The 144,179-nt window shown below is 30.8% G+C and overlaps 6 protein-coding genes and 3 pseudogenes across 8 annotated transcripts; 7 read left to right on the top strand and 2 right to left on the bottom strand.

The window, feature by feature from the left end:
* The window catches only part of LOC123193871, a 6,080-nt pseudogene extending 3,513 nt beyond the window's left edge, over positions 1-2,567 (top strand).
* A 28,956-nt stretch (positions 2,568-31,523) lies between these two features.
* On the top strand, positions 31,524-43,892 carry LOC123194072 (protein trichome birefringence-like 5). Of its 2 annotated transcripts, XM_044607210.1 has the most exons (6): positions 31,524-32,098; positions 36,666-36,858; positions 37,313-37,506; positions 37,882-38,040; positions 38,182-38,243; positions 43,445-43,575. In XM_044607210.1, the coding sequence occupies exons 1-5, from the start codon at positions 31,590-31,592 to the stop codon at positions 38,219-38,221; spliced, it is 1,095 nt and encodes a 364-aa protein (XP_044463145.1). In that variant the 5' UTR covers positions 31,524-31,589; the 3' UTR covers positions 38,222-38,243; positions 43,445-43,575. The 2 variants fall into 2 exon arrangements, with proteins under 2 accessions (XP_044463145.1, XP_044463144.1); XM_044607209.1 differs by lacking the exon at positions 38,182-38,243 and having other exon boundaries at positions 31,526-32,098; positions 43,445-43,892.
* A 1,035-nt stretch (positions 43,893-44,927) lies between these two features.
* LOC123193841 (homeobox-leucine zipper protein HAT22-like) lies at positions 44,928-46,249 on the bottom strand. The gene is made up of 3 exons (XM_044606908.1): positions 45,628-46,249; positions 45,297-45,376; positions 44,928-45,205 (listed from the first exon to the last, which is right to left on the bottom strand). The coding sequence occupies exons 1-3, from the start codon at positions 45,874-45,876 to the stop codon at positions 45,025-45,027; spliced, it is 510 nt and encodes a 169-aa protein (XP_044462843.1). The 5' UTR covers positions 45,877-46,249; the 3' UTR covers positions 44,928-45,024.
* Positions 46,250-53,720: 7,471 nt separating this feature from the next.
* Positions 53,721-54,496, bottom strand: LOC123194081 (oligosaccharyltransferase complex subunit OSTC-like). Its single transcript, XM_044607226.1, has one exon. The coding sequence runs from the start codon at positions 54,382-54,384 to the stop codon at positions 53,863-53,865; it is 522 nt and encodes a 173-aa protein (XP_044463161.1). The 5' UTR covers positions 54,385-54,496; the 3' UTR covers positions 53,721-53,862.
* Positions 54,497-78,447: 23,951 nt separating this feature from the next.
* Positions 78,448-84,964, top strand: LOC123194709 (cycloartenol synthase-like). 2 transcript variants are annotated; one of them, XM_044608073.1, is made up of 15 exons: positions 78,448-78,739; positions 78,811-79,002; positions 81,158-81,247; positions 81,327-81,521; positions 81,619-81,870; positions 82,251-82,688; positions 82,922-83,044; positions 83,131-83,229; positions 83,305-83,361; positions 83,470-83,516; positions 83,593-83,736; positions 83,846-84,023; positions 84,291-84,371; positions 84,459-84,542; positions 84,725-84,964. In XM_044608073.1, the coding sequence occupies exons 1-15, from the start codon at positions 78,542-78,544 to the stop codon at positions 84,845-84,847; spliced, it is 2,301 nt and encodes a 766-aa protein (XP_044464008.1). In that variant the 5' UTR covers positions 78,448-78,541; the 3' UTR covers positions 84,848-84,964. The 2 variants fall into 2 exon arrangements, with proteins under 2 accessions (XP_044464008.1, XP_044464009.1); XM_044608074.1 differs by lacking the exon at positions 83,131-83,229.
* A 1,280-nt stretch (positions 84,965-86,244) lies between these two features.
* Positions 86,245-104,302, top strand: LOC123194147 (annotated as a pseudogene).
* A 5,078-nt stretch (positions 104,303-109,380) lies between these two features.
* LOC123194146 lies at positions 109,381-115,172 on the top strand (annotated as a pseudogene).
* A 3,918-nt stretch (positions 115,173-119,090) lies between these two features.
* On the top strand, positions 119,091-126,107 carry LOC123194708 (cycloartenol synthase 2-like). Its single transcript, XM_044608072.1, has 15 exons — positions 119,091-119,296; positions 119,368-119,559; positions 122,187-122,276; positions 122,356-122,550; positions 122,648-122,899; positions 123,280-123,717; positions 123,947-124,069; positions 124,158-124,256; positions 124,332-124,388; positions 124,497-124,543; positions 124,620-124,763; positions 124,873-125,050; positions 125,318-125,398; positions 125,487-125,570; positions 125,750-126,107. The coding sequence occupies exons 1-15, from the start codon at positions 119,099-119,101 to the stop codon at positions 125,870-125,872; spliced, it is 2,301 nt and encodes a 766-aa protein (XP_044464007.1). The 5' UTR covers positions 119,091-119,098; the 3' UTR covers positions 125,873-126,107.
* Positions 126,108-131,371: 5,264 nt separating this feature from the next.
* On the top strand, positions 131,372-137,823 carry LOC123194145 (cycloartenol synthase 2-like). Its single transcript, XM_044607311.1, is given in 15 exon segments — positions 131,372-131,578; positions 131,650-131,841; positions 134,054-134,143; positions 134,223-134,417; positions 134,501-134,752; positions 135,173-135,610; positions 135,867-135,989; positions 136,068-136,166; positions 136,242-136,298; positions 136,407-136,453; positions 136,530-136,673; positions 136,795-136,972; positions 137,240-137,320; positions 137,401-137,484; positions 137,701-137,823. Coding segments are annotated over 15 exon segments (2,301 nt in total). The 5' UTR covers positions 131,372-131,380.
* Positions 137,824-144,179: the final 6,356 nt, after the last annotated feature.

Raw genomic sequence — 144,179 nt, 5'->3', positions numbered from 1 at the left:
GTGTTGTTGGGTGGAGGACCCTGATTCTCTAGCTTTTAAGCTTCACCTTCCAAGAATTAAAGACTATCTTTGGATAGCTGAAGATGGAATGAAAATGCAAGGCTACAATGGATCTCAATTCTGGGATGCTACTTTTACTGTTCAAGCTATCCTTTCTACTAACCTTCTTCATTCAGAATATGCTGCTTCGTCCATGCTTAAGAAAGCACACAATTTCATCAAAACCACTCAAGTATGTAAAAGGTTTCATTATAAATAATGTGCCAGCATAATGGAAATAATAAAACAATGTTTACCCACTTTGATTAAGATAAAATAATACTCAATCACGTAATAATGCATAATTGTGTATCTATTTATATACACAAAATGGGTATATATAGTATTACTCTAATGAAAATTCATAGTAATTTGTTTATAATTTATGTATATATATATTTCACTTGAAAACTAATCTATTTTGAATCTTCTTTTTCAATTTAAATTAGGTTCGAATAGATAGCTCAGATGATGTGAGTTATTGGTATCGCCATATTTCTAAGGGAGGATGGCCATTCTCTACTCCAGATAATGGTTGGGCTGTGTCAGATTGCACTGCTGAGGGATTAAAGGTACCGTAATTCAACTTACTTTTTAATTATGTATTTTAATTCATTTATTCTAAAGTTTTAAACCAATGCTAAAATATTCATCACAGGCAGCAATCTTGTTGTCGCAAATGCCTTCTAATATTGTGGGAGAAGCAATACCAGTAAATCAATTATACGACGCCGTTAATGTGATTTTATCTTTACAGGTATTTAAGAATGTGAATGATGAATTAGTATATAAGCAAAAACTAACTAATAGAATTTTGTATGCATTCTAACAGAACAAAAATGGAGGTTTTGCGTCATATGAACTCACAAGATCTTTTGCATGGTTGGAGGTATGTAATTCATAAATATAAATTAATCTCTCCTTGGATTAATCAAATTAAATTATTTAAATTTTAACCACAGTAAAATATTATATGCTTCTATTATATCTTCCTCAGATCATGAATCTAGCTGAAATATTTGGAGATGTTATGATAGATTATCAGTAAGATCATACAACTTGATATATTTATCAATGAATGTTGATCGAAATTATTAATTAAAACTTAACATATATACAGGTATGTGGAATGCACATCAGCAGCAATTCAAGGCCTAAAGTCATTCATGAAAAAGTATCCAGGCCATCGAACAAAAGAAATAGAAATATCGATTGCAAAGGCAGTTAAGTTCATTGAAAGCATACAACAACCAGATGGCTCATGGTAAAAACTATACAACACCCTGCTAATATACAAACATTGGTTAAACTTGATCAAACGTTTTATTTCTATAATATTAAGAGGAAAAAAGAAAGAATTAATGTTGTGGAATGAATAAAACTAGGTATGGGAGTTGGGGATTGTGCTTCACTTATGGAACATGGTTTGGAATAAAAGGGTTGGTGAGTAGTGGAAAGACATACGGAAGTAACAATAGCATCAAAAAGGCATGTGAGTTTTTGTTATCAAAGCAACTTCCTTGTGGAGGCTGGGGAGAGAGCTACCTTTCAAGCCAAAACAAGGTCAGAAAACTACTGAAACCAAACCCCTTTATCTACTCTATAAAGCTATGTATATACATTTTCTAGTACATCATTAGGTCTATAAATAATATGTCATTATGTGATTAGATGATTTTAAATTAAGAATAAAATAATACGCAATCACATGATAATATGTCATCTTTGTCCCCAATGGTGTATTTAAAAGTGTGTGTATATAGCATTGTTCTTATGTGAGTATTTGTTATTTTAAAATAAAGAGTGATATATGTTTCTTTAAATAAACAGGTATATACAAATCTTCCAAGAAACAAAGCACATCTAGTCAACACTGCATGGGCAATGTTAGCTCTCATTGAGGCAGGCCAGGTATGTATATGAATAAAATTATGCTTTTTTTTAAATTAAAATAAAACAATCATTTTTTTTTTATTGTGAATTAGGGCTATAGAGATCCAGTTCCATTGCATCGTGCAGCTAAAGTGCTCATTGATTTGCAAATGGAAAATGGAGATTTCCCACAACAGGTAACTAACATACTTTTCTTCAGCCACTGAGGTGCAAGTTTCCTTTTTGCATTTTGAAAAAACTAATTTATACCTTTTTCAAAAAGTTTTCCTAATAACAAATTAAGTAGATGCCATGCTTTTATTTCATTACCCATGAACTACTTAATTTGCAATATAGTACATACTCTTAATTTCAAAAACATTAATGTGTTCACTTTGTTTTTATATTGATAGGAAATCATTGGAGTCTTCAACAAGAATTGCATGATAAGTTATTCAGCTTATAGAAATATCTTTCCCATATGGGCTCTGGGAGACTATCGCAATCATGTGTTGCTGTCATCTAAAGAATAGTAAATGCACATATTAAAAAAATAATAATAATAACACTCCCCACAACTAGGGGGTAAAATTGCAAAATGTAATGTAACAAGTTTCTCTGTAAGCATATTTTAACTGGTGGTCATAAATGTTTATATTGTAGATGTATTTGACAAATCATGAATATTTGTAATAACATATTTTAGGTTGTGTTTTATAATGTTGTATGCATATATATTGTATTATGTGATCATATTTCTAAAATATGAATCTTATTATCTGGATATATATGACAGTTTATTTATCTTCATTTTTTTATATGATATTTTTGTTATTATTATAAAATTATTATATTAAATATATTTTGACATGACATTATTCTAATATGATATTATTTTTATTTTTTGATCATAACTAAGTATATGATATTATTTTTGTATTTTGTCCATAATTATTTTAAAGGGACAATTGTGTTGTTTCATGGTAGAGAAGGTCAACATCTTTGGACATAAGTGTTGGTCATATATATGATCTTCTTTAGTTTTAGTTACAACCTAAGTATTATATATATATATACACACACGTACATGAATTTTTTGATGTATTTTGTTCAAGTTCATCTTTGTTTGTGTTGAATCTTAATGTTTTCATGATGATAAAAATCTAAGTTTAATTTACTAATATGTCCAAAGAATGCTGAAGTACATTACAAAATGGACAAAATGTGAAATTTACAGATAAATCTTTACCAAGAAAATATTGGTGAAAACTGGTCGCGACAAAACGTGCATCAACCGTTCAACCTTCTGAAAATAAAATAATATCGTCCAGCCATGACCCAAAATAAATATTCATGCTTTTAAATATAAATTTAGTTCACCCATGACCTAGAGCATTAAGTGTCCCAGTTGGGACATTTGAAACTTGTCCCACCCATGACCTCTCTCCTTACATTTTCTTGCTAAGTGTCATCTCTAATCAATTACTTACTGCCATGTGTCCAAGAAAGCTTCAAATATTGTCATATGTCTATTTTCCATTAAATGTCCCAGTTAGGACATTTGAAAACCTTCTCAGTTGTGACATTTTTATCTAAATTGTTGTTAATTTTGTCCGACGCATCACTGCCATGTGTCAAAATATTTATTATCTCAACCGGATCTTTCTGAAAATTATCCCAGTTGTGACATTTTCATCTGAATTACTATCAGATTTGTCCAATTCGTTACTACCACATGTCAAAATATTTATTGTCCTAGTCAGCCCATTCTGAAAATTATCCCAATTGTGATGCAAAATCCAGTATAAGTGTGATGCGTGTAAAGTTTGTCGCTCCCGTGCAGTTTTTTTCAAAGCTTTCCAGCCATGCCATTCTTAAAATTAAACCTATACTTCAACCGTGCACAACCCGACATATACCCGTTCAAGCTTCTAGATTGTTTTTTAAACGCATAAATAAAGCAAACCACCTATGACACAATTTTGTCACCCATGTTGAAAGTTATTTGTTGAAACATTTAAACCTATCAGTTGCAACTCTGATCGAAGTCCTTTTTTCTTTGTCTAATTTTTTCAGAAGATTGTCAACAAAAACTTAACCTAATAGGAATCAAAATATCTCTATAAATTTGGCTTCAAATTGAAGAGCAGAGTGATGAGAAAAAGTAAGAAGAAAAATCAAAAGAAGCAAAAAGGAAAAACTAAAAACATTATTACTTTGATTTCTTTGTAACTCTTTGTGAGCTTCAAACTTTTATTTTTTGAGAGTTCTGTTCACTTAAACTTGTTCATATCTTGTAATCAAATATTGTGAGCGTAATCCTATATCAACTAATGTAGTGGGTGAAATCTCATATATACTGCCTGTAGAAAATTGTTCAAGAGATAGTAAAACTCTAAGACGGTTTGCTTGGAGAAGTGGACATAGGAGGCTTGCAAGAGAAAGCTCTAAACCATTCTAAATGAGCATTTCTACAACTTTATCTTTTTAAATATTATCTGTTATTATTAATATTTATTGTTACTTATTGTTGTAGTTAATATTGACATTCATTGTTATTGTTATTAGTTATTTCAGCTTGTTGTTTGTCTCTGTTGTTGTTATTGTTTATTCCTGCTTAAAAGTTTATTACTATTGAATTTATTGTTGGTATTTCAGTTGTGTGGTTTGTAAAGTTTGCTCTAGAATTTGTTATAGTGTACCATTTAATTTATTTTTTAGAACCTATTCACCCCTCTCTAGGTTCATATTAGCCATTACAAGAGTGTTTAACAATTGGTATCAGAGTTTGGACTCTAGTTTTATTAAAATCTAACAATTTTTAGAGATGCAATATAATTTCTTAGTGGCTAATACACTTACTCTTATTTTTGCTAAAAGGCAATGCACCACTAAGCCTCCCTTATTTTGTAGAACAAATTATGCCCAATGGAAAATTAGAATGAGGCTTCATGTTAGGTCTATTGACTTTAAATTATGGAAAATTATTGAACACGGTGATTTAGTGCCGATAGACCCTAGAACTAATGAACCTAAAAATGAAATGGATTTTAATAATGAGGATGAAAAAATGATGAGCTTAAATGCTAAAGCTATTAATATCTTATTTTGTGCTCTTGATGGTACATAATTTAATAGGGTATCGACTTAAGAGTCTACTAAAGAAGTTTAGACTATACTCCAAACCATACATGAAGAAACAAGCCAAGTTAAAAGTCAAAGATCGAGCTTCTCTTTCGAGAATACGAATTATTTGCAATGAAGTTCGGAGAAAATATAACCAACATGTACAAATGATTCTCTAACTTAGTGAACAATCTTAAAAGGCTCAGAAAAAGGTTTGAGATGATTGAATTGGTAAAGAAGATTTTGAGATCATTACCAGATTCATAGACCATGAAGGTAATGGCTATTAAGGAGTCTAAGGATCTTAGCAAGATAGGAATGGATGAACTCATAGGAAGTCTTCTTACCTATGAAATGAAAAGAAAACCAAAGGAAGAAGAAGTTAAGAGTAAAAAAAATATTGCATTGAAGGTTGTGGATGAAAAGGAAAAGAAAGAAAATTCTTCCATGGATGAGGATAATGTGAGTCTCTTAGCTAGAAAGTTTAGCAAATTTCTATCAAGTTCAAAGAGGAACAAAGGAAAAGGGTTTGTTAGACAAAGAGGAACAAAGGAAGAGGGCGAAAAGAGTAACAATGAGATAATATGTTATGAATGCAAGAAACTAGGCCATATTCGCCAAGATTGTCCTCTGAAAAAGAAGAAGGATAAAAAGGAGAAGAGATTCAAGAAGAAAGTGTTTATTGCCACTTGGAGTGGAAGCGATGACTCAAGTGGCGAAAGTGAGTTGGAAGGAGAAAAGGTCAATATATGTTTCATGGCCAAGAGTGATTCAGAAGATGAGGTAAATGATTCAAACTCATACTCTTTGCATGAATTAAAAGATGCATTTGAAAACTTGATGGATGAGTATGAAAACATAAAAGCAAACTATAAATCATTAAAGAAAAAATTAATTTGCATTAAAAAGGAACATGATATACTTTTACATGATCATGATGAGTTAACTAAGAAATATGGTATTGTTTGAAGTGAAAAGGATTTATGCCAAAAAGAATTAACATGCATGAAAGAGGAACATCAAGAATTAAAGAAAAAGTTATCTAGTTCAAATGAATTATTTGAAAATTTTAAAATAGGTACTAAAAGGTTGGATAAGATGCTTGTATCTCAAAAAAGTGGTTCTAATAAAGAAGGATTAGGGCATAATGGAAGTAACCTTTTTCAAACATATGTAGGCTTTTAAAGAAACCTCATGTATTACATATGAAATGCAAATTTTGTTCATTCATTGGGCATACTATTAGACATTGTCCAATTAGGAATGGTAAACCTTTCAAAGTAAGGAAGGTTTAGGTTCCTAAAGGGACACTTAAAACTAATGTTGTTGGACCTAAAACTATTTGGGTATCAAAAAGTAAATAGATAAATTTATTTTATAGACTTGTTTACAATCTTCTTTGAGGTCCTCTAACAAATAGTATTTGGATAGTGGATGCTGAAGACATATGGCGAGAGATAGGAGTTTATTCTCTTCTTTGAAGGATACAAATGAAGGTAATGTCAACTTTGGAGGTAACTCCAAAGGAAAAGTTATTGGCATTGACATCATAGGTAACTCTTCTTTTTCAATAAATGATATTCTACTTGTTAAAGGTCGTAGGCATAATTTACTTAGCATAAGTCAATTGTGTGACAAGGGCTACAAGATTAATTTTTACTCTTTATGTTGTGAAATTGTTTATGCTAGCACAGACACAATTGCATTCATTGGGTCTAGGCATTCAAATATGTATATTATAGACTTGCATGACATTGCATCTAGAGACTTATGTCTCATGTCAACCAAGGAGGAGGACATGTGGTTATGGCATAGAAGGTTAGGACATACAAGTATTGACATTCTTCAAAAGCTTTCAAAAAGAAACTTAGTAAAAGGTTTGCCAGAATTAGTTTTAAAAAAGGACCATGTGTGTGATGTTTGCATGAAAGGAAAACAAACAAAAATTTGTTTTAAGTTTAAAAATTGTGTTTTAGCTTCCAAACCTTTTCAACTTTTACATATAGATTTGTGTGGACCATCTAGAACTACAAGCCTAGGTGGAAAACATTATTGTTTTGTAATTGTTGATGATTTTTCAAGATTTACTTGGGCTTTGCTTCTTACAAATAAAAGTTATGCATTCCATGCATTTGTACCATTTGTTAGGAAATTGTAAAATCAAGTAAGTTATGCAATTACATGCATTAGAAGTGATCATGGAAAAGAGTTTGAGAATTCAAATTTTGAAATGTTTTGTAATGAACATAGCATTGAACACAACTTTTCGGCACCTAGGACCCCTCAACAAAATAGAGTTGTTGAGAAAAGAAATAGGACATTTGTAGAAATAACTAGGACCATGTTATGTGAAAATGATTTGCCTAAGTATTTTTGGGGTGAAGTCATTAATACTTCATGTTACATTATAAATAAGGTCATGATTAGGCTGATTCTAATGAAAACTCCTTATGAGTTATTCAAAGGAAGAAAACCTAATATTGCACATTTTCATCCCTTTAGGTGTAAATGTTTTGTATTAAATAATGGTAAGGATAACTTAGAAAAATTTGATGCAAAGTTGAATGAAGCAATTTTCTTAGGTTACTCTTCCTCATTCGAAGCATATGGAGTCTTCAACAAAAGAACTCTCTTAGTTAAAGAATCTATCCATATGATATTTGATGAATCTTTTAAGTGTGTAGAGAATACAAATAAAGATAAAGTCATTAAACTCATAGAAAATCTACAAATCAAGGACTCATATCAACCAAAAGAAGAGAAAGAAAATCATTAAGTTGAGGTTGTGAAGTGAGATCTTATATCTAAGAGTGAAGGTGTGAAGTGAAAAAAGAAATGATTATTGGAGATCCTACCCAAGGAGTAAAAACTAGAGCTTCATTAAGAAACGCATGCCAATTTATGGCATTCTTATCACAAATGGAGCCCAAAAAGGTAAAGGAAACTCTTAAAGATAAAAGTTGGGTGTTTACAATACAAGAAGAGTTAGACCAATTTGAGAGAAGTAATGTTTGGGAACTAGTTCTAAAGCCAACGAATCATCCTACCATTAGCACAAAATGGGTAAATTGAAACAAGATAGATGAGTCTAACATTGTTATCTGAAACAAGGCAAGACTAGTCACTTAAGGGTACTCTCAAGAGGAAGGTATTGACTTTGATGAAACTTATGCACTCGTAGCTAGACTAGAAGCAATTAGGATGTTGCTTGCATATACATGTCATTTTGATTTCAAATTATTTCATATGGATGTTAAAAGTGCTTTTTTAAATGGGTTTATTCAAGAAGAGGTTTATGTTGAACAACCTCCCAGTTTCAAAAATCATGAATTTTCAAATCATGTGTTTAGATTAAAAAAGGTTTTATATGGTTTAAAGCAAGCTTCAAGAGCTTGATATAAAAGATTAAGTCCTTTCTTAATTAAATATGGTTTTTCAAAAGGAAAAGTGGATACCACCTTATTTATAAAAAGGCATATGCAAGACATTTTGATTCTTCAAATTTATGTTGACGATATCATCTTCGGTGCTACTAATGAGTTTCTTTGTAGAGAATTTTCTAAGATGATATAGGGTGAGTTTGAAATGAGCATCATAGGAGAGCTTAATTACATTTTAAGATTTCAAATTAAACAAAGGAAGGGATTTTGCTTAACCAAGCCTAATATGTCAAAGACCTTCTTAACAGTTTTAACATGCAAGATGCCAAAGAGCAACCCACTCCTATAAGCACTTCTCTAAAATTAGATATGGATGAAGGAGGTAAAGTATTGAAATCAAAACATATAGAAGCATGATAAGTGCATTATTATATTTAACCACATCTAGACCCGATATCATGTTTATGTATGCATGTGTGCACGTTTTATAACGAATCATAAGATATCTTAAGGGAACCCAAAATATTGGTTTATGGTACTCTAAGGGATCTTCATTCAAATTACAAGCATTTTCAGATGTCGATTTCTGAGGATGTTGAATAGATAGAAAAAGCACAAATGGCACTTGTTAATTTTTAGGTAATATGTTTGTCTCTTGGTTTTCAAAGAAACAAAATTCAGTGGCAACCTCAACTACAGAAGCCGAATACGTTTCCGCAGCTAGTTGTTGTGCACAACTTTTATGGATGAAATAACAACTTATGGATTTTGGTTTTGGAATAAAAAACATTCCAATATTTTGTGACAATAGAAGTGCTATTCAACTTTCCAAAAATTCTATCTTGCGTTCTAGGACAAACCATATAGATATTAGACATAATTTTTTACGTGATCATGTCAGTAAGGGTGATATTTGAATGGAATTTATTGATACTAACAATCAACTTGCTGATATTTTTACTAAGCCTTTTGATAAGGATTGCTTTTGCTTTATTCAAAGAGAGTTTGGTATGATTAACACAAGTCAAGTAAGTGTTTAATGCCCTTATTCATATAAATTTGTGATTATGATATCTTGTTTGACTATGATATTAACTATGTGATGTTTGTGCTTGTTAAGATGAATGTGGATGATTTGTGATCATTTATAAATGTTTTTCCATTCATACCGCAAAAACGCATAAAGCAAATTCGAATCGAATCAACTCAAACCTGTGTTCAAAGTTGATCAAATCTTGAATTATATCAAATACCCTTGATTCGATCAAAATATTCAAATTTCATATATTTTGCAATATTTTGATAAATATATATTTTTTTAAACAAGTCTGCATTTTATGCAGTGTATATAGTTTATTGTTTCTATTGTAATTGTTTGAAGACCTTGATCTAGAAAGGCTTCAATTTTTTTTACACTAACAAAAATCACTTATACTCATTTAAAAAAAAAAAATCATAGATCACATGCCATAGTGGGCATGGAAATCATGCCACCCGTGACCATATATTCACACAATTAAAAAAATATATTGTATATATAATTTTTTTGTCTTTTAGTGTCACATGTTTTATTACTTCTATTTAATTTTTTGCCTTATCATCACATGTGTTATTACTTTCACCTTTTTTTTTTTTTCCTTGTCACCACATTATTACTTTCACCTATTTACTTCCATTCATTTGCCTTGTTGACATACACTTTCTTCATTTTCTTTCCTTGCTTCATTTGGCTCTAGTTTGCACCATTTTTGCTCCATTTTAAAAAAAAAAAATTATCACAAAGATAACACTCATAACATACTCACATCATATTGCATTTCTTCATAGAAGATTCTTGTTGATAAGCTCTCACAATTTACTCTCAAATTCATTTTGATTCTTACAAATTTGTGTCTACACAAAGATTTAAAGTCCTTATTATTGTGATTCATCTTTATGGCTCCAAGAACCAAAGGCAATCCTTGATCATATTATAATATTCTTGTTGGAAGTGAAGACCAAAGGACTTCCTTGAGTGAAATTAGAAATAGAAAATTTTTTGTGGGAAAGTGTGTATTCTTGCCTATTTTAGAGGAAATTGGTATTGTTGGTCCATTTATGGAGATTGTAAATCAAATGAAATGGAGAAATCTATTTTTCATGAGACTTAATATGTATAAAAATTTGGTTTACGAGTTTTACAGTTTTCTAAAAGTAGGTATGGATGCTAAACATCAAATTGTAGACTACATTATGAAATTCATATTGCATGGACATGATTTCAATGTTACTCCAGAAATGCTTACTGAATGGTTAGAATATGATTGTGATGGAATAATAAGTGCTTCAGAAAACTTTAATCATTTTGTAGCTTGGAATGAGTTAGAAGGTGGAGAAACTTGTGATTCTCATCTGTCTAAGTCATGAAAGTTGAATAATCTAGTTTATAGGGTACTTCATAGGATAATTACCTATACTCTAAATGCCCGAACAGACTCTAATGGGTCTGTATCAATTCGTGACTTATAATTGATGTTTTTTGTTCAACATGGAATTCAAGTTGATATTATTTGTTGGTTTATCCATCGATTATACCTTATTAAACATGATGATCATGCAATTCAGTTTGGCATGATCATATCTTTCATTGTAAGTAAACTTGGATTAAACCTAGCAGATAAATATCCAGAGTACCTTATATAATTCAGAGATCTAGACCTCTTTTCAACTTAATCCTTGATACAAATGGAATTGATCGAATGAACTGATCAAGGAGACTACCGATTTAGAGCTTACCATCCAAGACATCAAAGAATTATTGATGGTGAAGAAGAACAAATTCCTTCTGAGTATCAAGTTCCTCCACCACCTCGTAATCTTCCAAGATCGAGTTTTCAGACTGAAAGATGACTTAGAATGAGAGGTGAAGAAATGATGAACTCATTCCAAACTCAGTATGCTAATATGATGAACTTCATGAACAAAGGATTTTAGGCTTTCCATCTTCGTCTGGATGGTATATATGAAAGGCAAGATCATATCATGCCTGAACAACAACGCTTAAGAGAAAATCATAAGAATTTTCAACAAGAAGTTCATGATTGGTTGCATCATCATCTATGACCATGCACTTTATATTTTTTGCATTTCATAATCTTAGTTTCTTATTTTTGCTATGTTTTGATGATGACACTCATTTCTTATATATGGACATTGATATTGCTATTGCATGTTGTTGTTTATGCTTTTCTGATTTGATTCCTCGTAATGATATTATAGATGGTATGGATTAGCTTCATTATCGATATTGATATTGGTAGTGTGTTTCTTTTATTAGTCATTTTAAGCTATTCAAAAAATCCAAGAAGTTTTATCAAGTTTATATATATATATATATAAAACAAAAAAGGGACAGATTGGGCTAATAACTTATTGAATATGCAAGAAATTTATCTGTTTGGTATTGCCTACTCATACTTCTACCTTATTATTATATGAGTTTGTTGCTTGTTGCTAATTCTAATGTCCATTTTTTCTTATTGCTAACAAAAAGGAAGAGAAATTAGTAAAAGAAATATTTGTATGGCTTAAAGTGAGGAGGAGTAACTGTGATTTATATTTATTTATTTTTACTGTGTATTATATTTTTCTTTTAAACTAGATTTTTGTCATCAATAAAAAATGGGGAGATTGTTGAATCTTAATGTTTTAATGATGATTAAAATCTAAGTTTAATTTACTAATATGCCCAAAGACTACTGAAATGCATTACAAAATGGACAAAATGTGAAATTTGCAGATAAATCTAGGTAAAGAAAATATTGGTGAAAATTGGTTGTTCATGACCAAATTGTGATCAAACCATGCATCAACCGTTGAGCCTTTTGGAAATAGAATGACATCGTCCAACCATGACCCAAAATAAATATTCCTGCTTTTAAATATAAATTTAGTTAACCATATCAATTGAATTAATTTTTTTTTTTTAACCTTGATCATTAAATGTCCTAACCCGCCTATGACCTCTCTCCTCAGATTTTCTTGCAAGTGTCATCTCTAACCAATTGCTTGTCGTCATGTGTCCAAGAAAGCTTTAAATATTGTCAATGCATCTAATTCCATTAAATGTCCCAGCTGGGACATTTGAAAACCTTCTCAACCGTGACATTTTTATCTGAATTGTTGTCAGATTTGTCCAATGTGTCACTGTCATGTGTTAAAATATTTATTGTCCCTGTGGGATCTTTCTGAAAATTATCCCAACCATGACATTTTTATCTGAATTACTGCCAAATTTGTCCAATGCATTACTACCACATGTCAAAATATTTATTGTCTCAATCAACTCATTCTGAAAATTATCCCAACTATGACGCAAAATCCAGTATAAGTGTGACGTGTGTAAAGTTTGTCACTCCAGTGTAATTTTTTTCAAAGCTTTCCGATCATGTCATTCTTAAAATTAAACCTATATTTCAACCATGTGCAACCTGACATATACCCGTTCAAGCTTCTAGATTGTTTTTTAATCGTAGAAATAAAGCAAGTCGCCTATGACACAATTTTGTAACCTGTGTTGAAAGTTATTTGTTGAAACATTTAAACCTATCCGTTGCAACTCTAATTGAGGGTCTCTTTTCTTTGCCGAATTTTTCAGAAGATTGTTGACAAAAACTCAACCCATTAGGAATCAAAATATCTCTATAAATTTGGCTTCAAATTAAAGAGCAGGGTGATGAGAAAAAGGGAGAAGAAAAATCAAAAGAAGCAAAAAGGAAAAACTAAAAACATTATTACTTTGATTTCTTTGTAACTCTCTGTGAGCTTCAAACTTTTGTTTTTTGAGAGTTCTATTCACTTAAACTTGTTCATATTTTGTAATCAAATATTGTGGACGCAATCCCGTATCAACTAGTGTAATGGGTGAAATCCCAGATATACTACTTGTAGAAAATTCTTCAAGAGATAGTGAAACTCCAAGACGATTTGCTTGGAGAAGTGGGCATAGGAGGCTTGCAAGAGAAAGCTCCGAACCACTCTAAATGAGCATTTCTATAACTCTATCTCCTTAAATATTATCTATTATTATTGATATTTATTGTTATTTATTATTTTTATTATTGATATTGATTGTTATTTATTATTGTTATTATTGATATTTATTGTTGTAGTTAATATTGACATTTATTGTTACTGTTATTAGTTATTTCAGCTTGTCTCTGTTGTTGTTATTGTTTATTCTTGCTTTCAAGTTTATTACTATTGAATTTATTGTTGGTATTTCAGTTGTGTGATTTGTAACGTTTGCTCAGGAATTTGTTATACTGTATCATTTAATTTATTTTTAAGAACCTATTCAGCCCCCCCCCCCCCCCCCCCCCCCCCCTCTAAGTTCATATTAGTCATTACAAGAGTATTTAACAGTTTGTAACTTAGTATTGCATTTTTATTACTCTTTTTTTTTTTTTTCAATTATTCTAATAGGTTTACCTCTTTATATATATCATAGATTTGTTTTTGTTTGAACCTCAGTATCTAAAAGGATTTTGACATAAAACATTTAAGGGGATCTTAAACTGTATCCTAAGCAAGATGTTTGTAAAAGTTTTAGATTTGTGTGAAGCAATTATCAAGAGAGTTTAGGAGCTAGTTGAATGGGCTAGTGAGCTTGTTTGTTTGAGCTATCTTCCTAACTGCATTTGATGCTTTTGTAGGTACATATGGCATATGAAAAACAAAAATAGGCAATAGAATTATTTGTAGTCAATTATCATGTGAATATGCGTATAAACAAACTCACATAGGGTGTTAGAAAATTTGATACTAACATTGGTGGCTCCTTCAATTTAACAACAATGGAATTTAGTTAAAAACAACCTTTGATCCAAGGGTAAGATAACACTTTGTTGTCCATATGAAGCACAAGTGATAGAAGCTAAGAACGAATACACTAGGTCCATTAGAACCTCTGTTAATGCTCAAGGTGAGGAGGTTGACAGGCATGATAATGTGTGTATGGCTAAAAAGTTTTAAAAACTCGTGCACTTGATCCTTATCTTATCCCTTCAAACTTTATCCAGATTTTGAGATATTATGACGTTTATAATAATTGACACTATAAGAATATTTAATGACATTTCTTTTATGATATATAATTAAAAGTCACTAAAATGATAAGAAGTCAAAAAAATTAATAACTTATTATGATATTTATAATAATTGATATTATAGAAATATTTAGTGACATTTCTGTTATAATTTTATATTAAAAGGTATTACAAATTATGAGAAATCAAAAAATTTAATATGCATTGTGATATTTATAATAATTGTCACTATAAGATCTTTATTTCCATTCTAAATTAAAACTCGTAAGTCAACTATTAATTTATATTTATCCAATCTTTTTTTTTCTTTAAACTGTCTGCTGCAAACACGAGGGATTCAACAATTTGCACTCATCTCCGTTTAGGCGAAAAAGACAAGAGAGTTGATGAATTCTAATTTTTAAATTAGTTCATAGGATTTGGTTATGCAGGGTAGGGCGATTCATACAATTTGTGTATTTTATTAGTAAATAAAATTTTCATTGAAAATAAGGGAAAGCATAAAAGAGGTAATAGAATTGACAATGTTGATAGCTGAATTCAATCATTTCATGATTGAAGAAGGTTAGGTCCCGCACCAATAATGATCAAAATAGTTGTACATCATTAATATATTGGGGTGGCATTTGGGTTAATCACTTGGGCACTCTCCCCTTACAAACTAGTTTTAAGAGTACGAGTTAATGTGCAAAGACATAAACACTTACAATGAGATAGAAAAAACCGCAAAATAGAATAGATTAGACGCAGACAAGTGAAAATCTTAAAGGCGATACATGCATACTATACTTCCCTTGTGAACGTCATCTTATATATGCATAAATTTTGTGATAAACTCACATTTTAAAGTGATTTCAAACTAAATATACCATTAGATATCTTAACCAAATCATTACTTTTATGTTTTACAGTTCATTATTCTAGTTCATTCCGCAGTTGAATCGCTCGTGCTCTAACCTATCACACCAGAGTTGTCTTTGTCCATTTTTAAACCAGATAAGCAAAAATGATTACACCAGTTTCAATGGCTATTTTCTCTTTTTTTTTTTTTTAAATTTATAATACAATATACGTTGGAAAATTAAGCCAATTCTGTAAATCAAACACAGTAAATTACATACCTGAAATTCTCTTTTGTTTAATGTGTGTTGTAAGCGATCCAAAACGTAATCAAATTAATTTTCACAACACTGTTTGCCTAGTACTTTGTCAATTTCGATTCTGTGACATTCAGCATATTTCATGTTTTGGGAGGGTTACGTTTTTTGGTGTTGTTCTCCTATATATGCATTAACTAGAGAAAGCGGTAGTTTTTAGGACATTATATATATGTTTAACTGCCTCTAACTACTTCCTTAACTGCTCCTCAACTGCCCATGGCAGTTTATGTAATTGGGTCAGATTGACCCATTTTGAGTGGATTCAAACCGAATATCTCCTACTCACATATGATGAGATATTCAAACCAAATATTTAAACACAAAATTCATACAACGAAACATTTCATATTTACAAATGACTTCTCCTTGAAGTCTGACTTATTAAACAAAAGATCAACCATCTCATTCCCATCAAAGTCACCCTAATTAAGAACCTTCTCTTTGTCTCCATGAATCCATTCTTTAGCAGTATACAATGCATCATCATGAAAATCTATTAAGTCTTCCCCATTAGTTTCTTGTTTGAGTTCACAATCATCATTGCGATTGTTTTCTTCTTCTCCTTGTGCTTTGATAAGAGTATATATAATAAAAATTGAAATGCATTTCTCAAAATATTTAGATATGTCAATAAAACCCTCAACATCTTTATCATTTTCGATTTTTACCGAGCATTCCAAATCAAGACATTTTGGTTTCATGTAGAGCTAAATGTTGTCCAGGGTCGAATCAATACGACACTTTTCACTTAACAATTAGATAAATCTCTCAACTGTCATTTTCTCTGGAATTTACACCATTCTTCTATGACCTCCAACATATTTCACCATATTCTGATTACTTTGAATCCATTTTCCTTCGTAATAAACAACAACATAAATCATCATTCCAAAAATCAATCCTATAATAACCAATAGTTCATGAAAAAAATTTATCAAAAAAATCCACATTAATTGAGAATGGAGAAAGTATCAATATAATCAACTTTATTTCATGAGTATACATTTTACTTGATTAATTCGATACAAATTTTATTATTAATTTACCCCTAAAGCATAAAATATCACAATACCTTCACATTGTTAAATTTCAATATCAATTTACACCTAACTTGGATAAATATCAATTTAGTCCCTCAAATTCCAAAATGTTCCACATGTACCATATATATTGGCAAATTTTATTTACCCATACTTTTTTGACAAATTTTATTTTACACCCTCATACATTGTCAATTATCAAAAAGTCCCTTATATTATGTCACATTTTATTTAACACCCTCATACATTGTCTAGTATCAAAATACCCCTTATATTTTGCAAATTTCATTTAACACTGTCATATTTTGTCTAGTATCAAAATACCCTATATTTTTCTAACGTTTATTTTATGGCACAATTCTATGTCAGTATTTAAAACATGTGAACTTGAATTAATAGATAAATTAAGTTTTGAGTTAAGATTTGTATAAATAGCTCATTATCACAAACCAATTTTATTTTAATCGAATTCAGAAATACGAACTTTCTTTATTTTGAACAAACCCACAATACGAATATTAAGTGAAATTGAAAATTTGAATGGTGTGAGGATAATGTGAAGGGTGGGGGTTTGTATCAAAGATATGAAGGGTATTTTTGGTCTTTTTTAAAAATAGTTAGATATTTTTGTTTAAGTAGTTTGACTTTTATGTATTTTTGCTTTAGTCCTTCAAACTTGGACATTTTTGCTTTAAGCACATCAAATTTGAGAATTAATTTAATTTCCCAAAAATATATATAATAGATAAAGAGTAGATATTGATCCAAAGAATTACCCTAATAGACTATTGCAAATGTGAAATTACTTACCCAAAAAAAAAAGTGAAATTACATTCCATAAATTAAATCTATCAGAAAAAAGATAATTGAGTTAACTCCAAGAATTTAAAAACCGAACCGAACCGGTTAGTTGAATCGGTCGGACCATGAACCGGTATTGTAGACAAGTAATAAAAAGTGTAGAACCATTTTACACTAAAAATTGGGTTGGACCACAAGCAAACCATTGGTTCACACCTAGATCGTAGTCCAACTTGGTTCAGGCTATTCTCGGTTCAAGTTTTAATATAAAACATAAATGTTTTTTTCTTTTCTTCTTCCATGCAATCCATACAACGCAAAAGCCAGAAGCAAAATTACAAGCCAATGACTTTCTTCAACTTCACAAATTCAAAGCGCCTTTGATACATCTTTTGTTGGCGACAGTAGGAAGACATGTGCCAATGACGATGATGGGTATTGGTTTCAATCGAAGGCTCACATGACAATGGTATTCATAGTTATATTTGCAACCATTCACGGTGAATTCTCAGGCTCAGATGATGGCTGACAATGATGAATTTTTGTTTTTGTTATGACTAACAATTTTACTGCAACAACAATGACAATAGGCTAGTCATTTTTAAGGCTTAGTAACCTTTTTGTTTAAGCTTTGAAGTTTAAAGTTCAAACTCTATTTTTAAATTTTGAAGTTCAGACTTCGAACTCATCTTGATATAATAAATGTTGAGATGAGCACAGTGTTTTTTAAATTTGTTTCTTTAGATAATTTGATCATATGCATGACAAGTCATAACTGTCATATTTTTAACTTTTAACTTAATAGGTTTTGGCTTTTAGTATTGTTAGTTTGTGTTATGGCTTTTGGTGTTTAATAATTGATCAATTTGTTATTGTTAATTTGTAATTGATTTATTGTTATTCTCAATTCAATATGTTATTGTTAATTTATAATTTACTTATTATTACTGATTTTGTAATTTTATTATGTATCTGTATTGGATGTTTGGACTGGATGTATTTCATTCATAATATGGTTAGTTTTCAAGAATTTAGAAGTTGAATATCAGTCTTTTATGACACCCGATTTATATATAATAAATCAATGTATGACAATCTTTTTTCATTAAGCTAGCTTAGTGATCAAATTACAAATATTGTTGTTTATTATGAATGTATGGAGTTACGTATGTTGAATAATAAACTTGATTATGAGTTTTTGAGTCTTCAACTTTCACATAATGAATATTGTTGTTATCAAATTTAAAAATTAAAAGTTATACTTACCAATTATATAATATGATAAAGATATACACATTTATTTGCATAATGGCTATTTATTACTTACTTTATTGCTTACATACAAAGAAATCCTACCTCGCAATTCAAATATAATAGATGCGAATTATAAAAGTTTTCTATATATATATAGTATATATTTTTATGGTGGTTTGTTATTGTGTCTAACAGATAGATAAAGTGGAATTATGTTATCATCTATGGTTAGAGTTTCTTCAACACCATATCAAGTGAGAGATGATATTGTTTTGGCACATATTTCTAATAATCTTAATGAGAATGGAATGAAGATTTTTGAATTATTTATATTGTGGTAAGACAACTAAAGGAGACGGTATATATAAAATGAAACAACATTTGGTCGAAAGAAAGGCGATGTTGGTTCATGCACTAAAGTTTCTCATGATGTTAGATATCAAATAATAAATGCATTAGATGAGATTGCTGCAAAAAAGAAAGAAAGACAAAATTTTCGTAGGCATGCAACTCTTTTTGGTGCTAGTATACCTCTATTTGAAGGTGATATTGCATGTGAAAATTTTGAAAGGCTATCTCCTCCAATAAACATGAATGAAGGTATTGGTGATTGTTTTCCTTTAAGGGTTACTAGTGGATCTCAACTTTTATTAAGAAGTGTTCTAGTTGGAAAAGAAGCCAAATGGAAAGCCAACATGACTATTGTGAGGTTCTTATATAATGCTTGCATCTCTCTAAATACATTAAATTCTATTTATTTTTAACCTATATTTGATGCCATAATTGTAGTTGGGTCTGGATATAAGCAATCGACATATTATAAAGCACAAGTGAATTTGTTAAACGATTCAAAGAAGAAAATTTAATTACTTGTTGATAGTTACAGAAAAGATTGGGAAGATGTTGGTTGTACACTTATGGTTGATGGTTGGATAGATATTTCTAGTAGATCGTTGATAAATTTTGTTGTATTGTCCAAAAAGGATTTGTTCTATCAAATTAGTGATGTATCTGATATTGTAAAGAGGGCAAACACATATTTAAGTTGTTTGTGGAAATAGGATTACTATTTGAAAAATATCAAAATATGACTTGGTCACCTTGTGTAGTAGATTGTATCAATTTGATTTTGAAAGATATTGGTGAAATGGATCACATTGTCAAAATTTTCAAATGTGCATCTTTTGTGACAAAGTTTATTTATAATCATACATTGTTGATAGCTTGGTTAAGGAAGAGAGAAGGATGGAGAGAAATTATATTACCTATTGCAACTCAATTTGCTACAACTTTCATTGTATTGCAAAGCCTTTTTGAACATAAGTATGATTTGCAAGCAATGGTCACTAATAGGTTTTTATTGATTTCAGATATGCAAAGAGTAATTAAGGCAAAAAGGTTGTGACCATAATTCTGAATAATGATTTTTGGAATGAAATGGGTATAATTATCAAAGTTGTGGGTCTATTGATATGTTTGCTTTGTATTGTAGACTTAGATGAAAGACCTTCATTGAGACATGTCTATAATGGAATGTATAGAGTTGGGTTGAGGATAAAAAAGTTGTTTAAGAATAAAAAGAAATTCTACAAGTCCTATACTCAAATAATGAAGATAAGGTGGGATAAGACATTGCGTTGAAGTATTTATGTAGCTACGTATTATTTGAATCTTGTCTTTCAGTATGATCGTGAATCTTTCTGCACAAAACCAAAGGTATTGCAAGGTTTCCTAAATGTTGTTGAGAGTAAAACATGTATATTTAATGTTAGTAAGACAAAGTTAGTGGAAAAGAGTAGAATGTTTCATGATTGTGAGAGGAGTTTCTCACATTAGCTTGTTATTGAAACATGCAAAACCATGCAACCTGATATGAATCTAATTTATATATTTTTTATGTCTCAATTCTTTTTCTAATTTATGAAATTCTATTACATAATTATTATGTATTATTTTGTATAAGATGAATGTTGGGGAACATATGAGCATAATACTCCCAATTTACAGAAGTTTGCAATTAAAATTCTTAATCAAACTTCAACATCTTTAGGCTATGAGCATAATTGGAGTGTTTTTGAATGCATACATACTAAGAACAGAAATAGATTGGAACATCAACATGTAAATGATGTTGTTTTTATTTATTATAACTTACGATTACAAAATAGGTAACATAATTATCAATTATGCATCATTACGTTTCTAAATCTTTTTATGGAGACTATTTTATCATGTTATTGATTAATTACAACTTTACATATGATTTTACTCAACTTAATGGCTATTGGTATATTGCTCATAAATCTTTTAATTCTTTGCTTCTTATCATTTTGGCTATTTAGGTTATGTTATAAGAAATCAAATTTTGATCCAATTGATTATGAAAGTATCGATAAAACAAATTTCTGGATAGTTGATGAGGAAGATAAGTTTGGTGAACTTAATACAGATGAATTAGATCAAATGTTTTATGGAAAAGGATCTATTCCTATCAATAATAATCCAACAACTAATGATTTGTCACATAATTTTTCAGGTAAAAATATTTTTTTGGCACTTGCACAAATATTTACATACTTATATAAATGATGAATTTTTAAGTTGAAGGAAAATAAAATGTTTAACTATAAATTTTGTAGATAATGCTATTGAAGAGGATGGTGTAGAAGATGAACAAATGATTAAGGGTGCAATAGAAGTGATGACGGGATTTTTTATCATTAGTGATGATGAAGAATGAACAATTACTCATTTATTAAACTTTATGTTAGACGAATTATTTTTTTGATATGCTTTGTTAAATGTTCAATTGAATATTATTTGTTTAATAATAATTATGTCGGTTGGTTGATGTTATCTCTTATTTAATGCATATATTAGATTTGTGTTTGTTTAGCTGTTCAATAATGCATATATTTGTTAAACTGGATCTGTTTAATGCATATGTTTTGTTTTGATGCAAACTTAATGGTTATTACTTATTTGATTTATGTTCAATAATGCACATATTTTGTTAATTATGAAAAGTATGCATAGTATAAAATATAGTGTATAAAACACATATAATTAGATATAATTTTTTCAGGTTTTTACATAACATTGGAATTCCAATCGAACCAACCAGTCTAAACGATCTAACCAGTCTAATCGAAACCAATGTCCAAAATGGTTTTTATCCCGATCCGTTTTTGAAAGCCTTGATTAACTCATCCATTAATTAATATAATCAAATAAAGTAATTCATGCCGCCAAGTACTTCAAATATAAATAATCACAATCAATTTGTTAAGACACAAGTACAAATCTGGTTATGCATTATAATTGAGTAGATAAATTAAAAATGAAACAACTTAATTTTCAAATGTATTCATTATTATGTTAGTTTAGAGTAGTGCTACGTCTATATTTTTTGTGCATAAATAATAGGGGTGGATTTGAAGCGAGCTTATTCAGGCTCGAAATGAGCTTTGCTCAAAAGAGCTCGAGCCTGAGCCTGAGCCTGAGCCCGAGCCTGAACACGAGCTTGAATTTTAAGCAAAAAATGAATGCGAGCCCAAATACGAATATCGGTTAAGCAAGTCGAGCACTCAAATGAAAAAACATTTAACTTAAAATAAACAACACCATTTGTTCTTTGAAATACGAGCCCAAAGTGAACCCGACCCCGAACACACGAACCCGAGCTAAGTGTGAGCTGAGCCCGAACACTAAAATTATGAAACGAGCTGAACACGAACATGTGTTTAGCGAGCTCGGTGAGCCTAAGCTTGGGCTCACTGAAAATGAGCCGAAAACGAGCTAGGCTCTGTTCAGGCTTGGCTCGGCTTGTATCCAATCCTAATAAATAATAATATATTATTATATGATTGGATAATTAAAAATTAAAAATAAAATAACATCTAATCATATGTTGACACATCATTGTTTGTTAATAAAGTTAAACACATAATTTTAATGCTTAGTTTATAATGAGTATATTATTATTTAACAACTTTCTTTATATGTGACAGATAAATTAAAAGATACATGTTATGATTTTGTAAATTTTTTAACTTACAATAAGATTTGTCTCTTATTTACATTGCCAAAAATTACATAAGGAAAATGAATTTTATCTTTCATCTATTTTATTTTATAGAATATGATATTTATGATATTTAACATAATTTACCTTATATAACTTAACACAATTCTAATTATTATATTAAACAAAATCTCAAAATATTACATTACATATTTCAACCATTACATGCCCTTGGTACAAGAAACTCAATTCTTTACTAAATCAGACACTACACCCATTATTAACATGTTGAATAATTGAAAACTAATTATATGAAAAAGCAAAAAAGACTCCCCCATTGACTCCAAAGGTGAGCAAAATTGGTGGAGTATTAGAACTTTTAAGATGAAGGTCTAGATTCAAGTCTCTATTACGTTTTTGAAATTTTGACATACCTAGTGCAATAATTGTGGGTCCAATCACTATGTCTTAGGTTTATCTATCCAACAAATATGGACGGAGTCTTTGATTATCAAAAAGAAAAAAAAAGACTCCCGCATTTCACCCCCACAAGATGTAGACGATAGATTTCACCTCTTTTTGACTCTTATCAATCCCTAGTGTTCAAGATCTTGCAAAATTAAAAACAAAAAAAATGAAAAAAAATTCTCGAATCTTTTGATCTACTCTAATATTTGTAACGCGTAGAACAAGATGTGCTCCATGGTGTCATATCAAAAATGAAGATTGATGCAAATCCAATAAATTGCAAAAATAGAGCCAGTTTTGGATAATATGAAATTATTGTAAGGTGATGATGTAAAAGGCTTAATGGTTGAAAGTACTCTCTATTAGCTTTCTAGTGCATTTAACAGAAGTGCTTTTGGAGTTCTTCAAGGAAAGCGATGGTGGATTCTTTGGAGCTAGTTTAGATTGAACAAATAATGATGCTCATGGCTTCTTGCTTTGAAATGATTGCCCTTTTTTAATTTAGGTTTTCTTATATTGTTTTAGATTCCAGGGTAAATGCAATTTATTATTTTAGGAATTTTGATTAAGCTCGGTTTATTATTTTACGTGTTTTCCATATTAGAATAAGATTTGTTTCAAATAATAAGTTTATTGTTTGCCTAATTTGTTAAAAGTAACATTTGTTCAAATAACAGAAATACTTTGGGTGTGTTTAGTTCAGGGCATAGAAGATTATTCTGTATCTATATTTTATTATTTATATTACTTTCTTCGGTTTGTTAAATAATAAAAAATTACAATTATCTTTTATTACTAAACTAGTGCGATTCTCTTGATGTATTAAAAAAATTTTATAGTAATATTAATTTTATTATAATTTTACCTCTACTTAATAAATTTAGTACAACATATTAAAGATATTTAAATAAAACAATATTTTGATATTTTTTTATTACTACCAACTAGATACAATAATTATTTATGTATACCAATTTACCCAAACATATATATTATTAATTTATACCTTCAATTTTGATCATAAAAGTTTCCCTAAATCAAACACACCCTTATTATAATTAGGGAATATTAACAATAATAGCAATATTAGGACTCTTTATTATTAGAGAAATGCTATTTTGCTATTTCTTTTCACTGTTGTACTTATAACACCTCATTTAGAAGTATTTTCTTTAGAGGGAAGCGTTAATTATGTTGACTATAAGAGCATGCATTCACTTCAAATTTAAAATAACATTCCATATATGACCTAAAAATGTCTGAGATAATCTCCAAAAAAATAAGATGTGCAAAGCAATCAAAGGATGTCACATATAATTATAAAATTATCCACATCAATAAAACATGACTCTTTTTCTCAAAAGTGCAAATTCTTAAACATAATTCCTAAAGAGACCCTACGATTTAAGTTGATTGCCTAAAATCTAAATGGAGGTAATTAATTGGTGTACACCAGTCCAAGTAGACCTAACAAAATAGGCGAGTTACCGGCAAGTATCACGGGTAACCCATCTAAAAAATGGGTATGAGTTTTAGATCTTTGGATTTGTACCAACAATTAAAGAATTTTTGCGATAGGCTGTGTTTGCCTACGTGTCACTCATTATTTATTTCTTATTCATCTTTTACTTTCTTTTCAACATCAAACTTACAATACACCTAACATAAATTTCAAATATTTTCCCTTCTCTTGACATTAAATGAACTTAAATTCATCTTAAAATTAAAGAATTTATTATATTGAAAACAAATTTAAAGAATATGAGCATTAAACACTTTGTTATAAATATTCATTTCGTATTCAATACTAAAATTCTTCAAATATATAGCAAATATTTTTATAATTTAAGGTAAATTTTCATTCCTTAAAGAGAAAAATATTAAAAAATACGAAATGAATACATTAAAATAATAAAACTAAAAGAAAAATAGTGAGAAATTAATATTAGCAGACAATCCACGAGTTGACCCATATCTGTAAGGCTAGGTACGGGTTTTAGAAATTATTACCAGTATAAATTAATCTGCTTTTGACTCATACCTATTTTACTGGCACCCTCATTGTCTTGCCTCACACGCGACCAAACTTGTCCATTTGCCAAGTCTAGGTCTAAGCACCAAGGACAAGCATGGCAAAAATGCTCAAGGATGACTAAAACCATGCCCAAGCATGAGTAAGAGAGAAAAACAAGGAGGTACACCTAGGCCTGGTACATGGACCGGGTAGGCTTGGTGCATGGACTAGGAGCACATGGCAAAGTACAATCAATTTTTGCACTAAACCAGGTGTACAATGCAATGTAAACCCGAGCCTTCCACTTGGATCGGGTGTACATGTGTATATATTATAAATACACTTTTTTTCTCTTTCTTTTCTCACACATTCGCATAACATACACAAACCCTAGTCGCTCAAAGAGATTTTCACCCTTCTTTCACAAACCATAAACCGTCCTCAGGTTCTAGCTAGCCTTGAGCATGGTTCTGGCATCCATTCGAGTTGTTACTTTGTGTGGATCCTAAGAAGCAAGCTTACGCTTGGTTTTGAGAGTGCGACTTTGCAATCTCTTGTCATCAATAAAAGACAAAAGAGCTAGCCGTCTATATAGGTACATTCGTAAAAACACCCTATGCTTGAAAATAACATGTTGTAAATTAATCATCCTACAAGGATGATCCGAAGTAGGGCAGTATTGTGTGAACAATTTTGTAATTAATTCCACTATTGAAGGCCACAAATCCCTTTTATTACTTGAATTTCATTATATGAACTTGTGTGAAAGTTTATAAATTGTGTTTTAATTTCCATAAATCCTCTTTACCCCTCTAAGATTATTTAAACCATTTAGAGTGTTTCTCGCTTCAAAGAAATGAACATGTATTACACATTCCACCGCAGAATAAAAGTTTATAGCTCTTGCTGCAGCAAGTAAAGAGATATGATGACTGGGAAAATTTTCTTTTGGACATAAAATTGTAGCCCTAACCGATGCCAATTATCTCTTTACACTGTGATAGTTTAGCAACTATGTCTAGAACACTTAGTAAGATCTACAATGGTAAGTTTATATTAGCTTACTACATGAATACATTAGAGAAATAATTTTTTATTGAATTACTATAGTTGTCTATGTAAGATCTAGAAATAATTTCATTGGTCCATTCACTAATGCATTGTCTTGAGACTTTGGTAAAGTATACAACAATAGGAATGAGATTAAAGTCGTTTGAGTCACCAACAATAGAAACCTATCTTTTATATATGTTAATTTTATTTAAAGGTTTAATAGATACAAACAAATCATTTATAAGTGACTACTTTCAAGTACTAGATTATATATAGTAATTATTACTCTTAGGGCATTTGGTTTAGGGTAGATAAAGATTATTTAGTTATCTATATTTTATTATTTACATGACTTTATTTGATTTATAAGTAATAAAAGATTTCGGTAATCTTTTATTACTAATGGTGATGTGATAAATAATATAAATGGTAATCTTATTACCATCTCAATCTTATATATTAAAAAATTATCAATGTAATTTTGATTTTATTATAATTATATTCTTATTTATTAATTTTTAGGATAAAATTAATCTTATTTCAATTAATATAATAAGTAACATAAAAATTATTTTTGAATAATTACACTTAAAAAAGGCATTTACACAAAATAATATATAAGTATTTTTTTGTTACCTCTAACCAAATATAAAAATTATTTATATCTATCAAATTTTATCAAATATAGTAATCATTTATACTTACTAATCTTTTAGGTAATCAATTTTTAAAGTAATCTTTTAATTTTGGTGATAAAATATTATTCAAACCAAATGTATCTTTATTGAAGTTTAATATTGATCTCAAAATCAATGATAATATATAAATGAACACACATTCGGTATGTGTTATCATGTGATTTGATGATTTTAAATTAAAGATAAAGTAACACTTAATCATATAATGACACACATAAATATGTATCTATTTGTGTATTTAAAGTGAGTATGTATAATATTACTTGTAAATACAAGTAGTGATGCCACTACTAAAAAAGTGTGACACACATAAATATTCATGAATACTAAGATGAAACACAGAGATATAATAGTGTTATTTAATTAAAGAATTAATACGATTGATTTATTTTGGTAACAATTTTAAATTTATATTTACAAATCTTAGTTTGAAGCTAAGGCTATCGTTAATTTTATAAACAAGTCAAAAAAAGTTGGATTTAATGGTAGCTTGTAATGTTAAGACAAGTCAAACCTATAGTGAAATAAGAATAAAAGATACGTAATATAAAAATAACATTTAAGATTGGACACTAAATAATTGTAATAGGAACAGGTGTTCTAAATTAAATGAATGAGCATAATTAAAATTAGAACGAGAATTCCTTCTATGGAACACACGTTCTATGTTGAGGACCAAAAATTAAAGCTTAGAATGGGCGTTAATGAGTAAAATTACTTAAGTCATTCTAAAATGGTTTGGTAGAACAAACTTGTTCTTAGTTGTTTCATATGTAACGAGCTTTACATGAACTCTAGAGACGACCAAAAGACTTGTTCTCACCTAAGGTTTAGTTCATTCACAAAGTTTTACTCACAAGCTTTTAAAAACCAAAATACTTATCCATTATCTAACTTCCGTTAAATTTTTCAGTTAGTTATAAGGGTAAAATTATTATTTTAATTTTAATATTAAAATAAATAAAATTATATCTCATTTTACTTATTTAATTTTAAAAACTAATAATTTCACTTCACCCAAGAGTTTGAAAAGTTGTATTTTTCCCTTAAGGTTTGATTTTTCCAAATCTGATGACCATTCTAGGAAGGTCATCGGCCAACCTTCCCACCACCTCCCTTCCCCGTGGTTTTCCAACTTGAAAAACCGAATGATCAAGCTTCTCTCACACTCAATTCCTAGAGGAATCATGTGTTTAAGGATTATAAAATTGTAATCCTAAAAATGCAGCAACGTGCCATATATAAACTAAAAATGCGTTACACACATATGAGCATGTACACGAGGCATATGATTGTGTGTCACTTAATTTTGAAATTGTACGAAATCAATCTTATCCAATTGACGTGGCATGACATAAAAGTATGATCTCCCTAAACACAGTCGTGTATCACCCAAAACTCATATTTTGGCTTTCAAATCACATTAACATGTGCAAAAAAACTGATTTACCTTTAAGACATATTTGTGGATGTTACTCTAACTGAAAAATTTAACAGAACTTCGATGATGGGTGAGACTTTAGGTTTTTGAAACCCTATGGGCGGGACTTTGGAAATGCACCAAACCTTGGATGAGAATAAGTCTTTTGGCCCTCTAGAGACATATGGAACAAACATTCCATTAATTTTACAAGCACATGGAATGGGCATTCCATTCATAGAATGAGTGTTCTATGAATTTTGTAGAATTTATTTGATATTGTTTAGTATTTTGAGGTATTTTGTGACATAGTCAGCTATATTTTAATTATTAAACAGTTATTTTAATTTTTCATTTGAATTTAAAATAATTTTTTAAAAGGTCAAAGGACTTATTCCTACTCAAATATTAGTGTTTTCTCAAGTTCTCATTCATTAATTTTAAAAAACTCAAATACCTATTTATCTGTTAATTTTTCAAGTTATTGTCAAATATAAAATTTTCATTTAACAAATATATTTAAAAAAAACTAAAAATTTATCATATTTTTCCCTTAAGTTTAAAAATCTAACAATTTTCTCCCCGCTTTTACCACCACCCCCACCCCCACCCAAGGTTTGAAAAGTGATAAATTTCCCTTAGGGTTCGAAATTTTTTCCAAAGGTTTCTCTGACCACTAGAGCCAACCGTCCCTACCTATCTTTCATTGGTGGCAGAAGAAGAAGGAAGACCAACCGATTTGTCCTACACTCAAAGGGGGATGGATCTTGACCACGATGCTTGAATCTTGGTCGTGTGATTCGTCTCCTTAATGTCGCTGAGCATCTCTTATTATCATCCCAACATTGTCTAAACATCCTCGTTGTTGCTTGAGCATCATCTTATCAATGTTTTGGCCAAATCAAGTGTCGTGGCCAAGATAGGCTAATGGCAGGACGTCCCCTTCAAGAGTCGTTCAAGCATTAGACAAAGATAAAAGCGATTGCCCTTCCTTCTTCTTCAACAATCGATGAAAGGTGGGTGGGGGAGGTTGGCTCTAGTTGTCAAAGAACCACCTGCAAAAAATTCCAAACCCTGGGGGGAATTTGTCATTTTTCAAATCTTGGGTAAAAGAAAAATTGTTTAGGGGAGAAATGTGATAAATTTTTAGTTTTTTTAAATATATTTACTAAATAACGATTTTACTTTTGACATTAACTAAAAAAGATTAATAAATGAGTAAGTATTTATATTTTTTAAAGTAATATATAGAAACTTAAGAAAAAACTAATCATTAGATGGGAATAAGACCTTTGACCTTTTTAAAAGGTAAAAATTGTGTCTATTACGAGTAGAAGATTACGATGCAAATGTTATGTTCATTCACAAGTAAATGATTATGATTATTCATATACCAGTGCATTTATCCTAATAGATTTACCAGTGCATTTATCCTAATAGATATCGCTAATCTTTACAATTGTTTAGGTGTCTGATCATACACTAAAATTGGTTTTCTCATTTCCAATTTAAGTCTTAGTTAATTGTGTACTCGTAAAACCTTCGATAACCTTCTTTATTTTCTCACTTGATGTACTTGATATCTCATTCATTTAAACATATATAATTTCTATAGAAAATTTTTAATATTTGTAATCGGTAAAATTCCAAAGATTTGTTGAATGTTAAATATGAATTTATATTATTTTAAAATTATAAATAGAAATTAACTCATATAAAATAGTTTGAATAACAAAAACTAAATGATATTTCAAAAGGTTTCATCTATTCGAGATCAAATTTAAGAAAAGAGTCTACACACCTCATAGCCAAATCAATTTCTTCTTGTTCTTCCCCCATTCTCTATCACATCTCCAAAATCACTTAGTGATAGAATATTTTAAGGGAAATTGAAATTTTTAGCCTTTTTTTAATTCGTGTATACATATATGTCATTTATTTCAAAACTTAAACAAATATACTACAACAATAATTTATTTTTCCAAAATACCCCTCTTTAAATGACCCATGCAGAAATTTTTTTTTTCTCTTGAAATTTACTCTCTCTCTTTTTATCTACAACTTTGAAACTGTACTGTGAAAAATAGAACAAATGCTTTAAAATGGAACCAATGCTTCAAAAACAAAATAAAGAGGGAAAAAGCTGAAAAATAAAACAAAATTTTCAGATTAAGAATTCTTTAAAGTAATGATATAAAATAAAAAGAGTAATCCATCATACCTTATATTAGACCCCAACTACTATGATACTCCAAAAAAATCATTTGATAAGATTTAATTGAAAAAAAATAAAAAATTGACGTTTAATTTAAAAAAAACAGTTACAACAAATTTAAGAAAATGTTAGAAAAGGGTTGGCGTCGTGGACACCTTTGAATAAAAAAGACTTGGCACTGGCCAAGCCTTCAATTGAAAAAGGGTAGACATGGCACACCTTTTTATAAAATAAAATAAAAGGGTTGGTGTTATAAAAGGGTTGGTGTGAGCCCACCCTTTCCAACCAAGGGTTGGCGAACCCTTATTTGCTCTTTATAAAATTAAAAAGGGTTAGCGTTGACGTCAACCCTTAGCGCTGCGTCAACCCTTTTATTTTATTGTTCTAAACTTTTAAAGGGTTGGCGTTCCTTTTATTTTACTATTATGCATAATTTTTTAAAAAAGTATTTTCAGATGAAATAACGCCAATATTTTCGTAATTTGGACATAAAAATAAATTCAGACATAAAATTCAATAATCATAATATATTAATCATAATATATTGATATTAAATATTTATATATTTTTTCTCTCTATAGTACATTAAAAATAAGTAATACTGAAAACTTAGTTTTAGTTTTTTAAGGTTGAAGATAAGAGTAATTTAGACATCCTCTCTTATAAAATGGTAAAAATGTTTAGAGTACAAAAATGTGATATAAATGTATACGTAAATTCAAATGAGGGTAAAAATTTCAATTTCGCTTATTTTAATATACAAATATAATTATTTAAATGCAAATAATTTGACTTAATTTTATTTTAAAACATACGATAACTGCGTACCCAAATAATCTAACCGCTCAAATGATAAAACCCCAGATCCGAGGGTGGGAGATTATTCTTCCCTATAATGAGACGGCATTGGTGTCTCTGTCTGGGAAACATAAAACGCAAATGGGCGGCAAGAACCTTTACGCAATTACGTCCGTGATCCTTGTCTTGTTCTTCCTAAGTATTTTTCTCTTCTCCAAACGCAGTCTAGAGCCTTCTATCTCTTTTCACGGGGACTTGTTCCCTCTCACAGTCCTTGTTAAGTCACCTGAGTCCGACTTTGACCCGGGCTCCGTACCACTCAGCCCATCAACAAATGCGACCATATCTTTAATTACTACTCAAACTTCTGAGAAACCGGAAATTGAGTCCTTTGAGAATGTTAACCCACCAACAGAAGATTCCATTACTTGGACTTCTGCTAAAAATGAGAGTGGTTTGGCTAGTGAGTTTGAGAAACTTCACATTTGTAATTTTTATATGGGGAGTTGGGTGAGAGACGAAGAGTATCCAATTTATAGACCAGGTTCGTGCCCCTATGTAGACGAAGCATATGATTGCCAAACCAATGGACGGCAAGATTCCTCATATCTCAGATGGCGATGGAAGCCTGATGCTTGTGATCTTCCTAGGTATCTTCTTCAATCTTTCTATAGTAGTAATCCAATTTGGTCTTTAATTAGACTTTAAAATCATAAGGGTCTTTTTACAATTTTTTATAGTTTATTTTCATGTTAGCCCATCAAAGTATAATTTCAATAAATTTACAATAAACAGATAGGAACAAATTTCGAGTTTATAATCATGTAAAAGGGGAATGTAAATTCACGGACAAACACCTGTGATTTTAAGTTGCATATTGCTTTCAAGTTCTATATTAGTTGATTTGTTGTTTGATAAAATAGTGAGTCAAGGTCATGATTCATATTCTCTTGTTTCGTTGACAATTGAAAATAAATAAAATTGGTGAATTTGTTTTGGAGGGTGTGGGCAATGAGGCATTTTATGGCCTTAAAGACTTATGTTTTGTAATAATTATACAATAGAGAGCTGACTGCTTGTCATTAGGGAATGAAAAACATACCTAAGTTGAGTTAAAGTTGCACATATTGGTTGCAAGTTTCTTGTTGGTGGATTATTCAATTGTTGTAGTGTTATTTTAGTTTGGTAAAATTAATCTTATTTGAAGCATTAGAAGAACAAATAAGGATTGGGGATACATAATCAATTAATTGCTGAGAAGTTGAAGAGCATGCATTTATATCATGAGCTCATGTTGGAAGGAGGAATTGTTGAACTCATTGTTGATTGGAGCAAGAAGCTATTCATAAAAATCTTTGCAAGACATTGAGATTGAAAATGCTTTGTAGTTAGTCTTGAGCCATAAATGACGATGGAGCCGACATTTGCATAGAGATTATGGCTAATCTCAATTGGCCTAGTTACTCCATTAGTGGGGGTAATTGGTCCCTTGAATTGCATATGTATCTGTAGTGGTTTGGAGTTTATTTGCTGTCTTTGTATTGACACCAGTAATAGTGTATTGACTAGTTGTTTTCTTGTTTCCCATTCAATAAAAGTACACCTTTCCAGCTCCAATAATCCTTTTTTCCCCCCTCTCCTTATACTTTGTGCAAATAATTGTTGTGTTGAGCAATGATTCATAAGGTTGCATCAAAGTGGTATCAGAGTGACAACTTTGGGATGGTTACGACAAGAATGGAAGGACTTATTGATGAATTGGAGCAGGGTTACCAGGGTATGATTGAATGAATGATGATTATGGATTCGAGGTCAAAGGAGATAATGAAAATGATAGAAATAAGGGATTCCATGAGGTAATTGGGATGAGGACATCGGGTGACAAGTTGTTGTAAGTTGTCATGGGCATAGTTATGCATATTACACTCGTCTTCAACTACATTAGGTGACAAAGAATGGTCAAAGTAGTCAGCATTCCACAAGGTTGTCCTAGATTTCAAGGAGGTAATTGGGATGACTGTTGTTGTCATGGATAGGCTATAAGTTCGTTATGTTTAATTGTTTGAGAGTTAAGGTCTTAGGGTTGTAAGTTTTGCTAACATTCAAGTTGTGCGAGGAGGTGTGGTGGATTCAGGGCTACTGTTTTTTCTTTTATAAGTAGGGCATTTAAGTTTTAATTTTAAAATAGTTTATAAAAGAAATAAGGATCGATTTCGCTACCTTGCATAAGGTTCAACCTAAGTACAAATTATACTTTTCCCCCTAGTTTATTATCATTTCTTTTATTACATTTTTAGTTTTCTCTCCCTTCTCTCTTCTCATTCCTTCCTATTTATTACAATGCCTATAGTTCCAAATACTTCCCAAACACAAAATAGACTTTCTTCCTTGAAGTGCTTACTCAAAATCACTTTACAACCTCAAATGTGTTGTGACAGAGTGCATCACTGAATGTGTTGTCAAACTCTGTCACCTCAAGAGTATATATTAACAAACTTAGAGCTTCTTAACTCATTCCCCAAAAGTCTGGTTGCATTTAATGCTAAATGACTTGTATTCTTCATTGTTGTTCAAGAGGGTCTACTAGGTGTTTTCACTAAATACCACCAAATCATCCGTAGAGCTATAGTTTTTGGCACTCCCTTTGAATATGATAAGTACCAATTTATGACCTTGGCCAGCCTGAAGATTCTTTCTGTCTTGATCAAATAGTTCCTTAACAACTGTTGTTATGGTGTGTTCTGAGGTTAGACACCTTTCAAGCTCATTAACAACTGCTCTGTACTAATGTTTCTAATTAATTATTTAGTGTGCACTGATCCTTTTTCTTGACTCTTCTCCCAATGAGCTTAATAGGGCATCTGATCTCAAAACATATTAGAAGGCGTAGTTCTCTATATAGAACACACCATAATAACAGCTGTAAAGGAACTGTTTCATCAAAAGAGCAAAGTTTTTTCTTTTTCTTTTGCTTATTTTAGTAATTTTTTTATCTATTTCACCTAAGGATTGGTCTCACGCCTCAACCTTGACATTGGATATATAGAAGAAATTGATGCACTTTTAATTTTGAAAGTTTAATCAACATTTCTTTTATTAACAGAATTACTTTTGAACATCATGCTTTATCTGCCTTTTATGTTTGTCCCTCACTTTCTTTTAAACATTCCATTAGTATGGTGAAGTGGTGAGCCTCTTGAAAATGAGTAATTTATTTATCCCTTTAGATATGCTTTTGTGTTTGTTCTCTTGTATTTTATGTCTTGATCCATTTTCCTCTGTCCCACTAGCTTGATTGAGTATATATCTACATTGTGCAACTTTCTAAAGGTGTAATGAATGTCTGAGGATTTTTGAAAAAAAAAAAAGTGATGGTGGTAATAAAACTAGATAATGAAACTTATAGTGTACAAGGGTATGAGCTGTAAATGCCAATAGGTGACATATTAGTGGCAACAAACTTAGTATTAGTAGATCATGTTTTTTGATAATTTCTGTACATAAATAATATTATAATTATCTGTATATAATTCTAGCTTATGAAAATAAATAGAATTCTGTGTGCAAATTGAAAAATGAGCACATGTGCAATGTTTCATTTGTTGCTATCAACATGGCATTAGGCATAACATGTATCTTGCCTATTATTTATTGTAAAAATGAGATTAGTTGTGAATTTGTAGCAGGAGTCTTGAATTAATTTACTTTTGGGATGTTTTAGAGAGTTTGGCTTGGTGGGCTGAATTGAGGCCTTGCCAAGGGTAATGGATATTTGTCACTCTCTGACCCTTTTTGGGAGAAATTCAAGATCCACTCAGGTACTCCTTATAATGCATTGTGTCATAATTTTATTATCAGTCACAGTTTTCCCTGTCATAATTTTGGTTAAAATATATGACCATGGCCTTCAATTGGTGGAGGGCCCACCTTTTTAATTATTTTTAACTGGTGAACTTTCCGGCTAAATTTGCTATCATCTTGAAGATTCAGATTTTCTTTTTCAACTTTCTGTGCCTAAAAATGATATTTTCAGTCATTCTTTAGTTTTCCAACTTTGCCAGGACTGGCTTTTTTCCTTTAGCTTTTTGTCTCTTATGCAAATAAACCAATCAAATTTCTGTTTCATCATTGTAAATTTTCAAAAATTTCTCAGTTCCTCTCTGCAGCTTACAACAGGAAAAACAACTGCTTAGACTCAATCTAATTCAAGCTTTCAAACCTAATTGATCACTAAGAGCTTTATACCATATGCATAACCTAAGGCATCTTGTTGCTTAATCTCGTTTCTTTGGAATGTAGATTATCAATATAGTCAGTGAACTTCTAGCCTCTGAATGTAGTGGCTGTTTTGATTCTTCTTTCAGGTGTAGCATTGAATTATTGGAAATGCCAATCTAGAACTTGCAACATCACCTTAACTCAAAGGCCTTATGTTTCACTCCACTTATACATTAGCCAAGTTGTTTTTCCTGAATGTTCAATGCAGTCCTTTTTCTTACTTCCTTTTTTACTCGATTTCTAGTTTAAATGTTTTGGAGTTTATGAGCCGAGAGAGAGAGAGAGAGAGATAAATGAGAAAAACAATTCTATTTCAACTTACACAATTACATGACAATTAACCTCTTCTTATAGGGAAAAAGATCTCTAATTTAGGGAACTAAAATAACTCCTTAAATACAACACAATTACTATCTACTTTATTTACAAGATCTCCTAGCTAAGAACAAGAAACAATATTTCATAAATTAGGAAGTCGAGATTGGGAGAATCAAGAAACCCAATTGGATTTTCCTTTTTTCCACACTCCCGCGCAAACTGACTTGAAGATATCTTCCATAGTCAGCTTGCTAACAAGGCTGTCAAATTGTTTATTGTGCAACCCTTTCATTAGAGCATCAACAACGTGGCTAATAGTTAGAATATATAACATACAAATCACTCCACTATCAATCTTTTCTTTAATAAAGTGCTTGTCAACTTCAATGTGTTTTGCTTTGGTCATGAAGACCGAGTTGTGAGCAATTGCAGTTGTGACCTTAATATCCCAGCACACCTACATTGGTGGAGTAGGAACCTTTATTCTTCTAATATATCCACATAACCTCACAAATTCCATCAGCAATTGATTGAAATATTGAATAAAAAAACCTATTGGATTTTCCTTTTTTCCAAATAGTTATTAAGTTCACTATTTTCATAATTTCCTTTCATTGGTAGGTTTAATGCGACAGACTTTTTGGAGAGACTGAGAAGTAAAAGGCTAATGCTTGTTGGAGATTCCATGAATCGAAATCAGTTTGAGTCACTATTATGCCTCCTCCGTGAAGGCCTGGCTGATAAGAGCAGAATGTATGAGATCCATGGCTACAAAATAACAAAGGGAAGGGGATACTATGTATTCAAATTTCTGGTAATTCAAACTTTATTAGTATAATCTCTTATCTATTTTTAGTTTTTAAATCTGTGTTTAATTGAAATTTACTTCCTTAATGAATTATCTTCTCTTTTATTAAAGCATTGCATTTGCATGTGATTTATCATTGTGGTGGGCAGCTTGTTACTTGGGTCTTTGGACTTTTTGAACAGAGCCAAAGCGGTGTGTGTTGTGTTCTACTATAATTTTTGCCATACCTTGGCCAGAATTTTCTCATTTGCATATAACAGAATGATTATTTAATTATTTCATGATAAACAGTTCTCTTTTTTCTTTTTCTTTTTCTAGCTCTTTTAAAATTCACATTTAAGCATCACTAAGCGTACACAACAGTTCATTTATGCTCTTAGCATTTTGAGGTTGACTTAGAAGTATGTTGAATCAATGGCTATTCTATTATAATTTGCAAGTTCTGTCAAATGCTTGGCAGGACTATAATTGTACTGTGGAATTTGTGAGATCACATTTCCTTGTGAAGGAAGGTACCCGCCTGAATAACTATGGCAGTTCAAATCCAACTCTGTCAATTGATCAAATTGACAAGACAGCCAACCGATGGAAGCAGGCTGACATTCTTGTGTTTAATACTGGCCACTGGTGGGTTCATGGAAAGACAGCCCGGGGGTACGTTTTCAATCTTCTTTCTCATGGTTAGAAACTGAGCTTATTCAGTTCCATGGAGCCAAATTGGTTCAATCAGTATGGTTATGCTAGTCATTAAACTTCAAACACGTTGTTTCTATTGCTGGTGTCTAACTGTTAGAAAATCTTAAGAATAGATCTTGCACCATTTGAAAATTGCTACCATTTGAAGATGCTAAACATAATTTTATGCACACTTCAGCACAAATGTATTTTCCATATTATTTGAAAGGTAATCTTTATAGTGCTTGGAAAATGATTGAACTACTATTGTCCAGCTGAGAGGTATAAAGTTGCATCTAGCTTTCCTTCAAAATGAACTTTTCTAGGAAATTAACTAACATTTGTTTAATACAGGAAAAACTACTATAAAGAAGGTGATTATTTGTATCCAAAGTTTGATGCAGTCGAAGCTTACCGAAGGGCTTTGAAGACCTGGGCAAAATGGATTGATAGTAACATAAAACCATCAAATCAGTTGGTTTTTTATCGTGGATACTCTTCTGCTCATTTCAGGTATTATTTTGCTTCTAATTTTCCTTTAACAGGAATTTTATCTTTTGTTTCTTGCAAATTTCCTATTAAGGAGGAAATAAAAATTTGCAAAATTTAATGGTTTGATTATATGAATATTATTGCTCTCTGTTATGTGGGCAGGACTAGGGGTGTAAACGAAAAACTCAAGTTTGGCTTTTGAATTGAGCTCAAGCTAGCTTTAGGTTAGCTCTCTGAGTTTGTAAGCTTATAGTTCAAGTAAAATATTAATAAGCCCCTTAAAGTTTTGAACTGAATTTGAGCTTGCTTTTGGTTGGTTAGGTGAGCTTGTAAGTTTACTGTTTGGTTCGAGTAAAGTATTAATAAACCCTTAAAAGTTTCAAATGCTACATTTAAACCCCTAAAATCTTGCTCTTAGTAGGTCGACTTGTGTGCTTTTGCTAGCCAATCCCCAAAATTAGAAATTCTTAATATTTTTAAATTTTAATTGACATTTAATTATTAACTATTATTTTTTAATATTTTTAGCGGCCATGTCGGGTCAACCCATGGGTCTTATCCCATAGCCCAAGGCACGATCTTAGCCTACAGGTCTAGCATGACTTGCTTTTTTTGTGTTAGGCCAATGCGAGTTGTGCCAAATTTTTCGAACCAAACAGCTAGACTCCTTTGACATCTTTACATTTGTGAGTAGAAAGCTTTATGGTTGCCTTACAAATCTTTTTCTCTGGAGTATGAATCAATGCTCCAACTAAAAACAAAGCAGAAGAAAAAAAAAGATGATAGGCATTAGCATAAAAGCTCCAAAAAGCAAAGAAAGGAAGCACTGGTGAGAAACCATGTTCCATTCCCTTGCCATAGTGAATACACTGCACTTGTGAAACCATGTTCCATTCCCTTGCCATAGTGAATACACTGCACTTGTGCTTATCGACCATATATTTGTTGCGTAGGCATGTTCTTGCCATTGATGGCTATGAAAAGGGATCGTTCAGAGTGCAACCACAAATCGTATTGTAGATATCATAAAGACATTGAACATAATACAAATCAATGTTGTGCCTTAAAAAATGTTGTCAAGGACCTCCTCAAACAAAACCATTTGAAAATGTCCATCAACAGGCTTTAACTTGCTAGACAACAAGGTACCCAAACAAACCCACAAGAGGAGCCTTGTGGGGAAATCAATGTTATCAGGACAATATTCAATAGGCCATGCATTAGAGGTGAATCTAGAGATGCCCTAAACTAATATGTTTGAGAGGTAATATTTGAGCCTTCATCCAATGTCCTTTCTTTGTACCTTGTCCAAAAAGGCGCTCCAAAGCAGAAATTGAGGTTATGAGCTTCACAGAGGAAGATGTAAAATGGATTCATCATCCGCACAATGATTCTATTCTTATAATTGTCAAGATCAAAAACAACCAAGTTCATTGGGTTCTAGTTGATGATGGCATTACAATCAATGTACTAAAATCAGTTTGCATTCCAAAAGATGGGACTTTTCAGTGTAAACTTAGAGCTAGTAACTTCATTACTATGTGGCTTAACTAGGGATTCACTGGAGAATAATCTTTCTACCAATCACTCTTGTTGAAATGAACAAGGTAACTGAAATGACATACTTTCCGTCAACATTTAATATGGTTATGGGGGAAGTTGCTCATAATAAGATTTAAAATGATTACTTTGATTTACCACCATTCTATAAAATTCCACACTTAACCTAGAGTTGGATGTGTTGAGGGATTGTAGCAAAGTCACATGAATACTATAATGTAGCAATGAAAATAGCCGCCAATGAAAACCAACCTTTAGAGTCAATGGCCATAAGCTGCTAGAATCTTCAATATGGTTCAATCGAAGACATTAGTGAGATGCAAGCATATGAAGACAAGTCCGCTAGTAAGTTTTAAGAAAAGCTAAAAGAGGTCCAAGTTGATAAGCAAAAACCTACTCACGTATTTAAAATTGGGAGTGATCTCAATGACTAGCTAGTTAAGCATTTGGTCAAATTCTTGAAGGGAAATTTAGATGTCTTTGTAGTTTTCTCTTGGACTTATAATAAAAGTTCTAACCAAACTCCTTTTCACGCATCAACAATAAATCCTCCACCCCTAATGAGTGGAAAAGCTTTGGCATTTGCGTTATTTGTCTGGCCCCTTGGACATCCTTTCTTCCTTGTTCATGGATGATAAAGGGTGTTTGTCTCGAATATTGGAGTAAATTAGAGAAGGGACATGTGTATCCTTAACTCTTGCTTAGACACTGTAGAAGCATGGGTGTCTTCTATTAACTCAGATGTCAGAGTGAAAACTTGAGAACTTAACGTAAAAGTCATGACTACTCTAGTAGATGTAAAAGGACCACTATGCCTTACTCATCTTCTAAGCTCAAGAAGTGGTGGACAAACTTCAAATGGATTCATCTAAGTTGTTGTTTAAGGCTTTTCAAAAGAGATTGTTAAAAGTGGAATGCTAAAGTTTACATATAGTTAGATCTATAAGTTGGAGAAGTAAGGGAATTATTAAGGATTTTTTTAAGACAACAAGAAAGTTCTAAATTGCTTTAAGAGATAATTTATAAGCAAAGGCCTTCAGGCAAAAGGAAATCCTCACCATCCAAATAGCCTTGTGTTAGTGATTAAATGAATAACTCTAAAATTATTACAATACACATCTTGAACGTTATGATGGTCGTATAGACAATTGGATGTACCTTGACTGATGCAAATAGGGTGGATATGAGTCGAGTTGAGCTCGATCTTGGGCTAGCTCGAGTCAAGTCAAAATTGACTAAAACAATATTGTTTTGGTATATATTGGTCAAAACACTGTTGTTTCAGTTGATTCAAATGTAGCTTTTCTAATCTCACCTACTTGGCCAGTCTTATACCTCTCAAGTTTGAGCTCAACAACATAAAACCCTTAAACTTGACCTTGAGCTCAAGCTTGCCTAAGCTAAACTCATTTCAGGCTTGTTCGAGCTAAGTTGACAATCGAGTTTGAGCTAACTTGACATGAATCTACCCTTAAATGCAAAAGGGAAATGTTGTTATCACTAACGTCATCATATGTATAAATGTGAACCTTAGTGACATGAACATTATAATGTAGCAATGAAAATAGCTGCCAAAGAAAAGCAACTTGTAGAATCAACAACCAGAAGTCGCTAGGTTCTTCAATCTAGTTCAATCAAAGACACTAGTGTCATGTGGGCATATGAAGACAAGTCTGCTAGTAGGTCTATAGAAAAGCTTAAAAGGTTTGGGTTGAAAAGTGAAAACTTACTCACATGTTGAAAATTGGGAGTGATCTCAATGACTAGCTGATTGAGCATTTAGTCACATTCTTGAAGGGGAATTTAGATATTTTTGCAGTTTTCTCTTGGACTTATGATAGAATTTCAAACCTAACTCCTCTTCATGTATCAACCATAGATCCTCTGCCTCTGATGGGTGGAAAACTTTGGCATTTGGGTTATTTGTCTAGCCCTTGGGATGTCCTTTCCCTTTTGTTCATGGATGATAAGGAGTGTTTGTCTCCAATATTGGAGCAAATTAGAGAATGGACATAAGTATCATGAACTCTCGCTTTGACATTGTAGGGGCGTTAGTGTCTTCTGTTAACTCAGATGTCAGGCAACTTGACACAAAAGTCTTGACTACTTTAACAGATGCAAAAGACCCACGACGCCTTGCTTGACTTCTAAACTCAAGAAGTGGTAGATGAACTTCCAAGGGATTCATCTTAGTTGTTGTTTGAGAGTTTTCGAAAGAGACTGTTAAAAGTGGAATGATGAAGTTTGAATGTAGTAACATCTAAAAGTCAGAGAACTAAAGGAATTGTAAGGGTTTTTCTTAAAGACAACAACAAGAAAGTTGTAAACTGCTTTAATAGACAATTTATAAGCAAAGGCCTTTGAGCAAAAGAAAATACTCACTGTTCAATAACGTTGTGTTAGTGATCCAATGAATAGCTCTGAAATTATCACAAAATACATCTCGAAGGTTATGATGGTCGTACAGACGATAGGACATGCCTCGATTGATGCAAACAAGGGTGGATTCGAGTTGATCCGAGCTTGATCTTAAGCTAGCTTGAGTAAAGTCAAAATCAAATAAAAAAATGTTGTTTTGATGCATATTGGTCAAAATAATATTGTTTCAGTCTATTCAAATTGAGATTTTTTAATCTCATCTATTTGGCGAGTTGAACACCTCGCAAGCTTGAGTTCAACATAATAAAAGCTTTGGGTTTAACCTTGAGCTCAAGCTTGCCTAAGCTGAGCTCATATTAGGCTTCTTTGAGCTGAGTTGACAATTAAGCTCGAGTCAACTTGACTTGAATTAACCCCTAAATGCAAAGGGAAAATGTTGTTGTCACTAACGTCATCAAATGTACAAGTGTAAACTCTTGTCATCCACATAAGAAATAAGTAAAGAGTTTTGAAGTCGTAATCACACTTAAAAAATTGAGAGCAAATGTTGTGCAAGGAGATTTAACCCTTAATAGTTGTACCTTGAGCAACATGAGTTGCCAACTAGTAGATATTTGATATGCACCTAATATCTCAACAACCTAACACCTTATAGTAGATGCGTAAACAACTCATGCCAAAAGCGTGTAGATAAATTATGTTGTCTAGACACATAATTGCATAAGGCAAATACATGGATTCCTATCTTGATGTAGTAAGCAGAGATAATCTTCTCCAAATAGGAAAATGTTAATGCTATTTGATCATAGCTACGTGTTCGTCATCAGACAAGGTATTCTAATTGTTGGAAGAGGCATTTGGATATAATCATTATTTTGCTGACCAAGTTAGTTGTGTCGCATTAATGCAAATAAGATGTGTTGTTCTAACGGCATGTTGAATGCAAAGTGACTAAACTAATCAAAGAACACATTGCGTTAAATGAATCGATGATACACAATTTTTTAATGGGACAAATATACAAGCTTGGTAAAACCTCCAGACACCGCGTGCCTTTTGATCACAACAACATCCTTTTTGACTTTTTCTGCTAGGATCTGTTTTTATCATCTCTGGAAATTTTCCTTAGAAAGAAAAATATTTCTTTCTAATTATTCTTGGAGAACACATTTTAAAAAAGAATAATAATATAAAACTGAATGTAGCTTTTGCTCATACAATTGAACCACTTAAAAATTTCCTTTTACTAATTTATAGCTTTTGTTAATTACACACAAACATGCTCCACTGAACTCGCACCACAACTATCATGTAATATTTCTGGATGGTTATGCATTTTCCCGGATCAAACACTATCTTATCCTTGAATTTCTTGGAAGGCCATTCTGTGAGGAGACATAAGAAAGATGGTAGTAGTAATTTAATGCATCTATTGTTCTGGTTATCGGTTAAAGTGTTGCTGATTCATTAAAATTGTTTGAAATAGAGGTGGAGATTGGGACTCAGGTGGTTCGTGCAAGGGAGAAACCGATCCAATATTGAGTGGAGCCATCCTGGAATCGTATCCTTTGAAAATGAAGATAGTGGAGGAAGTGATTCAACAAATGCAAGTTCCAGTGATTCTATTAAACGTCACAAGGTTGACCAATTTTCGCAAGGATGGTCATCCCTCTATCTATGGCAAGACAAAACGTCAAGACTGTAGCCATTGGTGTCTTCCAGGGATTCCTGATGCTTGGAATGAACTTATTTATGCCACACTGCTTTCCCAACAAACAATTCCTGGTAAAAGTTAATTTGTGTTGTAGAATAGCTTTTTCTCTGACAATTATTTTTAAATATAATGAAATTGCCCAATCAGTTGTTTAGAAATTACATGGGTTTGTGATTTTCCTCTTATGGTAATAATATATTTGTCAAAATGTCTTCACATATTTAGATCTTTTTAATTTTATTTATTTATTCTTGAAGAATAAATATCCTACAATACTGGTTTGCCATGTTGGTGTTAATATTGGATTAAATAAGAGTTTTTTGAACACAAGGCTTTTAGCATTGAATGTGATGCTTATAAAAAGGGATTGAAAGTGTAATGAATTTATGCCATTATACAATAGATAGGTGACATTGACTTTTAAAAGCAAAATTAAAATTCACATTTTATCTACTCTGACATTCTCTCGTGCAAGGCTAAAATGATTAGGGGCATATATAGATTATTTGATAACACATATGAAGTGTATACCTATTTATATATTCAAAGTAGATACTTATAATTTTATTGTTACATTATTAGGCATTATGAAACAGCTTCCAAATTTGAGGATCTAACAAATTATTGTTAATCCTAAGCTTATCTCTATATTGGTGAATTGTGTGATACATGCATTATAATGTTAAATAGGTATATATCTTATGAGTGTATACACACTCATATGTGTCATCATATGATTGGTTATTGTTTTATTCTTAATTCAAAATCATCTAATCACATGATGACACATATAAATATGTATACATTTGTGTACCCAAAATAGGTACACATAGTTTTATTGATATCTTATATGTGTTATTATATGATTAGGTGATTTTGAATTAAAAATAAAATAAACTCAATTATATGATAGTATATATTAGTGTATATCTATTTGTATACTTAAAATAGATAAGTATAATATTTATCATTAATTAATAAGCTTTTTTGTGTCAAATGAACAACGTTGGCTATCAATTAATTTCAACTTTCAATCTCTTTATATTTGAATGATAATGCAAAAATTTTCCTTGTTTGACGAGGACTATGAGAAAATTTATGAAATGATGCAAAAGACACCCTTTGGTCAGACCAATAAAAATCCATTTGAAAATTGTAATACATTTCCTCATTCCTTAAAAATATTAAAACAATATTTATGTATTTATTTATTTTACAATAATCTTTTAACTATTAAAAGTACTTGTATAATTGCTAGGTTAAAGTCATACCAATATTAAATCTACAATAAGCATAATTAAACTTTAGTGTAGTCATTTGTTTAAAAGGACCACATTAATAATTCAACGCCCTCATTTTTTTCCTTCACTTGTTCTCACCATTTTCTCACATGAAGGGCACATTGCCTTGAAAATAATTAATTGCGAGTGTAGTTCTTGCAATTCTTTCTTCAATCTTCTGTTCTCATCGCTTAAGTTTTCACAACATTTCTTCAACAATTGGCAGTTTACTTCAGTCTGTTTTAACTTTGTCCTGCAGTTTCAATTATTCTTCTTTGGGTATTTAATAATATTATAGAATGTCTATATTTTATAACGCAAACTTTTAGAAAAATGGACACTACCTTGCTCTCCTATTTTGAAACCAAACTTCGACTTGTCTTGATTTCAGATTCAATCTCTCCGCAAGAGCCCGTTTCTGGGACTGCAATTAAGCCTTTTAAACATTAGTTATGAAGATTTATTTTGTATTTAATGATACAAAAAATGACAATATTATAGCATCATTATTATATGAGCAAAATATATAAGCTATGGGAGAAACAGAAAGCGGTGCAATCTGATCTACTTATGCAATATATTAATATGATAATTTGTATGTTGATAATAATTATAATGTATAAAAAGATGTAAAAATTAATATAATTAATAGTGAGATATAAAGAAAAATAATACCGAATTAGGGGAGTTGTGCAATTTGAAGCTGTCTTCCAGCAAAGTTGATTGCTCTTTTGTGAGTCTGAGCTTCTTTCTCCGACTGTAACTTTCGTTGTGATTTGGGGAAAAATCAGAATGGTTAACATCCATGACTTCCCCTCTGGGAAATAGAGTGAAGGATAAAGATGGGTTGTTATTCATTTCTGATCTTCCACCAACACCAACCGCAAGACAAAGCCCAGTGTTGCAGTCTTCTTCATTTCCCATTTTGGAGAGAGAGATCAGAGTAGAGAGAAGTGGTCAATATGATAGAGAATTGGAAGGGAATATATAATAAGAAGAATTTATCTAATAACTATTAATAAATAAAGGGGATTGATTGTTGAATCAGTTATTAGTGAGGCTTAAACAGTCGATTTTGGTAGTACTAACCACGAGACTAAGAGTAAAATATGAAGAAGTAAATGAATGCATGCATGCGTTAGACAGTCACTACATTCCGGAGAAAAGAAAATTGGAGTAATGAGCCTTCCAGTACGATATAATAACAAAAACCCTCTTGAGGCTTTTGAAGAAACAAAACAAAAATATTCTCTACCATTAATGAATAATTAGTGAGCACTGAAATATGTATCTGTTATGAGTCACTAAATATTACAAAAGCATCTTTTACTATTTATTTATAACACATAATACTTAGTAATGATAGTATTGTAGTCAAAGTGTATATTTAAAATTAAATTTTTTATATTGAATATCGTCTATCATATTCTATTGTAGAATATATTTTTTAAAATAATAATAAAATAATTAAAAAAATAAAAAAAAATCTAATTATTAAATCATCATTTAGAAAACTCCCTAGAAATATAAAATTTTTTAAATATAACTTTATCATATCATTATTTCTCCAAAAAGGTATATTAATTTATATCAGTAATAGTATCGTATCATATGATACACCCATCATATCATATAAATTTTTAATACACCTTAGGATATATGTCGTTTTTTATTAATATTGTATTATAATATACTGATAACCATAAATGGTAATAAGATTTTTATTGTTTTCATAATTTCAACGGAATTTTTATTTTGTCATTAGCTCAAAAAAATTAATACATACTTGATAATTGTTGATACAATTTCTCGTCATTAATTGATGTTAACAATTTACTTACCCAAAACACGCTACGATAGTAATTATTAGAGTATGAGAAAACTTGTGTAAGTTTGCCATGGGTGTTTGAAATTAATGTGAAAATTTGTGAATTAAGGTAAAGTAAAGAAAGAAATATGTCACCAAAATTTTTAGGTGGTTTGATAGATCATCAAAATGCCTACATTCACTATGTTTTTACTAGTTTTTAATGTAGTACAGAAACAATTATGTCTTTTTGTGGTTCTAATCACTATTTGTGTATGTGGCTGAGTTTATGAGTTTAAATAAATATGAAATTTTAAGTAGATGAACAATTATGCATGAAAGGTGCACACTCGCTCATCAAATATCACATAAATAAGTGGATAATGTGTTACATATAAAATTTTAAAGTGGCACACAATTGTGCATGGTGTAGTGTACGCTCAAGCATACGATTACTGATATAATTTTTGTATAAGACATGTTATCACACCAATTAAGATGATATCCCACAATATTCTCACTACTTTCTCATCCAATATTTTGAGCGAGCGTTTTGTTTGTAGAGGATTGTTGCGATAGTGGTGGTGAACTGAAGAAAAAGAAGAAAATTGGTATCAAATCATCTAGCCAAGAAACCAAGTAAGAGGCATGTTATTTTCTATTTAAGTGTTTGAGATATATGTGTTTGTATGATTAAATGTATGTTGTTGACAACTGAGGTTATGTTAAAGGTCTTAATATGATGCGATCTATAACGGGTGATAACGGTTTGCAAGTGGTGATGTTAAAGAGAAATATCATATTACAGTAATGTAGATGAACACATATATGTATGTTATGCTTGATGTTTGATGGTTTTCACATGCATTTCAGCCCACACAAGAGAGTATATAACTAAATGACCTGAAATGTTACTTGTGGATTGTATATAAGCATAATTTTGTATTCAAAACCATGGTAGAAATCATCATGTAACCATAGGAATTGTTTTGATACAAAACCTAATAGAAAGCTTGGAAATAGGTTACAAATGTGCATGCATGACTATCCTAAAAACAAGCACGGTTGTGACATGTATTATTTTACATGAACTAAATATGTCATATAGTCGTGCATAAAACAATGCATGTTCGTACACTCAATAATATAGAGTTTTTGACAACTAGTGGCACTCATATAAAGGATATGTATGATCCTTTGTGACATGTATGATAGATTGCAATGAGCGATCATGCAAAAAGGGTGTATGAGCTTCCACAAGAAATAAAATATGATTATAGCCCTATGACCATTAGTCCATGATGTATGATTGTGCATCCAAATGAATGAAGAATAAAGCTCAATTTTTTATACTCAATTGTTTGTAGTAATGCTTGGAAGGATTGTAGGAATGTATAGGTTATGAAGCGATTTTGAACCATGCCTAAAAAGTGTACCAATATATTAGGGCATGAGAGATCCAAATTAAGAGTGAAAGCTAGTTATGAGCCTGAGTTAAGTTAGAGGCTCAAATGCGTGCATGTTTTTACATGAAAACGTATCCTAGTCAATTTTTTGTACATAAGACCAGTTTTCTTTTGTATGAAGTGTACATATGTTCAAAATTGATCTTGTAGAACATATGGGTAACTAGTGATTTGTAGAGCATGTGTGGTATCATAGTGTTTCACATATGATACTTGAAAACCCTATATATCCGCATATATGCGTAGAATAGTCTCCCTAGCTTTAGTCTTAGCACTAAATACCTATGAAAACATGATTTTCTTATGAGTTTTTTTGTGTTTTCATGAGAGTCATTACAAAGGGATGCTTGTAAGATTCTTTCTACACATGCTTGTAGTAGAGCATAGTTATGACATAATAGTCCATTAATAAGTGTAAGGAAAGGGGATTGCATAATACGCAACTTACATAGCTAAAGTGTCATATTCTTTTCTCAACCCAAACCAATCGACATAGAAGAAAATTTTTTTTAAAAAATGTTTTCAAATAAAATAAAATGTTTTAACTTGTTTTCACATGCATTGCATTTAGAGAGCCATCATGGTATAAGATCTTCAACGTATCCTAGATGACCAAGAATAAGTTATCATAGTTATGGGACCACAATACTTCCTAAGATAATTGATTAGGACCAAAGGTGTTCCTAAGTTACATAAGATAAGGATTATGTCATCAAGTCTCAAAGTTCAAAGATGTATAAAGAAAGTTAAGGTGGAATGAGTTTAAATTGAAAAGAGGACTAAGTATTCAAGTCATAAATAGACTTCTGCTTCTTATTGGATGAATTTTCACCCTTACTTATTGGGTAAACCTATTTGGCCCAAGCCCATACCCTATCCTTATAACAATCAACCCAACATATATCCTTAATTAGGCTCAAGCTACTCTATTGGGTATAACATCCTCACTTTGGTCAAGGATAATCCAAATTAAGTACAGAAATCAAGCCCAATAGTTATTTATGTAATTTTATATTTTAAGCCTATTTACATTTTGTATTTTGTTTAATGTTGAATTTTCAATTTAGGGAGTGAAAATCAAATCAAACAAGCAAAAAGAGCATTAATAGAGAAGACAAAGATAGTAACTCAAAAGCGTTAATGGAGGCAAGAAGGTAGCTAAAAACATCCCATTTTTAGCAAAAACAAGGTTGTCAACTTAGGTGACTCCTTGCCTCTTACCTTTTTTAGGAAAGTTCCATAATTTGGAATATGTTTTATCCATATTTTGAATTGGAAATTCATAATACTTCATTATTTGTTGAGACTTACATAAAGGATCAAATTTTCGCTGTAACATTATAAAATTGATGAATGATATTATGTGTGATATTTTCTTTAAAAACTTGATTCTTCTTTTATCTTTTCTCTCTTGACCTGAGAATATTGATGGTTTTTGTCATGGGTCGATGGTTTTCCTTTAAGTCTTAGATTGTTCTTGGTCACATTACATTTCTCTTAAGTATAACTCATCTCTTTTCATCATATCAAAACCAATCACAAACCCTTTATCCTCACATTTATAAAACCGTAGCTTACTTTGAATTCATTTCATTCCAACTTGGAATCATATTAACTAGTATCAAAGTTTTGGTTACCTAAAGGTAAGTATATTCTCTTCTTCTTGCTTGATGGTTAGTAAAGTAGTAGTAGTTAGTACTTGTCTGAACATTGGTTGGAACTATTGTTTTGGCCAAATTTTGATCTTTTGACTCCTTTTCACCTTAAACACTATCCTAAACACTCTAAACACCTCATATTCTCTTCAACCTAAATACTAACCATAAACACTCACAAAATCCCTTCACCAAATCTATCCAAAAACTTACCCATACTTTCCCTTACAAACTTACATTTTACCATGTCTTATAAAAGCCACTCTTCATCTCCATCTACTCCATGGGAGATTAGACAATGAAAATACAATGGGAGATCCATGACCTTGGGGAACAACTTGTTGAAGTTCTCCAAGTCATGAGATTGTTTAACCAGACTAAAACATGATAACCAATACCTCAAACCCAATATCCAACACCTAAAACCCATGCACACTTAAATTGAACACCCATACCTCCACTATATAAATCAAACCTTCATCTAAGACATCCTAGACACCCTTCACAACCCACTTTTTTACGAATAGGGGATCCCATTATCAAATGTTTAATGATAATGAAATAACTAGAATAACAAGGAGACTTGTGGATGATGACCAAGGTTTACGAATGGAAATTCTAAAGTTTCAAGGAAGCCTTAACCTAGATGAATTTACTGATTAGTTGCATGTCATTGAGAGAGTGTTTGAGTAGAAGGGCTATTTTGATGAAAAGAAACACAAAATGACTATCTTTAACTTCAAGGACTATGCCTCATTATAGTTAACAAAATGTGAGAAAATAAAGGAGTAAAGAAGGGAAAGATAAAGTCCGATCTTGCGTAAAATTAAAGAATCTTTTCAAGTGGAGAATTTTACCCAAAAATCATAAGCAAGAATTATACCTTAAATTGCATACTCTTGAGCAAGAAGAAGGTCGCATTGAAGAGTATATTCAGGAGTTCGAAAAATTGATGACGAGAAGTATGATACCCAAATTGAAGGAGCAAAGCATAACTAGATTTCTTTATGGGTTAAGACAACACATTGCAAATATTATAGAGTTTTAGCCTTTTGTTCATTTGAAGATGTTTGTAAGTGTTGGAGTTGGTGCTTTAGAGTCAATCTTCTTGACAATATAAATTCATCTTAAGTCATGTTTAAATATCTTGAGTAACACTATTTATCTGTAAGTATATATTCTTATACATGTCTAGATAATATCCTTAAGTTGGTAAAATCGTAGTGAAATGATTAATACATAACTTAATCATGAAAATCCTATAAACACATATGATGGGCAATCTAATGTATGTAATCTCAGGTATTATATTGATCAAGAGTATAAAACATACGGTAAAACTTCCATAGTGTTAAACGATCTTACCGAAATGTAGCAACAAATGTCATGTACTGAGGTTTGTTGATGTTGACCTAGTGCAACCCATGGGTAGATGTTGACTAGATGTTCACTTGATTGACTTGCTAGAAAATTCCACATAATTGGTAACACAATGTATGTAAAACATATTCTCTAATGGACATTAGTATATATGACCCTTTAATATAAGATCACCAGAGTATCATGTGCTCCATCGTTTAGATTTGAATCAATTGTAATTTGGGTTAGTCTAATTTTGTTAGTTTAATCAATTTTAGGTAATCAAATTGTCAATGTTTAACCTAAAATAGTAATTTTCTAATTTCAGTAATTCAATAGTTAGCCCCCATGGGATCAATACTTAGACTAATATTCATTATATTGATACGATTTAGTATAATTACTAGGTTTTAAGCACATCATTATGCATGAACATCTATTCCAATAAGCGACCAAAAATCAATTGGGGAAAAATTTCATCCTTATCTCTATTGAAATTTTTGCATCTCATTCCCAACCCAAACAGGCTACCAAGAATTTTGCTACCCCATTTGTCATTTTGTTTACCAAAGCATGAAAATGACATGCTCAACAAACATCCTGAAATAGAGAAAACTCCTCATGACCTAGCATGATAATTTGATCCCAAAATTGAATCTTTGCCTCAGACAAGGATGGATTTGTTGAAATAAGCGAGGACAAGAATATATATATATATATATATATCTTTGCCTTGAACCCACCTTGCCACACACCTATTTCCCTTTCCAATTTACTAAAATATCTAGTGGATATTTAATTATTAACAAAATACCATTAACATTTTAAACTCAACCTTAATTCATCTTCTTCCCAAACTATTTCAAAATCAGAACCCCTTCATTTTCAACATCCAAACATGTTAGTACTTGAAAAGAATGTGTGAAATTTTAACTTATTCATTGCTCAATGTTGTGTACAGGGACGGAGGCAGGATGGGGAATGTAGTACTCAACCCAACCAGCCCCGCCCATTGCCATCCCTATTCTTGGTTGCATGAGAATGGGATTCCTTGAAGGTCTTTTAGAGTACTTTATATGCTTAACATTTTTCTTCTTTTTTAAAGAATAATTTTTTACCGTTTTTAAGGAATAGTACATCGCAAATAGAAAGGGAAAATATCAATTAAGATAGAAGGGATGGCAGCCATTGAAGACAACCCATCCTTTGAAAGAATGATAGTCAATATACATAGAAAAAAATCCAATACACGAGACAAAGCAGTTCAAACACACCCAGAAAATTACAGTTTGGCATCTAGGGAAAGACTGAAGATCCTGATGCCAAAAAGCATTCTGAAAGCACATAAAATAACTATATCCATATTTTAATAAAGAGAAATCTACCTAGCTACCAGATTTAGCTGGCTCTGTTAGCATCAGTTTTTTCCCAACCTAGTTCGTTTGGGCTTAATACACATTTCAGACAATTTTACTCCTTAATTATCATGGCTAGCACTAAGACAGCCAAAGAAACAGATGAAAGAAGAAAAGGTTGAGCACTTTATAAATGCCATGTATCATATTCGATATGATTGGTTTTAAAACAAATGACAGACTCTGATCAAAGCCTTAAAACATGAGCTACCAAACATAACTTCCATTTGTATGACAGTTTGTCCAGCTAAGTTTCAATATTTGTGTAAGTCAATTTCTTGTAGAATTCAAACTGTGAATTGTAAAGATGGATCTTTGGCTCAATTACTCTTGTAAAGCTTTTTTTGTTCCAATAATTTTTTTGTTTCTTATAAGAAAACAAAGACACTCCTTTGAACTCATTAAAAATCAATGAATCAATACTCATACATATTGAGTGAACCACACCGACAAGTGATGCAACCATGGAAGAAAGGGTTCCTCATTTTATTAATTCAATAGTACATATATATTGAATTAACCACACCAATAAAGCTTGTACAATCCGTCTTCCGTTAAGTACATCACTAAAAGAGTTGTGGATACTCCTGTAAACAAGGGCAGGCAAATCACTATCTCTTATTGCATTTTTCTTATTCTAGCATTTACCCCTTCTTCATGTTCCCATCACTATTCACAAATATAGGGAAGAACAACAAATAATTAATTCTTAATTTCTCAAATCCCTAACTTTTAAGTATATGCTACAATAAAGAAATGTAATTCTCAAACCAATGGCAAATGTCACATGGGAAGAGATTCATTCTCTAGAAGCTAGATATTCACCGATACAATTCACATCCATAAATCCATCAAATTGGGATTTTAAGTTTATTAATCCTAACCAATAAGCCAAATATTACAAGCACAAATTTCATTTTCCTGGCTCTGAAATTGCAGTAAACAGCCAATTATCTTTCTATAATTTTCCATCACACTACAAGAAGAGTTGAAGAAAGCCACAACAACACAGAACAAAAGAATATGTATCATGAACAAAATGGCAGACCAAATGAGCAAAGAGAAATGCAAAATTACTAGCTTGCATTTGAAAATGTATCAAATCAACAGAAAGATAAATAATAACTGATAATCTATTCATAGCAGTTCATCGCATATGAAAATTCAAATTCTAAATCCAAACCAAAATTATTAAGAAACCTAAAAATTCACCTCATATAACCCGGGATCTTAATACGAATAAAAAGCATACTCATAACATAAGCGATAATAAGGGACGAAATTCCGGCAGAGGCATAAGAAACTTTGACACTTTTAGCCCTGTTTTTATCAAGAGCCAGATCCAAGAGCACGATCCCCATCCCACCAAGCACGAACATGAACCCAGACGAAAGGCCCTCGATGATGTACTGACCGTTGACGCGTCCCGAAAGGAACACAACTGGCCGAACCGAACCCGTGGTGGGGTCCTGGGTGGACCCGATGCCTGGAGGCTCCACAATCACATCGTAAACTATCCCAGAAACCACCATGAAGTAGGTGAGGAGGACGAGAGCGAAGACGGTCATGGCTGAAGGGAGAGCGAAAGAGGGGAGCTTCAGACGGAGTCTGGGTGGTCGTAGAATGGAGTACGGGAGGATCTTCAGGATGTGGAAGAGAGGGTCCATGGATGAAGAGGAAGGATCTGCTTGTGTAGAGAGGCTCTGTGATTGTTCTGATTTGGGAGCCATTGTTGTGTTGGAATTTGGATCTCGCTTCGTTGGGGCTTTAGAGGTAAATTTGTGCTACTCCTCTAACATTTACTCTTTAAATCAGGGAAATTGATTAAAAAGACAGAAAATAGGGCGACTTAGTTAACGAACTGGAGTGATTACATGATATAATCAACATACCCTAAAATTTACCCTTTAATCATTTTTATATAAACTCTCATCCTCATACTTTCATCAAATTATTTAAATTTTTATTTTTCACTCAATATTTAATATTGTAGATTCATTTAAAATAAAAAAAATTCATCTTTCTAAGTTTCAATGAAAAAAATCAATCCGTAATAACAAGGTGTTTATATGAATTTTAATTCAAAACTTAGATTATTTGTTAAATCAAGTTTTTAGATTTTATTAATGTAATGACATAGGAGACATTTAGATATTTGATAATATATGAGATTTTAAATAAAAAATGCTAAGAAAATATAGAGATATTTCAAGATCTAACGATGCGTAAGAGTGATAAATGAAATATTATATAAATATATGAGGTATTTTAATATTAAACAAAATTTGAAGGTGATAAATAATATGCACCAAAATTGATGGGGCATTTCGATATTATAATAATATCAAGTTTGTATATATTAAAAAAATATAAAGATGTTTTGATTTTTGTTAATATATAAGGAGGTTAAATAAAATATTAGAAAAATATAGGAAAAATTTTTAAATTAGATAAAATATGACGTAGATAAATGAAATAAGCCAAAATTGGGGGGCATTTAGATATTGTAAGAATATCAAGTTCGTATATTTTAAGAAGATATTGGGGGTATCTTTATCTTTGATAACATATGAGGGGGTAAAAAATGTTAGAAAAATATAGTGGGTATTTTGAAATTTGATAAATGTAAGGGTGGTAAAAAAAACCAAAATTGGGTGGCATTTAGATATTATAAGAATATTAAATTTGTATATATTATGAAAATATAGGAGATATTTTAATCTTTGATAATATATGAGAGGGTTAAAAAAATACAAGGAAATTATAAGGGGTATTTTAAAATTAGTAAAATATGAGGGTGCTAAATGAAATACACAAAAATTAGGAGGCATTTAGATATTATAAGAATATCAATTTCGTATATGTTAGAAAAATATATGGGGTATTTTGATTTTTGATAATATATGAGGGGCTTAAATGAAATGCAAAAAAAATACGAAGGGTATTTTGTTATATTGATAAAGCGTAATGTGGATTTTTTTGATAAATGTTTTTTTAATCAACATTGTTCATTGTAAGATTGAATTTCAAAAGAGAATGAATTCAACGTGATTAGAATATAATGAAATATATTGGAGGTTTTAAAATAGTGGTTAAAATTCCATAACAACATTAGGGGGATTTATCTAGCTATTGACTGAAAAGTGTGGTATCGATTCGATCTAAAACAACATTCAGTTATGCCAAAAACTAAAACATATCAAGGAAGACTCCCTTGTAAAAATAAAAAATGATGAAAATGACGAGTCTTATTGACATGTTAAAATACTTTTAGGAATGTATTCCAATTTTTGTTACATGTACCTTCATCGAAGCATAAGGAGAAAAAGAAATAAGTGATAACAATAGTGAATTGAAAAAGGAATCCAATGAGGAAGAGTTGACAAATTTTTATAATGATGCATTCTATATTACTGTATAATGGGCTCATGGAGACAAAGAGAAGGTTTTAGATTAGGGTGACTTTGATGGGAATGAGATGATTGATATTCCTCTTGATGAGTTGAACCTAAAGGATACGTAATCTATTAACTATGACATAAGTAGTCTTCATCTTAAAGATCCTTTTCAGGATAACAAGAATTATGTTAGCCCATTTTTTGATAATGTCTCGACTGATCCATTTAAGTGGCTATCCGATTTTCCTCCACAACCTTTAACAATATCAAGTGGTACATGATCGGTGCAAGAGGGCAAAGTTGTAAAAATTGGTGACATTTTTAAGGATAAAAAAATGCTTGAAAGTTATAGTGACTCAATTTGTGTTAGAGAAATGATTCCAATATAAAGTCGCCAAGTTAGACACGGAGAGATAGAAGATTAAGTGCAATGATGATCAATGTAAATGGTATCTATTAGGAAGAAGAATAAAACCTAGTGATGTATTCCAAATCTGTTCTATGAATCCCATGCACATATGCTCAAGAGATTAAATAAAGTCATATCATAGGCAAATTGGTGCTTGAGTTTTAGGCTAATTAATGAAGTCAAAGTTTGTGTTGATTGATTATATTTATCGGTTTAAAAAGATCATTATTGACATCACCTATAGGTATAAAATTAATATATCATATTCACAAACTTGGCAGGCAAAAAAATGGGTAATACAATCATTGAAGGGCTTATCAGAGAAGTTATTTATGCTCTTACCAAATTATTACTACAATTTAAAGCTTGCTAACGTGGGAAAAGGAAGATCATTCAACGTGGTGTTAGTTTTTGACAAAACTTAAAGATTGCATCGGTGAAATGTCAGACTTAGCAATAATCTCAAATAAATATCATGTTATATACTCTACAATAGATTAGGTATTTACAGATGTACATCATGAATGTTGTTGTCATCACCTTCTTTGTAACATGTGATCGGAGTACAATATAACTCACAGGTCACATGTTTATATTGGAAAACAGTGAATGCCTATACAAAGGCAAATGTTGAGTTTATGATGAGATTCATTAATAAGGTGCATCTTGAAGTAGGGAATTACCTACGTGAGGTGGGTATTAGCGATGAAATAGGGCACATTTTCCAAACAATAGGCATAACATAATAACAACCAATATCGTAGAGTTATTTAATGCATTTGTCAAATACACAAATGGTTGGCCTATCACAATATTGATTGAGTTCATTCGGGGCATCTTGTAAGATGGTTTTACAAGAGGAGAAATCATGCAAATATGTATAGTGTTAATATTAATTATCTAATTGACTATGACTTTGTACACTTACACTTATTTAGTAATAAATGTGCTCATGCTTTTTAAAAATTGCAAATGAATGCCCTCACTAGGTTACATCATGAATAGAGAAGAAACTTGGCCATTATGTGTTGAAGTGTGTGAATTTTGAGGTTTGTCCAATTACAAATGTTTGGTACCACGTTATAGGTCGTGAATACATGGGCATTGTGGACTTTCATAAGCAGGCATGTACGTGCATGAAGTTTTAGTGTTTACACATTCCATGTATGCATGTCATCATTGTCGTAAGACATATGAGACTCACCAATGTTTATGCATAGGCTTATCTATTATACAACACCAAATTCTACTATCTAATTTATGCAAAATCTATCAATCCACTAAGGGATCAATCAGAATAGTTACATGTCATAAAGGAAAAACTTATCTTGCTACCATTTCTTGATCATCATCGACCAAATCATCTTTCAAACAAGAATAAATGTCCTTTGTAAGGTGAGGTTGTTATACTAAAGGTTTGCATTCAATGTAATCAACCTGTGTATGTACGATCATACTACAAGAGTCCAACACTGGTTCCAAGCTCTATATTATCAAGTTCACCAAGAAGAAATAAAGGAAAGAGACCGTTTGTTTAGTTTGATTTATGTACTTGTTGAAATGAGATGTAATAATTGAAATCTTATATCAATATTATTTATGTTGAAATGAGATATAATCATTGAAATATTATATTATTATTATTTATGTTTATGACATCTATTAATCAATTATTACATTTGATTTATGTTTGAGTTATATTTGATTTATGTTTGTATTAAAATTACTTATGAACTACTGGTATATTTGTTTCAGACATATAATAAAATTGATAAAACATGAAATCATATGCATAACTAATAAAATATTGTACATAAAATGTATATATATAATAACTCTAAAGTAAACATATGTATTCGCGATTTATTCAGTACAATGAAAATATAACTCTGAGGCCAAATGTATGCACATCGAGTTGGAAGACTCGTGGAGGAAATCTAAACTTCGATCAAGCATCAAACACTTTATAAAGCGCAATATAAAAACACCATAATGATCAGATCCTGCACCTTACTAGGGGACACCCTTCACTTGGTGCAATTCTAAGTGATCTTATCATGGTGCATGTCTTGCGGTGGTCCAAAAACTTGTGGATGTTCGTAATACCAAGATGAACACAGTGTACAATGTCTTTTGACAAGTAAGCCCCCCATGGTCGCTTGTAAAAGTGCGCTAGGAGTTATATATAGTGATCCTTTGCTCATGTAGATCTAAGGCCCTCATAACCTAGTAAACACAATCGAAATTTGTTGGTGTGAAAATCTACAAACATTGAGAAATATAATAGAGACACTTGTTGTATATAAATAAATTATAATAGAAACACACATCTGTGTGTTAGGGTAGGTGCCCTAGAACCAGTCAAATTTGACATTCGTGAATGTAATTTTATATTAATAATTAATAAATGATTTATTGTTATTCAAGTCATATATTGTTTATTTATACGATTGTGTGAATAATATACCTTTAGAACGGTTGAATTGTGATGAGAGGAGCAAATCATTGATCATGGGAACTTTATGTACACTTTTAGTGGTTATTCTAGAGACGTCTGTAATCTCGACATTACAATGAACAAAGACATGTGTAATAATGATGAAATTATCATAATGTTGACGAGCCCACTAAAAGTGATGATAATTCTCACCTGTTAAAGTTGTTGTAGACAACTTGATGCAACACATGGATATATATTGTAGACGTGTTCATTGGACTGACTAAATTAGAGGATATGTACATGGATGACTGCTCTAATGTTTATAAAATAAATCTTTTGAACACCACAAGCTCATGTAATCCTTTACTTGAGGTCGTCAGATCATCTTGTTTTAAGATTGGTATGGTTTGACGCTATCTAATGTGTCATCATAATTGAGACAACTATAAAGGTAGTAATCGACCATATCATGAGATACATGGAAGATATAGTTGATTGATAAAATATTCGTCACCCCTAAGCACAAGAGAAAATATCTCACATAAGAATATTGAATGACATTTATAATAGCTTAAATTTGTGGTCACAGTGGAATAAGATAATACCCTAATCCATGTTAATTATTGATATGTATCAGTTCATACTGAAAAACTACTACGATATACATTGAGGATATAGTTGATTGATAAAATATTTGTGACCTCTGAGCACAAGAGAAAATATCTCACATAAGAATATTGAATAACATTTATAACAGTTTAAATTTGTGGTCACAGTGGAATAAGATAATACCCTAATCCATGTTAATTATTGATGTGTATCAGTTCATACCGAAAAACTAATAAATATACATTTTTCTATGCCTTAGCCTCAAGAGATATTGGTTGATAAAATGACTAAATTGCACGTAATTGTGACATTGTAAAAGCTTAACAGATGTCTATTGACAATCTATCATCTAGGTGGCCATGATATTTTACTAGAGGCTAATCTTGGTATGTGTCTAAATTTAATCCGAATTTAGACACTACTAGTTCAATAGAGAGCTTATGAGTCATAGGCATATAGAGATTGATTTGAATCTAGAGGCGATATTATTTGATGATAATTCAGGTGTTTAGGGAAGGAAAGAATTTGGTTGACTGTGTTTTGACCAAGGAAAATTTTGATGTGTTGGCACCATACAAATTATAAAAGGCATGGCACGGCTAAACCAATTTTGTCCAGCTGTGCAAGGCCAAAATGCCTATCGGGCATTACATTTATGTGTCATCTATGTATGTTATGAAACATGCTGGTTGTGCATGTTTACATGCCAGCCGTGCATGTGTGTTGATGGTGACCACTCTAGATGAAATCCTTATTGTACTTAGACATCTACACATATTTAAAGAGCATTAAAATTAAAGAAAAAAATGAGAATACATACACAACAAAAACCGTAGTTGTTGGATTTCTAATTTTCTCTTCTTCTTCTTGTGAACACAAATGATCCAACAAAGAAGCCTAGTAGCATGCTCCGTAGATTGCTTCTTATGTGTTCGTGCTTTGCTTAGATTTGAAGGAGCCATCAGCGTAAGTAAAAAATCTAAAACACCCTATATGTGTTTTGTATGTTGATGATTATATGTTTAAAATGGATTTCTTGGTTAAGGGTTTTTAGATTCTTTGTTTTTAAAATTTTTAATTTCGTTACACTATTGGTTATCGGTGCCTTTAAAACCTTATAATATAATACCCAATCAGCCGTCCCCATGGTTTGTAAATAAAACTAATGTGTAATATGCCTTCTCACTCTTTTTGAAGACTTTCGACCACTCGTAGTCACCCCAAGTATCATATATTATGCCTATATACCCTATGAAAAATGTGTGGGTCATCGTCTAACTTTGTGGGACAATGACCTGTCGCTTATGTTGGTGTCGATGTAATAGTGCCACGAAGGAATTTACATGCTGATGATCGACAAAAAAACATAAATTGTTTTATGTTTTTATGAATACAAAAAACATTTAAACAAAGGCAATGGATATAGGCCATTTACATCGTTGGTTAGCCATTGACATAGCTCAACAATCATGTGCTAAAAAGCGACTTTGGACTTTGCTCCTATGCAATATTCTTCATGGTCATTTGATGTTGCAACTTCCTCATACCATTTGAGGAAAGCTTTCTCACACTCTATAGTCGAGGAAGGAATGGTTTGAATATGTTGTTTTGCCCTCGGTTTGATCAAATTTGTGTATAGAGTGTGTACAAGCAGACCTTTTCAAATGACCCTATCATGAGCAGTCTACACCAACTGAAAAAATATACAAAATAGTAAGTTCAGTAATTTATCTTTATTAATGCACTTGATGAAATGAGTTAATGTTACCTTATCGACATACAAAAAAAAGGTTAATGAAATGGGTTAATGTTACCTTATCGATGACATGGGTAATATGCGTACATAAGTTTGTAATGAGAATCACATCGACAATTAGGATTATGCTAATGCGTGAAATAGTATTGTAATTTATGTTAGATATGCATCAATGGTGAGTTGTTTTGAAACAATGCGAAACTCAAAAAGTGTGAGGAGGTTTGCATGAGTATCATTTTTCCTCAAGAACGTGCTTTGTGGTAGTCCTTATTCCAAGGCAGAAAATTTGGACTTGAAACTAAATTACCCTTTTACTGGAATAATGTAGCTTCCTTGGTGGGATTCAATTGGCTGAATTTTACTTAACGTACCTTATAGATTCTATTTTAAGGCTCCACATTCTAATAAAATTTTAGGTAAATGTTTATTTTTTGATCTTATCTTTACTTGACTATGAAAGGAAAATGAGATATGATTTTGGTTATTTCCAATTCAAAATTATAGTGACACTAAGAGAGGCTTCTTCACTACTTTGTAGTTTGGAATTGATTCTCATGTAAAGTCCATCTGGATTTTTATTTTTTTCCCTTTATATTATGTAAATTTAATTTTTACTGTTTAAAGTGAATTTTTGTTAGAGACACATTTGCAAACAAATGAAGATAAATTACATTTTAATTTTGACCGCATTATAATTTGTAAGTAGTAGATTCTTTTGGGAATTAAAAAGATATATATAAACAGTGTCAAATAACCGAAATTGGAACTAGAATTTGAACCGATCAAATAAGTTTTAGGTGAAAACATATCTATACAAAATTTGGTTATAATTCTAAAACTTAAGACTATTCAGTTTTAATTCTAGTTATAATTATGTTTTTCAATACGATATATGGGCGGGTTCACCCTTAAAATGAAAGGTAATATTATCTAAGTCATATCCCATGTCTATCCAAGCCACTTTTTATAAAATGAAAAAAAAGGTCTTTTCCTTATTTTTTTTAACTTCTCAAAATTTCTTTTCTTTTTTACTTATTTTCTTTCTAACAAAACAAGCTCGTGATTTAAAATTTTTTTGGAAAGCCATAAAAACAAATCAAAATAAGATTGGAAAGAATATTGTTGTCATGACTTTGCATTGGAAATATATTTTCTAACTTTTTTTTATTGGCTTTCATGAGTATATTGGAGTAAAATATTCACTTCCCATAATTAAAAAAAAGGAAATTAAATTAAATATCCATTTTACCCTTTCATTAAGCAAAAATGTCTATTTTTCCTATTCCTAAACAAAAATGCCCTAAATATTTTTTAAAATATCAAAACTACCCATAACTACATCTATATAAATCCTCTCCCTCTCACTCTCCCTCTTACTCTCATTCTCACTCTTATTACATACAGTCCCAATATCATTCAAACACTTATTCTTACTCTAATTTTTATTCAATATCAATTAGTGCGAGCTCGTTCAAAAGGAAGAATTTCATATTTTTCAATTCGAGTCGAAAAAAATTAATTGTTGAGAAAAAGGTATTTATTGAATCTTAATTCAAAACTTAATTTTATTTGCTAAATCTAGTTTATATGTTATGTAAAAGGGGTATTTGAATATTTGATAATAATTTAGGGGTTAAATAAAACGATAAAAAAATATGGGGCATTTTGATATTATATAATATATGAAGGATTTAAATAACATGTTAAGAATAGATATATGCATTTTTAAACCAGACAATATACAAGGGTGTTAAATGAAATGTTAGAAAAATATGGAGGTATTTTGATATTAAACATTGTAAGAACGTTTTAAATGATATGTTAAAAATAGATAGATGCATTTTGATACAAGACAACATACAAGGGTGTTAAATGAAATGTTAAAAAATTATAAGAGGTTAAATAAAATTTTACAAAAATATGAAAGTTGTTTGATATTAAACATTGTAAAACGGTTTTAAATGATATGTTAAGAGTTGATAAATGCATTTCTATAAAAAACATGTGGGTGTGTTATATGAAATATTAAATAATTATAGGGGGTTAATTGAAATATTAAAAAATATGAGGGTATTTTGATATTAAACATTGTAAGACGGTTTTAAATAATATGTTAAGAGTTGATAGATGCATTTCCATAAAAAACGACATGTGAGGGTGTTATATGAAATATCGCATAGTTATAGGGGGTAAAAAAATGTTAAAAAATATGGGGGGTCTTTTGTAATAAACATTGTAAGAACGTTTTAAATGAAATATTAGGAAAAAAATATATGCATTTTGATACAAGACAACATACAAAGGTATTAAATGAAATGTTAGATAATTATAAGGGGTTAAATGAATTGTTAGAAAAATATGGGGGGTTTTTGATATTAAACATTGTAAACCGGTTTTAAATGATATGTTATGAGTAGATAGATGCATTTTCATACAAGATAACATATGAGGGTGTTATATGAAATGTTAGATAATTATAGGGGGTTTATTGGATTGTTAGAAAAATTTGAGAGATATTTTGATATTAAACATTCTAAGACGGTTTTAAATAACATGTTATGCATAGGTTGAGACATTTTGGAAAATTACAAGTGGCATATATATCAAAAATGTTGATTGTAGATTTTTTCTTATAAATGTTTAATTTTTCCTAAAAATTTGTCATTATAAGATTCATAACTAAAATGACTAATTATGCGTCTGTTCGTTTCCAAGGAGAGTGGATTCAACATCATAATAACATAATGAAATATGTTGGAAGGTGTAAACAATTGATTAAAATTCCATTTAGAACAATATTTGAGAAATTTATTCAACTTTTGGAGGAGCATTGCGACCTTAATCTAATAAAAAACTACCTCTAACTATCTATGAAGCTAAGAAAAATTGAACTCGATTGCCCCGTACAGATTAAAAATGATGAAGATGTCCAAGATCTTATTGCTATGTCTTAATACTTGAAGGAATGTATTCCTATTTTTGTTATATGTACCCTAATTAAAGGACAAGAAGAAAAAGAAAAAGAAAAATTAGTGAAGTGAAAAAAGAATATGATTTGGAAGACTTGATTGATTTCAGTAATGATACATTATATATTGTAAACTCATAGGCTCATGGAGAGAAAGATAGGGTTCGTGACTAGGGTGACTTTGAGGGAAGCGACTTGAATGATATTTCTTTTGATGAGGCAGAGTCCGAGCATATGTCACTTATTATCGGGGGTATAAATAGTTTGTAGCTTGAAGATCCTATTTTGGATGGTAAAAATTATTTTGGGCCATTTTTTGACAATGTCTCCACTGATCCATTTATGTGGCTTCCTGATTTTCCTCCACAACTGTCAATATCATCAAGTTGTATAAGATCAATCCGAGAGGGGAATGTTGTAAAACTTAGTGATATTTTTTATAACAAACAATAACTCAAAGATGTTGTGAATCAATTTGCCCTAGAGAAAGGATTTCAATACAGGGTAAAGAAGTCTGACACGGGGCAATGAAAGATTAAGTGTGCTAATGAAAAATATAGTTGGTATATATTTGCAACCAAAGCCAAAATCAATGAAGTCTTTGAAATCATTAAAATGAATCTAACCCACACATGTTATGCTATTACTAGAGTATTGTTATGATTTACAACATACTAATCTGAGAACCATGACCGCTATTGAAATGGATGATGTTCATCGATTTAAGTATTTTTTCATGGGATTGGGATGGTCCAACCGTGCATTTAGACAATATCTTCAACTTGTTATTTGCACTGATGCTGCTTTCCTTAAAGGTTGATATCTTGGCCATTTGTTCCTTGTAGTGGGCTTCGATGGTAATAATCAGATATACCCCATTGGTTTTGGTGTTAGTAAAAAAGAAGATCACGATACGTGGTGTTGGTTTGTCAGGAAGGTTAAAGAATGCATCCATGACATCCTCAAGTTGACAATAATCTTAGATCGACATCATGTTATATACTCTGTAATGGCTGAAGTCTTTCCAGATGTCTACCATGGGTGTTGTTGCCATCAGCTTCTATGTAATATGCAAGCAAAATTTTCATTGTATTTACCATTTCTTAAATTTTGATCATAAATTTCTTATATTATTTATTACCTTGCATGTTGCGGGTGCATATTGGAAAGCTGCAAAATCATATACAAAAACAGATTTTAAGGCTATGATGCTATCTCTTGATGTGATGAATCCTCAAACTCAAGCTTATCTACGTGAGGTCGATTTCAATGATGGAGCAGGGCAGATTCTCTAAGACATCGGTACAACATAATGACAACTAATATTGCGAAGTCATTTAATGCCCTTGTTAGACATGCATGGGGTTTGCCTATCACGATGTTCATCGAGTTAATTTGGGCACATTGCAGTGATAGTTTTATGAGTAGAGAAACCATGCAAATATGTACCCAATTATTAATAATTATTTATTTTAGCATGTCTTTCTTCTTTTATGTTGGTTATTAACAGATATGTTATTTTCCAAATTACAGATGAATGCCCTAACTAAGTTACCCTATGGACGAAGGAGAAGATCAACCGTCATGTGTCAAAGTCTATGTGTTTGGAAGTTCAACCAATTACACCTCTTCGGTTTCAAGTTATTGGTTTTGGTGGATACATGGGTATTATGGACTTTGATGAAATGTCTTGTACGTGTAAAAAGTTTCAACTTTCATGTATTTTGTGCAAGCATGTCGTTGCTGTTACAAGACATATGAGGCTCACAAATGTTAATACCTAGGTTCATCCCTTCTTCTGCACCAAGTTTTACTGTGTAATATATACGAAACCTGTCAACCCTCTCAGAAACCAATCAGAATAGTTGCATGCACTAGAAGAAAGAGTTATCATGGCCCTCATTCTCGATCGTCATTGACTAGCTCACCCTTCCAACAGAAATTGATGTCCTTCATAGGAGGAAATGTTACACCCAAAATTTGTAGTAGTTATAAGCAACTAGGGCATGTCTGAACCCAATGTAAAAGCCCAGTATTGGTTCCAAGCTCCGTCCTATAGGGTTCATCTAGAAAAGATAAAGGATTGAAATCTTGACAAGCATCAGTTTAGTTTTATTAATTATACTATTTATGACTGTTGTTCAAATGATATATAATCTATGTATTTTTTATTAATGTTTCAGATGAATAATTGTGTTCATATGTGATGTAATAGATTTATTAGCAATATTTTATTCATTTCATATTTGTTAGAATGAACATTATTATTGTAATTATTAGAATTAACTTTTTCTGATTTAATTCAATATTATCCATAAACTAATAATATGATTAAATCCATACAATTAATTAAAACTATCGTTCCAAAATGATATCTTGATTTATCAATTCACTTGAAAATTCAATCGGAATAACGCTATATCAATAATTTTCATATCTAAAAATTTCATATGTAATAATGATATTAATGTTGAAAATATTTTAGTATTTTCTCTAATACCATAATAATGAAATTAAATGCATTGCCATATATAATGATAGATAATGTATATCATACACATAAGCATATACAATAAATATATACATAACAATTCTCGAATCGGTAAACCTATAAACAATGATCAAACTAAATATACATCTGTGATCTTCTTGATATAGTGAAAATACAACTGCGAGGTTAAACATTGACGCATAGAGGTAGACGACTCTCAGGGAAAATCCATGCTTCGTGACAATGCCAAACACTCTATAAAGTGTAACATATAAACATCACGGTCACCAGAGCCCTTGCCTTACTGAGGGACACCCGAGCCCTTGCCTTACTAGGGGACACCCTTCGCTCGATGATTGCCTCAGAGTGTAAGCCTAGAAATTGTCCAAAAATTCATCACCTGTAATAACGCCAATATGAATGTCATGTATGGTCGCCTCCGTCGTGTGAATGTCTCTAAACTCCCTGAGTATGATACCTTGGAGTCATATACCATAATTGATCAATCACAAAATCTATAACTCCGACTACCCAATGTGCGCAGTCAAAGTTTATAGGGATGAAAACTTATAAATATTGAAAAATTAAAATGGATACATGTGTAGTATATAAATTAATTCAAAGTAAATCATAAAGGAAATAGTATTGTACTATACCATGTTGACCTCCCCCTATGGTTTGTAAAATAAACCGGGGGTATAATCTACCTCAACCATCTTTGTGAACATCTTGGGAAACTGATACTTCTTTGTCAATGTGCTAAGCCAACTATCGAATGCCATCTCGATATGTCCTCCAAAGAAGGTGTGGGTTGTCATCCAATGCTGTGAAATAATCGCCTGGTGATCATTTTGGTACCGACGTAATATAGACAAGAAAGAATCAATATGCTTAAATGGATATAAAAAAGTTGAATTGTGTTAGTCATTGACGAATATATAAAACTTTTAACCAAATTATATAGTGAGCGTAACTTACGTTGTTGGTTAGCCTCTCGCGTAATGCCACGATAATCTTCCAAAAACTGTCTCTAGATTTTGGTTCGATGAAATAAACTTCATGCTCATCAGATGCTACAGCTCCAGTATATCACGTGAGAAAAGATTACTCAAGCTCTATAGTAAAGGATAGAATGGTCCAGAGTTATTGTTTTACCCTCGATTTGATTGGATTTGTAGATGGGGTGTAAACGAGCAGACCGTTTTGGATGATTTGACTATGTGTAGTATGAACCAACTGAAAAAAAAGACAAATGTTAATTCATTATTTATTCTTAAATTACAATTACGATTTACCTGATTAATATTACTTTATCGAAGAATACCGGAGGAGGTTAGACGAGGGAATCCTCTATCATAATCTATCCATACCCCTTGGATGGACTACAAAATTAATTTTATATTATCAATGATTAGTATATATGAATATATACCAATTATAATGGACATACCTCATCCTGGTTTCCAGTGGAAACATCCTCCCATAAATCCCCTACCTGTAAATTAATATCCATGTCCTTTTTGCTGAAGTTGGGGATATCAGTAAGTAACCACAACTGCTCATCTTGTAAAGGAGAGCGAACAAGTTAAATAAACATAATAGTTTGAAAGACAAATTAATCAATGACATTTCATCAAAAAATGCATTACTTCAATGGTTGGGGAAAGTGTATGGGGTGAAGTCTCAATCGAAAAGGCCTCATAGACAATATCCTATGCAAATAAAAAGAACAAATTCGTTAATGATATTTCATATAAAATATAACAACTATAATTATTTTCATAACTTAGGTGCGGGATCTGAAGCAACCAAAGGACCACTTGAAACACTCTCATGAGTAGGACCCTATACAAATATATAAAAGGAATTGATCAATAACAATTAATTAAAAAATATAGTAATAATGATAAAAAGACATACCTTGGATCAGAGAGGTGATGTAACAAAAATGCCAATTGAGACCCTTTTGTAGCGACTATCCTAGGGATATAGTAATAATAACTTGATCAATGACATTTCATATAAAATATAATAGCAACATTTAACATTAAATATCTTTAATAAATTAAATATAGACCTTATAAAGGTGACGAGATGGAATCAACTTGTCAATAGGGGACATTATCTTGACACCGTCATGCGTACCCTACACGAAGTCAATAAAGATGTTAGAGCAACAAAAAAAAATAATTTTTATAATGATTAAATAAAATGTGACTTTGTAACTTGATCGACTGGAGTTAGGCATGTATGTGTGATGATTTTCTTTAAACGATCAAACGATCCTTTAATTAGCTCATATGAGAAGACACGTCATTGCGTAATTTAGTCATATATGAAAACACCTCCTCGCAAAAATAGGAAATCTCATGCAAAATCATAGTGCCTTAGTGCGCTAATACAACGTTTATTGTGGATAGAGTAGGTGATGCAGACAGGGGACACTCTTGTGTGACAAAATGGGTAGCAGGCTCCTAAACCCTAGAAAGGTATGTGGTCTCGGTAGTTGGGGTTTGAATAATTAGGGGACATGAAGGCTACTCTGTAATAGAGGACTGAATAAGCTCCTCAAATGTCCCAAGGCTACCAACTGGTATATTTATTGGTGGCATCACTAGAGAAACTCTATCTCTTGTTGGAGGGCATCGAAGACGATGAGGAGGAATATAGAACTGACATATCCATGTACAAAAGAATGTTTGCATATTTTGGTTTAGCCTCCTCAATCGGTGACAGACGGAGCAAGAATGTGACATCATCCTATTAATTGAGATATATAATTCAACATATTTGTAATATTTAAGGTGTTAATTAACTCATTAATTAACGATTACATACTTGATGACCACTGAAAACATAGTGCCTATATGACTCCAAGTTGGAACATCGTATGTATGCCACAAAAAAATTGGTGCAGATGTATGGATATTGACCATATCTACCCAATCATACAGGGTGTCCATCGTCTCATATATCTAATACTACAATAGAAGCATTACTGGTTAAGTTACCTAAATTTGTATTTTTGCCAATTAATATATATAATTAAGAAATATAAACTTATATAAAAAGCAAAAGGAAATTCGTAAAGGTTATGTTTACGCATTTTGAGCATCCGACCAGAACAAACTTTATCACTAGCCTGGGACATCGACTCATACATCATTTGTCATACTGGAATATCCTAGGGATAAGAATTAAACTTATCCAGATGATCAACCAACTAAAAGTAATTGACAGAAACCTTCTTTCGTCAATCATTCCCCAATAACACTATATGAAGACAATGTAGTAAGGCTATCTTGTTGACATTGATATCGTTATCCCCTCATGACCTAACCAAAAAAATATGCTCATTATCATAATATTGCACTTTTTGACAGCCCTAAAAGAAAGTATCTCTAATCCTGTATCTAGATGTACAAGGAATACATGATGAAAGTGCAGTGTACTGGCTGAATGATAACCTCATTATCAAGGAAAACTCGAATGGTTTGAATCTCACATCAACCCTATTAACCCTGAACCATAACTCATCTTTAACTGAGGGCCAATGTAGCTGTTGTAAGAGAAATGCATGTACTAACATTTCAAAAAATTTGGCATCTAGTAGACAAAGGAGATGCCTGAAACATGTCTTCTCAAACAGTCGAAGTTGCTTTGAGGTCAGTGTGGACCTAATCTTAGACATGGCAATGTGCTAGACATAACATATTACCTCTGCGTGGAAGTGTCCTGACTCGTCGAGGATTCATAAGTTGCCATTCGAGACATTTTCTTTTAAGAGATGTATCTTTCAAAAAAATTTAAAAGTTTGTAAGGATTTCATAAAAAACAGAGATACAAATACATATGGAAATGAAAAATGAAAAAACACAACTAAATGCGAAAAGTCCATGTTGGAATAACATTGAAAGATAAAAACTGGAAGAACGAAAAAAAAAAAGAACTGAAATTTGAAATCTATACGTTAAAATGCCTTAGAATGACAAAAACCAAAAAATCGCTTGAAAATATAAAAAGTACAAATCAATATATCCTAAAATTACAAAAATCAATAAAATAATAATTCTATACGTTGAAATACCTTAGAATGTCAACAATAAAAAAATCATTAGAAATCTGAAAAGTACAAGTCGATACTTTTCATAAATGACAAAAATTTGAAAAACAAAATTGAAATTCGAATTTTATACGTTGAAATATCTTAAAATATCAACAATCAAAAAATTGCTCTAAAATCTGAAAAATACGAGTCGATATACACTAAATGGCAAAATTCAAAAAAACGAAACAAAAATTTAAATTCTATACTTTGAAATACCCTAGAATATCAACAATTGAAAAATTACTCAAAAATCTAAAAAGTACGAGTCGATACTTTTCAAAAATGACAAAAATCTGAAAAACAGAAATAAAATTCGAATTCTATACGTTGAAATACCTTAAAATGTCAACAATTAAAAAATCACTTAGAAATTTGGAAAATATGAGTCGATATATCCTAAAATGGTAAAAATAAAAAAAACAGAACTAAAATTTGAATTTTATATGATGAAATACCGTAGAATATTAAAAATCAAAAAATTACTCAAAAATCTGAAAAGTACTCGTGGTACGTTTCATAAATTATAAAAATGTAGAAAATAAAACTGAAATTTGAATTCTATATGTTGAAATACCCTAAAATTCAACAATCAAAAAATTACTAAGAAATCTGAAAAGTATGAGTCAATAGTTTTTAGAAGTGACAAAAATCTGAAAAATGAAACTGAAATTTGAATTTTATACGTTGAAATACCCTAGAATTTTAACAATCAAGAAATTGCTTGAAAATTTAAAAAATACATGTCGATATATCCTAAAATGGTAAAATTCGAAAAAACGGAGCAGAAATTTGAATTTTATATATTGAAATACCTTAGAATATCAACAATCAAAAAATTACTTGGAAATCTAAAAAAATGGATCTGAATTTTGAAAACTACATGATAATTACATCATAAAAAGTGCCTAGAAAAGCATAAAAATGAAGAAACAAACATCAAATTCAAAAACTATATATCAAAAAACCCTAAAGCAGGAAAAACGGATACAAAATTCAAAAACTACATGTCGAAAAATCCTATGTGTGAAAAATATCAATTTTCCCCTTTAAAAAATTTCTACTCTCAAACAGGTCCAATATTTTTCTTTGCCCTTTTATCAATTTTCTAATCTCCTACAGACCCTATAGTTTAAAAAAAGTCAATTTCCCCCAACCCACGGTTTGCATGGATCAACCCACAATTTATGTAAAATTTCACACGGACCCCCTTGATTTCCCCCATATCTCCCTGACCCCTAATATTTTGAAAAAGCTAAATTTTCCCCTCATCCCACGGGCGATCGTTCCTACTCTGGGAGATTTCATTCGGTCCATGGGATCCACTGTTCCCACAAACCCATCATCGGTAGTTCTAACCCAATTTTCTAGCCAAAAATCATCATTTCAACCTCTAATTTCAACACAAATCAAATCTACACATCCTATAACACAATACCTCTCAAGAATTTCAGCCAAAACAACCAAGAAAGAGATCGTCGAAAGGAGAGGATGCTTCGGGAGGGAGAGGCCGTTGGCAATGGAACCGGAGATGTCGTCGAAGATTTCAAAATGAAACTCTAGGGTGAAACTGTGATTTTTTAAAACTTAGGTTGGGGGAAACTTTTAGTTTTTAAAGTTTAGGGGGGCAAAAAGAGATAAAATTTCTAGTGGTTAGAGTTTTGTTAAATTTAACCGGTCATGGGTGGATAAACGGTTTTTTCATAGTTAATAGGGGGAACTTTGAGAATTCAGCATAGTTTTGGTGGGAAATAGTCCTTTCGCCTAATTTAATTTCCCATAATTAAAAAATAAAAAAGGAAATAATTCAAGAAGGAATGATTTTTGAACAAAATCTTATTTATTTTGTTGCTTATTAATCATACTTAAGTAAATGAGAAGTATAAAGGATTAAAAAGAAGATAACTTTAGAAAGTTAAGAAAGTAGAGTAATTTAAAAAATTAGAAAATGGTTAATTTTGTAGATAAAAAAGTTTAAATTCAATTGATTTTGGGCTTAAAAAAAGTTTCAGTTGGATTTAAGAAAATAGTGCTCATTATCAGCTAGGCCCAGACTTTTATTTTTAAATGCATGTTTGGGTCTAAGAAAAATCTTGGTATACCGTAACTTCTTCGTTAAGTGGGCTGGATTTGCATGCCTTTCATTTATTGGCTTGAGGTTTACTGATTGGTCCTATTAGAGACCCATCAAGGAAATGACTCTATCTATCGATATGTTGGTACAAGAATGCCTAACTCTTTCTTCATTATCAATTATGAAAATTTTTCTTAACTCAATCGTACACTTCTTGTTCATGGAACACCTCACTCTTACAGAATCATGTAAAGTATTATCAATGTGAATAATGGAAGCACACCTTAAGTCTTAGATATTATACTTCACTTAAATGATTTACAAAACCATAAAATCTCGTACACTCTCTAATCCTTTCGCTCTTGTCATAACATTGTAAAATAAGGTTGTGACACTTTCCCATGCCCATTTGAATGCACACCCTTGTGCATATAATTCTTTTAAATGCCCATTAGACAATGTTTCAAGTATTCAACTCATAGCACAACCCAATGGTTTCAAATTAGAACATCAAGCCTATCAGGTGGTACATTTTTGTGTCATCCGTGCATGTTATGAAACATGTTTACATGCCAGCTATGCATGTGTGTTGACGGTGCCTGGTCTAGATGAAATCCTCATTGTACTTAAACATCTACACCTATTTAAAGCGTATTAGAATTAAAGAAAAAAAATGAGAATACATACACAACAAAAACCGTAATTGCAAGTTTTCTAATTTTTTGTTCTTCTTCCTGTGAACACAAATAATCTAATAAAGAAGCCTAACAGCCTGCTTCTTAGATTGCTTCTTACATGTTCATGCTTTGTTCGGATTCCAAGGTATCGTCTCTTGATGGTTGGATAATGTTCAAACTTTAGTCACGTGAAGATCTGAATGAGTCATCAACGCAAGTATAAAATCTAAAGCACCTTATATGTGTTTTGTATGTGTATGATTATATGTTTAAAATTTTTAATTTTATTGCACAGTCGATTATCGACTCCTTGAAAACCCTATAATACGATACCTGATCAATCGTCCCCATGGTTTGTAAAATAAACCCAATGCGTAATTTGCTTCCTCATTCTTCTTGAAGAGTTTCGACCACTCGTAGTCACCCTAAGTATCGTATATTATGCCAATATACCCCATGAAAAATGTGTGGGTTATCGTCTAACTCTATGGGACAACAACCTGTTGCTTATGTCGGTGTCAACGTAGTAGTGCTAAGAAGGAATTTACATGTTGATGATCGACAAGAAAAGATAAATTGTTTTATGTTTTTATGAATATATAAAACATTTAAACAAAGGCAATGGATATAGGCCACTTACATCATCGGTTAGCTATTGACAGAGCTCGACAATCATGTGCTAAAAAGTGGCTTTGGACTTTGCTCTTATGCAATATACTTTATGGTCATTCAATGTTGTAGCTTCCTTGTACCATTTGAGGAAAACTTCCTCACACTTTATAGTTGAGGAAGGAATGGTTTGAATCTATCGTTTTGCTCTTGATTTGATCAAATATGTGTACAGAGTGTGTACGAGCAGACCTTTTCAAATGACCCTATCAGGAGCAGTCTACACCAACTGAAAAAATATACAGAACTGTTAGTTTAATAATTTATCTTTATTAACACACTCAATGAAATGAGTTAATGTTACCTTATCGATATACAAAAAAAGAGGTTAATGAAATGGGTTAATGTTATCTTATCGATGACATAGGTAATATGCGTACATAAGTTGGTGATGAGAATCACATTGACAATTAGGATTGTGCTAATGCATGAAATAGTATTGTAATTTATGTTAGATATGTATCAATGGTGAGTTGTTTTCAAACAATGTGAAACTCAAAAAGTGTGAGGAGGTTTGCATGAGCATTATTTTTCCTCAGGAATGTGCTTTGTGGCAGTCCTTATTCCATGGCAGGAAATTTGGACTTGAAATTGAATTACCCTCTTACTGGAATAATGTTGCTACCTTGGTGGGATTCAATTAGTTGAATTTTACTTGGTGTACCTTACAGATTCTATTTTAAGGCTCCATATTCCAATAAAATTTTAGGTAAATGTTTATATTTTGATTAGGAGTGTGCATAATTCGATTCAAATCGTAAAACTGAACTGAACCGCTTAAAAGTTATGGTTTCATTTGTAAAATGGTTTGGTTTGGGTTAGAATTTTTCAAACCGGCTTTTTTTAAGTCTGGGTTACGGTTTGAACGATATTCAGATCAAACCAAACTATAAACCACATTTTTTAAATATATATATATATATATATATATATATATATATATATATATATATATATATATGACAAAATATTCTAATAAGCAATTATGTGTACAATTTGTTTTTCATATTTATTTCTTCATTTTCTACACATGTATATTTTATATATATTTTATATTTATTTTTCATGCGTATATTATATTTTAGAAAACTATAATTCAATTAATTTTATTTAATAATATATATATATATAAATGATTTTAAAATATTCAAACTTTGTCGAATTGTATATTGTATCGTATATCAAAAACTTAATTTATCATATCGTATATCATATTCTATGATAGACCTTTTAAAAATAAAAATAATAAATTACTAATAAAATATTATAATTGAGATGTCATCATTTTGAAAAATATCACAAACACCTTTAACGTTTTTAAAATTTTCATATACACCCTTAATGCATTATCATTTTCTTTAAAAAAGTGTATCATTTCATATAGGTAATATTTATTGTATCATAAGATACTTATTGTATCTATGATATATTTACTATATCGTATTAATTTGATATACCTTATGATACTTATCATTTTCTATCTATATCATATTATATTATAAGATACAATACATATAATGTATTATAAGATATTGATAATTATAGTTTAAACTGTAATACAAACCAGATCAAACTATATTTTTTTAGTTTAGTTTGAAAAATCTCTTAAATCGTACTAAACTGAACTGTGTCCCTAATTTCGATCTTATCTTTACTTGACTATGAAAGGGTAACAAGTGAGATATGATTTTGATTATTTCCAATTCAAAATTATAGTGACACTAAGAGAGGTTTCTTTACTACTTTGTAGTTTGGAATTGATCATCATGCAAAGTCCATCTGGATTTTTATTTTTTCCATTTATATTATATAAATTTAATTTTTACAGTTTAAAGTGAATTTTTGTTAAAGACACATTCGTAAAGAAAATAAGATGAATTACAATTTAATTTTGATCACATTATAACTTGTAAGTAGTAGATTTTTTAGGGAATTAAAAAGATATATGTGAACAATATCAAATAACTAAAAATAGAATTAGAATTCGAACCAAACAATTAAGTTTCAGGTGAAAACTTATCTATACAAATTTTAATTATGATTTTAGAATTTAAGACCATTTAATGTAAATTTTAATTGTAATTATATTTTTTTAACACTTGGCCGATTCACCCTTACAATATAAGGGTGGTATTATCTAAGTCATACCCCATGCCTTTCTAAGCCTCCAAATTAAAAAAAAAAAAAAAATCTTTTCCTAATTTTTTTATAAATCTCAAAATTTCTTTTCGTTTTTACTTATCTTCTTTCTAACAAAAAAAGCTCATGATTTAAATTTTTTTTGCAAAAGCCACGAAAACAAATCAAAATAAGATTGAAAAGAATATTTTTGTCATGATTTTGCATTGGAAATATATTTTCTAACTTCTTTTTCCTTTTTATTGGCTTTCATATGTATATTGGAGAAAAATAATTTACTTTCCAAAATTAAAAAAAATAAAAAAAAGAAATAATTCAAGAAGGAATTATTTTTTGAACAAAATCTCGTTTATTTTGTTGCTCATTAATCATACTTAAGTAAATGAGAAGCATAAAAAATTAAAAAGAAGATAACTTGGAAAGTTAAGAAGGCAGAGTAATTTAAAAAAAAAAGAAAAAGGTTAATTTAGTAAATAAAAAAGTTTAAATTCAATTGATTTTGGGCTTAAAAAGAGTTTGAGTCATTATCAGTTAGGCCCGGGCTTTTATTTTTAAATGCAAGTTTGGGTCTAAGAAAAATGTTGGTATACATTGACTTGAGGTTTACCGATTGGCTGTATTAGAGACTCATCAACGAAATGACTCCATCTATTGATATATTGGTATAAGAATGGCCTATCTCTTTCTTCATTATCAACTATGAAGATTTTCTTAGCTCAATTGTACACTCCTCTTTCATGGAACACCTCACTCTCACAAAATCATATAAAGTATTATCAATAATTTACAAAACCATCAAAACTCGTACACTCTCCAAACCTATTACTCTAATGTATTTATTACAAGTATTTCGGATATAATTCAATTTCAAACTCATGTATTTACCACAAGTAAGAAATTAGCATAAAATGTTTTTATTACTCATGTACTTCAATTTCAAATTAAAAAAAAAAAAGCATGTTTTGGGACGATTTCTGTCACTGTCAAATATCAATAAGTATTGATTAAAGAGGATAATCATGATTTATATTAATTAATTGTAATGATATTAAATATTATAAGAATTACATTAGCAGTAATTAAAATTATATAATTAAAATTCATGTTACACGCGCCACATGTGTTACTCAAATTTCTGTTTCCCAAGGTTTCTGACATTTATAATGTGGATTTATCTTTCCTTATTTTGAAATGTTGATAAAACCTAGGTGTTGAAATTTTATCTGCTTTCACATCACTTTTTACTATTTCACTGTCCTTTTTAAGAAAAACTTTAAACATGAAAATTGAGGAATTTCATTAATAAGCAGTTATTTATGAATTTCAGAGTGCAATGGTTTCGGTTAATTTTCTATTATTAAAAATAAAATATTAACAAAGAATTATCATAAAAAAATTACTTAAAAAAACATTAAATATAAATTATTGTTATATTTAACAACTATTAATAACTATTATATTTAATTATAAGTAATAAAAAATATTAAAATAAAAAAATTATGTATAATTATTTTAAAATTTTTTTATCTTATTTATTATATCAATTAAAAATAGAGATGTCTTTATTGTAAAAATTAATAAATAAAGATAAAATTTTAACAAAATTAATATAATATAAATTATTGTTATATTTAACAAAATGGATGGTCGTCGATTGTTTTCCCTCCCCCTTATCGCTCCTACGGTCTTCCTCGTTTGTCTCTTCGACTGCTTTCAAACAGAGACAAAGATGAAATTGTGTTCATATCAAATGAAGATGATCGGTTTTCGTTTGAGATAAAGATATATTGTCTTTGTCTCTGATAAAAAACGATCGAAAAGACAAGGGAGAGAAATCGAAGGAGAAATTTGTATTGAACTTTGCATATTGTCTATTCTCAACATCACTTGTTGTACTCTTGTATCAACTTTCCACCGCTAGTTGTACCCAACGTTTGGCTTAGCACTCTCTAAATTGATAAGTATAGCATTATTAAAAGCTTTTGGAAGTTGTGGAAAGAATCTTTGGACAAAAAAATTAGAAATAATTCTGGAAGCAACTGTTTTTGACCTTATTCTAATAGGGTAATTTGTAGTTGTGCTGTCACAAGAATGTCTATAAATTGTTCTTTACACATAACTTAGAAAGTAGAGAAATAATAAAAAAAAAATAATGTGGAAGCTGAAGATTTCAGAAGGAAATGATGGATGTGTTAAAAGTGTAAACAATCACACAGGCAGACAGTTCTGGGAATTTAAACCGGAGCTTGGAACACCTGAAGAAAAAGCACAAGTTGAAATTCTTCGGAAGCACTTCACCGAAAATCGCTTTCAACAAAAGCATAGTTCTGATCTTATTATGAGACTTCAGGTAAATTTATTATATTTAGATTATAGTTATATATTTTTTGAAGGTCATTTTGAAGTTTTTTATTTTTTTAGTTTGCAAAGGAGAATCCATGTGAGATGAATTTGCTTCCTGAGAAAGTGAAAATAACAAGTGAAGAAGAAATAACAGAGGAATTGGTGGCTAATACATTAAGAAGAAGCCTGAGATTCTATTCAACTCTTCAAACTGAGGATGGCTTCTGGCCTGGCGATTATGGTGGCCCTTTGTTTCTTCTTCCTGCCTTGGTATGCTTGCTATTAGACATATTTATTTTATCTTTATATTCCCTCATTTTGTTCGTTTTTCATTCTAACGTATAGGTTCATAGGAAAATCCTTGGATTACGTTTATTATTTTTAAGAAGGCAAGAAAATTTTGGAAATGGGTGCCTTTTGTGGAGATGGCTAACCAGCCTTTCCTTATATTTAATTTTCGCAATAATATTCTCTATGCTACTTTTTTTTTTTCAAATTTTAAATAATCTTTTAATTAGTTGATTGTAATGATATATTATTTTGATAATTTATTTTTTATTATTAATATTACTTTTTTATTTATAAATAATAAAAAATTACAATAATTTTTATTACCAATAATAATATGATAGGTATTATAAGAATAAATTTTATTATCAAATTTACTTTATATATTAAAAAATTATTAAGATAATTTTGATTTTGTTATAATTATATTCTTACTTATTAATTTTTTAAGATAAAAATACCTTTTTTTTTAATTAACATAACAAATAATACGAAATATATTTTTGAATAATTATATTAAAAAATATTTAAATAAAATAGTATTTTGATTTTCTTTTATTATATCAATTAGTCTTGGTCTATTAACTACAAAACAATAATATATCATTATTGATTTGATGCTACCATCATGCATGACGTCAGAAATGGGCAAGAAGACTTCTCCAATTGCTTTCGATCTGTTACATGTTAAAGGGAAAATGCCAACTAGACCTGAATGAAATCATCAATTAAAATTTTAACTGTAACTTTTTTTTAATTAGAATTGAACATCAAGGCTTTATGTGTGTGTGTATATATATATATACACAATTGACATCAAGGCTTTATGTGTGTGTGTGTATATATATATATATATAGAAAACGACTCGTTCAAATTATTGAATAATAAAAGAGGATAGAGAATTTCCACATTCACATTACTTGGTGTTGGACCTTTTTAGCCTCCCCAAGTAACTTTGAATATTAATTTATTGGTGTTGGACGTTGGCAAAAAGATTAATTTATTGAATTTATTGGTGTTGGACTTTTTTAGTCTAATCTTTTACATTTCTCTATGAACTTTTATTTTAAAAAATGATATCTATTCAATACGGATGGTAAAGTAATCAATTTTAAACAGACAATATTTTTTTCTTGGAAAAAAGCTAATTTCTGATATCAATTGTATTTGGAAAATGGATGGTCCTCGGCCATCCTTCCTCTCCTTTATCTCTCCCTGCCATCTCTCTTTCTTACCCTTTCGATCGTCTTCAACTAAAAATAAAGACGAAATTGTCTTCGTCTTAGACGAAGATGATTGGTCTTTGTTTAAGATGAAGATATGTCATCTTCATCTCTCAGATGAAGACCATTATTCTTTGTCTCCAATCAAAAACGGTCGGAGAGACAAAGGAGGGAGACCGAAGGAGAGATAAGAGGGAGGAAGGACGATCGATAGTCGGAAAATGAGAAATCAATGCTGGAGGAAGAGGAACAAACCCTAGGAGAGTTTTTATCACTTTTCAAACTTTGGTTGGGGAAAATATACGCTTTTAAATATGGGGGAGAAAAATATGATCAAACTTTAATTTTTTTAGTAAATAACGGTTTCACCTCTAACCCAAACTGAGATTTTTAACAAAAATTTGGTTATGAATGAGTGTTTGAGTTTTTGAAAGTTGGAGGGTGACAGTTTAGGATTTCACTATACCTTGGGTGGGAATAAGTCTTTTGGCCTAAATGAAATTCTATTCCTTTTCAAAATTGTTCCTTGCCCCACATTGTCACGCCCACAAACTTAGTTTATTTATTGTACAATTATAAATCTTTAATTGTATACATGAACATTTATTTCTAGTGAAATTGAGTAGATGATAGCAAGATTACTAAATCAATAAATTTGAACTAAATAAAGAATATTATTTCTAGCCATTACCTTGCTCAAAGCTTGTTAAAAAATAAATCTAATACAATTAATAATTGTTAGACATAATTAAACATCGCTTAGCAATATAAGAGACTATTTATAATATGATGAGCTTGCTAATAAAAATGAACAATGATCTTCCAAAAGTTTCATGATTAAAGAATAAAGCAATTGCACACAAGAGGAAGTAAAATAATGATAGATTTTTTTTTTTTTTGTATAATTGTTTAGGTGATTGGCTTATATGTTACTGGAGCCTTAGATGCAATGCTACATTTGCAACATCGGAAAGAGATGCTACGCTATTTGTATAACCATCAGGTATTTATTTGTTAATTTCTTTCAGATTTTTTTGATCAAGTGGTATATAATTCAACTAACTGAATAAAAAATATTGTAGAATAAAGATGGGGGTTGGGGATTACATATAGAAGGATGCAGCACAATGTTTTGTACAGCACTCTCCTATGTGGCTCTAAGATTGCTTGGAGAAGAAATGGAGGGTGGCGATGGCGCCATGGAGAAAGCTCGAAAGTGGATCATTGATCGGGGTGGTGTTACTTCCATTCCATCTTGGGGAAAGATGTGGCTTTCGGTTTGTTTTATTTATTTATTTATTTTCTTTTCTCATAACAATTCAGTAATATTACAATAGTTTATTTGAATTAAAAAATCATTGATATACATGTTAGATACTTGGTGTATACGAGTGGAATGGTAACAATCCTTTACTCCCAGAGATGTGGGTTATGCCTGAGTTTGTTCCCATTCATCCAAGACGGATGTGGTGTCACAGTCGAATGGTATATTTGGCAATGTCATATTTATATGGCAAGAGATTTGTGGGACCAATTAATCTTCTTATAATTTCTCTTAGAAGAGAGCTTTACACTCTTCCTTATCACAATATTGATTGGGACCATGCCAGAAATCAATGTGCCGAAGTATGTATTTTTCCTTATCTCTATCTCTCTCTATTTTCTATCTACCTATATCATTATCAAATATAAATCATCAATATTTATATCTATGAATGTCACTTTCATATCATATTATATGCATGCCTATTCATATATTAACAAAATGATTGAACACTAAATCTAATTAGATTTAAGATTTAACGGGTAAAATCAAATGCACAACAATCTCTACTCTTTTTCAACTCATATTGTTTGTCTCATTCAACCGCATATTTTTCTATTAAATGGGATTGCAATACTACATATCTAATTTTTATATAGTTCAATTAAACTATATCTCTACCTAGAAGTCTCCTTGTTTACAATTCATTACTAATTGAAGCATTTGCATATTTGATTATTAGGAGGACCTTTACTACCCTCACCCAATGATACAAGACATAATATGGAGTTGTATTAACAAGTTTGTGGAACCTCTTCTAATGAAATGGCCTATGCGTAAGTTGATGAGAGAAGCTGCTCTCAAAACAGTAATCAAACACATTCACCATGAAGATGAAACCACTCAATATATATGCCTTGGACCCGTTAATAAAATACTCAACATGGTGTGTTGTTGGGTGGAGGACCCTGATTCTCTAGCTTTTACGCTTCACCTTCCAAGAATTAAAGACTATCTTTGGATAGCTGAAGATGGAATGAAAATGCAAGGCTACAATGGATCTCAATTCTGGGATGTTGCTTTTACTGTTCAAGCTATCCTCTCTACTAATCTTCTTCATTCAGAATATGCTGCTTCGTCCATGCTTAAGAAAGCACACAATTTTATCAAAGCCACTCAAGTATGTGTCAGCATAATGGAAATAATAAAACTATGTTTACTCACTTTAAGTTTGATAAAATAACACTTAATCATGTAATGATACATAATTGTGTATCTATTTATATACACAAAATGAGTATGCATAGTATTACTCTAATAGAAATTCATGGTAATTTGTTTATAATTTATGTATATACATATTTCACTTGAAAGCTAATCTATTTTGAATATTTTTTTTCTAATTTAAATTAGGTTCGAACAGATAGCTCAGATGATGTAAATTATTGGTATCGCCACATTTCTACAGGAGGGTGGCCATTCTCTACTCCAGATAATGGTTGGCCAGTGTCAGATTGCACTGCTGAGGGATTAAAGGTATTGTAATTCAACTTAGTTTTTAATTATGTGTTTTAATTAATTTATTTTAAAGTTTTAAACCAATGTTAAAATATTCATCACAGGCCGCAATCCTGTTGTCACAAATGTCATATGATATTGTGGGAGAAGCAATACCAGTAAATCAATTATACGACGCTGTTAATATGATTTTATCCTTACAGGTATTTAAGAATGTGAATGATGAATTAATATAAAAGCAAAAACTAACAAATGGAATTTTGTGTGCCTTCTAACAGAACAAAAATGGAGGTTTTGCGTCTTATGAACTCACAAGATCTTATGCATGGTTGGAGGTATAAAATTCATAAATATAAATTAATCTCTCCTTGGATTAATCAAATTAAATTATTTAAATTTTAACCACAGTAAAATTTTATATGCTTCTATTCTATCTATCTCAGATCATGAATTCGGCTGAAATATTTGGAGATATTATGATAGATTACCAGTAAGATCATACAACTTGATATATTTATCAATGAATGTTGATCGAAATTATTAATTAAAACTTAGCATATATACAGGTATGTGGAATGCACATCAGCAGCAATTCAAGGCCTAAAGTCATTCATGAAAAAGTATCCAGGCCATCGGACTAAAGAAATAGAAGTATCGATTGCAAAGTCAGTCAAGTTTATTGAAAGCATACAACAACCAGATGGCTCATGGTAAACTATACAACAGCCTGCTAATATTAAGTATGTAATTAGAAGTATATAATTAAGGGTAGAAAATGATTAAAAGAAAGAATTAATGTTGTGGAACGAATAAAAATAGGTATGGGAGTTGGGGAGTGTGCTTCACTTATGGAACATGGTTTGGAATAAAAGGGTTGGTGAGTAGTGGAAAGACATATGGAAGTAACGATAGCATCAAAAAGGCATGTGAGTTTTTGTTATCAAAGCAACTTCTTTGTGGAGGCTGGGGAGAGAGCTACCTTTCAAGCCCAAACAAGGTCAGAAAACTACTGAAACTAAACCCCTTTATCTGTTCTATAAAGCTATGTATATACATTATCTAGTACATCATTAGATCTATAAATAATATGTCATTATATGATTAGATAATTTTAAATTAAGAATAAAATAATACGCAATCACATGGTAATATGTCATTTTTGTACCCAATGGAGTACTTAAAAGTGTGTGTATATAGCGTTGTTCTTATGTGAGTATTTGTTATTCTAAAATAAAGAGTGATATATGTTTCTGTAAATAAACAGGTATATACAAATCTTCCAGGAAACAAAGCACATTTAGTCAACACTGCATGGGCAATGTTAGCTCTCATTGAGGCAGGCCAGGTATGCATATGAATAACATTATACACTTTTACTTTTTTTTTCAATTAAAATAAAACAATCATTTTTTTATTTTTGGTTGTGAATTAGGGCTACAGAGATCCAGTTCCATTGCATCGTGCAGCTAAAGTTCTCATTGATTTACAGATGGAAAATGGAGATTTCCCACAACAGGTAACCAACATACTTTTCTTTAGCAACTGAGGTGCAAGTTTCCTTTATGTATTTTGACAAAACTAATTTATAATTTTTTCTAAAAGTTTTTTCCAAGTTCTCACCAACAAAGACTTCATAAATGAGATACTCTTAATTTCAAAGACATCAATGTGTTCACTCTTCTGTTTTTATTTTGATAGGAAATCATTGGAGTCTTCAACAAGAATAGCATGATAAGTTATTCTGCTTATAGAAATATCTTTCCCATATGGGCTTTGGGAGAATATCGCAATAGCGTGTTGTTATCATCTAAAGAATATTAAATGTACATATTAAAAGAAATAATAACAGTCCTTGCAACAATAGGGGTAAAACTACAAAATACAATGTAACAAGTTTCTCTTTAAGCATATTCTAACTGGTAGTAAAAAATGTTTATATTGTATATTTATTTGACAATTCATGAATATTTGTAATAACATTTTTTAGGTTGTGTTTTAGAGTGTTGTATGCATATATATATTTTATTATTGATCATATCTCTAAAATATAAATCTTATCTTCTGAATATAACAGTTTATTGATCTTCATTTTCTGATATGATATTATTCTTATACTCATCTTTTGATATGATATTTTTCTTATTATTATAAAATTATTCCAATAATTATCTTTTCATATGACATTGTTCTAATATGATATTATTTTAATTTTTTCATTATATCTGAATATATGAAATTATTTTTGCATTTTGTCCACAATTATTTTAAAAACACATTTGTGTTATTTCATTGTAGAGAAGTTGAACATCTTTGACATAAGTGCTGATCATATATATGATCTTCTTCAGTTTTAGTTACAACCTAAGTATTATACACGTACACATGCACACACATGAAATTTTTGATATATTTTGTTCAAGTTCTTCTTTGTTTGTAATTGCATTTTTATTACCCAGATTTTTTCTTAATTATTCTAGTAGGTTACCTCTTTATATAGATCGTAGATTTGTTTTTGTTTGAACCTTAGTATCTAAAAGGATTTCGACATAAAATGTTCAAGGGGATCTTGAACTATATCCTAAGCAAGATGCTCAAAAGACAAGCAGGATGTTTTGCTAGAGTCCAATATTGGTCTGTGTCTAAATTCAGCTCGAACTTAGGCACTACTGGTTTGATAGATAACTTATGAGTTACACATTTATTGAGATTGATTCAAACTTAGAGATGAAGATTATTTAATGATAATTTAGGTGTTTTGGGAAAGAGAGAATTTGGTTGACCATGCTTTGACCAAGGAAAATCGTGATGCAAATTATAAAAGACATGGTACAGTTGGACAAATTTTGTCTAGCTGTGCAAGGCCAAAGTGCATGTCAGGTGGCACACTTGTGTGCCACCTGTGCATGGCTTAAAAATATGTCAAGCAACACACTTGTGTGCCATTCATGCATGTTATGAAACATATCGACTATGCATGTTTACATGCCAACCGTGCATGTGTGTTGACAGTGTCTGGTTTGGATGAAATTCTTATTGTACTTAGACACCTGCACATATTTAAGGTGCATTAGAATTAAAGAAAAAAATAAGACTATAAGCACAATAGAACAGTAGTCATAGGTTTTTTGATTTTCTCTCCTTTTTGTGAATACAAATAATCCAATAAAGAAGCCTAACAACTTTCTCTTTAGATTGCCTCTTACATGTTCATGCTCTGTATGGATACCAAGGCACTGCCTCTTGAGGGTTGGATAATGTTCAGTCTCAAGCCACATAAAGATTTGGAGGAGTCACAAACATTGGTATAAAATCTAAAACACCCTATGTGTGTTTTGTATGTTCATGATTTTATGTCTAAAATGGGTATCTTTGTTAGGGTTTTTTAGGATTCTTTTTTTTTTTAATTTTAATTTCATTGCGATGCCAATTACTGATGCCTTGAAAACCCTATAACACAAAACATTATCCTCTGCCTCTTATGGTTTGTAAAATAAACTCGATGTGTAATCTGCCTCCACCATCTTTATGAAAAGCTTCGACCACTCATAGTCACCCTAACTATCGTATGTTATGCTGATATGCTCCATGAAGAATGTGTTGGCCATCGTCTAACTCTATGAGATGATGACCTGTTGCTCGTGATGGTGTTGACGTAATAGTGCTAAGAAGGAATTTACATACTGATGATTGACAAGAAAACATATATTATTTTATGTTTTCATGAATGTATAAAATAGTAAACAAAGTTAATGGATATATACCACTTACATCGTTGGTTAACCATTGATACAACTCGACAACCGTGTGCCAAAAAGTGGCTTTGGACTTTGCTCTCATGTAATATACTTCATGGTCTTTTGATGTTGCAACCTCATTGTAGCATTTGAGGAAAGCTTCCTCATGCTTTGTAGTCGAGGAAGGAATGGTTTGAATTTGTTGTTTCACCCTCAGTCTGATTGAATTTGTGTACAGAGTGCATATAAGTAGACCCTTTTGAATGACCCTACCATAAGCGGTACGCACCAACTAAAAAAATATATAAAATTGTTAATTTAATATTTCATTTTAATTAACACACTCAATGAAATGGGTTAATGTTACCTTATCAACATACTAAAGAAGAGGTTAATGAAATGGGTTAATGTTATCTTATCAAAGAAATTGATAGTGTGTATGCATAAGTTGGTGATGAAAATCACATCAACAATTAAGATTATGCTAATGCATGAAATAGTATTGTAATTTATGTTAGATATGCATCAATGGTGAGTTGTTTTCAAACAATGGGAAACTCAAAAAGTGTGAGGAGGTATACATGAGCGTCATTTATCCTCAGGGATGTACTTTGTGGTAGTCCTTATTCCATGGTAGGAAATTTGGACTTGAAACTGAATTACCCTTTTATTGGTATAATGTCGCTTGGTGGGATTCAGTTGGCTGAATTTTACTTAGTGTACCTTACAGATTGTATTTTAAGGCTCGACATTCCAATAAAATTTTAGGCAAATGTTTATTTTTTTGATCTTATCTTTACTTGACTATGAAAGGGAAACAAGTGAGACATGATTTTGGTAATTTAAAATTCAAAATTACAATGACACTTAGAGAGGCTTCTTCACTACCTTGTAGCTTGGAATTTATTGTCATGTAAAGTCCATCTGGATTGTTATTTTTTTCCTTTATATTTTGTAAATTTAATTTTTATAGTTTAAAGTGCATTTTTTGTTAGAGACACATTTGTAAACAACATAAGATGAATTACAATTTAATTTTGACTGCATTATAACTTGTAAGTAGTAGATTTTTTGGGGAATTAAAAAGATATATGTGAACAGTATCAGATAATTGAAATTGGAGCTAGAATTCAAATCATTCAAATAAGCTTAAGGTGAAAACCTATCTGCACAAATTTGGTTGTGATTCTAAAACTTTTTGAATATATTCTTGAATAATTATACCCAAAAATATTTAAATAAAATAGTATTTTGGTTTTCTTTTATTATATCTAAATAAACACAATAATTATTTATGCCTACCAATTTTTATTAAACTAATATAAATTTATATTAAGGTTACCCTAACTATCTTAAGGTGAAATAATTAGATGAGCGAATATAAAAAGTGAATTGAATAAATATTCAATTAAAATAAAGAGTATGAGGGTGAAAGTGTATTGTCGGATTAATCCAATAATCTATGTCAAGTTTTTCATTAAAGGACACTTAAACAAGTTGGAATCAAGAGGAAAGAAGTATTCTTTGATTCTTATCTTATCGAATCAGAAACTGATTTGTTGTTAAGTGACAAAAGGCATCCATCCTACATGCAGAGAGAGGCAGATCACAACCATCTCATGATAAATAGAAGGCCAAAGGACTTATTCCTACTCAAGGTATAGTGAAATCCCAAACTCCCACCTTCCAATTTTCAAAAACCCAAACACTCACTTATTACCAAATTTTTGTTAAAAATCTCAGCTAGAGTTAAGGGTAAAACCATTATTTATAAAAAAAAATTTATCACATTTTCCTTTCCCATATTTAAAAACTTATATTTTCCATCATCCAAAGTTTGAAAAGTGACAAAAACCCTCTAGGGTTTGTTCTTCTTCCTTCGACACTGATTTCTCGTTCTTTGACCATCAGTTGTCCTCTCTCCCTCCGGTCTCTCTCACTTGCCTCTTCGACCATCTTCAGTCAAAGACAAAGATGATTGGTCTCCATCTAAGATAAAAAGGATGAGTCTTCATCTGAAAGACGAAGATGACCGCATCATCATCTTAGACAAAGACTGTCCATCTTCATCTCTAACAGAAAATGATTGGAGAGCCAAAGGAGAGAGATCGGAAGAGAGATAAGGGGTGAGGGAGGACGAGCAATAGCCGAAGAAGGAGAACTCAGTGCCAAAGGAAAAGGAACAAACCTTAAGGGGGTTTTTGTACTTTTCAAACTTTGGTTTGTGAAAAATGTAAGTTTTTATGTATGGGGGAGGAAAATGTAATAAAACTTTTTAACTTTTTTAATAAATAATGTTTTTGCTCCTAATCTTAAATGAAATTTTTTTACAGAAATTTGGTTATAGCTAGGTGTTTGGGTTTTTAAAAGTTAAAGGATGGGAGTTAGGATTTCACTATACCTTAGGTGGTTATAAGTCCTTTGGCCTAAATAAAATTCTATTCCTTTCCAAAAATTGTCCTTGCCCTACATTGTCACGCCCACAAACCTAGTTTATTTATTGTACTTAATTATTGCACAATTATAAATCTTTAATTGCATATATGAATATTTATTTCTAATGAAATTGAGTAGATGATGGCAAGATTACTAAATCAATAAATTTGAACTAAATAAAGAATATTATATCTAGCCATTACCTTGCTCAAAGATTGTTAAAAAATAAATCTAATACAATTAATAATTGTTAGACATAATTAAACAATGCTTAACAATATAAGACATAATTGTCTATATATGAATAAACAATATAGAAGTTTATTCATATATTAATAAAATAATTGAACACTAAATCTAATTAGATTTAAGATTTAAAGGGTAAAATCAAATACACAACAACTTCTACTCTTTTTTCAACTCATATTGTTTGTCTCATTCAACCACATATTTTTTAATTAAATGGGATTGCAATACTACATATCTAATTTTTATATAGTTCAATTAAACTATAGCTCTACCTAGGAGTCTCCTTGTTTACAATTCATTACTAATTGAAGTATTTGCATATTTGATTATTAGGAGGACCTTTACTACCCTCGCCCAATGATACAAGACATAATATGGAGTTGTATTGACAAGTTTGTGGAACCTCTTCTAATGAAATGGCCTATGCGTAAGTTGATGAGAGAAGCTGCTCTCAAAACAATAATCAAACACATCCACCATGAAGATGAAACCACTCAATATATATGCCTTGGACCTGTTAGTAAAATACTCAACATGGTGTGTTGTTGGGTGGAGGACCCTGATTCTCTAGCTTTTAAGCTTCACCTTCCAAGAATTAAAGACCATCTTTGGATAGCTGAAGATGGAATGAAAATGCAAGGGTACAATGGATCTCAATTCTGGGATGTTACTTTTACTGTTCAAGCCATCCTCTCTACTAATATTGTTCATTCAGAATATGCTGCTTCGTACATACTTAAGAAAGCACACAATTTCATCAAAGCCACTCAAGTATGTGAAAGGTTTCATTATAAATAATGTGTCAGCATAATCACAATAATAAAACTATGTTTACCAACTTTGAGTAGGATGAAGAAACACTTAATCACGTAATAACATATAGTTGTATATCTATTTATATACACAAAATAGGTGTGCATAGTATTACTCTATTGAAAATTCATAGTAATTTGTTTATAGTTTATATATGTGTGTGTGTGTTTGTATATATATATATATATATATATATATATATATATATATATATATATATATATATATATTTCAATTGAAAACTAATCTAGTTTGAATCTTCTTTTTTAATTTAAATTAGGTTCAAACAGATAGCTCAAATGATGTGAGTTATTGGCATCGTCACACTTCTAAGGGAGGATAGCCATTCTCTACTCTAGATAATGGTTGGCCTGCTTCAAATTGCACTGCTGAGGGATTAAAGGTATTGTAATTTAGCTTACTTTTTAATTATGTATTTTAATTCATTTATTTTGAAGTTTTAAACCAAGGTTAAAATATTCGTCACAGGCAACAATCTTGTTGTCACAAATGCCTTCTAATATTCTGGGGGAAGCAATACCAGTAAATCGATTATACGACACTGTTAATGTGATTTTATCCTTACAGGTATTTAAGAATGTAAATGATGAATTAATGTATAAGCAAAAACTAACGAACGAAATTTTGTATACATTCTAACAGAACAAAAATTGAGGTTTTGCGTCATATGAACTCACAAAATCTTATGCATGGTTGGAGGTATGTAATTCATAAATATAAACTAACCTCTCCTTGGATTAATCAAATTAAATTATTTAAATTTTAACCACAACAAATTATTATATTCTGTCTTCCTTAGATCATGAATCTGGCTGAAATATTTGGAGATATTATGATAGATTATCAGTAAGATCATACAACTCAATATATTTATCTATGAATGATGATCGACATAAAATGTTCAAGGGGATCTTGAACTATATCCTAAACAAGATGCTTGAAAGACGAGCAAGATGTTTTGCTAAAGGCCAATCTTGGTCTTTGTCTAAATTCAGTTTGAATTTAGACACTATCAGTTTGATAGATAACTTATGAGTTACACACATATAGAGATCGATTCAAACCTAGAGATGGGGATTATTTGATGATAATTCAAGTGTTTTAGGAAAGAGAGAATTCAGTTGATTGTGCTTTGACCAAGGAAAACCGTGATGTGAATGGTACCAGTTGGCACCATGCAAATTATAAAAGACATGGCATGACTGGACTAATTTTGTCCAGCTGTGCAAGGCCAAAGTGCATGTTAGATGGCACACTTGTGTGCCACCTGTGCATGCCTTAGAAATATGTCGGGTGACTCACTTGTGTGACATTCCTGCATGTTATGAAACTTGTCGACTGTGCATGTTTACATGCCAGCCGTGCATATGTGTTGATGGTGTCTTGTCTGGATGAAATTCTTATTGTACTCAAACACTTGCACATATTTAAGGCATATTAGATTTAAAGAAAAAAATGAGACTATAAACATAACAGAAACCGTAGTTGCAGGTTTTTTTATTTTCTCTCATTCTTCTTGTGAACACAAATAATCCAACAAAGAAGCCTAACAACCTTCTCTTTGGATTGTCTCTTATGTGTTCATGTTCTACGTGGATGCCAAGACACTATCTCTTGAGGGTTGGATAACGTTCAGTCTTAAGCCATGTAAAGATTTGAAGGAGTAACAAGCGTAGGTATAAAATCTAAAATACCCTATGTGTGTTTTATATATTCATGATTATATGTCTAAAATGAGTATCATAGTTAGGGTTTTTCAGAATTTTTTTTTTTAATTTTTAATTTTGCTATGTTGCCAGTTATCGATGCTCTGAAAACCCTATAATACAATACCTGATCAACTGATCTGTTTAAGTGGCTTCCTAATTTTCCTCTGCAGTCATCAACATCATCAAATTATACAAGATCGATTTGAGAGGGGAATGCTATAAAGCTTAGTGATATTTTTCATAACAAACAACAATTGAAAGATGTTGTGAATCAATTTTCCCTAGAGAAAAGATTTCAATACAGGGTAAAGAAGTTTGACATGGGGCGATAGAAGATTAAGTGTGCTAATGAAAAATGCAGTCGGTATATATTTGCAACCAAAGCCAAAGTCAGTGAAGTCATCGAAATCATTAAAATGAATCCAACCCATACATGTTTAGTTGATCAAATAATGCCACATCATTGACAAGTTGGGGCTCAAGCTTTAGGTCAATTAATGAGGTCAATGCTTGTGTTGATTGATCGAATTTACTAGCCTAAAAAAATAATTGTCGACATTGTCGACCAGTATAAAATTGATATTTCATATTCATAGGCTTAATAGACAAGAAATTGGGCCTTTAAATTCAGTGAGAGGTTCATCGAAAGAATAATTTATGTTATTATCAGAGTATTGCTACAATTTAGAGCGTACTAATCTAGGAACCGTGATCTTTATTGAAACGGATGATGATTATCGATTTAAGTTTTTTTTTCATGGCATTAGGATGTTCCATCCATGCATTTAGACAATATCTTTGACTTGTTATTTGCATTAGCACCTTTTTCCTCAAAGGCCACAATATCTTGGTCATTTTTTCCATGTGGTGGCCTCGATGGCAATAACTAGATATGCCCCATTGGTTTTAATGTCAGTAAAAAAGAAGATCACAACACGTGGTGTTGGTTTCTCAAGAAGGTTAAAGAATGCATCCATGACATCCCCAAGTTAGTGATAATCTTCGATTGACATCATGTTATATACCCTACAATGGCTAAAGTCTTTCCAGATGTCTATCATGGGTGTTGTTGCCATCACCTTCTGCGTAATACGTAAGCAAATTACAAACACGACACAAAAGTAACGTGTTTAAACATATATAAAATTTTTATTCTGTTTACCATTTCTTAAATTTTAATCATAAAGTTCTTATATTATTTGTTACCTTGCATGTTGTGGGTGCATATTAAAAAGCCACAAAATCTACAAAAGCAGAGTTTAAGGCTATGATGTGATTTTTTGATGCGATGAATCCTCAAACAGGGGTTTATCTACGTCAGGTCAGATTTCAACGATGGAGCTGAACACATTTTTCAGGGTATCAGTATAACATAATGATAACTAATATTACAGAGTCATTTAATGCCTTTGTTAGACATGCATGGGGTCTATCTAGTTATTAATAATTATCTATTTTAGTATGTCTTTCTTCCCTTATGTTGGTTATTAACAAATATGTTGTTGTTTTTTCCAAATTGCAGATGAATGCCCCAACTATGTTACCCTGTGGATGGAGGAGAAGATCAGTCGTCATGTGTCAAAGTCAATGCACTTGGAAGTTCAACCATTTACACCTCTTCAATTTTAGGTTGTTGGTTTTGGTAGATACATGGGTATTGTGGAATTTAATGAAATGTCTTATACGTGTTGAAAGTTTCAGCTTTCACATATTCCATGCAAACATGTCGTTGTTGTTGCAAGACATATGAGGCTCGCAAATATCAATGTATGGGTTCATCCATTCTTTTGTATTGAGTTCTACCGTGCAATATATGCAGAACTTGTTAACCCTATCAAAAACCAATCAGAATGGTTGCATACACCAGAAGAAAGAGTTATCTTGCCCTTTGTTCTTGATTGTCATTGATCGAGTCGCCTTTCTAACAAGAATAAATGTCCTTTACAGGGGAAAAATGTTACACAAAAAATATGTAGTTCTTGTAAGCAACCAGGGCATGTCCAAACCCAATGTAAAAGCCCAGTACTGTTTCTGAGCTATATCCCACGGGGTTTATCCAAAAAAGATAAAGGATCAAAATCTTGGCAAACGTTAGTTTAGTTTTATTAATTATATTATTTATGACTCTTGGTCAAATGATATGTAATCGATGTATTTTTTATTAATGTTTCAGATGAGTAATTGTGTTCATATGTGATGCAATAAATTTATTGTTAATATTTTCTTCATTTCATATTTGTTAAAATGAACATTATTATTGTAATTATTAGAATTAACTTTTCCTGATTTGATTCAATATTATCCATAAACTAATAATATGATTAAGTCCATACAATTAATTAAAACTATTGTTCCAAAATGATATCTTGATTTATCAATTCGCTTGAAAATTCAATTGAAATAATGCTATATCAATAATTTTCATATCTAAAAAAATTCATATGTAATAATGATATTAATGTTGAAAATATTTTTGTATTTCACTAGTACCATAATAATGAAATCAAATGTATAGCCATATATAATGATAGATAATGTAGATCATACACATAAGCATATACAATAAATATATACATAACCACTCTCACATTAGTAAACCTATAAACGATGATCAAACTAAATATACATCCATGATTTACTCAATATAGTGAAAATACAATTGCGAGGCTAGACGTCGATGCATAGAGTTGGACGACTCTTAGGGAAAATCCACACTCCGTAACAATGCCAAATACTCTATAAAGTGTAACATATAAATGCCATAGTCATCGGAGCCTTCGCCCTACTAGGGGACACCCTTCGTTCGATCATCGCCTTGGAGTGTACGCCTAGAAACTGTCCAAAATCCATCACCTGTAATAATGCCAGTATGAATGTCATATATAGTCGCATCTATCGTGCAAGCGTCTCTAAACTCCCTAAGTATGATACATCAGAGTCATATACTATAATCGACCAATTACAAAAATCTATAACTCTGACTACCCAATGTGTATAGTTGAAGTTTATAGGGATAAAAACCTATAAACATTGAAAAATTAGAATGAATACACTTATAACATATAAATTAATTCAAAGTAAATTATAATGGAAATACTATTATACTAGACCATGTTGACCTCGCCCATTGGTTTGTAAAACCAACCAAAGGTATAATCTGCCTTAACCATCTTTGTGAACATCTCAGGAAACCAATACTCTTCTATTGGTGTGCTAAACCAACTATCGAATGTCATCCTGATATGTCCTATGAAGAAGGTATGGGTCATTGTCCAACATTGTGAAACAATCGCCTATTGATCATCCTAGTGTTGATGTAATATAGCCAAGAAAGAATCAACGTGCTGAAATGGATATAAAAAAGTTGGATTGTGTTAATTATTGACGAATATATAAAACTTTTAACCAAATTATATAATGAGCATAACTTACGTTGTTAGTCAGCCACTCGTGCAGCTTCACAACAATCTTTCAAAAATTGTCTCTAGATTTCAATCCAATGAAATAAACTTCGCGCTCATCAGATGCTGCAGCTTCAGTATACCACATGAGAAAAGATTCCTCACGCTCTGCAATAAAGGATGGAATAGTCCAGAGTTGTTGTTTCACCCTCAGTTTGATTGGATTTATATACGGGGTGTGAATAAGCCCTTTTGGATGATCTGATCATGTGCAATACGAACCAATTGAAAAAAACAAACAACTGTTAATTCATTATTTAATTTTAAGTAACAATTATCATTTACCCAATTAATATTACCATATCGAAGAATGTCGAAGGAGGTTAAGCAAGGGAATCCTCTATCGTAACTATGTCAACTATCCGTACCCCTAGGATGAACTGCAAAATTAATTTTATATTATCAATAATCAGTATATATGAATATATACTACTTATAATGGGTATACCTCATCCTAGTTTTCAATAAAAACATCCTCCCATAAGTCTTCCACCTGTGAACTAATATCCATGGCCTTTTTGTTGGAGCTGGGGATATCAACAAATAACCAAAATCACTTATCCTATAAAAGAGAGCAAACATTTTAAATAAACATAATAATTTGAAAAACAAATTGATCAATGACATTTTATTAAAAAATGCACTACCTCTATGGTCAAAGAAGGTGTACGAGGCAAACTCTCGATCAAAAATGGCTCACAAACAGTACCTTATACAAATGAAAAGAACAAATTGGTTAATGATATTTCATATAAAATATAATAACTACAATTATTTTCATACCTCAACTGTGGAATATGAAGCAATCAAAGGACCAATCGAAACACGCTCATGAGTGGGACCCTACACGAATATATAAAAGGAATTGATCAGTGACAATTAATTAAAAAATATAGTAATAACGATAAAAGACATATCTCAAATCAGAGAAAAGATGTAACAGAAGGGCCAACCGAGACCCTTTTGTAGTGACTATCCTGGGATATAGTAATAACAAATTGATCTATGAGATTTTATATAAAATAAAATAAAAATATAATAACAACATTTAACATTAAATATCTCTAATAAATTAAATATAGATCTCATAAGGGTGATGAGATGGAATCGACCTATTAATAAAGGAGGTCATCCCGATATCATCATGCGTACCTTGCACAAAGTCAATAAAGATGTTACAGCAACAACAAAATACAATTTTTACAAGGATTAAATGAGATGTGACTTTGTAACTTGATCGACTAAAGTTGGGCCTACACATGTGATAATTTCCTCCAAATAAGTTAGATGATCTTCTAATCAACTTATCTAGGAAAACACGTTGTCGTGTAATTATGTTATTTGTGAAGACACCTTCTTGCGAAAATGGGAAATCTCATGCAAAATCATAGTGCCTTAGTGTGCCAATGCAACATCTACTATAGATAGTATAGGTAATGTAGATGAGGGATACTCTTGTGGGACAAGATGGGTAGTAGGCTCTTGAACCCTAGGAAGGTTTGCAATCTCGATAGTTAAGGTCTGAACAATCGAAAGACATGAAAGTTGCTTTGTAATAGAGGACTAAATAGGCTCCTCAAATGTCCTATGGCTACCAGTTGGTATATCTACTGGTGGTATCATTGGAGAAACTCCATCTCCTATCAGGGGGCTCTGAAGACAATAAGGAGGAATACGGAACTGATATACCTATGTACAAAAGAATGTTTGCATACCATGGTCTAGCCTCCTCAATCAGTGATAGATGGAGTGGGAATGTGATATCGTCCTATTCATTGAGTACATAATTCAACATATTTGCAATATTCAAGGTGTCAATTAATTAAATCATTAATTAATGATTACATACTTGATCATCGGTGAAAATAGTGACTATATGACTCCAAGTCGGAACATTGCACATACGCCACTGAAAAATCCATGGAGATGCATGGATATCTACCATATCCATCCAATCATACAAGGTGTCCATAATCTCATATATCCAATACTACAATAGAACCATTAATGGTTAAGTTGCCTCTATTTGTATTTTTGCCAATTAATATATTATAAACTTACCTAAAAAGTAAAAGGAAATCTGTAAACATCATATTTATGCATTTTGAGCATTCGACTAGAACAAACTCTGTCACTAGCCTAAGACATCGACTTATACATCATTTGCCATACTAGAACACCCTAGGGATAGAAATTAAACCTATCCAGATGATCAACCAACTGAAGGTATTTCACAAAAATCTTCTGTTGTCGATCATTCCCTAATAACAATATATAGAGGTAATATAATATAACCATCTTAATGACGTCAATATCTTCATCCCCTATAGCCTAGCTAAAAAAATACGCTCGATATCATGATACTGCACTTTTTGACAGTCCGAAAGTAAGTATCTCTAATCTTATGTCTGAATATACTAGGAATATACAATAAAAGTGTAGTGAGTTGGCTGAATGATAACTCTGTTATCAAGGAAAACTCGAATGGGCTGAATCTCACTTTAACCCCATTAACCCTAAACCATAACTCATCTTTAACTGAGGGCCAATGTAGCTATCGCAGAAGAAATGCATGCACCAACACTTCAGAAAATTTGATATCTAGTAGACAAAGGAGATGCTTGAAACATATCCTTTCAATTAGTCAAAACTATTATAGGGTCAATGTGGACCTAATCTTGGACATGACAGTGCACTGAACACAACATATTACCTTTGCCTGAAAGTGTCCTGACTCGTCGGGGATTCATAACTCACCATTTGACATATTTTCTGTTAAGAGATGTATCCTGCAAAAAATTTTAAAAGTTTATAAGGATTTCATTGAAAACAGATATATAAATACATATAGAAATGACAAATAAAAAAACACAACTAAAATGCTAAAAGTCCGTGTTAGAATAACATAAAAAGAAAAACGAAAAAAAAGAACTGAAATTTGAAATCTATACATTCATATACCATAGAACGACAAAAACAGAAAAATTGTTTCAAAATCTAAAAAGTACAAGTTAATATATCCTAAAATGGCAAAAATCAATAAAAAGGGAATTGAAATAAGAATTCTATACATTGAAATATCTTAGAATGTCAACAATCAAAAAATCACTAAAAATCTGAAAAGTACAAATCGATACTTTTCATAAATGATAAAAAACTAAAAAACAGAATTGCAATTCAAATTTTATATGTAAAAATATCTTAGAATGTTAACAATAAAAAAATCACTCTAAATCAAAAAAATACGAGTCGATATACCTTCAAATGGCAAAATTTGAAAAAATAAAATAGAAATTCAAATTCTATACGTTGAAATACCTTAGAATGTCAATGATAGAAAAATTGCTCGAAAATTTTAAAAGTATGAGTGAATACTTTTCAGAAATAACAAAAATCTGAAAAACGAAACTGAAATTAGAATTCTATATGTTAAAATATCTTAGAATGTCAACAATCGAAAAATTACTCGAATATTTGGAAAATACAAGTCAATATATCCTAAAATGGCAAAAATAAAAAAACGAAATTAAAATTCGAATTTTATATGGTGAAATACTGTAGAATATCAACAATAAAAAAATTACTCGAAAATCTGAAAAGTACCAATCAGTATTTTTCATAAATGACAAAAATCTAAAAAATAAAATTGAAATTTGGATTCTATATGTCGAAATACCCTAGAATGATAATAATCGAAAAATCGTTCGAAAATCTAAAAAGTATGAGTCAATACTTTTTAGAAACGGTAAAAATCCAAAAAACAAAACTGAAATTCAAATTTTATACGTTGAAATATCGTAGAATGTCAACAATTAAAAAAATTGCTCAGAAATATGAAAAATACAAATAAATACTTTTCATAAATGATAAAAATCTAAAAAATAGAATTGAAATTCAAATTTTATACGTTGAAATACCCTATAATGTCAACAATAAAAAAATTGCTTGAAAATTTAGAAAGTACGAGTTGATAGCTTTCAAAAATGACAAAAATATGAAAAACAAAACTGAAATTCGAATTTTATACGTTGAAATACCCTAGAATGTCAATAATTAAAAAATCGCTCAAAAAATATGTGTCAATATATCCTAAAATGGCAAAAATAAAAAAATAATAAAAATTCAAATTCTATACATTGAAATACCCCCGGATGTTAGTAATCAAAAAATCGTTCGAAAATCTAAAAAATCGATTTGAATTTCAAAAACTACATTGTAATTATATCGTAAAATGTGTAAAAAAAGCACAAAAAATGAAGAAACGAATATCAAATTTGAAAACTACATATCAAAAAACCCTGAAATAGGAAAAACGGATATGAAATTCAAAAACTACTCGTGGAAAAACCTTAAATGTGAAAAATATCAATTTACCCTCTTACAAAATTTCTACTCTCAAACAGGTCTAATATTTTTTCTTTGCCCTCTTATCAATTTTCTAATCTCTTATAGGCCCTACAAGTTAAAAAAGGCCAAAGAACTATTTCATCCCCGAGTTTTAGTGCATTTTTAAAGTCATACCCACAGGGTTTGAAAAACCGAAAGTCTCACCCATGGGCTAACTTTCGTTAAAACAAATAAGGCTAAAATCATCATTTCATTAATTATATTAACAAAATATAAAATTCATTAAAATTTCCCCCCACACTTTTAAAAACTAAAAACTTCACCCCTGCCTAAAGTTTTTTAACTTTCAAAAGTAACATTTTCCCCTTAAAACCTAGGAAATATTTTTCAAATGTTCTCCGACCACCATCTCTACAACCGACAACAATGCTTCAACCCATTACTCGTTGGCCACCAGATCTTCACTCTCTAGTGGAAGAAAAGGCAATGAAGATGCTTCTTCATCGATTCGTTTGAATCAACAAAGATAAACATCTTCGTCATTTCTTCTAGAATCGACAAAGACCTTTATCTCCATTGATTCATCTAGAATCGTTGAAGATGAGTTTTCGATGCATCATCTGAAAGCTTCGAAGCTGGCAGTTGAGATAGTGAGTTGAAGCTCTTTCTTTGGTGGTTGGAGAGCCTTCAGAAAATAAAACCTAGGTTTTGGAGGGGGGGAATGTTACTTTTGAAAGTTAGAAAACTTTAGATAGGGGTAAATTTGTTAATTTTTAAAATTGTGGGGGGAAAACATAATAAATTTTATACTATTTTAATATAATTAATTAAATGACGGTTTTACCATTACTTTTTTTAACAGAAGTTAGCCCATGGGTGGGACTTTGGGTTTTTCAAACCCTTGGGGTGTGACTTAAGAATGCACTAAAACTTAGGGGTGAAATAGTCCTTTGGCCCTTTAAAAAAAGTCAATTTTCCCCCAACCAACGGTTTGGACGGATCAACCCATGGTTTTCTACAAAATTTCACACGGATCCCCTGGATTTGCCCTTTATCTCCCTGGCCCCTAATATTTTGAAAAAGCTAAATTCTCCCTCCATCCCACAGGTGATCGTTCCTACCTATGGGACATTTCATTCGATTTGTGGGATCCACTGTTCCCATGGACCCATTGCCGACAATTCTAACCAATTTTTCGACCAAAAATCATCATTTCAGCTTCCAATTTTAACAAAAATTAAATCTACACATCCTATAACACAAAACCCTTCAAGAATTTCAACCAAAACAACCAAAAATCAAAACATTTTATGCATTGTTCAAAATCGAAATCCTAAACATTCAAACCTTAAAATCTCCCTTCAATCTCAATAATTTTAATAATAAATTGATTCAAATAAGAGTAGGGAAGAAGCCTGAGATTCTATTCAACTCTTCAAACTGAGGATGGCTTCTGGCCTGGCGATTATGGTGGCCCTTTGTTTCTTCTTCCTGCCTTGGTATGCTTGCTATTAGACATATTTATTTTATCTTTATATTCCCTTATTTTGTTCTATTTTCATTCTAACGTATAGGTTCATAGGAAAATCCTTGGATTACGTTTATTATTTTCGAAAAGGCAGGAAACTTTTGGAAGTGTGTGCCTTTTGTTGAGATGGCTAACCAGCCTTTCCTTATATTTAATTTTGGCAATAATATTCTCTATACTACATTTGTTTTTTTCAAATTTTAAATACTCTTTTAATTAGTTGATTGTAATGATATATTATTTTGATAATTTATTTTTTATTATTAATATTTTATTATTTATAAATAATAAAAGATTACAATACCTTCTATTATCGATAATGATATGATAGGTATTATAAGAATAAATTTTATTACCAAATTCACTTTATGGCAAAAATACCTTCTTTTTTAATTAACATAACAAGTAATATGAAATATATTTTTGAATAATTATACCCAAAAAAATTAAATAAAATAGTATTTTGGTTTTCTTTTATTAAATCTAAATAAACACAATAATTATTTATACCTTTTAATTTTTATTAAACTAATATAAATTTATATCCAATAATCTTTAACATACTCTATTTTATTTTTTTAAATAAAAGATTGCCCCAACTGTCTTGGTTAGTTGGAATATTCAATGTGATTACATAGTGGATATCAATTAGTCTAGGTCTATTAACTATAAAACAATAATATATTCTTTTTTTTTTTTTTAAGAGGACTTTCTGCATCTTTTAAAAATTGATAATTTAAAAGAGTTAGGTGGGTGGGTGGGGCAAGGATGGATTCCAACTAGACCTGAATGAAATTATCAATTAAAATTTTAACTGTAATTTTATTTTTAATTAGAATTGAACCAAACGTCAACTAGGAAAATTACATATGTTAGATATAATGTTATTCATTGTTTATTGATAAATATATATTTGATTGTTAATATCAAAAGTTTTACAATAAAGTTTTAAAAATGATTTCTATTCAACACGGATAGGATAGTAAAGAAATCGACTTTTAGCTGAAAATATTTTTTCCTTGGAACAAGCTAATTTTTGACATCAGATGTGTCTGGTACTTTTTCTTGTCGGCAAGTAATTCAATTGACATCAAAGCTTTATGTGTGTGTGTACATATAGGAAACAATATAAGAGATTGTTTATTTATAATATGATGAGCTTGCTAATAAAAATGAACAATGATCTTCCAAAAGTTTCATGATTAAAGAATAAAGCAATTGCACACAAGAGGAAGTAAAATAATGATAGATTTTTTTTTATTTTTATAATTGTTTAGGTGATTGGCTAATATGTTACTGGAGCCTTAGATGCAATACTACATTTGGAACATCGGAAAGAGATGCTACGCTATTTGTATAACCATCAGGTATTTATTTGTTAATTTCTTTCAGATTTTTTTGATCAAGTGGTATATAAGCAAAAACTTACAAATGGAATTTTGTATGCCTTCTAGCAGAACAAAAATGGAGGTTTTGCGTCATATGAACTCACAAGATCTTATGCATGGTTAGAGGTATGTAATTCATAAATATAAATTAATCTCTCCTTGGATTAATCAAATTAAATTATTTAAATTTTAACCACAATAAAGTTTTATATGCTTCCAATCTATCTTTCTCAGATCATGAATCCGGCTGAAATATTTGGAGATATTATGATGGATTATCAGTAAGATCATACAACTCGATATATTTATCAATGACTGTTGATCGAAATTATTAATTAAAACTTAACATATATATAGGTATGTGGAATGCACATCAGCAACAATTCAAGGCCTAAAGTCATTCATGAACAAGTATCCAGGCCATCGGACTAAAGAAATAGAAATATCGATTGCAAAGGCAGTCAAGTTTATTGAAAGCATACAACAACCAAATGGCTCATGGTAAACTGTACAACACCCTGCAAATATTAAGTATGTAATTAGAAGTATATAATTAAAGCAACACCCTGCAAATGTGAGTTTTTGTTATCAAAGCAACTTCCTTGTGGAGGCTGGGGAGAGAGCTACCTTTCAAGCCCAAACAAGGTCAGAAAACTACTGAAACCAAACCCTTTTATCTATTCTATAAAGCTATGTATATACATTATCTAGTACATCATTAGGTCTATAATTAATATGTCATTATGTGATTAGGTGATTTTAAATTAAGAATAAAATAATACGCAATCATATGATAATATGTCATCTTTGTACCCAATGGTGTACTTAAAAGTGTGTGTATATAGTATTGTTCTTATGTGAGTATTTGTTATTCTAAAATAAAGAGTGATATATGTTTATGTAAATAAACAGGTATATACAAATCTTCCAAGAAACAAAGCACATCTAGTCAACACTGCATGGGCAATGTTAGCTCTCATTGAGGCAGGCTAGGTATGTATATGAATAACATTATGCACTTTTACTTTTTTTTTTTCAATTAAAATAAAACAATCATTTTTTTTATTTTTGGTTGTGAATTAGGGCTACAGAGATCTAGTTCCATTGCATCGTGCAGCTAAAGTGCTCATTGATTTACAAATGGAAAATGGAGATTTCCCACAACAGGTAACCAACATACTTTTCTTTAGCAACTGAGGTGCAAGTTTCCTTTATGTATTTTGACAAAACTAATTTATAATTTTTTCAAAAAGTTTTCCAAGTTCTCACCAACAAAGACTTCATAAATGAGATACTCTTAATTTCAAAGACATCAATGTGTTCACTCTTCTTTTTATTTTGATAGGAAATCATTGGAGTCTTCAGCAAGAATTGCATGATAAGTTATTCAGCTTATAGAAATATCTTTCCCATATGGGCTTTGGGAGAATATCGCAATAGTGTGTTGCTATCATCTAAAGAATATTAAATGTACATATTAAAAGAAATAATAACAGTCCTCGCAACTATGGAGGTAAAATTGCAAAATACAATGTAACAAGTTTCTCTTTAAGCATATTTTAACTGGTAGTAAAAAATGTTTATATTGTATATGTATTTGACATTTCATGAATATTTGTAATAACATTTTTTAGGTTGTGTTTTATAATGTTGTATGCATATATATTTTATTATTGATCATATCTCTAAAATATGAATCTTATCTTCTAAATATAACAGTTTATTGATCTTCATTTTCTGATATTATATTATTCTTATACTCATCTTTTGATATGATATTTTTCTTATTATTATAAAATTATTCCAATAATTATTTTTTCATATGACATCGTTCTAATATGATATTATTTTAATTTTTTGATCATATCTGAATATATAATATTACTTTTGCATTTTGTCCACAATTATTTTAAAAGGACATTTGTGTTATTTCATTGTAGAGAAGTTGAACATCTTTGACATAAGTGCTGATCATATATATGATCTTCTTCAGTTTTAGTTACAACCTAAGTATTATACACGCACACACACACATGAAATTTTCGATATATTTTGTTCAAGTTCTTCTTTGTTTGTAATTGCATTTTTATTACTCTGATTTTTTCTTAATTATTCTAGTAGGTTACCTCTTTATATAGATCGTAGATTTGTTTTTGTTTGAACCTTAGTATCTAAAAGGATTTCGACATAAAATGTTCAAGGGGATCTTGAACTATATCCTAAGCAAGATGCTCGAAAGACAAGCAGGATGTTTTGCTAGAGTCCAGTATTGGTTTGTGTCTAAATTCAGCTTGAATTTAGGCACTACTGGTTTGATAGATAACTTGTCAGTTACACGTATATAGAGATTGATTCAAACCTAGAGACGAGGTTTATTTAATAATAATTCAAGTGTTTTAGGAAAGAGAGAATTTGGTTGACCATGCTTTGACCAAGGAAACCCGTGATGCAAAATATAAAAGACATGGTACAGCTGGACTAATTTTGTTTACCAGTGCAAGGCCAAAGTGCATATGAAACATACCGACTGTGCATGTTTACATGCCAACTGTGCATGTGTGTTGACGGTGTCTGGTTTGGATGAAATTCTTATTGTACTCAGACACCTGCACATATTTAAGGTGCATTAGAATTAGAGAAAAAAATAAGACTATAAGCACAATAGAAACAGTAGTTATAGGTTTTTTGATTTTCTCTCCTTCTTCCTGTTAATACAAATAATCCAATAAAGAAGCCTAGCAACCTTCTCTTTAGATTGCCTCTTACGTGTTCATGTTCTCCGTGGATACCAAGGCATTGCATCTTGAGGGTTGGATAGTGTTCAGTCTCAAGCCACGTAAAGATTTGGAGGAGTCACAAACATAGGTATAAAATCTAAAACACCCTATGTGTGTTTTGTATGTTCATGATTATATGTCTAAAATGGGTATCTTAGTTAGGGTTTTTTAGGATTCTTTTTTTTTTAATTTTAATTTCGTTGCGATGCCAATTACCAATACCCTGAAAACCTTATAACACAAAACCCGATCCTCTGCCTCTTATGGTTTGTGTAATTGATGTGTAATCTGCCTTTACCATCTTTATGAAAAGCTTCGGCCACTCGTAGTCACCCTAAGTATCATATGTTATGTCGATATGCTCCATAAAGAATGTGTTGGCCATTGTGTAACTCTATGAGATGACGACCTGTTGCTTATGATGGTGTTGACGTAGTAGTGCTAAGAAGGAATTTACATACTGATGATCGACAAGAAAACATATATTGTTTTATGTTTTCATGAATGTATAAAACAGTTAAACAGTTCATGAATGTCCTACCTATGGGACATTTCATTCGATTTGTGGGATCCACTGTTCCCATGGACCCATTGCCGACAATTCTAACCAATTTTTCGACCAAAAATCATCATTTCAACTTCCAATTTTAACAAAAATTAAATCTACACATCTTATAACACAAAACCCTTCAAGAATTTCAACCAAAACAACCAAAAATCAAAACATTTTATGCATTGTTCAAAATCGAAATCTTAAACATTCAAACCTTAAAATCTCCCTTCAATCTCAATAATTTTAATAATAAATTGATTCAACTAAGAGTAGGGAAGAAGCCTGAGATTCTATTCAACTCTTCAAACTGAGGATGGCTTCTGGCCTGGCGATTATGGTGGCCCTTTGTTTCTTCTTCCTGCCTTGGTATGCTTGCTATTAGACATATTTATTTTATCTTTATATTCCCTTATTTTGTTCTATTTTCATTCTAACGTATAGGTTCATAGGAAAATCCTTGGATTATGTTTATTATTTTCGAAAAGGCAGGAAAATTTTGGAAGTGTGTGCCTTTTGTTGAGATGGCTAACCAGCCTTTCCTTATATTTAATTTTAGCAATAATATTCTCTATGCTACATTTTTTTTTTCAAATTTTAAATACTCTTTTAATTAGTTGATTGTAATGATATATTATTTTGATAATTTATTTTTTATTATTAATATTTTATTATTTATAAATAATAAAATATTACAATAACTTCTATTATCGATAATGATATGATAAGTATTATAAGAATAAATTTTATTACCAAATTCACTTTATGGCAAAAATACTTTCTTTTTTAATTAACATAACAAGTAATATGAAATATATTTTTGAATAATTATACCCAAAAAATTTAAATAAATTAGTATTTTGGTTTTCTTTTATTAAATCTAAATAAACACAATAATTATTTATACCTCTCAATTTTTATTAAACTAATATAAATTTATATCCAATAATCTTTAACATACTCTATTTTATTTTTTTAAATAAAAGATTGCCCCAACTGTCTTGGTTAGTTGGAATAGTCAATGTGATTACATGGTGGATATCAATTAGTCTAGGTCTATTAACTATAAAACAATAATATATTCTTTTTTTTTTTTTTAGAGGACTTTAAAAATTGATAATTTAAAAGAGTTAGGTGGGTGGGGCAAGGATGGATTCCAACTAGACCTGAATGAAATTATCAATTAAAATTTTAACTGTAATTTTATTTTTAATTAGAATTGAACCAAACGTCAACTAGGAAAATTACATATGTTAGATATAATGTTATTCATTGTTTATTGATAAATATATATTTGATTGTTAATATCAAAAGTTTTACAATAAAGTTTTATGCAGTTTTAAAAATAATTTCTATTCAACACGGATAGGATAGTAAAGAAATCAACTTTAAGCTGAAAATATTTTTTCCTTGGAACAAGCTAATTTTTGACATCAGATGTGTCTGGTACTTTATCTTGTCGGCAAGTAATTCAATTGACATCAAAGCTTTATGTGTGTGTGTATATATAGAAAACGACTCGTTCAAATGGAATAATAAAAGAAGATAGAGAATTTCCACATGCACATTACTTGGTGTTGGACTTTTTTAGCCTGCTCAACTAACTTTGAAAGCGAGACTTGCTAACTGGTGTTGGACATCAGACTTGATGTCAATTACTTGGTGTTGGACTTTTTTAGCCTCCACCTGCACATAAATTGACATCAGACTTGCTAATTGAATTTCCACATTCAATTGCACTTGCTTCATTTGCATCAATTGCTTGATGCAAAAATATTTTACATTTCTCTATCAACTTTTATTTTCAAAAATGATATCTATTCAACACGGATTGTAAAGTAATCAATTTTAAACTGACAATTTGTTGTTAAGTGACAAAACTAATTTTTGAAAACGTAATCCAACAAGGGTTCTATGAGCACGTGTTACTCAAATTTCTGTTTCCCAAAGTTTCTGACATTTATCTTTCCTTAAAATCCATAAATTAAATATTTTGAAATATTGATAAAACCTAAAGTGTTGAAATTTTATCTGCTTTCACATTAACTTTTTATTATTTAATTGTCCTTTGTAATAAATACTTTAAGCATGAAAATTGAGGAATTTCATTAATAAGCAGTTTTTTATGAATTTCAGAGTGCAATGGTTTCGGTTAATTTTCTATTATTAAAAATAAAATATTAATAAAGAATTATCATAAAAAATTACTTGAAAAAATATTAAATATAAATTATTGATATATTTAACAACTATTAATAACTATTATATTTAATTATAAGTAATAAAAAAATTAAAACAGAAATAGTTGAGCATAATTATTCTAAAATTCTCTTTATTTTATTTGTTTTATCAATTAAAAATGGAGGTATTTTTATCATAAAAATTAATAAATAAAGATAAAATTTTAACAAAATTAATATAATATAAATTATTGTTATATTTAACAAAATGAATGCTTTGACTCCAAGTGTCTTTTTTTGAATGTCCCGTGTCCACCTCCTGGTTTGAATTTGTAAATTTGCCTACAATAATTGCAAGCAACATCAAAATTACCATCTTCTTTTTGTATTTTCTTGAAATGAATTTTGAAAATATCGGATGTAAGAATTTTTTGAGATTGTTGTTTCATCTCCATCTGTTGTTGATGTTGTTGTTGTTGCTCCACCTCTTCATATTGGTTTTCACTTTCTTGTGAATGAAAATCATTTATAAATTGATTTTCATTCACATTTGATATATGTGAATATTGACCAAATTTCTTATTACCGGAAGAATTTCCAATACTTGCCATTTTTTGATAATAAATAAAATTAATTATATAAATAAATTATATGATTAATTATAAAAGATAATAAAATTAATTATAGAAATAAATTCTATAATTAATTATGAATTGTATAAAAAAAATTGAAATTAATAAAAAATTAAGAAAGAATTTAATTAAATTTAAGAAAATTTGATTGAATTGAAAGATTGAGAGAATATTAAGAGTTTAAAGAATGAGAATGAGAGTTTGAAGGATTGAGTGAGAGAGTAGAGAGATTGAAATTTGAGAGAATAGAATTTGAAAGGGTATATATAGAAAAAAACTTTTTTGAAAAAAATTAAAAATATGGGGGTGAATTGAAATTCCAAAAATTGCAGGGGACCAACGGTCCCCTACAATTTTTCCTTCAACGCCAACGGTTCCCTGCGCAGGGAACCGTTGGCTTTTTAAATAAAATTCAAAAAAAATTCAAATTTTTTTCGGTTCAGCATAGTAAACCGTCGGTTCATAAACCGGTGTGAACTGACGGTTTCACGGTTCTAATTTATGTGAACCGGAACCGAACCGTAGAACCATGGTTTCGATTTTGGTTCAGTCCGGTTCCAAGTCTGTCGGTTTCGGTTTCGGTTATAGCCGGGCCGGTTTCGGTCTGGTTCACTGGCCAAATCGGCCCGTGGCCAGGTCTAGTCCTCGACCATCCTCCTTCTCCCTTATCTCTCCCTACTGTCTCTCTTTCTTACCCCTTCGATCGTCTTCAACCAAAGACAAAGACGAAATTGTCTTCGTTTCAGACGAAGACGATTAGTCGTCGTTTAAGATGAAGATATGTCGTCTTCATCTTTTAGATGAAGATCGTTCCTCTTTGTCTCCGATAAAAAACGGTCAGAGAGGCAAAGGAGAGAGACCGAAGGAGAGATAAGGGGGAGGAAGAACAATTGACGGTCGGGAAAGGAGAAATCAGTGCTAGAGGAAGAGGAACAAACCCTAGGGGAGTTTTTGTCACTTTTCAAACTTTGGTTGGGGAAAATATAAGCTTTTAAATATGGGAGAGGAAAATGTGATCAAACTTTAATTTTTTTAGTAAATAACGATTTTACCTCTAACCCTAATTGAGATTTTTAAAGAAAATTTGGTTATAGATAGGTGTTTGGGTTTTTAAAAGTTGGAGGGTGACAGTTTAGGATTTTGCTATACCTTAGGTGGGAAGAAGTCTTTTGGCCTAAATAAAATTCTATTCCTTTTCAAAATTGTTTCTTGCCCCACAATGTCATGCCCACAAACTTAGTTTATTTATTGTACTTAATTATTGTACAATTATAAATCTTTAATTGCATACATGAATATTTATTTCTAGTGAAATTGACTAGATGATAGCAAGATTACTGAGTCAATAAATTTGAACTAAATAAAGAATATTATTTCTAGCCATTACCTTGCTCAAAGATTGTTAAAAAATAAATTTAATACAATTAATAATTATTTCTAGACATAATTAAACATTGCTTAACAATATAAGAGGTTGTTTATTTATAATATGATGAGCTTGCTAATAAAAATAAACAATGATCTTCCAAAAGTTTCACCATTAAAGAATAAAGCAATTGCACACAAGACGAAGTAAAATAATGATTGATTTTATTTTTTTTTTATAATTGTTTAGGTGATTGGCTTATATGTTACTGGAGCCTTAGATACAATACTACATTTGGAACATCGGAAAGAGATTTGTGGGACCAATTAATCTTTTTATAATTTCTCTTAGAAGAGAGCTTTTCACTCTTCCTTATCACTATGTTGATTGGGATCATGCCAGAAATCAATATGCCAAAGTACGTATTTATTTCTATCTCTATCTCTCTCTATTTTCTACCTACCAATATTATTATCAAATATCAATCTTCTATATTTATATCTTTGCATGTCACTTTCATATTATATTATTTCTTTCTTTTTATCTCTATCTCTGCCTTTATGAGATTATATGCATGATTATTCATATATTAATAAAATAACTTAACACTAGATCTAATTAGATTTAAGATTTAAAGGGTAAAATCAAATACACAACAACTACTACTCTTTTTCAGCTCATATTGTTTGTCTCATTCAACCACATATTTTTTAATTAAATGGGATTGCAATGCTACATATCTAATTTTTATATAGTTCAATTAACCTATAGCTCTACCTAGAAGTCTCCTTGTTTACAATTCATTACTAATTGAAGTATGTGCATATTTGATTATTAGGAGGACCTTTACTACCCTCACCCAATGATACAAGACATAATATGGAGTTGTATTGACAAGTTTGTGGAACCTCTTCTAATGAAATGGCCTATGCGTAAGTTGATGAGAGAAGCTGCTCTCAAAACAATAATCAAACACATCCACCATGAAGATGAAACCACTCACTATATATGCCTTGGACCTGTTAATAAAATACTCAACATGGTGTGTTGTTGGGTAGAGGACCCTGATTCTCTAGCTTTTAAGCTTCACCTTCCAAGAATTAAAGACTATCTTTGGATAGCTGAAGATGGATTGAAAATGCGAGGCTACAATGGATCTCAATTCTGGGATGTTGCTTTTACTGTTCAAGCTATCCTCTCCACTAATCTTCTTCATTCAGAATATGTTACTTCGTCCATGCTTAAGAAAGCACACAATTTCATCAAAGCCACTCAAGTATGTGTCAGCATAATGGAAATAATAAAACTATGTTTACCCACTTTGAGTTGGATAAAATAACACTCAATCATCTAATGATACATAATTGTGTATCTATTTATATACACAAAATGAGTATGCATAGTATTACTCTAATATAATATATATTTCACTTGAAAGCTAATTTATTTTGAATCTTTTTTTTTCAATTTAAATTAGGTTTGAGTAGATAGCTCAGATGATGTAAATTATTGGTATCGCCACATTTCTAAGGGAGGATGGCCATTCTCTACTCCAGATAATGGTTGGCCTGTGTCAGATTGCACTGCTGAGGGATTAAAAGTACTATAATTCAACTTACTTTTTAATTATGTGTTTTAATTCATTTATTTTAAAGTTTTAAACCAACGTTAAAATATTCATCACAGGCGGCAATCCTGTTGTCACAGATGCCATCTTATATTGTGGGAGAAACAATACCAGTAAATCAATTATACGATGCCGTTAATGTGATTTTATCCTTACAGGTATTTAAGAATGTGAATGACGAATTAATATATAAGCAAAAACTTACAAATGGAATTTTGTATGCCTTCTAGCAGAACAAAAATGGAGGTTTTGCGTCATATGAACTCACAAGATCTTATGCATGGTTAGAGGTATGTAATTCATAAATATAAATTAATCTCTCCTTGGATTAATCAAATTAAATTATTTAAATTTTAACCACAATAAAGTTTTATATGCTTCCAATCTATCTTTCTCAGATCATGAATCCGGCTGAAATATTTGGAGATATTATGATAAATTATCAGTAAGATCATACAACTCGATATATTTATCAATGAATGTTGATCGAAATTATTAATTAAAACTTAACATATATATAGGTATGTGGAATGCACATCAGCAGCAATTCAAGGCCTAAAGTCATTCATGGAAAAGTATCCAGGCCATCGGACTAAAGAAATAGAAATATCGATTGCAAAGGCAGTCAAGTTTATTGAAAGCATACAACAACCAAATGGCTCATGGTAAACTGTACAACGCCCTGTTAATATTAAGTATGTAATTAGAAGTATATAATTAAGAGTAGAAAATGATTAAAAGAAAGAATTAATGTTGTGGAATGAATAAAAATAGGTATGGGAGTTGGGGAGTGTGCTTCACTTATGGAACATGGTTTGGAATAAAAGGGTTGGTGAGTAGTGGAAAGACATATGGAAGTAACAATAGCATCAAAAAGGCATGTGAGTTTTTGTTATCAAAGTAACTTCCTTGTGGAGGCTAGGGAGAAAGCTACCTTTCAAGCCAAAACAAGGTTAGAAAACTACTGAAACCAAACCCCTTTATCTGTTCTATAAGGCTATGTATATACATTATCTAGTACATCATTAGGTCTATAAATAATATGTCATTATGTGATTAGGTGATTTTAAATTAAGATTAAATAATACGTAATCACATGATAATATGTCATCTTTGTACCCAATGGTTATTTAAAAGTGTGTGTATATAACATTGTTCTTATGTGAGTATTTGTTATTCTAAAATAAAGAGTGATATATGTTTCTGTAAATAAACAGGTATATATAAATCTTCCAAAAAACAAAACACATCTAGTTAACACTGCATGGGCAATGTTAGCTCTCATTGAGGCAGGCCAGGTATGTATATGAATAAAACATAAGATCATTTTACAACCTGATGCGTATTATTCTGATACCACATGTAAGATTTATTATGCACGAACAAACATAAAATCATGCAATTATAATTCACAGGATCAATGCATAGATCCTAAAATACTAAATTAAACTTTAGGGTTTTAAGAATACTTGAATCACCATGCAAATTGAATTCATACAACTGCTTAAATTACTTACTAAGATCACCTCTCGACATGAGTTAGTCTTCTACTCCAAAAACCTCCATGAATGACAACTTTATATGGGTAAACTATACTGCAACCATACTGTATTAGGTTTTGGAGTAGAAACCTAGTCAATATATAGTAGGTTAATTGACCTCTCTTCAAGGTCTAGTAAACCTCAAGACCCATACTTATGTTGTTCACTTAGATCATAACTTTTAAGTGTATTGTACTCATCTTTATTGATCACTTAAGTCCATCTATAAATTGACATTAGACTATTTAAGTACCTAGTTTTATTAAACCAGAATCATAATTAATGTTAGCACACATCAGAAAATTTCTAAATTTCACTAGTTGCATAGACAAATAATGATGGAGCCAGGAAATGCCCCCTCGACAAAACGTTTTAGTCTCTCACCGAATGCATGCATATGATTTTTATAAAAACATATTGCGAGTTTTATGGATGAGACTAGAATTTTTATGATGCACAAGTTTTCTACTTTCTTTGGGTGTAGAGCTATGTTTTACAATGCATATGGGCCTGAAGCACCCGTAGTATATGTGTTAGACTCGATCTTATAGTACACATGTGAGCTTGGGATACATATAATACATGTGTAGAATGTGTTTTTTATATTTTATATATTTTAATGACACCCATTAAAAATGTTTTTCTTATAACTTTTTTTTATATATATTTTTCATTTGAAGGTTATTGTGAAAGGGTATCTGTGAGATATTCTTCATACGCACACTTACAATACCGCACAAATTATGTTTAACTGCAATCAAATAAATGTGTAAGGAAATGACACTGTGCAACTATGTTACTCATGTGGTCATGTGTAAAATGTCTTCCTCAGCCTAGACTAATCGACATAAAATATATATATTTTTTTTAAGAATATGATGTTTTTAAAAGAAAATGTTTTCACCATAGTTTTAAATGTTTTTACATATAGATTCATTGAATAATGTTTTATATGTATTACATATAAAGTCGTTGAAGAATATTTTACATGTATTACACATAGAGTCATTGAAATTATGGGTTTGGAGATGTACACTAGATGATTAAGTAATTGTTCTAATGTATAGTATGTTATCAAAGTTCTAGGGCCAATGGTGTTCCCTAAATGGCTAACTAAAATAAAACAATCATTTTTTTTTTTTTGGTTGTGAATTAGGGCTATAGAGATCTAGTTCCATTGCATCGTGCAGCTAAAGTGCTCATTGATTTACAAATGGAAAATGGAGATTTTCCACAACAGGTAACCAACGTACTTTTCTTTAGCAACTGAGGTGCAAGTTTCCTTCATGTATTTTGACAAAACTAATTTATAATTTTTTCAAAAAGGTTTTTCCAAGTTCACACCAACAAAGACTTCATAAATGAGATACTCTTAATTTCAAAGACATCGGTGTGTTCACTCTTCTTTTTTATTTTGATAGGAAATCATTGGAGTCTTCAACAAGAATTGCATGATAAGTTATTCAGCTTATAGAAATATCTTTCCCATATGGGCTTTGGGAGAATATCGCAATACTGTGTTGCTATCATCTAAAGAATATTAAATGTACGTATTAAAAGAAATAATAACAGTCCTTGCAACTATGGTGGTAAAATTGCAAAATACAATGTAACAAGTTTCTCTTTAAGCATATTTTAATTGGCAGTAAAAAATGTTAATATTGTATATGTATTTCACAATTCATGAATATTTGTAATAACATTTTTTAGGTTGTGTTTTATAATGTTGTATGCATATATATTTTATTATTGATCATATCTCTAAAATACAAATCTTATCTTCTGAATATAACAGTTTATTGATCTTTATTTTCTGACATGATATTATTCTTATACTCATCTTTTGATATGATATTTTTCTTATTATTATAAAATTTTTCTAATAATTATCTTTTCATATGACATTGTTCTAATATGATATTATTTTGATTTTTTGATCATATCTGAATATATGATATTATTTTTGTATTTTGTCCACAATTATTTTAAAAGGAAATTTGTGTTATTTCATGGTAGAGAAGTTGAACATCTCTGGGCGCAAGTGTTGATCATATATATGATCTTCTTCAGTTTTAGTTATAAGCTAAGTATTATACACACACACATGAAATTTTCGATATATTTTGTTCAATTTTTTCTTTGTTTGTAATTGCATTTTTATTACTCAGATTTTTTCTTAATTATTCTAATAGGTTACCTCTTTATATAGATTGTAGATTTTTTTTTGTTTGAACCTTAGTATCTAAAAGGATTTTGACATAAAATGTTCAAGGTGATCTTGAACTATATCCTAAGCAAGATCCTTGAAAGACAAGCAGGATGTTTTGCTAGAGGTCAATCTTGGTCTGTGTCTAAATTCAGGTCAAATTTAGGCACTACTAGTTTGATAGATAACTTATGAGTTACACGTATATAGAGATTGATTCGAACCTAGAGACAGGGATTATTTAATGATAATTCAGGTGTTTAGGGAAGGAGAGAATTTGGTTGACCATGCTTTGACCAAGGAATACCATGATGCAAATTATAAAAGACATCGCATAACTGGACTAATTTTGTCTAGCTATGCAAGGCCAAAGTGCATGTCAAGTGGCACACTTGTGTGCCACCTGTGCATGCCTTAAAAATATGCTAGGCGACACACTTGTGTGCCATTTGTGCATGTTATGAAACATACCGACAGTGCATGTTTACATGCTAGCCGTGCATGTGTGTTGATTGTGTTTGGTTTGGATGAAATTCTTATTGTACTCAGACACATGCACATATTTAAGGCGCATTAGAATTAAAGAAAAAAATGAGACTATAAGCACAATAGAAATAACAGTCATAGGTTTTTTTATTTTCTCTCATTTTTCATATGAATACAAATAATCCAATAAAGAAGCCTAGCAACCTTCTCTTTAGACTGCCTCTTACGTGTTCATGCTCTACGTGGATACCAAGGCACTGCCTCTTGAGGGTTGGATAATATTCAGTCTTAAGCCACATAAAGATTTGGAGGAGTCACAAACGCAGGTATAAAATATAAAACACCCTATGTGTGTTTTATATGTTTATGATTATATATCTAAATTGGGTATCCTAGTTACGGTTTTTTAGGATTCTTTTTTTTTTTAATTTTTAATTTCGTTGTGATGCTAGTTACCAATGCCCTAAAAACCCTATAACACAATACCTGATCCTCTGCCTCCTATGGTTTGTAAAATAAACACGATGTGTAATCTACCTCCACCACCTTTATGAAAAGCTTCAACGACTCGTAGTCACCCTAACTATCGTATGTAATGTCGATATGCTCCATGAAGAATGTGTCGGCCATCATCTAACTCTATGAGATGATGACGTGTTGCTCATGATGGTGTTGACGTAGTAGTGCTAAGAAGGAATTTACATACTGATGATCGACAAGAAATCATAAATTGTTTTATGTTTTCATGAATATATAAAACAGTTAAACAAAGTTAATGGACATATACCACTTACATCGTTGGCTAGCCACTGACGCAGCTTGACAACCGTGTGCCAAAAAGTGGCTTTGGACTTTGCTCTTATGCAATATACTTCATGGTCTTTTGATGTTGCAACCTCATCGTAGCATTTGAGGAAAGCTCCTCATACTTTGCAGTCGAGGAAGGAATGGTTTGAATATGTTGTTTCACCCTCAGTTTGATTGAATTTGTGTACAAAGTGCATATAAGTGGAGCCTTTCCAATGACCCTACCATAAACGGTCCGCACCAACTGAAAAAATATATAAAATTGTTAGTTTAATAATTCATCTTAATTAACACACTCAATGAAATGGGTTAATGTTACCTTGTCAACATACTAAGGAAGAGGTTAATGAAATGGGTTAATGTTATCTTATCAATGAAATTGATAGTGTGCGTGCATAAGTTGGTGATGAGAATCACATCAACAATTAAGATTATGCGAATGCATGAAATAGTATTGTAATTTATGTTAGATATGCATCAATGGTGAGTTGTTTTCAAACAATGGGAAAATCAAAAAGTGTGAGGAGGTATGCATGAGCGTCATTTATCCTCAGGAATATGCTTTGTAGTAGTCCTTATTCCATGGTAGGAAATTTGGACTTGAAACTGAATTATCCTTTTACTGGTATAATGTTGCTTGTTGGGATTCAGTTGGCTGAATTTTACTTAGTATACCTTATAGATTCTATTTTAAGGCTTGACATTCCAATAAAATTTTAGGTAAATGTTTATTTTTTTGATCTTATCTTTACTTGACTATGAAAAGGAAACAAGTGAGATATGATTTTGGTTATTTCCAATTCAAAATTACAATGACATTTAGAGAGGCTTCTTCACTACTTTGTAGTTTGGAATTGATTCTCATGTAAAGTTCATCTGGATTTTTATTTTTTTCCTTTATATTTTGTAAATTTAATTTTTATAGTTTAAAGTGAATTTTCGTTAGAGGCACATTTGTAAACAAAATAAGATGAATTACAATTTAATTTTGACCGTATAATAACTTGTAAGTAGTAGATTTTTTGGGGAATTAAAAAAATATATGTGAACAGTATCAGATAACCGAAATTGGAGCTAGAATTCGAACCAATCAAATAAGTTTAAGGTGAAAACCTATCTATACAAATTTGGTTGTGATTCTAAAACTTAAGACCATTCACAGAACACCTCACTCTTACATAATCATATTAGGCATTGTCAATGTGAACAATGGAAACACACCTTGAGTCTCAGATATTATACTCCACTTGAATGATTTACAAAATCATAAAAACTCGTACACTCTCCAAACCTATTGCTCGTCACAACATTGTTGAATAAGGTTGTGACACTTTCCCACACCCATTTGAATGCACACCCTTGTGCATATAATACTTGTAAATGCCCACTAGACAATCTTTCAAGTATTCAACTCATGGCACAACCTAATGGTTTCAAATTAGAGCATCAATTCCTTTGGACAAGATTTAGTTATTGTGTGAATTCGTGATGATAATCTTGAAAGAGAAGCTACTTTTTTCATTTATGATTAAAGGGATGCCAGTTATTTTTAGATTTAAATACATTATCATATTACAACACCCTTGGAAAATAGTTACTTCTATCTTGTGGCACACAATACCCGTCCATGCATCCACCCCAAGCATTTGTATTGAACTTTGCATATTGTCTATTCTCAATATCACTTGTTGCACTCTTGTATCAACTTTCCACCACTAGTTGTACCCAACGTTTGACTTTGGACTCTAATGTATTATTGCAAGTATATGCGATATCTCTTACACTCTCTATACTTGCTACTTTTATCATAACATTATGGAATAAGGTCGAGGCACTAGGCTTTCCTATTGAAACCCCAATTTTATTTCGCATCTCTAATAGTTTTATTATTGCATTAATTCAATTTGAAAAAAGAAAGATAAAAAAATTATAAAATAAAAAATATTTCAGTTTTCATGGATAAATTTATGAAAACAAGTCAAATATAAATCATGAAAATCCATGTTAATGTGTCTAAATCGATAAATAGTGCATTATTAAAAGCTTTCGGAAGTTGTGGAAAGAATCTTTGCATAAAAGAATTAGAAAAATTTGGAAGCCACTGATTTTGACTTTTTCCTAATAGGGTAATTGGTAGTTGTGCTGTCACAACAATGTCTATAAATTGTTCTTTACACATAACTTAGAAAGTAGAGAAATAATAAAATAAAAATAATGTGGAAGCTGAAGATTTCAGAAGGAAATGATGGATGTGTTAAAAGTGTAAACAATCACACAGGCAGACAGTTCTGGGAATTTAAACCAGAGCTTGGAACACCTGAAGAAAAAGCACAAGTTGAAATTCTTCGGAAGCACTTCACCAAAAATCGCTTTCAACAAAAGCATAGTTCTGATCTTATTATGAGACTTCAGGTTAATTCATTATATTTAGATTATAGTTATATATTTTTTGAAGGTCATTTTGAAGTTTTTTATTATTATAGTTTGCAAAGGAGAATCCATGTGAGATGAATTTGCTTCCTGAGAAAGTGAAAATAACAAGTGAAAAAGAAATAACGGAGGAATTGGTGGCTAATACATTGAGAAGAAGCCTGAGATTCTATTCAACTCTTCAAACTGAGGATGGCTTCTGGCCTGGCGATTATGGTGGCCCTTTATTTCTTCTTCCTGCCTTGGTATGCTTGCTATTAGACATATTTATTTTATCTTTATATTCCCTTATTTTGTTCTATTTTCATTCTAACGTATAGCTTCATAGGAAAATCCTTGGATTACGTTTATTATTTTCGAAAAGGCAGGAAAATTTTGGAAATGGGTGCCTTTTGTTGAGATGGCTAGCCAGCCTTTCCTTATATTTAATTTTAGCGATAATATTCTCTATGCTACTTTTTTTTTTCAAATTTTAAATACTCTTTTAATTAGTTGATTGTAATGAAATATTATTTTGATAATTTATCTTTTATTATTAATATTTTATTATTTATAAATAATAAAATATTGCAGTAACTTTTATAACCAATAATGATATAATAAGTATTATAAGAATAAATTTTATTACCAAATTCACTTTATATATTAAAAAATTATTAAGGTAATTTTGATTTTGTTACAATTATATTCTTACTTATTAATTTTTTAAGACAAAAATACCTTCTTTTTTAATTAACATAACAAGTAATATGAAATATATTTTTGAATAATTATACTCAAAAATATGTAAATAAAATAGTATTTTGGTTTTCTTTTATTATATCTAAATAAACACAATAATTATTTATACCTATCAATTTTTATTTTATTAAACTAATAAAAATTTATATTCAATAATCTATTTTATTTTATATTGGATTTGATTAATTCCAATATAAAAAAGACAGCTAAAGATTAATAAATATATATTTAAATTTAGATTTGATCTAATGTGATTTAAACTTTAAATTTTATGCAAGACAAATTATAATAATAACCATGAAAGTTAAGTAAATGGTTTTATTGTCCACCATATCGAGGTTTAAATGTGATTCAAAGTATATAAATAAAATATAAAGACTGTGGTTTAACTAATGATTTGAGTGTCTATATTCACGGCCATATTATTGATTATTTAGAAAGAATAATATGGTTATCGTGTTACCTAAAAACTTTATATAATATAGTTCTTTCGTATTTATACATTATAATATAAGGTTTTTTCTCATAATTCTTATTTAGTCTGATTTCTATTCATGTATTTAAATGATTTGGTGTATAGATAAAGTATTTGATTAATGTTTGTATAACTTATCATGTCTTTAGATAACTCTTTTCAAGTTCAATCAAAGAAAGAGTTTTTACCATATAACAGAATTTTGCCTTCACCGTCATACATTATAATTATAACCCTATATCTTATTATGCTTCATCAATCCCTTCTAATATTAGGGCAATAATTAAACTGATTAAAGAAGAAGAAGAAGAAATTTGAGTATGAATGAAACGTCATCCAAACACTTGAAAAGAGGAAAAAAGTTGGCCTTAATCTCATATTTTCTTCATGTTGCAATCGAAGCTTTCGAAGCATTCTTGACTAACTTTCCATCAATCAATTTGGTGCTAAAATAGTATTTTAATTTCATCATGCACGTTGTGATTAGGCAATAAGCCAATTACTTTTAATTTAATAATAGTTTATTGCCAACTAACATCTAACTTTCATATTATAATTCTAAACTAATTACAATTTCTTTCTCAATAATATAAGACTACTTACTGATTAATAAGAAACAAATTACGCGTACTAATTTTGTGCCCACACGTGTAATTCATCTCATTTAATCTATTAACAAAAGACAACTTTTCTTCATTCTCAATAATAAAGTTTTAAGATAATCTATTTTATTTTTTTAAATAAAAGATTGCCCCAACTGTCTTGGTTAGTTGGAATATTCAATGTGATTACATGGTGGATATCAATTAGTCTAGGTCTATTAACTATAAAACAGTAATATCTTCATTATTGATTTGATGCTACCATCATGCATGACGTCAGAAATGGGCAAGAAGACTTCTCCAATTGCTATCGATCTGTCTGCGTTTTTTCTCTTGCATTCTTATGCAAATGCAAATAGAGTTACATGTTAAAGGGAAAATACCAACTACACCCTTATTATTTCGGAAACTGCTTTTGTGAAATGTTTTACAGTATTTTCCAGTTCGCATAATTTCTACCTCTTTTCATTTTTTTTTTTAGAGGACTTTTTGCATCTTTTAAAAATTGATAATTTAAAAGAGTTAGGTGGGTGGGTGGGGCAAGGATGGATTCCAACTAGACCTGAATGAAATTATCAATTAAAATTTTAACTGTAATTTTATTTTTAATTAGAATTGAACCAAACGTCAACTAGGAAAATTACATATGCTAGATATAATGTTATTCATTGTTTATTGATAAATATATATTTGATTGTTAATATCAAAAGTTTTACAATAAAGTTTTAAAAATGATTTCTATTCAACACGGATAGGATAGTAAAGAAATCAACTTTAAGCTGAAAATATTTTTTCCTTGGAACAAGCTAATTTTTGACATCAGATGTGTCTGGTACTTTTTCTTGTCGGCAAGTAATTCAATTGACATCAAAGCTTTATGTGTGTGTGTACATATAGGAAACAATATAAGAGATTGTTTATTTATAATATGATGAGCATGCTAATAAAAATGAACAATGATCTTCCAAAAGTTTCATGATTAAAGAATAAAGCAATTGCACACAAGAGGAAGTAAAGTAATGATAGATTTTTTTTTATTTTTATAATTGTTTAGGTGATTGGCTTATATGTTACTGGAGCCTTAGATGCAATACTACATTTGGAACATCGGAAAGAGATGCTACGCTATTTGTATAACCATCAGGTATTTATTTGTTAATTTCTTTCAGATTTTTTTGATCAAGTGGTATATAATTCAACTTACTGAATAAAAAATATTGTAGAATAAAGATGGGGGTTGGGGATTACATATAGAAGGATGCAGCACAATGTTTTGTACAGCACTCTCCTATGTGGCTCTAAGATTGCTTGGAGAAGAAATGGATGGTGGCGATGGCTCCCTGGAGAAAGCTCGAAAGTGGATCATTGATCGGGGTGGTGTTACTTCCATTCCATCTTGGGGAAAGATGTGGCTTTCGGTTTGTTTTATTTATTTATTTATTTTCTTTTCTCACAATAATTCAATGATATTACAATAGTTTATTTGAATTAAAAAATCATTGATGTACATGTTAGATACTTGGTGTATACGAGTGGAATGGTAACAATCCTATACTCCCAGAGATGTGGGTTATGCCAGAGTTTGTTCCCATTCATCCAAGATGGATGTGGTGTCACAGTCGAATGGTATATTTGGCAATGTCATATTTATATGGCAAGAGATTTGTGGGACCAATTAATCTTCTTATAATTTCTCTTAGAAGAGAGCTTTACACTCTTCCTTATCAGAATATTGATTGGGACCATGCCAGAAATCAATGTGCCAAAGTATGTATTTATCTTTATCTCTATCTCTCTCTATTTTCTATCTCCTTATATCATTATCAAATATAAATCATCAATATTTATATCTATGAATGTCACTTTGATATCATATTATATGCATGTGTATTCATACATTAATAAAATAATTGAACACTAAATCTAATTAGATTTAAGATTTAAAGGGTAAAATCAAATGCACAACAACCTCTACTCTTTTTCAACTCATATTGTTTGTCTCATTCAACCGCATATTTTTCTATTAAATGGGATTGCAATACTACATATCTAATTTTTATATAGTTCAATTAAACTATAGCTCTACCTAGAAGTCTCCCTGTTTACAATTCATTAGTAATTGAAGTATTTGCATATTTGATTATTAGGAGGACCTTTACTACCCTCATCCAATGATACAAGACATAATATGGAGTTGTATTAACAAGTTTGTGGAACCTCTTCTAATGAAATGGCCTATGCGTAAGTTGATGAGAGAAGCTGCTCTCAAAACAGTAATCAAACACATCCACCATGAAGATGAAACCACTCAATACATATGCCTTGGACCTGTTAATAAGGTACTCAACATGGTGTGTTGTTGGGTGGAGGACCCTGATTCTCTAGCTTTTACGCTTCACCTTCCAAGAATTAAAGACTATCTTTGGATAGCTGAAGATGGAATGAAAATGCAAGGCTACAATGGATCTCAATTCTGGGATGTTGTTTTTACTGTTCAAGCTATCCTCAATACTAATCTTCTTCATTCAGAATATGCTGCTTCGCCCATGCTTAAGAAAGCACACAATTTCATCAAAGCCACTCAAGTATGTGTTAGCATAATAGAAATAATAAAACTATGTTTACCCGCTTTGAGTTGGATAAAATAACACTCAATCATTTAATGACACATAATTGTGTATTTATTTATATACACAAAATGAGTATGAATAGTATTATTCTAATAGAAATTCATAGTAATTTTGTTTGTAATATAATATATATTTCACTTGAAAGCTAATCTATTTTGAATCTTTTTTTTTGAATTTAAATTAGGTTCGAGCAGATAGCTCAGATAACGTAAATTATTGGTATCGCCACATTTCTAAGGGAGGATGGCCATTCTCTACTCTAGATAATGGTTGGCCTGTGTCAGATTGCACTGCTGAGGGATTAAAGGTACTGTAATTCAGCTTACTTTTTAATTATGTGTTTTAATTCATTTATTTTAAAGTTTTAAACCAATGTTAAAATATTTTTATCACAGGCGGCAATCCTGTTGTCACAAATGCCATCTGATATTGTAGGAGAAGCAATACCAGTAAATCAATTATACGATGCCGTTAATGTGATTTTATCCTTACAGGTATTTAAGAATGTGAATGATGAATTAATATATAAGCAAAAACTTACAAATGGAATTTTGTATGCCTTCTAACAGAACAAAAATGGAGGCTTTGCGTCATATGAACTCACAAGATCTTATGCATGGTTGGAGGTATGTAATTCATAAATATAAATTAATCTCTCCTTGGATTAACCAAATTAAATTATTTAAATTTTAACCGCAGTAAAATTTTATATGCTTCTATTCTATCTTTCTCAGATCATGAATTCGGCTGAAATATTTGGAGATATTATGATAGATTATCAGTAAGATCATACAACTCGATATATTTATCAATGAATGTTGATCGAAATTATTAATTAAAACTTAACATACATACAGGTATGTGGAATGCACATCAGCAGCAATTCAAGGCCTAAAGTCATTCATGGAAAAGTATCCAGGCCATCGGACTAAAGAAATAGAAATATCGATTGCAAAGTCAGTCAAGTTTATTGAAAGCATACAACAACCAGATGGCTCATGGTAAACTATACAACGCCCTGCTAATATTAAGTATGTAATTAGAAGTATATAATTAAGAGTAGAAAATGATTAAAAGAAAGAATTAATGTTGTGGAATGAATAAAAATAGGTATGGGAGTTTCGGAGTGTGCTTCACTTATGGAACATGGTTTGGAATAAAAGGGTTGGTGAGTAGTGGAAAGACATATGGAAGTAACAATAGCATCAAAAAGGCATGTGAGTTTTTGTTATCAAAGCAACTTCCTTGTGGAGGCTGGGGAGAGAGCTACCTTTCAAGCCCAAACAAGGTCAGAAAACTACTGAAACCAAACCCTTTTATCTGTTCTATAAAGCTATGTATATACATTATCTAGTACATCATTAGGTCTACAAATAATATGTCATTATGTGATTAGGTGATTTTAAATTAAGAATAAAATAATACGCAATCACATGATAATATGTCATCTTTGTACCCAATGGTGTACTTAAAAGTGTGTGTATATAGCATTGTTCTTATGTGAGTATTTGTTATTCTAAAATAAAGAGTGATATATGTTTCTGTAAATAAACAGGTATATACAAATCTTCCAAGAAACAAAGCACATCTAGTCAACACTGCATGGGCAATGTTAGCTCTCATTGAGGCAGGCCAAGTATGTATATGAATAACATTATGCACTTTTACTTTTTTTTTTCAATTAAAATAAAACAATCATTTTTTTATTTTTGGTTGTGAATTAGGGCTACAGAGATCCAGTTCCATTGCATCGTGCAGCAAAAGTGCTCATTGATTTACAAATGGAAAATGGAGATTTCCCACAACAGGTAACCAGCATACTTTTCTTTAGCAACTGAGGTGCAAGTTTCCTTTATGTATTTTGACAAAACTAATTTATAATTTTTTCAAAAAGTTTTTCCAAGTTCTCACCAACAAAGACTTCATAAATGAGATACTCTTAATTTCAAAGACATCAATGTGTTCACTCTTCTTTTTATTTTGATAGGAAATCATTGGAGTCTTCAACAAGAATTGCATGATAAGTTATTCAGCTTATAGAAATATCTTTCCCATATGGGCTTTGGGAGAATATCGCAATAGTGTGTTGCTATCATCTAAAGAATATTAAATGTACATATTAAAAGAAATAATAACAGTCCTCGCAACTATGGAGGTAAAATTGCAAAATACAATGTAACAAGTTTCTCTTTTTTAACTGGTAGTAAAAAATGTTTATATTGTATATGTATTTGACAATTCATGAATATTTGTAATAACATTTTTTAGGTTGTGTTTTATAATGTTGTATGCATATATATTTTATTATTGATCATATCTCTAAAATACGAATCTTATCTTTTGAATATAACAGTTTATTGATCTTCGTTTTCTGATATGATATTATTCTTATACTCATCTTTTGATATGATATTTTTCTTATTATTATAAAATTATTCCAATAATCATTTTTTCATATGACATTGTTCTAATATGATATTATTTTAATTTTTTGATCATATCTGAATATATAATATTACTTTTCCATTTTGTCCACAATTATTTTAAAAGGACATTTGTGTTATTTCATTGTAGAGAAGTTGAACATCTTTGACATAAGTGCTGATCATATATATGATCTTCTTCAGTTTTAGTTACAACCTAAGTATTATACACACACACACATGAAATTTTCGATATATTTTGTTCAAGTTCTTCTTTGTTTGTAATTGCATTTTTATTACTCTGATTTTTTCTTAATTATTCTAGTAGGTTACCTCTTTATATAGATCGTAGATTTGTTTTTGTTTGAACCTTAGTATCTAAAAGGATTTCGACATAAAATGTTCAAGGGGATCTTGAACTATATCCTAAGCAAGATGCTCAAAAGACAAGCAGGATGTTTTGCTAGAGTCCATATTGGTTTGTGTCTAAATTCAGCTCGAATTTAGGCACTACTGGTTTGATAGATAACTTGTCAGTTACACGTATATAGAGATTGATTCAAACCTAGAGACGAGGTTTATTTAATAATAATTCAAGTGTTTTAGGAAAGAGAGAATTTGGTTGACCATGCTTTGACCAAGGAAACCCGTGATGCAAAATATAAAAGACATGGTACAGCTGGACTAATTTTGTTTACCTGTGCAAGGCCAAAGTGCATATGAAACATACCGACTGTGCATGTTTACATGCCAACTGTGCATGTGTGTTGACGGTGTCTGGTTTGGATGAAATTCTTATTGTACTCAGACACCTGCACATATTTAAGGTGCATTAGAATTAGAGAAAAAAATAAGACTATAAGCACAATAGAAACAGTAGTTATAGGTTTTTTGATTTTCTCTCCTTCTTCCTGTTAATACAAATAATCCAATAAAGAAGCCTAGCAACCTTCTCTTTAGATTGCCTCTTACGTGTTCATGCTCTGCATGGATACCAAGGCATTGCATCTTGAGGGTTGGATAGTGTTCAGTCTCAAGCCACGTAAAGATTTGGAGGAGTCACAAACATAGGTATAAAATCTAAAACACCCTATGTGTGTTTTGTATGTTCATGATTATATGTCTAAAATGGGTGTCTTAGTTAGGGTTTTTTAGGATTCTTTTTTTTTTAATTTTAATTTCGTTGCGATGCCAATTACCAATACCCTGAAAACCCTATAACACAAAACTCGATCCTCTGCCTTTACCATCTTTATGAAAAGCTTCGGCCACTTGTAGTCACCCTAAGTATCGTATGTTATGTCGATATGCTCCATAAAGAATGTGTCGGCCATTGTCTAACTCTATGAGATGACGACCTGTTGCTCATGATGGTGTTGATGTAGTAGTGCTAAGAAGGAATTTACATACTGATGATCGACAAGAAAACATAAATTGTTTTATGTTTTCATGAATGTATAAAACAGTTAAACAAAGTTAATGGATATATACCACTTACATCGTTGGTTAGCCACTGACGTAGATCAACAACCGTGTGCCAAAAAGTGGCTTTGGACTTTGCTCTCATGTAATATATTTCATGGTCTTTTGATGTTGCAACCTCATCGTAGCATTTGAGGAAAGCTTCCTCATGCTTTGTAGTCGAGGAAGGAATGGTTTGAATTTGTTGTTTCACCCTCAGCCTGATTGAATTTGTGTACAGAATGCATATAAGTGAACCTTTTCGAATGACCCTACCATAAGCGGTCTATACCAACTAAAAAAATATATACAATTGTTAATTTAATAATTCATCTTAATTAACACACTCAATGAAATAGGTTAATGTTACCTTATCAACATACTAAGAAAGAGGTTAATGAAATGGGTTAATATTATCTTATCAATGAAATTGATAGTGTGCGTGCATAAGTTGGTGATGAGAATCACATCAACAATTAAGATTATGCTAATGCATGAAATAGCATCGTAATTTATGTTAGATATGCATCAATGGTGAGTTGTTTTCAAACAATGGGAAACTCAAAAAGTGTGAGGAGGTATGCATGAGCGTCATTTATCCTCAGGAATGTACTTTGTGGTAGTCCTTATTCCATGGTAGGAAATTTGGACTTGAAACTGAATTACCCTTTTATTGGTACAATGTTGCTTGGTGGGATTCAGTTGGCTGAATTTTACTTAGTGTACCTTACAGATTCTATTTAAGGCTCGACATTCCAAAAACATTTTAGGTAAATGTTTATTTTTTTGATCTTATCTTTACTTGACTATGAAAGGGAAATAAGTGAGATATGATTTTGGTTATTTCCAATTCAAAATTACAATGACACTTAGAGAGGCTTCTTCACCACTTTGTAGTTTGGAATTGATTCTCATGTAAAGTCCATCTGGATTGTTATTTTTTTCCTTTATATTTTGTAAATTTAATTTTTATAGTTTAAAGTGCATTTTTGTTAGAGGCACATTTGTAAACAAAATAAGATGAATTACAATTTAATTTTGACCGCATTATAACTTGTAAGTAGTAGATTTTTTTGGGAATTAAAAAGATATATGTGAACAGTATCAGATAATCGAAATTGGAGCTAGAATTCAAACCAATCAAATAAGTTTAAGGTGAAAACCTATCTAAACAAATTTGGTTGTGATTCTAAAACTTAAGACCATTCACAGAACACCTCACTCTTACATAATCATATGAAGCATTTGTTGACTCAATGAGTCATTATGCTCTTATTTTGATGATAACAAACTAATATGTCTCTAAGCATATTAACTAATGATTTTACTTGAGTGTGAGCTTAGATTGCAAGAATTGATTTAATGCACTTGAAGGAGTTTCAAGATGGAAATGAAAGAGAAGACTCAATTGAAGAATTCTTGAAGATTTGAAGAAAAACTCAAGTTTAGGTAGACATGTTTATAATTTGGAGCATTCATTTTGATTAGGATATTTACTTGCATGAGATAGCTCACTTGAAAACTCATTTTCATATCTTTCACTTTTTGGGCTAAAATGTCATTTTTCAAACTTATTGGGTTAAGCCAATTTTTTCACCAAAGTTTATTAATTCATTTAAAATGATGAATTTTTGTGAACTATATTTTCATATCTTAAAGTTGGTTTTGAAAGAATTTTCAAAAATGGGTTAAATTGTCACTTTTCAAAGTTTTAGGGGTCAAAAAATTTTTGAAAGTTTAGGGGGTAAAATGTAATAAAATTTGGTCGACCAAACTCCTCGATGGCAGCTTCCGAATTGTCCAGAAGCCATATTTTTTGGCTTTCAGAAATTCGGTTGACCAAATTAAATTTGGTCGACCGAATTTTGGTTTGAATTTTTTAACGGCTAGTGCCACGTAGGCACCACGGGAGTGCCACATCACATCCGGTTGACCAAATTACATCCGATCAATCGAATTGTGCGTTTTCTAGAAAACTAAAACGGCTATTCTTTGTGCACAACGACAACTTTCCTCATTTTCCCCTATATAAACCCAATCAAATTCGTTCGAAAAGAACTTTTGGCACCAAGAACTTTCACATATTTGAGAGCAAATTAGTTTTGAGCTATTTACTTGCAAATTGTTTTCTCTAATCAAAAACCTTACTCATACACTTGGTAATTTCATTTGCATTGGGTTGTACTAAGCTTTAACTTTCATATACACTGTTTGAGAGAGATCATATTTCAATTTCGTACTAAAATTCGGACTATAAAAGAGTGAGGTTCACTCTTGGAGAGATTAGAAAATTTCTAGTTAGAGAAATTGAGCTTTAACATTTGTAAAGGTTAATAGCATCTTGGAAGCTATTTTGGTTGTGAAGAAAAGTTTGGTTGAGGTTTTGGTCAACCAAGGATTAGTGGGATACTCCAAGGGAGAAAGCTTAGAGGAGTGGACGTAGGTCAGGTTGAGCCGAACCACTATACATCGCGTGTTTGATTTTCTCTTCCCTTAAACTCATACTTTATGTTATGTTATTTTGATTGTATTGGTTATTTGAAATATTTTAGTTATTCTCATAAATTTGATTAAAAATAGGCAATACTCATTGATTTGAATAAATTGTTCTAATTCTCTAATTAGGTAAAGATTGTTTTAAATTACCTAATTCACCCCCCCTCTTAGGTCATTCGATCCTACAGCATTGTCAGTGTGAATAATGGAAGCACACCTTGAGTCTCAGATATTATACTCCACTTGAATGATTTACAAAATCATAAAAACTCGTACACCTCCAAACCTATTGCTCGTCACAACATTGTAGAATAAGGTTGTGACACTTTCCCACACCCATTTGAATGCACACCCTTGTTCATATAGTACTTGTAAATGCCCACTAGACAATCTTTCGTGTATTCAACTCATGACACAACCTAATGGTTTCAAATTAGAACATCAATTCCTTAGCACAAGATTTAGTTATTGTGTGAATTCATGATGATACTCTTGAAAGAAAAGCTACGTTTTTCATTAATGACTAAAAGGATGTCAGTTATCTTTAGATTTAAATACATTATAGTATTACAACACCCTTGGAAAATAGTTACTTCTATCTTGTGGCACACAATACCCCTCAATACATCCACCCTAAGCATTTGTATTGAACTTTGCATATTGTCTATTCTCAATATCACTTGTTGCACTCTTGTATCAACTTTCCACCACTAGTTGTACCCAACGTTTGGCTTAGCACTCTCTAATGTATTATTGCAAGTATATGCGATATCTCTTACACTCTCCATACTTGCTACTTTTATCATAACATTATGGAATAAGGTCGAGGCACTAGGCTTTCCTATTGAAACCCCAATTTTATTTCACATCTCTAATAGTTTTATTATTGCATTAATTCAATTTGAAAAAAGAAAGATAAAAAAAATTATAAAATAAAAAATATTTCAGTTTTCATGGATAAAATTTATGAAAACAAGTCAAATGTAAATCATGAAAATCATATCACAGTATCGATGAAAATCCATGTTAACGTCTCTAAATTGATAAATATAGCATTATTAAAAGCTTTTGGAAGTTGCGGAAAGAATCTTTGCATAAAAAAATTAGAAATAATTCTGGAAGCAACTGATTTTGACCTTATTCTAATAGGGTAATTTGTAGTTGTGCTGTCACAAGAATGTCTATAAATTGTTCTTTACGCATAACTTAGAAAGTAGAGAAATAATAAAATAAAAATAATGTGGAAGCTGAAGATTTCAGAAGGAAATGATGGATGTGTTAAAAGTGTAAACAATCACACAGGCAGACAGTTCTGGGAATTTAAACCAGAGCTTGGAACACCTGAAGAAAAAGCACAAGTTGAAATTCTTCGGAAGCACTTCACCAAAAATCGCTTTCAACAAAAGCATAGTTCTGATCTTATTATGAGACTTCAGGTAAATTCATTATATTTAGATTATAGTTATATATTTTTTGAAGGTCATTTTGAAGTTTTTTATTTTTATAGTTTGCAAAGGAGAATCCATGTGAGATGAATTTGCTTCCTGAGAAAGTGAAAATAACAAGTGAAAAAGAAATAACGGAGGAATTGGTGGCTAATACATTGAGAAGAAGCCTGAGATTCTATTCAACTCTTCAAACTGAGGATGGCTTCTGGCCTGACGATTATGGTGGCCCTTTGTTTCTTCTTCCTGCCTTGGTATGCTTGCTATTAGACATATTTATTTTATCTTTATATTCCCTTATTTTGTTCTATTTTCATTCTAACGTTCATAGGAAAATCCTTGGATTACGTTTTTTTTTTTTTAAAAGGCAGGAAAATTTTGGAAATGGGTGCCCTTTGTTGAGATGGCTAGCCAGCCTTTCCTTATATTTAATTTTAGCAATAATATTCTCTATGCTACTTTTTTTTTCAAATTTTAAATAATCTTTTAATTAGTTGGTTGTAATGATATATTATTTTGATAATTTATTTTTTATTATTAATATTACTTTTTTATTTATAAATAATAAAATATTACAGTAACTTTTATTACCAATAATGTTATGATAGGTATTATAAGAATAAATTTTATTATCAAATTCACTTTATATTTTAAAAAATTATTAAGGTAATTTTCATTTTGTTACAATTATATTCTTACTTATTAATTTTGTAAGGCAAAAATACTTTCTTTTTTAATTAACATAACAAGTAATACGAAATATATTTTTGAATAATTATACCCAAAAATATTTAAATAAAATAGTATTTTGGTTTTCTTTTATTATATCTAAATAAACACAATAATTATTTCTACCTACTAATTTTTATTAAACTGATATAAATTTATATCCAATAATCTTTAAGATAATCTATTTTAATTTTTTAAATAAAAGATTACCCCAACTATCTTAATGTGAAATAATTAGATGAGCGAATATAAAAAGTGAATTGACTAAATATTGAATTAAAATAAAGAGTATGACAGTGAAAGTGTATTGTCGGATTAATCCAATAATCTATGTCAAGTTTTTCATTAAAGGACACTTAAACAAGTTGGAATCAAGAGGAAATAAGTATTCTTTGATTCTTATCTTATAGAATCAGAAACTAATTTGTCGTTAAGTGACAAAAGGCATCCATCCCGCATGCAGAGACAGGCAGATTACAACCATCTCATGATAAATAAAAGGCCAAAAGACTTATTCCTACCCAAGGTATAGTAAAATCTCAAACTCCTACCTTCCAACTTTTAAAAACCCAAACACTCACTTATTACCAAATTTTTGTTAAAAATTTCAGTTAGAGTTAAAGGTAAAACCGTTATTTATAAAAAAAAGTTAAAGTTTTATCAAATTTTCTTTTCCCATATTTCAAAACTTATATTTTCCCCCACCCAAAGTTTGAAAAGTGCAAAAACCCTCTAGCGTTTGTTCCTCTTCCTTCGACACTGATTTCTCCTTCTCCGGCCATCAATTGTCCTCTCTCCCTCTCCCTCTGGTCTCTCTCACTTGCCTCTTTGACCATTTTCGATCAAAGAGGAAGATAATCGATCTTCATCTGAGATGAAAAGGATTCGTCTTCATCTGAAAGACGAAGACGACGTATCATCATCTTAGACAAAGACCGTCCGTCTTTATCTCCAATAGAAAACGACTGGAGAGGCAAAGAAGAGAGACCGGAAGAGAGATAAGGGGTGAGGGAGGACGAGCAACAGCCAAGGAAGGAGAAATCAGTGCCAAAGGAAGAGGAACAAACCCTAAGGGGGGTTTTTGCACTTTTCAAACTTTGGTTGGCGAAAATGTAAGTTTTTATGTATGGGAGAGGAAAATATAATAAAACTTTAATTTTTTTAATAAATAACGATTTTACCCCTAATCTTAAATGAAATGTTTTTACAGAAATTTGGTTATAGGTAGGTGTTTGGGTTTTTGAAAGTTAGAGGATGGGACTTGGGATTTCACTATACCTTGGGTGGGAATAAGTCCTTTGGCCTAAATAAAATTCTATTCCTTTTCAAAATTTGTCCTTGCCCCCACATTGTCACGCCCACAAACTTTGTTTATTTATTGTACTTAATTATTGTACAATTATAAATCTTTAATTGCATTTATGAATATTTATTTCTGATGAAATTGAGTGGATGATCGCAAGATTACTAAATCAATAAATTTGAACTAAATAAAGAATAATATTTCTAGCCCTTACCTCGCTCAAAGATTGTTAAAAAATAAATCTAATAGAATTAATAATTGTTAGACATAATTAAACAATGCTTAACAATATAAGAGATTGTTTATTTATAATATGATTGCTAATAAAAATGAACAATGATCTTCCAAAAGTTTCATGATTAAAGAATAAAGCAATTGCACACAAGAGGAAGTAAAATAATGATAGATTTTTTTTTTTTTTTATAATTGTTTAGGTGATTGGCTTATATGTTACTGGAGCCTTAGATGCAATACTACATTTGGAACATCGGAAAGAGATGCTACGCTATTTGTATAACCACCAGGTATTTATTTGTTAATTTCTTTCAGATTTTTTTGATCAAGTGGTATATAATTCAACTTACTGAATAAAAAATATTGTAGAATAAAGATGGGGGTTGGGGATTACATATAGAAGGATGCAGCACAATGTTTTGTACAGCACTCTCCTATGTGGCTCTAAGATTGCTCGGAGAAGAAATGGATGGTGGCGATGGCGCCATGGAGAAAGCTCGAAAGTGGATCATTGATCGGGGTGGTGTTACTTCCATTCCATCTTGGGGAAAGATGTGGCTTTCGGTTTGTTTTATTTTTTTTTTCTTTTCTCATAATAATTTAATAATATTACAATAATTTATATAAATTACAAATATACTTGGCAGATACTTGGTGTATACGAGTGGAGTGGTAACAATCCTTTACTCCCCGAGATGTGGGTTGTGCCTAAGTTTGTTCCGATTCATCCAAGACGGATTTGGTGTCACAGTCGAATGGTATATTTGGCAATGTCATATTTATATGGCAAGAGATTTGTGGGAACAATTAATCTTCTTATAATTTCTCTTAGAAGAGAGCTTTTCACTCTTCCTTATCACTATGTTGATTGGGATCATGCCAGAAATCAATGTGCCAAAGTACGTATTTATTTCTATCTCTATCTCTCTCTATTTTCTACCTACCAATATTATTATCAAATATCAATCTTCTATACTTATATCTTTGCATGTCACTTTCATATTATATTATTTCTTTGTTTTTATCTCTATCTCTGCCTTTATGAGATTATATGCATGATTATTCATATATTAATAAAATAACTGAACACTAGATCTAATTAGATTTAAGATTTAAAGGGTAAAATCAAATACACAACAACTTCTACTCTTTTTCAGCTCATATTGTTTGTCTCATTCAACCACATATTTTTCTATTAAATGGGATTGCAATACTACATATCTAATTTTTATATAGTTCAATTAAACTATAGCTCTACCTAGAAGTCTCCTTGTTTACAATTCATTACTAATTGAAGTATTTGCATATTTGATTATTAGGAGGACCTTTACTACCCTCACCCAATGATACAAGACATAATATGGAGTTGTACTGACAAGTTTGTGGAACCTCTTCTAATGAAATGGCCTATGCGTAAGTTGATGAGAGAAGCTGCTCTCAAAACAATAATCAAACACATCCACCATGAAGATGAAACCACTAACTATATATGCCTTGGACCTGTTAATAAAATACTCAACATGGTGTGTTGTTGGGTGGAGGACCCTGATTCTCTAGCTTTTAAGCTTCTCCTTCCAAGAATTAAAGACTATCTTTGGATAGCTGAAGATGGAATGAAAATGCAAGGCTACAATGGATCTCAATTCTGGGATGCTGCTTTTACTGTTCAAGCTATCCTTTCTACTAACCTTCTTCATTCAGAATATGCTGCTTTGTCCATGCTTAAGCAAACACACAATTTCATCAAAACTACTCAAGTATGTGAAAGGTTTCATTATAAATAATGTGCCAGCATAATGGAAATAATAAAACAATGTTTACCCACTTTGATTAGGATAAAGTAACACACAATCACGTAATGATACATAATTGTGTATCTATTTATGTACTTAAAATGGGTATATATAGTATTACTTTAATGAAAATTTATAGTAATTTGTTTATAATTTATGTATATATATATTTCACTTGAAAACTAATCTATTTTGAATATTCTTTTTCAATTTAAATTAGGTTCGAACAGATAGCTCAGATGATGTGAGTTATTGGTATCGCCACATTTCTAAGGGAGGATGGCCATTCTCTACTCTAGATAATGGTTGGCATGTGTCAGATTGCACTGCTGAGGGATTAAAGGTACCGTAATTCAGCTTACTTTTTAATTATATATTTTAATTCATTTATTTTAAAGTTTTAAACCAATATTCATCACAGGCAGCAATCTTGTTGTCGCAAATGCCTTCTAATATTGTGGGAGAAGCAATGCCAATAAATCAATTATACGACACCGTTAATGTGATTTGATCCTTGCAGGTATTTAAGAATGTGAATGATGAATTAATATATAAGCAAAAACTAACTAATGGAATTTTGTATGCATTCTAACAGAACAAAAATGGAGGTTTTGCGTCATATGAACTCACAAGATCTTATGCATGGTTGGAGGTACGTAATTCATAAATATAAATTAATCTCTCCTTGGATTAATCAAATTAAATTATTTAAATTTTAACCACGGTAAAATATTTTATGCTTCTGTTCTATCTTCCTCAGATCATGAATCCGGCTGAAATATTTGGAGATATTATGATAGATTATCAGTAAGATCATACAACTCAATATATTTATCAATGAATGGTGATCGAAATTATTAATTAAAACTTAACATATATACAGATATGTGGAATGCACATCAGCAGCAATTCAAGGCCTAAAGTCATTCATGAAAAAGTATCCAGGCCATCGAACAAAAGAAATAGAAATATCAATTGCAAAGGCAGTCAAGTTCATTGAAAGCATACAACAACCAGATGGCTCATGGTAAAAACTATACAACACCCTGCTAATATACAAGCATTGGTTAAAATTGGTCAAACGTTTTATTTCTATAATATTAAGAGGAAAAAAGAAAGAATTAATGTTGTGGAATGACTAAAAATAGGTATGGGAGTTGGGGATTGTGCTTCACTTATGGAACATGGTTTGGAATAAAAGGGTTGGTGAGTAGTGGAAAGACATATGGAAGTAACAATAGCATCAAAAAGGCATGTGAGTTTTTGTTATCAAAGGAACTTCCTTGTGGAGGCTGGGGAGAGAGCTACCTTTTAAGCCAAAACAAGGTCAGAAAGCTATTGAAACCAAACCCCTTTATCTATTCAATAAAGCTATGTATATATATTATTTAGTATATAGTTAGGTTCACAAAAAATACGTTATTATGTGATTAGGTGATTTTAAATTAAAAATTAAATATTACGTAATCACATGATAATATATCATCTTTATACCTAATTGTGTACTTAAAGTGTGTGCATATAACATTGCTTTTATTTGAGTATTTGTAATTCTAAAATAAAGAGTGATATATGATTTCTGTAAATAAACAGGTATATACAAATCTTCCAGGAAATAAAGCACATCTAGTAAACACTGCATGGGCAATGTTAGCTCTCATTGAGGCAGGCCAAGTATGCATATGAATAACATTATACTTTTTTTTTAATTAAAATAAAACAATCATTTTTTTTTTTTTTGGGTTGTGAATTAGGGCTATAGAGATCCAGTTCCATTGCATCATGCAGCTAAAGTGCTCATTGATTTGCAAATGGAAAATGGAGATTTCCCACAACAGGTAACTAACATACTTTTCTTTAGCAACTGAGGTGCAAGTTTCCTTTTTGCATTTTGACAAAACTAATTTATACCTTTTTCAAAAAGTTTTCCTAATAACAAATTAAGTAGATGCCATGCTTTTATTTCATTACCCATGAACTACTTAATTTGCAATATAGTACATACTCTTAATTTCAAAGACATTAATGTGTTCACTTTGTTTTTATATTGATAGGAAATCATTGGACTCTTCAACAAGAATTGCATGATAAGTTATTCAGCTTATAGAAATATCTTTCCCATATGGGCTCTGGGAGAATATCGCAATCGTGTGTTGCTGTCATTGAAAGAATATTAATGTACATTTTAAAATAATAATAATAATAATACTCCCCACAACTAGGGGGTAAAATTGCAAAATGTAATGTAACAAGTTTCTCTTTACGCATATTTTAACTGGTGGTTAGAAATGTTTATATTGTAGATGTATTTGACAAATCATGAATATTTGTAATAACATATTTTAGGTTGTGTTTTATAATGTTGTATGCATATATATTGTATTATGTGATCATATGTCTAAAATACGAATCTTATTATCTGGATATATATGACAGTTTATTTATCTTCATTTGTTGATATGATATTTTTGTTATTATTATAAAATTATTATATTAATTATATTTTGACATGACATTATTATTATATGATATTATTTTTATTTTTTGATCATATCTAAGTATATGATATTATTTTTGTATTTTGTCCATATTTATTTTAAAGAGACAATTGTGTTATTTCATGGTAGTTAAGGTGAACATCTTTGGACATAAGTGTTGATCATATATATGATCTTCTTTAGTTTTAGTTACAGCCTAAGTACTATATATATACACACACACATACATGAATTTTCTGATATATTTTGTTGAAGTTCGTCTTTGTTTGTGTTGAATCTTAATATTTTGATGATGATAAAAATCTAAGTTTAATTTACTAATATGTCCAAAGAATGCTGAAATACATTACAAAATAGACAAAATGTGAAATTTGCAAATAAATCTGGATCAAGAAAATATTGGTGAAAATTGGTCGCCCATGAGCAAACTGTGATCAACCATTCAACCTTCTAGAAATAAAATGATATCGTCCAGCCAGGACCCAAAATAAATATTCATGCTTTTAAATATAAATTTAGTTCGCCCATGAACTTGAGCAATAAATGTCCCAGTTGGGACATTTGAAACTTGTCCCACCCATGACCTCTCTCCTTACATTTTCTTGCCAAGTGTCATCTCTAACCAATTGCTTGCCACCATGTGTCTAGGAAAGCTTCAAATATTGTCATGTGTCTATTTCCATTAAATGTCCCAGTTAGGACATTTGAAAACCTTCTCAGTCGTGACATTTTCATCTGAATTGTTGTCAACTTTGTCCAATGCGTCACTGTCATGTGTCAAAATATTTATTGTCCCAATCAGATTATTCTGAAAATTATCTCAGTTGTGACATTTTCATCTGAATTACTGTCAGATTTGTCCAATGCATTACTGCCACATGTCAAAATATTTATTATCCCAGTCAGCCCATTCTGAAAATTATCCCAACCGTGATACAAAATCTGGTATAAGTGTGATGCATGTAAAATTTGTCGCTCCCGTGCAATTTTTTTCAAAGCTTTCCAGCCATGTCATTCTTAAAATTAAACCTATACTTCAACCGTGCACAACCCCGCATATAATCGTTCAAGCTTCTAGATTGTTTTTTAAACTCAGAAATAAAGCAAGCCACCTGTGACACGATTTTGCTACCCATGTTGAAAGTTATCTGTTGAAACATTTAAACCTATCCGTTGCAACTCTGATTGAGGTCATTTTTTCTTTGTCGAATTTTTTTAGAAGATTGTCAACAAAAACTTAACCCAACAGGAATCAAAATATCTCTATAAATTTGGCTTCAAATTGAAAAGCAGGGTGATGAGAAAAAAGGAGAAGAAAAATCAAAAGACACAAAATGGAAAAACTAAAAACATTATTACTTTGATTTCTTTGTAACTCTCCGTGAGCTTCAAACTTTTATTTTTTGAGAGTTCTGATCACTTAAACTTGTTTATATCTTGTAATCAAATATTGTGAGCGTAATTTTATATCAACTAGTGTAGTGGGTGAAATCCCAGATATACTGCCTATAGAAAATTGTTCAAGAGATATTAAAACTCCAAGACGGTTTGCTTAGAGAAGTGGACGTAGGAGGCTTGCAAGAGAAAGCTTTGAACCACTCTAAATGAGCATTTCTACAACTCTATCTCCTTAAATATTATTTGTTATTATTGATATTTATTGTTATTTATTGTTGTTATTATTGATATTTATTGTTATTTATTGTTGTAGTTAATATTGACATTCGTTGTTACTGTTATTAGTTATTTCAGCTTGTTATTTGTCTCTGTTGTTGTTATTGTTTATTCCTGCTTTAAAGTTTATTACTATTGAATTTATTGTTGGTATTTTAGTTGTGTGGTTTGTAAAGTTTGCTCTAGAATTTGTTACAGTGTATCATTTAATTTATTTTTTAAGAACCTATTTACCTCTTTCTAGGTTCATATTAGCCATTACAAGAGTGTTTAACAATTGGTATCAGAATTTGGACTCTAGTTTTATTAAAATTTAACGATTTTTAGAGATACGATCCAATTTCTTAGTGGCTAATACACTTACTCCTATTTTTGCTGAAGGGCAATGCACCACTAAGCTTCCCTTATTTTGTGGAACAAATTATACCCGATGGAAAATTAGAATAAGGCTTCATGTTAGGTCTATTGACTTTAAATTATGGCAAATTATTGAACATGGTTATTTAGTGCTAACAGACCCTAGAACTAATGAACCTAAAAATGAAATGGATTTTAATGATGAAGATGAAAAGATGATGAGCTTAAATGCTAAAGCTATTAATATCTTATTTTGTGCTCCTGATGGTACAGAATTTAATAAGGTATCGACTTATGAGTCTACTAAAGAAGTTTGGACTATACTTCAAACCACACATGAAGGAACAAGCCAAGTTAAAAGTAAAAAATCGAGCTTCTCTTTCAGGAATATGAATTATTTGAAATGAAGTCTGGAGAAAATATAACCGACATGTACAAACGATTCTCTAACTTAGTGAACGATCTTAAAGGGCTCAGAAAGAGGTTTGAGACGATCGAATTGGTAAAGAAGACTTTGAGATCATTACCAAATTTGTGGACCATAAAGGTAACGGCTATTAAGGAGTCCAAGGATCTTAGCAAGATAGGAATAGATGAACTCATAAGAAGTCTTCTTACCTATAAAATGAAAAGAAAACCAAAAGAAGAAGAAGTTAAGACTAAAAGAGATATTGCATTAAAGGTTGTGGATGAAAAGGAAGAGGAAGAAAATTCTTCCATGGATGAGGATGATGTAAGTCTCTTAGCTAGAAAGTTTAGCAAATTTCTATCAAGATCAAAAAGGAACAAAGGAAAAGGGTTTGTTAGACAAAGAGGAACAAAGGAAGAGGGCGAAAAGAGCAACAATGAGATAATATGTTATGAATGCAAGAAATTGGGCCATATTCGCCAAGATTGTCCTATGAAAAAGAAGAAGAAGGATAAAAAGGAGAAGAGATTCAAGAAGAAAGTGTTTGTTACCACTTGAAGTGGAAGCAATGACTCAAGTGATGAAAATGAGTCAGAGGAAGAAAAAGCCAACATATGTTTCATGGCCAAGAGTGATTCAGAAGATGAGGTAAATGATTCAAACTCATACTCTTTGCATGAATTACAAGATGCATTTGAAAACTTGATGGATGAGTATGAAAACATAAAGCAAAGTATAAATCATTAAAGAAAAAATTAATTTGCATTAAAAAAGAACATGATATACTTTCACATGATCATGATGGGTTGACTAAGAAATATGATATTGTTTGAAGTGAAAAGGATTTATGCCAAAAAGAATTAACATGCATGTAAGAGGAACATGAAGAATTAAAGAAAAAGTTATCTAGTTCAAATGAATTATTTTGAAATTTTTAAAATAAGTACTAAGAGGTTGGATGAGATGCTTGTATCTCAAAAAAGTGGTCTTAATAAGGAAGGATTAGGGTATAATGGAAGTAACCTTTTTCAAACGCATGTAGGCTTTTAAAGAAACCTCATGCATTACATATGAAATGCAAATCTTGTTCATTCATTGGGCATACTATTAGACATTGTCCAATTAGGAATGGTAAACCTTTCAAAGTGTAGAATATGGCTTAAAGGTGCTAAGGAGATTTTGGTCATTATAGAACTTATTAGGGTCTGTAATGTCATTTTGTACATGGAGGGCAGTTTGGTCCTTTTGCTGAAATGTAACCCTAAGTATATTAAGGTTGAGTGCTCATTTTTGATATAATGAGTCGGCTCCCTGGTTTGCTTTGCTCTGCTCCATTTTTGCAGTTAGGGTTTCTGTTCTTGTTCTTTGATTTTAGTTGAGCCAAAGAGAAATCTCCAGGTTTTCTCCGATTGTGCGTGTGTCTTGAGTCTTGTAGAAGGCTTGCTAAGAGGCATTGTTTCACGGTGGATTATATCGTGGGAGGTGTAAATCGGAGGGTATTCTGTAAGTTGTAATCGCTTGTGTTCTATAGTGGATTCGACTAAGAGACTTGTCTCTGCCTTGGATGTAGGGTTTCAAATCGAAACCTGAACCAAGTATTTCTTGTGTTCTTTGTTTCTGTTCTTGTTGATTTCGTATACTGTATTATTCTATTTGATTGCTTGCTAATCTTGATAATCTTGTATGAACGTTCTTAACAAACCTAATTAGATCTAACAAGTGGTATCAGAGCCAGTTAGGGTTTTATGTTCTGAATGTTCTGATTGATCGATTTCTGGTGATTTCTTTAAATTTTTGCCTTTATATATATTCTCTAATATTACTAATCTTGCTTCTTGCCAAAAAATTATAAAGTAAATTGTTAGCAAAGAAGAATGGGTTCAACCAGAATCGATGTCGAGAAATTTGATGGCAAAGGCGATTTCAACATGTGGAAAAAGAAGATGTATGCGGTACTGGTGCATCAGAAATGTGCAAAGGCATTGGGAAAACCATCTGAATTTCTAGAAGGTATGACTGATGTTGAAATAGCTGAGGTAATGGAAACAGCTTATAGTCTATTAATTTTACATCTGTCTGATAATGTGTTACGGAAAATTGATGATATTGATACTGCTACAAAAATATGGCTAAAACTAGAATCCCTATATATGACTAAATCATTGATAAATAAAATATATTTGAAAGAACAGTTGTTTGGATTTAAAATGGACCCCACTAAGTCTTTAGATGATAATCTTGATGAGTTTCACAGAATTGTTATTGATCTGAATAGTATTGATGAAAAAATATCAGATGAAAATCACGCAATAATAATTCTGAATGCTTTACCTGAATCTTTTAAGGATGTTAAAGCTGCTATAAAATATGGGAGAGATTCTTTGTCATTGGATGAAGTTTTAGGAGCCCTAAGGTCTAAAGATTTAGAAATAAAATTTGAAAAGAAATCTATTGGGGAGGGTCTTCAAATTAGGGGCAGACAAGAAAAAATGAATAATGCAACTAATAAGAAGTTATCTAGGTCAAAATCTAGATTTAAGAAAACTTCCTGGTTATGTCATAAAGAGGGTCACTTTAAAAGAAATTGTCCAGAGAAAAAGAAGGCTCTTTCTAATAAAACTGAAAATTTAGAACTAGCAAATTTTCTTAAGGGGTATGAAAGTGCAGAAGTGTTAGTTCTTTCTGAAATAGGGTTAGATGAAGAGTGGGTAATGGACTCTAGTTGTACTTTTCATATGACTCCTAAGAAAGAATGGCTTACTGATTTAAAATATATAAATGGTGGGAAAGTCTTGATGGGCAATGATGATTCCTATGATGTGATTGCTATTGGTAATGTAAAATTCAAAATGTTTGATGGTTCTATAAAAACTCTTGAAAATGTCAGGTTAGTGCCTAAGTTAAGAAGAAATCTGATTTCTCTTGGTTCACTTGATTTAAATGGATTTTCATATAAATCTGAAAAAGGAGTTTTAAAAATCATGAAAGGTGCCTTAGTTGTAATGAAAAGAAAATTATCAAATGGGTTATATATCTTAGAAGGTAGTGTGGTGTCTGATAATATGCATTCTGCTCATGATAATTTTGATGAAACAATCTTGTGGCATAAAAGACTTGGGCATATTAGTATGGTAGGCTTGAATGAATTGTGAAAACAAAAACTTATTGATCAAAATAAGCTTTCTGATTTAAAGTTCTGTGAAAACTATGTGCTTGGTAAATCTCATAAATTAAAGTTTTCTACTGCCACATGTAGATCCAATGATATACTTGAGTATGTGCATTCTGATTTGTGGGGTTCCCCTCATGTTCCTAATTCATTATCTCATTCACACTATTTTATGACACTCATTGATGACTATTCTAGGAGAGTATGGGTTTATTTTCTAAAACAAAAAGATGAGGCCTTTGAGTGCTTTAAAGACTGGAAAAATCTAGTTGAGAATCAAACTAATAAGAAAATTAAAGTGCTCAGAACTGATAATGGCCTTGAATATTGCAACAAACACTTTTCTGATTTTTGTAAGAAACATAGAATTCTTAGGCACAGAACATGTAGTGAAACACCACAGCAAAATGGCTTGGCTGAGAGAAT

Source organism: Mangifera indica, chromosome 13, assembly GCF_011075055.1.
Source record: "Mangifera indica cultivar Alphonso chromosome 13, CATAS_Mindica_2.1, whole genome shotgun sequence".
In the NCBI taxonomy this organism is placed as follows: Eukaryota; Viridiplantae; Streptophyta; class Magnoliopsida; order Sapindales; family Anacardiaceae; genus Mangifera; species Mangifera indica.
The sequence above is the reverse complement of the archived record's forward strand: the minus strand, read 5'-3'. Positions and strand labels throughout refer to the sequence as shown.

What these genes read in the sequence shown, in the direction of transcription:
- LOC123194708 (XM_044608072.1), top strand. Translation starts at nt 119,099, where the DNA reads ATGTGGAAGCTGAAGATTTCAGAAGGAAATGATGGATGTGTTAAAAGT. An exon ending in GATCTTATGCATGGTTGGAG is followed by an intron (nt 124,389 to 124,496) that starts GTATGTAATTCA and finishes TATCTTTCTCAG; the next exon opens with ATCATGAATTCGGCTGAAAT. An exon ending in CAACAACCAGATGGCTCATG is followed by an intron (nt 124,764 to 124,872) that starts GTAAACTATACA and finishes GAATAAAAATAG; the next exon opens with GTATGGGAGTTTCGGAGTGT.
- LOC123194081 (XM_044607226.1), bottom strand. Translation starts at nt 54,384, where the DNA reads ATGGCTCCCAAATCAGAACAATCACAGAGCCTCTCTACACAAGCAGAT.
- LOC123194709 (XM_044608073.1), top strand. Translation starts at nt 78,542, where the DNA reads ATGTGGAAGCTGAAGATTTCAGAAGGAAATGATGGATGTGTTAAAAGT. An exon ending in ATCTTATTATGAGACTTCAG is followed by an intron (nt 78,740 to 78,810) that starts GTAAATTTATTA and finishes TTATTTTTTTAG; the next exon opens with TTTGCAAAGGAGAATCCATG. An exon ending in CTCTCATTGAGGCAGGCCAG is followed by an intron (nt 84,372 to 84,458) that starts GTATGCATATGA and finishes GTTGTGAATTAG; the next exon opens with GGCTACAGAGATCCAGTTCC.
- LOC123193841 (XM_044606908.1), bottom strand. Translation starts at nt 45,876, where the DNA reads ATGGGAAATGAAGAAGACTGCAACACTGGGCTTTGTCTTGCGGTTGGT. An exon ending in TGCACAACTCCCCTAATTCG is followed by an intron (nt 45,377 to 45,627) that starts GTATTATTTTTC and finishes GCTTAATTGCAG; the next exon opens with TCCCAGAAACGGGCTCTTGC. An exon ending in TTTCAAAATAGGAGAGCAAG is followed by an intron (nt 45,206 to 45,296) that starts GTAGTGTCCATT and finishes TTGAAACTGCAG; the next exon opens with GACAAAGTTAAAACAGACTG.
- LOC123194072 (XM_044607209.1), top strand. Translation starts at nt 31,590, where the DNA reads ATGGGCGGCAAGAACCTTTACGCAATTACGTCCGTGATCCTTGTCTTG. An exon ending in ACTATGTATTCAAATTTCTG is followed by an intron (nt 36,859 to 37,312) that starts GTAATTCAAACT and finishes AATGCTTGGCAG; the next exon opens with GACTATAATTGTACTGTGGA. An exon ending in CATGGAAAGACAGCCCGGGG is followed by an intron (nt 37,507 to 37,881) that starts GTACGTTTTCAA and finishes TGTTTAATACAG; the next exon opens with GAAAAACTACTATAAAGAAG.